The sequence below is a fragment of the Hesperophylax consimilis genome, chromosome 23 (assembly GCF_061612785.1).
Source record: "Hesperophylax consimilis isolate HC1 chromosome 23, BYU_Hcon_1.0, whole genome shotgun sequence".
In the NCBI taxonomy this organism is placed as follows: Eukaryota; Metazoa; Arthropoda; class Insecta; order Trichoptera; family Limnephilidae; genus Hesperophylax; species Hesperophylax consimilis.
In genome coordinates, this window is record NC_142858.1 from 22,263,417 (window position 1) to 22,381,191 (window position 117,775).

Here is a 117,775-nt window from a genome sequence, read left to right on the forward strand (position 1 = left end):
ACTGGATCACAACTAAAGTGTTAGCTCTTCAATTCATTAGTAGTAGTTTTTGGAAAAGTCAATGAGAGCTAATTTTCTTTGGAAATATTGTTAATTAACGTCCGAATGTAGCTATTTCCGCCTTTGGGATAGGTAAATCTTAGGGTGTGTGCATTGTGCTTAGAGGAATTGTAGGCCTTTGAGAAATGTTGGATCGAGATGAGTGGAGACTTGAAGTGTAACGGCGATGGGTGATGGATGATGGGTGATATGGAGACGGGTGTTTACCTCTCCTCGAGCTGGCGAGCTGCGGGCGCAGGATCCTCGGGTTCGGGGCGTCCCTTGCGATCCAGCTTGTCGATGGCGGCCTTGTAGTAGCTCTCGCCCATGTTGTAGTTGCAGTCATAGACGCGCGTGCGCCGGCCCCTCACTCCCGATCTGCTTGACATGATGCTGTGCACACAAAACCACTCATTAATCTCACATTTATATATGATGTGTACATATACAACAACAGATAACAGACGTAAAATAATATGGAATGGATGGGAAGAATGGAGTATTGCATAGAAACAGATCCGACATTGAAGTTACGCACTTTATTGCTCTATTTACAATGCGGCATTCCGATTTCGCGAAATTTCAGGCTGCTAAGAATAAGTTTATAAACCATCAAAATAAGGAATCGGGGATTTTCGTGAAAACAAGCATCGTCTCTCCCCATGGAGTATGTCGATTTTTCCCCATAAGATTTAAAACAAAACGCCAAAGGGAGTGAAATATGTAAAGTCTAATTAGAAATTATCCGACTAATGACTGCGACCAAGCACGTGTCACCGACGATACATTTTTATTACGGCAAGGTTTCTGATTCGGTAAGGTTTTATTGAAAATTATGTTTAAAACAAATCTTGCGAGGAAAACATCAATTTATCATTGGGTGTAAAGAAATGCAATTTAAAATCATTATGCATTTAGAATCAATGAAAATTTTCAGTAGTAAGACGTGCTTTTCGAGTTGGACTGGTATTTTCACAGTAAAAAATCGTGAAGTGATTATTTCTTGGCGGAGATAAAAATTGTTATGCTTTTAAATATTATTCAAGCGATTTAAATTAAACGGTTCTTTCTTAGATTCGTTTGATCTTACTCTGCGACCTTCGTCAATTCTTCGTGCCTTCCCGACAAAGTTTTATAAGGATATTAAAGTATTATACGTTTGTTTTTATTTAAAAAATATATATGATTGTCATTTTAAATAAGGGTGCCCAAGTCTTGGCATTATGCCGTTTTTTTAAGATTAATGGACCCTTTCATAATGAAGGTGTGAATATATCAAACCAAACAACAAGTCTATTTTTCTCATTTAAATTCACTACTTAACGGCAGTTCTTTACATCGATACAAAGGAAATTATCATAGAGTTTTAATGATTTTGCATGCTAATGTAACTCGTAATGTTTATCTTCCGTTGCATCTGAGTGCACTAAAAGCAGCCCCAATCTACGCACAAAATAGGACTATGCTTGGCTAAAGAATTAGATTGTAAATTAAGCATCTCCGGATGGCGCCCTTGGTTGGACGAAGATGGACGGAAACCGTCGAGAAATGGCGAAACTAAACATTTTTGAGGGAGGCCTGTGTTCAAAGGCTGGTGAAGAAGAAGAAAGATGAATCTTTAAAAAAATCTAAAAGGAACAAGAATAATGCAATACAGATGAGATAATTATGAACATTCGCATGATACAGCAAAATAAAATAAACAATAAATACCAAGAAAAGTTTCTGAAATAAAATAGAGCGAAATCAGTTGATCACAGTATTATAAATAGAAATAGCAAACACTAAGAAACCATCTTCAATAAGATGAAATAATTGCTAAAATTGAGCGCTGGAAGTGTGGAGCGTCAACAACGCAATCGTGTCAGTAAATTACCGCAAAACAATCGCCGAGGCGCGTGAAATAGGTCACAAAATGAAAGAATTATTCTGAGATGTGCGCTCCGCAGCAAGAAGCTGCTTCACTGGATATAGATCCCTGGGCGGCCGCTGAAAGGTCATAACAGGAGCTATTCTCGTAACGGTTAAATGTATCGCTTTCCTTAACATTCTCGGCAGCATCAGGTGGCTGACGGGCCTACCAAGCAACCTTCACAGGGAGCCGTCCGTCATGCGTCCGTCATGCATTCCTCGCCGCAGGGACCGACCACCGACCAGCATACATCCTGCGGCACCGAGACGCGTATGCACCACCAAGAACTACCCGGGAAATATGGCCGGGCTATTAGAAGCGTGTTAATTACCACTTTTCAAAAAAAAGGAAAGTAAACAATTTACACAAATATTTAGATTCTCGGTGTTGACGTGTGTGTTTAATATATTTTTATGGTGTGGTACAGACGAGAGATATTAACTTGTGAGCTTTGGACTTCCACAAATAGTTTGGCAACCGCCGCAGGGAAATTTATCGATGTTCCGATATTACATTACAACCGGAAGTGTTTTTTTATGGATCGTTCAGGTAGTTTCGGTGTCGTGTTTTCCTTGTTCTTTAAAGATCAGGCACTGATAGGAGAAGTATGGTGTGGTCACGCAAAAATTAATATTCTAGGGCTATCGAGGTATATTTTTAATCAGCTTCTAAATGCACGAACATTACTGTAAACAGCTTTAACACCTCGGAATGTGCAGTTTTTCGTGAATATTAAGGTTTTGGCTTTTTTGTTTAAGCTTTTAAAAAATATGTTTGCACAGCGAAATCACTCCGTATATGGTGATGGAACGGAGAGAACGTCACAAACAAAATTCCGAGTTACTGTATTTACTGTAGTTTACTGTATTTACACCGAACCACTTGCAAAAATCGCGCTGCAGCATGTGTCTAGTTAATTATCCATGTATGGCACACGAAAAGTAAAAGCAGCAGATAAGCTGGATGTCGATGCCGATCCGCGATTATGTTACTCCCTCTAACAATAGACACGGGAGGTGTAAATGGCGAGGACAGGGCAGGAGAAGGGTGGCCGGGCGGCGGGAAGGCCGGCGGCGGGTGGCAGGGACTCAGGGAGCAGGGAGCAGGAAGCAGGAGCAAGCAGGAGACAGGAGCAGAGCAGGAGCTCACCTGATGATAGAGTGATGCGGTCGTGGTGCGCGCGGGAGGAGTACTGAGCGCCCGCAGCGCGGCAGACCAGGAGGGTATAAATACTCCTGCCCACGCTCGGTTCTTGGCTGCCATCTACCTATGCATGTTCTCTCCTCGTACTATTGTTCTTTACTTTAGCGTCGCTCCACTTCATAAATCTGCAATAAACCTTTTTGTCTCAGACATCTGAGAGACTATAAACACACATGAAATACTACGGGTAAAGCCGTGGTAAACGATTGCAAACAATAATAAATAACCAACTGTCGTAAAACGATTAAAAATAATCAAATTGAAGTTACGTAAACTTCTTTCGGTCTTAAGTCTTGCAATTGTATTGAACAAAATACAAAAGTACCTAATTTGAATCATCGTTAGAATCGAAGAAAACATTAGAATATGCATATGCATATGCAATATTTATACATAAATGATTAAATATTATATTTTAGCCCTGACGAAGGAAGGGACCTTGCTTAACAGAATAATAATGGGAATAAATCTAATCCTAATCATTAATTATTCCCATCCAATTAATTATTAAATGCGGTAATTAGTAACTACAAGAAGGTCGCAGCAAAAAATTTTACGCGCTATGATTTCATAAATATTTATTTTGTAATATATTTGCGTAATTTGAATGATCTCTATCAATAACGATTTATTGAAAAGAACAGAACTGTATTTCATTAAATTTTTCATGTTTACCTGTCGAGGTACTTCCGTAAAGCTGAGATATGAACATTTGGGTCAGTTCAACACTGTTGGGCAGTAGATGAAGCATTACTTAAATAGATTCTTAAACGATAAGTAGGTCTGTGAGAAAAAATATTATTTTGACAGATTTTATCAATCCCTCATTAGTGGTGCTTAAAGACCACCCTGGAAAGTGAATGTCCACAGAATTATAAAAAATATATAAACTTATTATTATTATAGAAAATCTGTAAGTTATTTATAGAATATTATGATACACTAACTAGTGAAAATTTGTAATAAGTTATATGAAATAGTTATAGCTTCATTGAGTAGCCAGAACTGAAAAGTCTGGAATGGTTGAAATTTATAAAGAAAATAGCCGTCACGGGACGCCTGGCAGATGAGAAATATCAAGATTGATTTTTATCGGAGGAAGTGAAAATGAAAGTAAACAAGCCTTTATATATTTTTTGGTGAAACAATTATTATATTATAATCAAAATATACAATAAGAAAAATATCACATATTTAAAAAAAACCTCATCATCATTTATAATAGAAAGAGAATAGAAACAAACATACCGCACAGAGTTTTGGCAGCCGGGCTTAAGGGGATGATGCGTTTCGATCCGTTCAGGAGCATCGTGATATTTCACAGCAAAATAAACTACGAATTTGTTATGTAAATTACATTAAATGTGTAATTTATTGGACTCATTGTGGAGCGAAAAAGAATATAGTTTTGTAAAGCTTTCATTGCAAAAGGAATGAAAGCTGGAAGAATACAACACTATATTCTTCCAGCTTTCATTCCTTTTGCCAGATTGAATAAATGATAATGTCAGTAAGGCCCAAGAGACCCAATCGCTCCCATCTGGAACCAGCAAGACTATGGAATTCCCAATTGGGGTAAGTTGTGAAAAGGAAGAAGGAGATGGTTGAGGAAGGTGGTATTTTGATCTGGTCACAAACAAAGCATTTCATTTCATGATTCCTGATATTATTTGGAATAAAAATAATGTTATAAAATGTTGGTCTCCAACATTTTATTGAATAATCAAAAAAACAATTTTTTTCACTATTCAACCAACCCTAAATGCCCAAAACCCACTGATTTTTAATATTTTTAGTTGATAAAATAAAGTCATCGGAGACCAAAATATCTATTTTTTCACTTCATAACCTCAGGAATCACTGGTTAAAGTAAGTCAGGTACGTCTTTTAACACCCTGTATATTATTTTCAATGAATTAATTGTGAAACAGAACTAGCAAATAAAATACTTCTAAAAACAAAAAAAAGTGGGTGTGTCAAGCCTACGCAAGACAGAAGTGAAACTTCTTTTGTTAAACCGTATGAACCACAATCAATTACGTATTTCACTCGTATTACACTCACGACGCAGTATACTAACCAAGCAGCTGATGCTTGGCGTGGCGCAGTTCGCTGGTGTCTGAGAGAGAGGAAAGAAGAGAAGAGAGAGAACGTTCGTGAGCGGCTCCCCCACCTCAACAAGCGCATATGGTGAGAGAGGGACAGTGAACGGTGAGCGGTGGTGGGGGTACCCGCATTTTCGTGTCGATCCTGACTCGGTTTTACTCCGTCCCCGAATTACGCGCCTAAAGAAGTTTCACTTCAATATAATATATTTTTAAAAATAATGTACAATGTACAGAAATAGAATCCCACACAAGATCGCGTAGTGCGCTCTAGCGAACGGATATTTTATCAGAGGGAGATAGTTTTAATTTTTTTTTCTGTAAATTATTACATATTATCAAAATAAATAAATTAATTAAATAAATGTAATACAATTATCATAATATACGGATTAGATAATAATTTTAATCCAACACAATAACGCAAAGCGCGCTCTAGCGGAGTAATGTTTTATCACAGTGAGATAAGTGTTTTTATTATTTTGCAATATTATTTTCTTTTAAAAAATGTTCTGACCTACTAAAAAATAAGATATTGAATGAAAAAGGCGTTAAAAACAAAAAAATAATGTGCGATGGCCGAGAATCGAACTCGGATCAACTGCTTGGAAGGCAACTATGCTGACCATTACACCACCAACGCCAGTTGTCGGGATGAGCTAAGAAGCATTTATATGTTACTTCAAAACTTTGAAAATTATTACATATTATCAAAATAAATAAATTAATTAAATAAATGTAATACAATTATCATAATATACGGATTAGATAATAATTTTAATCCAACACAATAACGCAAAGCGCGCTCTAGCGGAGTAATGTTTTATCACAGTGAGATAAGTGTTTTTATTATTTTGCAATATAATTTTCTTTTAAAAAATGTTCTGACCTACTAAAAAATAAGATATTGAATGAAAAAGGCGTTAAAAACAAAAAAATAATGTGCGATGGCCGAGAATCGAACTCGGATCAACTGCTTGGAAGGCAACTATGCTGACCATTACACCACCAACGCCAGTTGTCGGGATGAGCTAAGAAGCATTTATATGTTACTTCAAAACTTTGACTAGATCAAATGAACTTTAATCGGTGGTGGGGGTACCCGCATTTTCGTTTCGATCGTGACTCGGTTTTACTCCGTCCCCGAAAATTCATTACGCGCCTAAAGAAGTTTCACTTCAATACAAGAAATTACAACTGACACGTGTATTATAAACATTAGATCTCAGGGTCAACGTATCCAACAAGCAACTACAAATAATATATCATTTGGGTAATAAAGATTGCTATATTGTGTGACGTTTCTACCGATTTACAACATGTTTAAGTTTTGAAGTTCCAAAAAATATAAGTGTTATTTTTGAAAATAATATTCACACATTTGTTAAGCCGAAAGGTTAATTATATGAAATTCACTCGATAGAAAAAAATCGCAAAGTAAGATCCGAAAATTATTAAAAACACGTTTTGTTCTGTTATCTAATATGTTATAGGAATGAAGAAAAGTACAGTGTATCTTTAAATGAAACTAAATCATTTTTCGAGAGATTTTTGATCTATTTCAAATGAGTCGTGTTTTATTACATATTTTCTCCATTTTTGCTTAATTATTATCGTTTTTTAATATTAGAGCGCTCCCTCTAACACTCGTATTTAAATATTTCCCTTTCTTTATATATCTTTGAATCTTAAGCCGGATTTGAAACTTTTTGTTACTAACAGGAATGGTAGTTTTGGAATCGGATCAGTGTTCCGGTTTAGCTCCGGTCGGCTTCGAGCACTGACAATAATACGTATAAATAGGGCACGTGAATGTGCTCTGACCTGTTTTATTTAACAGTGCGCAAGAGGAAGTAAAACGCATCGAGCGCGGTTCGAATTCCTCGGGTCCACTTACCTCTGGGACTGATGTTGTTCGTCATCGTTATTACTACTCCAATCGTATAATTTGCTGAACGTAGAGAAGTCCTGTTTTAACTCGACTATTTGGCATTTTATCCGTCTGTAAATTTGTTTGTACATTCCGTTTCCGGTTTCATTTCAGAAATTCTTACTTTGACTAGATGGAAAGAATTTTACTGTGTCTAACTTTGACTGAACTTTTCAATATTATGCCTACTTGCCGGAAAAAAGTTTGAAAAAAGATTTGTTATTGAGATATTAAAGTTTATTTATTTGAAATTTTAAAATGCATAAAATATAAAGTTTATAATTACGTTGGTAGATATTTAGTCCACACTTACAACGTTATGATTTATTTTATTATTATTTTGTTATAAAAAATGTTATCGGTGGCATACCTATATATTCTCCCACACATTTTTCTATTTTCCCATTTCCAATCTTTCCACTAGATATAATGTGAAGGTATATGAAATTAATAAAATACAACATAATATTATTGATGTTGAATTAGTTAACGTTATTTTACTTGTGATTACATACCGACAAACATTCCCGTGTTACTAATGACCTGATAATATTTGAAAACTCCACCATTACTACTACCATAATTACGGCGGTAAAATGTTTTTTCTGCAATAATGAACTAGTTAAAAATATTAAAGCTGATTATGAATATATATAGTTTTAATATATATTATTGTACGTGGAATTTATAAATCGTAATTTAAAAACGAATAAAACACCATCACATTAAAGCACAATGCATGGTTGTTACGACTGAATTGGCTGATTCTGACATCACAACCAGTCTACGTGAGTAATACATACATGGTCTACAATGACCATATTTAAAACGTTGAAAATTTTGTTTGTTTTTAAAAGACTTCATTGTTGTGATTCAGTGTTGATAGAATTGAAACATTATTTAGTTACCTATTAATATTAATTTATTTTGAAAATTAAAGATATTAATGTATAATTGATCGATGGTTATAGGTGTATTATTTATAAAGGATATTTTGAGGTTAGTGTTAAAATCAAAACACAATAATATTTATATGGTAATCTGCTTACGTAATATTATCTATATACGATATTATCATTGTTGACTATAATAATTCTAACATAATCAGAACCACAAAGTAGAAAAATTCTAGAAACCATCATGTAATTGAAAAGATAATATGCAGCGGATCACTAAAGTGGAAATAAACTAATGTAAAATATAGGTTACATTTATAGTAAAGATTTAATAGAACACCTAAATAAAACTATTGTATGGTATCAAAATGGTCCCAGGAACAAAATGCAATTGGACTAAGTAATGAGTCTAATGGTTAATTTGATGGCGTCATACCATTTCTTCGTGGGTTTTTTTCAATGCAGTTTTTTGAACACCCGTAAATTGTTCATTATGTATTTTTGTACTTTGGTTCAATAGATTAACATTAGTGACGAGTTGCTATTAATTTACCAACGACAGATTGTTTCATGGAATTTGAACAATTTATCAAATTGATATGATAAATTTTGAAGTTCTGTGAAGGTTTTATTCAACTTCAATTATTATATCATTATGGGCCAGTTGCTTCACAAAACTGAAATCATAACAGAACTTGAAAAGAACCTACACAGAACTTGACAATAAACTTTGAAATTTGACCAATCGTTAAAATTCTGTAAAACAACCCGTCCTGTGTTTTCAATGTTGAAAGCGGTTAATCTTAAGTATAAAAAACGTCTCGATTTCATAAAAATACAGCGCCTGTTAAAAAAACGTAAGCTTTTTAAGGCTGGTGACGTCACATCCATAGATTTGGCGCGATTTTGGGAGACCCAAATATAAAACTTTGAAAAATATTTTAACTATTATATCTAACTATAACAATGACAATATATACTGGTTTTTAAATTAAAACGTTATAATTGATAAAAAAATTAAAAAAAGGGACTGATTTCTTAATATGGAGGACTCGGCTAGTAGATGAATTGCACGACGCCCGGGTGACGCATTACACATACAGGGTGTTAAGATACTTGACTTTCAGTAACTATAGATTCCTGACATTATTTGGAGTATTTTTTTTTAAGCAAAAAACATAGAAAATCATTCAATTCCTATTGGACAGCAGCTAGAGTCGATGTGAGGAATTGGGCGGTGACTCGGCCAGTGAGTGACCAGTGACTACATGTGGAAGTTTTTTAAAAAACATCAAAAAAGTCACGGGAGAACAAAATTTAGTTTTTGTTTTTCACTCCAAATTATGTCAGGAATCACTGGTGAATTACTTACACAAGTAAGTCAAGTACGTTCTTTACCACCCTGTATCGATTACAGTTATATTATACTTTTCGAACAGTTTTCTTATTATGAAGTATTTAATTTAAGTACACGTGTTTGTTCGCCATATTATACACCAGTGCTCCGCAACCTTTTCTCACCTACGACACACCAAATTTCTTCCTAGAATTCCGCGGCACACCAAAAGCTAAAATATATAGATATTAAATTGATACACAAATTATGCAATAATTTCTTGTTTTTTATTTGAAAAGTATACGTACATACATATTTATTTTTACGCAATCTTAATAATTATTATAAAATAATAATAAATTAAAGAGCGATTAATTCTTAAACTAACCTGCGCTTGTTTCAATGAAGACAAAAGTTTTATATTCGGCTCGATTTTTGACAGCGCAACCCGAAGTTCTTGGTCAAGACCATAGACATATGAATATTAGTAGACCTGCCCTAAGTGATTAAAAGCGTATTATCCCCACTCCCCATACCGGTTCCATTGGAGCCGGCTGTGCTCGCGTATGGCCTCAAGTGAAATTTGAAAACGTGACGTCATCATTCTTGTGCGAACTATGGTCGAGGCATCATCGGTTCATTTTACGAAATAACACGGCAAAATGTTGACTTGTACTATGAAAACTTTTAAAAATAGATTTGAAAAAGAGAATAAACCCAATTTTCGTATTACATTCCATATATAAGCATTATTTTACTTTATTTTAAGCATATTCACATCGTATAATATGAATCAGTTGTTACTATCACATCGAGAAACGTCTGGACGCGAAACACAAAGCTGGTTGGTTGCTGGGAAGTAAATTATGAACATTTATAAAAGTGTCTTAACTAAATACTTAAACGAAATATTCGACTCTGAAAATAGAACCGAATTTTTTTGCCGAATTTGGACTTCGAAAAGTTGTTCATAACGTGGCGAGTAATTTGCGCTCCCATGTAAAAATTTCTATTCATTCAAAAGCAGATTTTACTTTTAAGAAGTAAATGGTGATATTATAATGCGAGATGCCTATTTACTGTCAGATTGATTTATTGACGAATCACAGTCAGCCTTACTCCCTTCGTTCTTCAACAGTTGATTTTACCCCTCGCCATTATCTTCTCGTCTATTAATTCCTATGTCTGTGGTCAAGACCTTTTAAGCATGACCGCTTATCATTTTTAATTAATACAAGCGTTGAAAAACTTTACTCACATAAATATGTCGTTGAAAATGGAAGTAGTGTTAAGAATGCTTTGACGGAAATGTGAGGATATTCTTTTTTAACGTAAATCCAGAAAACATCTAATTGATCTTCGGAGAAGTGAAGTTTTAATGTCATGTCATTATTTAAATCTGTAAATTCCGCTCGAATTGCAGAGGCAGTGCTTCCGTAGAATTTATTGCATTGGTTGCAAAAGGATTACGAATCCAATCGTATTGTTCCGTATTAATGGAATAAAAATACTGACCAAATTTTTGCTGAAGCATACTTAAATGTTGTTGGGCCAGATCCACAGTTAATTGTCTGTTTTCAATTGTACTATGGTTGATCCTTTGGTACATTTCCAAACATCCTTTTTGCAACTCTTTCTGCCAAAATTCGTTATTAAGTTCATTCAAATGCTCGAATATATCAGCCATGTATGCAAGTTTGGCTATCCAGTAATTATCATCGAGGTGCTGATATAGTTTGGGCATATTTTGATTTAAAAGAAACTCACACCCCTCGTGTCGAAGCTCAAGCAATCTAGCCAAAACTTTGCCTCGGGATAGCCATAACGATAACGAATTTCAGAATAAAACAATAAGGATTCATATTCGGCTCCCATTTCTACACAGATTATTCCAAAGATTCGCGAGTTTAGGGCTCTTGATTTAATTATGTTTACGATTTTAATGCATTCATTCATCGTGTTCAAAAGTTCCTCCGGTAAATTTTTGAACATCAATGCTTCTCGATGTATGCAGTAGTGTGTAAATTGTAACGTTGGATTTTGTTGGATAGTTTTACACAAGAGACAAAACCCTTTTTACTACCCGTCATTGCCGCAACGCCGTCTGTGCAAACAGCAATGCAATTGCTCCATTTAATATTATATATTTTGAAGAAATCATCGGTTACTTGAAAAAATTCTTCACCGGTAGTTCGCTCTGGAACCTCCTTACAAAATAAATAATGTTCTTTAATAAAGTCCTCGTCAACGAAAAGTAGGTACAATAGCTATCAACTGTGCTTTATTTTTAATATCGGTTGTTTCGTTGATAAGCGCAAAATTTACAGCCAATAACAGTTTTCTAATCAGTGTTTCTAATATATTGTGAATACGTCTTTTAACAGTATCTGCAGACAATGAAAAATAGACAATATTATGAAAAATATTTTGTGATTGTGTTTTAAATACATAATGAAATATTGTAAAATGTCAAATACATTGAATTTGACCACGGCACACCTGTGTCCGGCTCACGGCACACCAGTGTGCCACGGCACACCGGTTGCGGAGCACTGTTATACACTAACATTTTGGACGTTTTGTCATAGTGAAATTTTCTTATGATTACTAATCGTATTTTACTATCAAACATTGTCGACAACGACCTGTTTATTACCTCATAAAAATAATTTCGAACAATTTTCCGTAGGTGAAAGAACTGTCAATCCTAAAAGCCACAAATAGTTTTGAACGTAAATTTTATGTGCTATTTAATAGGGTTGTTTTGTCGACATTATATTCTGCACCACTTTAGGAACACTAACATTCGTACCCGTCTCTGCCCGTGTTATCTTTCCAGTTATTTCGTTTCTTTATAAACACGATAATTATTGTTCAAATGTTTTCCTCTGCCATAGGTGTTTGCAAAGACATTTTAGAAAAACTTATTTTTACAAAATGAAACAAACACTTAGTTTTAAACCACTTTATTTTGAGGTATATTCGTCGACCGGTTTCGATTGGACTCAATCTTCTTCAGGACAATAAAATATAATATTATATTTATAATACAATAAAATTCAGGACAGTAAAATATAAAATAATATTTATATTTATAATATTATATTTTATTGTCCTGAAGAAGATTGAGTCCAATCGAAACCGGTCGACGAATATACCTCAAAATAAAGTGGTTTAAAATTAAGTGTTTGTTTCATTTTGTATAATGTCAAGCCACAAAGTGTTTGCTTTCTTCGATAACTTATTTTTACTCTTCCTAATAGTTTCCATACAGTTTATAAACATAGTTCTCTATTCGGTTTCACATTACAAAATACATTTTGTTTCCTATTGCAAAAATGTAAATTTAAGTTGCAAAATTTAGTTATCAGGGGCGGATCTAAGACTCAAAGGGCATTCAGCAAACGTATCCAATGGGCCTTGTGAGGGGGAGGGGGGGTTAAAATTCTCACAAAGATACGGAAAAGCGCAGCAGTCGAATTTTTTTACATGATATATTATTTCCAAGTTCTGTGTCCTCAATGTGTATCACTTTGGCACTTTGTCGGGGCTCCCTTCGAGGTTAGGACCCTACGGAAAATTAGATTTTTTTTCTGGAAGATGTATTATGCTATATGGTACTTATTTTCTTCCTGGGCTTCCTATGTGAAGTTAACTTTAAAAAATAAATATGTGTATATAAAAAAGATAATTGTTAATAATTTTATTATATTGACGTGTTATCTTTCGAGTCACCTTTTAATTTATTGTATGTATCGTAATAATAATTCATTATAATTGGATGGTTTGTAGTTATACAACGCCGTTCTCTTGCCAAAACGATGGTTTGAATTTTAGTAAAATTCTGCGATTGAGCCCTGAGTCCTATGTTAATGACTTTTGGGGGGCCCTCAGGCCGAGGGTCCTAAGTTCGTGCCCTGCGTGCCCACATAGTAAAGACGGAACGACAAAGAGGCCCCAGACCGTTAGATCCGCCCCTGATGTTTACACTTTGTAATTGTTTTGTAATCCTTTTTGTAATGTTTTATTATGTAATTAAATATATTTGTACCTTAAATAACCCCTTTGAATGTAATATTAATAATTCAACAATAATAATTAAACAAGTAATAATTCAACACAGTGAGAGTGATAGTGACTGGGCAGCGGGCACCATGATTAATGTCTAATAACGAAGGATGAGTAATACCAGATGCTGTGTATTTTCAGTCATTCATTTTCCCGCGGACTTTGCCAATCGCCAGACGAAAACACTTGGGCATAGTTGGCATAGCGCGCATACAGCGGGATACCAGCGCAACCAACCAACCCCTTGCACACCGGGAACTATTAAGTAAGCATGGTTCATAGTGCCGCACGCCGTAGAATGCAGTAGACGACATTTTTGGATAAACTATGTGAAGGACTTTAATATTGATTTTGCGGCGATCCTAAACCTATTCAGCTATTTATTGAAACCGAATTATTGCATAGATTTAATGAACTAAATCATGTGAAATATACTGAAAATTATCGAAGGTTTTTTAAAATACATCTATTTAAGTTTCACTTTTGTTTTCGGCAATTAATGAATGCAAATCTTGGAACCGGAAATTAAATCAATTCAATCGAGCTGTAACTCGGCAGATAAATTCGTTGTTAATGACAATGCAATCATCATATTTTCGTGGCAATCACGTACACATAAGCGGAAGTACACGCATTTCTCTAAAATGGGATGACATTACGGAAGTTAATATATGAAGAAATAAATAACAGTTTTAAAAAGATAGTATAGAATAAAAACTCTTTTTTTCATTACCTGACATAGGAGGTCCTGATGAAAATAATTTCCCTCGTGGTTTATGTCATCTTTGACGATGCTATGACGAGCCACGAATGATGGGAAAGGAACCAAGCAACCACAAGCGACGTTTCGCGCTGTTCGGGGCTTTCTTTTTCGGGCTCGAGGAATTTTCTCTTAATTATAAGTAGCATAAGAAAAAATATTTGAAATAATTTAGTATAATGTAGTACATTTACAGCAAGTTCTAGAGAGGAAGATACTGTCAGTACCGACCTTGTAAAAGACCACCATTTAGAATTGAAACGTTGCTTGAAATGTTTGGTGATCAGATCTGAGTAGCCAGGTACTTCCCAACTTTCCTCTTCCCCATTTCATTTTCTTCACCACTACATTCAGTTTCACAGTATACCCATTGGGGATGCCATATTCTTACTGGCTCCAGCCGATTAGAAACAGTTGATTTTTATGCGGCATTCACACAAACAAACAAAAAAATAGTATTAGCTTGATTTGCTACTTATGTTCTTCAGTTCATGCCTGCAACCTACAACCTGATCGGTCTGCACGTTTTGGGACACATATGAAATAAAAATTGTTCCCAAAAACGTAATTCTTTTTTGTCACACTTCTGATTTGTATAGCTCAAACCAAAAACATGGCATCTTAAGGGTTAGAATATTGGTTTACAATAAATTAATTTAGATTGCATATTTGAAACGCACATCGATCAAGTCTTGTCAAGCAAAAATTCATACAATTAGCTTTTATAAATACCTAAAACAATACGTTTGCTAATAATGAACAAAGAATAATCCAAAGAAGTTTGATCTTTAGATGTGTACCCTTCGACTCGTAGATTGTAGGTCCCAGATAGGCCAATGACGTTGGTTATCACACCAGAAGTTGGGAAAATTAACCTGATTTAGGCAGACTGATACACCCACAATTCACTTATTTCAGAGTTACTTACATGGAACTTATCCAAAATTTTCATCAAATAATGTAAAAAAAATCAACATTTTTAACCTTGTAATATGTAAAAAAAATAATTTGTATTAGGGTTCATTGTCGGACAAATATCTTTTCATTGTACACTTTGAAGTACTTATCCACAAATTTTATTCAATATGTCCGAATTACTTTCTCGTAGCCTCATTGTTGTATTCCATTTGCTGATATTTTATATTTTATTATCGTATTATCATTATATAATCGACCGATTATATCCATCATAAATCAGTTTTGATGGCCGTCGAGAAATTGTGTCTCTCCCAATTACAAAGTCATATCAACAAGATGATTGATGTGTGTAAATCTTTGGAATGATTGCACAGATAGGCAGAAATGAATGAAATATTATGCCAATTTGTTCATTTTGAATTGGAACACTATTGTAAATGTTAAATGTAAACACGTAAATGCATTTGTGTTTATAAAACCAATTAATTTTGGACAGTAGCATGCTTCCTTCTGTGTTTAGGTAGATATATTTGTACAGAGAAGTTTGTGGCGAGTAGCAAGGATTTAATTTTTATGCAAATCTACAGTTTTATTCCGAGGTCGAACAAATTTTGCACATTTGACCTTCAAAACAAGAGGAAGGTCACTGCTATCATGAGATTTCGGAAAACCATCCCACCCCTTAAAGTACAATTTTTATAGTTCTTGGTGAAATTTTGCACACAACAAAATTACAGTTTACATCTGTTTTCGAAAAACTCTCCGTAAACGTCGGCCGAAGGTACGATTTGAGGTTTTCACAGCCAAAAGTATTATAGTGATTGTTTTTGGGGTATTATGCCGTGTTGCGCTATCTCCTTCTTTAGCCAAAGTTTCGAACAGCATTGCAGAGTCCATCATCAGGGCAGATGTGTAAAGGTGTCCATCATCAAGGCAGAAACGTTGGCTAAAGATGGATATAGCGCAATACGGCATAATACCCAAAAAACAAATCACTATAAAACCGGCCGAGGGCTTTAGGTAGTAGTATTTAAACTCCTTTTTTTAAACACACATTGAACGTTCCGATGAACAATTTATAATGCTTAAATTAGTAAATTTTCAACATATCTGGTAAAATATATTAACTAACCAATAAAATGGACATAGGGGTTTATCTGTGCAAAATAACCAATCATCGCTTTAATACTTCTTGCTCTAAAACACTCAAAAATTACTTCAAAATATTTAGAAAGAAAATTTTAAAGCACTCGACATTTTTCGTTAGAATAATATTAATGGCATTTGAAAAACGAGTGTAAGGCTTTTTTTAAATAAAAACCTGTTAAAACGTGATGGCAAATCATATCCCAATCAAATTTTAGTCCATTCGGAATATATCGGAACACGTGTTGATAAATATAATGACGACGAATATTAGACTTTTTATGAACATGTGTTCCGACATACTCATAACACATTAATGTTTTACTGATCTGTGAATTCATTAGGTAAAGGCCTGCAATCCCGTTTATAACGGGAGTACGAATAATTCGAACAGTTTTTTTAATAAATAAGCAATATTTTATATCACTAATTTTTCTTCGTGCACAATAATCGAAAATAAATAGTAAAGAAAAATAATACAAAATAAAAAAAAATTTGAGGTTAAGAATTTTATGGTTTATCAACATTTTGCATTCTTGCCTAATCAAGTCGTAGAACAATAGATTAGGTAGTTATATGAGGTAATTTAAGGTTTTTTTATGTGTCAGAATGCATGGTACCTACGCGATTCATGCACCATATGGATTTGCTTTCTGAAACGTGCTACGAAAGTGGCCAATTAGGAGGAATGAGGCCCCCTTACAGTAACAGCATTTAAAATAATAAAGTACAGAACTCGTATCTCTTGGAATGCTATATCCGACTTGCTCTATATTCCAAATAGCAGAACGGACGTTCTGGCCCAGTATAGTATGACAAGAGGTATGGTGCTGCTAAATTAAATCTCTTGAAGGTCTCTTGACATTTTTAACATTGGCCTGAAGGTTTCACACGGAGAAAAATGAGTATTGCTGATTTGTTAAAAACCTCATCAAATTATTGGTTAAAAACGGGACTGCAGGCTGCTTAGTAAATTCGTAATACTATCACAACACGTATTCCTAATCGTCTGCACCTGTACTTAATAATCTATAGTGACGTAATGCGAAAATGTTTGATTTTTATGAACACGTGTCCCGACGTCGTTGTTTTTGAGGAAACCTGTCAATTCATTCGTTAAGAGCCTGCAATCCCGTTTTAAACAATATATTTATAAATGCCCTTTGAAATGGATATTTACCTATTTTATATCTGTTTTAGTGATTTTGTTATTATATCTTTAATATTATGTGAATAAATTTGTATTTTAATTGATCGATTTAATCCGAATTTTTAATCTGCTTAATTTTATTTGTACTATTTATTTTTTGCTAACATGTTTATAATATAGGTATATAAAAACCACAAGCGTATTCGAATGCAACATTGTGTCAAAGTTTCAAAGAAATTTAAAAATTTCAAAGACAGTGTTTGAACAAACAAAATTAACATTTTATTTATTTATATAGATATATATATATAGGCAACACAAAACAAAGTAATCAAAAAGCTATTTCACTTCAAACCCAAAACATACACAAAAATATATATATATTATGGAAACAAAACTATTAATATTAAGAAAATTATATGAATATATTTAGATATCAACAAACTTAATTATTTCTGAAAGTGTAACTTCAGTAAAGTTTGTTGATATTTAAATATATTCATATAAGTTTGTTGATATCTAAATATATTCATATAAAATTATATAAATATATTTAGATATAAACAAACTTAATCATTTCTGAAAGTGTAACTTCAGTTTTAGTTTAACTATATAATTGCCTGTTTTTCCCTTTATTTATATTTATTATCAGTCTATACTCATCTCCACTGTATTTAGATGTACTTAATTACTCAATAATTGGTATGTAATAGAATCCTATATATGTACAACTACACATATAGATAATCCAGAAGTTTCAATTGTTCGTTTTATATAAATACTTACCTATTGCATAATGTTATTCTATTTTCCTAATAATTAGTGTAACTCGCTCACCAAGCACAAGAAACAGTTTCTTCATTGGTGAGGTTGCGAATATAAATATATTTTGTAACCATATGTAAGTACATATGGTTACAAAATAATATAACATCACTGTACCCGCATATATATATATATATTAAATAAAAAAATAAAAATACATGTCTCCTTATATACAAAATAAATAATAAACTCATACATACAAATACAGAACTGATTAAAACGTTCCATATACACGCACACTTCACACGGAAACACGATAAAATACATTTAAACACCATAAATACTCACTATGGCAAGCAATCCATTGGTTACGAGAAGGCAACATATATAAATTGCCTTACAAAATTAAAAAAAAGTTTAGGTACCTACCTACATTTAAAAACAAATTGTTCACGTTTATGCTCAAACAACAAAACAATGAATGTGAATAATATTGTTATGTAATGTATTAGTTATTTCTAGTTGAATAAATGAAACTGTAATTTTCTTTTATCTAGAATAACATTTTTAAAAAAGATGCACTCCGGTTCAGGAATGTGCAGCTGAGCAGTGACCTTTTTGTCAATGTTGTAAAGCCAAGCATGGTGTAGAAATGTGTAACGTGTAATAATCTATCGACAGTTTTTTTTTTTAATTATTATTATTGTATGATTAAATAATAATAATAATAAATAATAAATGCTTTTTTTAAATGATGAAACAAGTCATCTCGATGGTATGGTGTGGTGGTCGTGGACTTGAGGGACGTTCATTTTTTTTCTTCTGATGTTAGTATAGTTTGTCGCTGTCAAAATTTTAAAATGTAATCTGTCTGCTAAAAATTTAGTAAAAGCAATAAATACTTGGGCAATACCTCTATTAACGTACTCATTTGGCATAATTAAATGGTCTAATACAGATTTAGATAACTTAGAAAGATTAATTAGAACTACGCTAACAAAGTTTAATTGCCATCATCCAAATTCAGCTATAGAACGAGTTAATTTACCTAGAAATTTAGGAGGTAGAGGTATAGTCAAAATAAACAGCTTTGAAACATAATCAGGTAGAAATGCTAAGAACTTTTTTCCATAGGAAAGCTCATAGCCCAGAAATGCACAAAATAATTTGCAAGGCAGATAGAAATATTACACCTTTAAATTTATACGATGAGAATGCCAACATTTTTATAAATCCCAACCAGGAATTATTAGATTCCTGGTCAAATAAAATTTTACACGCAAAACACTTCAATTATCTCAACCAAACGTATGTTGACAAAATTTCGTCAAACAAATGGTTGAGTATTGGAGAGTTGAGCGCAGAAATATAAGGATTTATGCTTGCCATTCAGGATAGAGTCATTAATACTAAAAATTATAGAAAGCATATAATCAAAGATACAAATCAAATTGATGATTTGTGTAGAAAATGTTTGGCTTTTCCGGAAACTATAGAACATTTTATATCGGGATGTTCTATATTAGCACCGTCCGAGTATACATTTAGGCACAATCAAGTTTTAAAAATAATTCACCAAAATTTGGTAATTAAACATAACTTGATTGACTGCCGTAATGTAGTACCATATTATAAATACGAACCAAATTCATTTTTAGAAAACGAATTTTATAAAATATATTATGATAAAACTATACTAACAGACCGAGCGATTAGTCATAATAGACCCGATATAGTTTTACATGACAAAATTAAAAAAATAACTTATATCATTGATGTCGCTATTCCAAATTCCTGTAATATTCAAAAATCTGTTAGTGAAAAAATAAGAAAATACACAGATTTAGGAAATGAAATAAAAAGAATTTGGCATTCTCAGACTATAAAAATATTACCATTCGTTATTTCGGCTACTGGCATTATACCTAGCTCTCTAATTAAAAATTTAGGCGTATTAGATCTACCAAAAAAATTATATATAAAGATGCAAAAGTCGGTCATTTTGAATACATGTAGGATAACAAAAGATTTTTTAAATATTTATGTTGAGGGATCAGTAGGATTTATAGGCCCTGTTAGAAGTTCTACCGAGCCGAACCCTCTGATATGAAAATATCTGGAGTCGGTGAATTATTTTCCCATTTGATCTCTGGTGAGTTGACGTGTTGTTCTTGTATTGTTTTGTATTTATTTTGCTTATATAATGCACTTACATAATGTTGATTGACTAGATGATCATTTGTGGAAAAGTGGAAGAGAGTGGAAGGGTTAAGTTTTTCCTTTGGGGAAGATTTAACCCGGACAACTAAATCGGAAGTTAAAAAAAAAAAAAAAAAGCCTTTTATTCTGAACTTCTGTTAGGTATATTAATATTAGAAATGTTTTGTTTGTTATAATATATCCAGAAGCTCAGTTTTCCTCTTGGCATAGGCCTCCTCTAACTTTTTTTCTTTGCATCTCACTTATGCCCACGATATCCCATTTTATTTCTTCGAGAGCTATTTCTAGCACGTGTAGGCTTTCTTCGGTTCTAAGGGTTCTCGTATTTAAAGTTGCAATATTGAGTATTTTGTTTCTTCTTGTTGTTAGAGGGTTGTGGTTTATAACTCTCGCGGGGACCAGCCGAATTGGGAGACTTTTTGTTGGTTGGTTTTTGTTGTTAATTTTGGTTGGTGTTAATATTCCTTATTTCCGATCTTCCGATACAGTAATTAGTTTTTTGGAGCATTTATTATCAAAGCGTCCCTTTCTTGATCTTACTCATTATGCTTACATCAGCCTTGCACTCTTTGCGGATATCCACATTCCTCACACGATCATACATGGTTTTACCACACATACGCCTCAGGGATCTCATTTCAACAGCATTCAATCTACTTTCATCCTTTCTTTGCCAGTTCCATGCCTCACTTCCATACATCAGGGTAGGTACCAGCACTCCATTGTGGACTGCTAACTTCGCTTCTTTGGACAATTTTTTGTTAGCGCCAACTGCGTTCAGTCCTCCATTAATGGAGTTATCTGCATTTACTCTTCTTTCAATATCTCTGTCAGCCTTCCCATCTCTCGTAAACATGCTTCCTAAATACACAAATTCATCCACCTGCTCCAAGTATTCCTCATTCACAGCTATATTGCACACTGTTTTCGTACTTTCTCTTTCAAACACCATTACTTTAGACTTACTCACATTCATCATTAACTCATTCTTCACGCATACTTCGTTCATCCTAGATACGAGAGAATGCAGATCATCCATACTATTAGCAATCAGCACCGCATCATCAGCATACAACAGGCAACATACTTTATCCCACCTCTTTCAATTCTTGCATACAATTATCCATGTATAGATTGAATAACCACGGTGACATTACGCAGCCTTGTTTAACACCTTTCGTGATATCAAACCACCCCGTAAAACCACCGTTCACCCTAACACATGCAACGCTTCCCTCATACAGAGACGCAATTGCCTGAGTCAGATTCGCATTCACTCCATACTTGGACAACACCTTCCATAGCTTTTTCCTGTCGACTCAGTCGTATGCTTTTTGTAAATCTACAAAGGCACAGAAAAGTTTCTGGTTTTTTGCCAGAAACTTCTCGGTGAGCATACGCAATGAGAAGATCTGGTCCATGCACCCCCTTCCACTCATAAAAGCACCTTGCACATCCCATATTTTATCCTTTGTTTCCTTTCTTACCCTTTCAATCAAAATTCTACCATACAGCTTGCCAACTGAACTTAGCAGGCTAATAGCCCTATGATTTCCACATTCCATACGTGACCCTTTACCTTTGTATAATGGCATAATCACTGCCCTTCTCCAATCTAAAGGCGTGTAACCTTCCTTTAAACATTGGTTAAAAAGATTGCACAACCATATGAGAATTATACGGCTACCTCCTTTAAAATATTCAGCAGCAATATTGTCGAAACCGACAGCCTTACCATTCTTCATACACTTAATTGATCTTTCTATCTCATCCATGCTAATTTGGGTAACATTCAGTCCATCATCATTCATATCTGATTCGCCACTAGAATCACTGTCACTCACTTCGCTTTCAAAGACTTCCTCACAATACTTCATCCATCTCTCTTTTATTTTTTCCTCATTCGTCAACATTTTTCCATCTTTCGATTTTATCACTTTCATGCTTCCGGTTTCAGGGCCACACCGGGACCTTTTGACTTCCTTCCAAAACAACTTAATGTTTTCTTGGAAATGGTTTGTCATTTTCATTCCTTCTTCCTCTTCCAGGCGTTTCTTTCGTTCTTTCACTCCAACTCTTACTTTTTTCTTACATTCCTTATATACTTCTTTCGCTCGATCCTTCTCTTCGCTGGAAGCACTGCCAGCCGCAATCAGACATAACCATGCTTTCTTCTTCTCCGAGACCAGTGCTTTAATCTCATCATCCCACCATGCATCACCTTTCTTCCTACCTTGCGTACTTATTCCACAAACCTCTCTAGCAGATTCACAAAAACTCACTTTTATGTGGTTCATGGCTTAACCTAACTGCTTTAGCTTTTTTGTATTAAATATTTGATTATATTCGTGTAATCAGTAATCTTTAAAGACGTGTAATGATATATAATTATTACAGTCACGGTTAGGAAACCTACCTGCTTCCCTCATTATGCTATGAACCAGAATGAAGTACCTACCAGTATGTATAACGAATCACCAATTAAATATTGGTAATCAATCAGTTTTTGTTGATTTGATACTTGTATTATAATTATCGATTTCCGATAATGATAATACACGCTATACATTACACATGCAATGCAAATTCACAATACAACTAAACCTTCGATACTGTATTGCGCATATTAGTACGAGTATGATGTAGGTAGCTACCGGAATTTTTTTAATCGCTTATCACTGAGCTATATTTACCTCCCTACCTACATGTAAGGATTATTCGTAGTTAATTATTTTATTTGGTTTTACGCCCAGCCTTCAAAAACAAAATATATCTAGTGAGATATCAAAAATTATAAAAAATATTAGTAAAACATGTAACAGTAACATAAAATAATGTGGAAACTAGAACGATACTGCATGTACGACAAAATCGCTAAAACTACGTTACCAACGCTACTCTAATTTGTAGGATTCAAGGTAGGTAGGTAGGTGCTGGTATAGATTACGCTTAGTTCTATAAATGGAATCAATAGATATATCAATGATACCCTCAAGCTTATTTCCCAGATCATGCATCCTATTGGTTAGTGAATGTGTCAGATAGTTGGTTGTGTATGTATTGCAGAAGAATGTTATATTTTGGCTTATATTCCTAGTTGACACTTGGAATAAATAATGGCAACTATGGCAGGACTGACAATTAAGTTGTTAATGACTCTGTGTAATACAACCAGGTCTGACGTAATTCTCCTATCAGACGGTGTTAGTACATGCAATTGATTCATCAAACCGGAATAATTAATGTATTCAATTCGAATTCAAGCTCAAAATTTAAGTACCTAAGAAACTTGCGCTGAACTCTTCTATATTCTTAGAGTAAACTTTATACAAAGGGTACCAAATAGGTGAATTATTTTCCACCGACTGACTAATGAAATATAGAGGGTTCTCATACAATCTTTTTGGATATATGGATAGATAAAGATATCTATAATAGCCCGGATGAAAGCATCTACGCTCGGTGTGAAATTTTTTTAGCAATGTTACTGAATAAGAACTTGTAATGTCATAGTCATTGTCCCTCATTGGAAAATGTTAACTTCATGTCTAGGCGTAAAAAATGATCACAGTTTAAAATAGGCTGATTTAATTATTTATTCAAATAATAATATAAAACAAGAAACTTGCCTTTTTTAAATATCAGAAATTTCCCAACAAAAAAGACTAGATCAAGATTCTACATGACTTTGACAATCACAAATAGAATACAATGTTATGGGATGGGGCTGCGCAAATGATAATATTCTTAAATTACTCATTAGAACCCAAAAATTCATCACGTAAATTATAATCAAAGTCCTCTAGAAACTATCTCTGAAGAAATCATTATCAATCCCAATAAAACTGAAATACTCACGCAACTCTGGCTCTGGGTTAAAAACATATCCAACACGCAACTACAAGTACAGCACTTTAGACAAAAAAAATAACTATGAGAAAACTTTACAATAAACACATTCTTCTTTAAAAATAGGAAAATTTGAAATAAGAACACATACCGACAAATACAGATTTTAACAGAAACCAAACAACTATACTCAAAATAATAATATAAATAAATAATTCTTTGTCCAACTTGACACTTTTTTTACTTTTTTGAAATAATGGCATACAGAGCTCCGGGCCAAAAAGGCCCCTTTCTCTTACATCATGAGTTTAGAATTGGTTGTAGGAAGATATTTTTAGTTTTTTTTGTGAAAATTTTGTTGCAATAAAACATGGCTGTAATTAGGGTGGTAATTTACGTAGGATTTGTTTAGGTTTATTATACTGGGTTATGGCATTTGCGTCGTACTGGGCGAGACAATTAATGGAAGGATTTGTATGGGTTGGAATGCCCGAATAAAATGATTCCGCGAGACAACTTGACGATATTCAAGTAATATTACTTTAATGTATTTATGTAAATGAAATCGTCAGCACAAACAAGACAAAGAGAATAAAACATATATTATAAGCGCCCTTGAGGTGATTTTGCACAAAAACGGCGCTATACAAACCATCCAAACTTTTTTTTCCGATTTTATGTCCGGGTTAAATTTTCCCCACAGGAAAAACTGAACCCTTCCACACACTTTTCCACAAATGATCATCTAGTCAATCCACATTATGCAAGTGCATTATATAAGCATAATAAATACAAAATAATACAAGAAAAACACGTCAACTCACCAGAGATGGGAAAATAATTCACCGACTCCAGATATTTTCATATCAGAGGGATCGGCTCGGTAGAACTTCTAATTGGACCTATAAATCCTACTGGTCCTTCAATATAAATATTTTAAAAATCTTTCGTAATCCTACATGTATTTAAAATTATTATTATTATTGCATTATTGTGCAATGCAATCATTTTGTACTCACAGCTCTGTATATTTCTTTATTGGTTTTTTTTTAAAATATTTGTACTGTTTTCAGTACTTTTATATATTAACGAAGTACCTATTGACCAAGATACAACTTGGACTTTATGTCAGGTTTATGTAAGAACGTGGTTTAAAAAAAGGAAGTGTCCAAAATATGATTACATGAATATTTTTGTAAAAGTGAATATTAAATTCCTAGAAATGTGATTTGTAATACCGATTTAAAACTAACGCATATAAAATTGTTTGTCTGGCCAATGAAATTGATTGTCTGTTCAAGAAATAAATCCGATAATAAAATCGATTTCACACGGGGGAAGAATAAATTGACCTTACTTCGTGAGTTTGAGAACACCAGACAGTCCAGACACATTCCCAACGCAGTCAATCTCTTCACTCGAATATATGAATAATTTAGATACTTGGTTAGAACACCTGCATTCAGGTGGGTAATTTTCATATAAAAATGATAGTCATCAATATGACCATATAGTAGAAGTAAGTGCCTTGTACTAAGTAGAATGCAGGTAAGGTGGTAGCCTGTAACTTACAAGACGACATAATGACTTAAGCGATACGTAAATAAATAATGACAGTTCTCTCTGAGAATAATGCAGCTGTTAAAAAATCAACACCACAGTAGATATTTTAATTTTGAATACTCTATTTGTTCCAATTTTAATCCGATTATGACACTTATGTGTTATTTTGTTTATCTTCTAGTTTCCTACGACCGGACCGGTGAAACGCAAATTTATTGAAGACCTCCAATCTTAGCAATCAAACACCACAAAACTCAAACTGGCAAGGCCAGTAATACCAGATTTTTTTGTGCTGCGGTGTAAATCTAATGCACAAAATAACTTAGCTACGCAAGATTTTATAAAGGAGTACATCAGAGATAAACTATGCATTCTGTGCAATAAAAGTTTATTTTCTATTTCTTTCTCTCTTCTCTCCCATTTTATTTAGACTAAAATGTGTGTAAGAATGAAATCCAATAGAACCTATGTTTATGTATACATAATAGAGAAGTGTAATTATTACCATTTATTCATTACTCGATCATTGATTTCTTGAGGGCCATTTGTCTTAGTATCGATACAAAGTAAAAATCGCAGATTAATTGTTTATGCTAAATTAAGTTAAACAAGTCAAAAGCAGCAATTTTTCTGGAGAGCAATTTCACATTTATAAACTGTGATCACACAAAATAAATCACTTTTGAGTGATTAAATGAAATACAAAAAAAATGTTTTTTTGTACAAATTACTTCGTAGATACATAGTTATTAAGACAAAAACATTCAAAAGGTAAAAATAACTTGTTCTTCTAATACCACCGAAAAAATGATAATTTCAGTTGTATTATTACAATAATTTTTATTTTTATTTTGATACCACTTAAAGGTTTTGTCCCCGAGATTGAAATAAACTGAAATATCATTTATTTTTACTTGTACTCTTAATGATAGATAATTATGATTGATTTTTTTGCTGTGTTTCAATTCCTCAATATTTACAGAAGGTACAGCAATTGTAGGTGTATTATTATTATTCGTTTATTTGCTAATGGCATCCGTTAAATAATTGCCAAATTGGCACAATAAAAGTTAATTTTCCAATACACAAAAGTAATATAAATGTTTATTTATGTAATGGAGGGCATGGAGGCTAAACAAAATGTCATTATCGACATATTATAGGTAGTATATATTTCCAATATAATTTTAACGATTTTGGGTTTTCGAGTGTTCTCTAATCAAATAATATAATGTATAGGTCTTATCAGTATTTTTAGAGCTTACCTACTTTTGCTGATAACAAATCGTAACTTATTTGTGATGAATGCGTTAAATAACTGATACTAAGTTAGGTGCAGATGGAAATAGATTAGAAACAAACTTCATTAAAAAAATACCTATCTACAAAAAATACAAAAAAGTGCGATATTATGCCTGAAAGTGGTTGCCTAGCCAATTAGATTTAAAAAATATATGTTATCATTCTTAAAAGATTCATTCCTTAGCAGTAAACTGTACAAATAACATAGCTACGCAATGTTTACACAACAAACCACGATAAATTTTTTTTATTTATTGCATCCACTGAACTCAATTTTAATGATCAATTCAACGCGCATTTTAAATACTTAACCTCATATTGGTTTGTTTTAATAATTTGTATTTTCTTTACAATGTACGTTAAATCCAAACATATTGTTTAATTTACATTGATGTACCTAAATAGTATATTTCGTTGTGTGTGTGGGAAAAATGAAAGAATAATATTTTGGTAACATTATTTGTTACTTTATTAGTTATATTTTATTACAAAATTAATATAAAACTTACAAAGTTCATATTATTTATACATATTAAAGTAGTGTACTAAAATAGACTGGCGTAATTTAATAGAACCCTGAAACCAAAAACATTAAATGTCTAATGTTATAATAATGTAAAAAACATTTGATGTGTTCTGATTTTTTTTTAATATAACAAATGTTATTATAATAGATTGTGCAATGTGATGCAAAACTAAACATATTGCAATCAAAACGTAAAAAAAAGAATAAACAGTAAATTTGTGAGATTAAAGGTTGGCGTGGTGACGCTTGTATTGAGAGAGGCCGGCATTAATTCTGCTTCCCATGTCGGCGTTGACGTAGGTGAAGTTCTTGACGGCCCTCTCCTGAATAAAGGCAGCAGCTCCCCGGAGGTGGTCTACGATGTTGTCTACCAGCCGCTTCTTCTCCTGCTCGTTGAGCACGTCCCTCCAGAAGATGGCGGGCTGCTCGTAGTTGTCCTCCGTGGTGCCGCTGTCGTAGCGGTCGATGTCCCCGGAGATGGGCACGGGCGGGCTTAGCTGCACGGCGCGGGCGCTCTCCTTCGGCCCGCTGAACGAGTTGGGGAAGTAGTTAGGTGCGCCCTGCTGGTTGTCGGTGAGGTTCATCGGCCCGTCGCGCTGGTAATTCTTGGTGCTCACGCGGTATGGGCAGTTGACGGGCAGCTGCAGGTAGTTGGCTCCCAGGCGGTGGCGATGCGTGTCGGAGTACGAGAACAGGCGGCCCTGCAGCATCTTGTCGGGAGAGGCTTCCACACCAGGGATCAAGTGGGCGGGGCTGAACGCGATCTGCTCTACTTCCGCGAAGTAGTTCTTGGGGTTTCTATCCAGAACTAGGCGACCGACGGGGATCAGAGGGAACTCCTTGTGAGACCACACTTTGGTGACATCGAAGGGGTTAAACTTGAACGACTCCGCTTCGGCATAGGTCATCACTTGGATGTAGAAGGTCCAGCTGGGGAAGTCCTTGTTCTCGATGGCATTGTACAGATCCCGGATTCCGTAGTCCGGATCGGTGGAGGCCAGCTCTGCGGCGTAGTCCGTGGGGAGATTCTTGATTTTCTGGTCAGTCTTGTAGTGGAACTTGACGTAATGAGGAATTCCCTTCTCGTTGATCAGTTTGAAGGTGTGGGAGCCGTATCCATTCATGTGCCTGAAACCATCGGGGATACCGCGGTCAGAAAACAGGATCATGACCTGGTGTAGCGACTCGGGCCGCAGGGAGAGGAAGTCCCAGAACATATCGGGGTCCTTGAGGTGGGTCGCGGGGTTGCGTTTCTGGGTGTGTATGAAGCTGGGAAACAGGGTCGGGTCGCGGATGAAGAACACGGGAGTGTTGTTTCCGACCAGATCCCATACGCCGTCCTCGGTGTAGAACTTGACAGCGAACCCTCGGGGATCGCGTACTGTGTCAGCGGAGCCGCTCTCTCCTCCCACGGTGGAGAACCTCACGGCGATGGGGGTCCTCTTTCCGAGGGTGTCGAACACCTTGGCGGCGGTGTACTGGCTGATGTCGTGGGTGACCTCGAAGTACCCGAAGGCGCCGGCACCCTTTGCGTGCACCACCCTCTCGGGGATGCGCTCTCTGTCGAAGTGGGACATCTCGTCGAGGAAGTTCACATCCTGCAGCATAGCGGGGCCTCGCGGGCCCACTGTCTGGATGGCAGTCTGCACTCCCACGGGAGTTCCGCTGCCAGTAGTGAGTACTCCTCCATTTCCCTGTAAGGAAAATAGTTAAATTTTTATTAATATATTGTAAAAAACAGATTTTTCGATAAGTGGTTGAAAACTATTTTATAGGTGGTGTACATATAAAATAAAGGTAGGTACGTATTGTGATTAGAGAAAATAAAAATAAAATAAAACTGGCGACTGTAGTTATAACACAATTTATAAAAAAATTCCACAGCGTAATCGCGATAATGGCTAATAACGCGTTACTTCACAGTCATTATGATTGCCGCTAAACATTCTTAAAATTGCTGAGTTAATAGGTAACTACTCCAGTCATAAATAATGTAGGTATGCCAAGTAAAACATTTCTCAGATATTACAAGTAATTAGTCTAAAAAGGTTAATAAAATAACTTACAGGTACCTATATTAAATAACACTTTAAGGCATACAAATACTTATAGGAGATTCAATTTAAATACAAACAACAAACTAATATTATTATAATTGTCATCAACACTAATTATTACCACGCCACAAGGTAATTAGTTAAAAATTTTACGGTTAAATGGTTCCCCGTGAGATTGGTCAATTTAGTGTTTGGAAAGTCCAGGTTGATTGTGAGATTTGATGTACACAAGTAATATAACGAGGTTATAAACACTAAACACACATCTACAAATCTACAGTTGTTCAAACTGCTTTCACTCTGCATTGTGGGTCCTAAAAATGAATATCTACAGCGCTTGCTAACTTCACGAAATGTGTCGGGGTTTGAAACACCTCACCTTAGAGTTTGATTGAAACAATGAATAGATGGGCGTATTCTTGTGCCCTAAGTAAGTTCACTTTTCAACTAAGTATGTTACTTCTTACTTCTGGTGAAAATGATCATTCGTATTTAAATCGGCTCCATTGAAGCCAGAGTTAAGTTAGCCTCTCAGAAGCTGGGCGTACTGTACAGGGTCCGCAGATGCTGCAGATAGTACACACATGTTGACCCTATACAAATCGCAAGTGCGCACCACTCTTGAATTTGGCAACCACCTCTGGTCTAGAGCCCCAAAATACCTGAACAAAACACTTGACTCTGTGCAGAAACATGCGATAGATGTCTAGATAAATTTTATAAATTCCCCTATATTTAAAAACGAATTGCAATCTTTGGAGCACAGGCGTCCTCGTTATACAGGTATTACAATTGAAGATGCTCCGAGGAATTAGCGTCATTGATTCATTCGGCACCGGTGCTTAGTCCACGATAATATATATTATGTATACGGTTGACATTTTTCCGCATGAGAACGGATCGCTTCTACAATTCGTTCTTGAGTTCAACAGCTCGACTGTGGAACGATTTGCCGGCCTCTGTGTTTCCTCCCTACTACAACATGTGTCACTTCAAAACCCACTCCTTCTTCTCCTCAAAAAGATCCTCCACACAGTATCCCCAAAGATGACATAGGCTCTGAGGGAAACAATTTCATAATTTCCCTCAGAGCCTATGTCATTGGCATATTTTATTAAAAAAACAAACAACTTAGTGTACATCACTTATATATATACTCTCAACATGTTTCGCGAACATTGTTAGCGTCATCGGGAGTAAATGTACACTAAAGTTATAGTCACTTTCCAGGCCACGACTTTGGACGTGTGTGTGCTAAGCGTACCACGTTACGAACAGGACACGTAGTTTAGGTAGGAAAAATATGCAAACCGAACAGGAACACAGATCGGTCTTAGCCGATTAGTCAAAAATATGTAGGTACACAAACGGAGTTCCTACTCGGCCGGATACAGATAGAAGATGAGTAAAGTGCTGGAAAACATGAAGAAAAATGCATACCGAACAGGGTCCGGGCATGGTCTGAAAAGTGTTAAATATCGATTATCTTTCTTAACACTCTTAACAGAAAGAAATAAAATGTTAATTTCTAATTATAATTAATGCTAATTATGATCGTGTTTTTAATGACATTGTTCTGCAAAAACTTGAAAGTGTTCAATCTTCTACAATAATCGTAATATTACTGACAGAAAATCGGTATGATGAAGCAGTGGAAACTGTACAACGATGAACTTTGCACAACTTTTTCTGTCCAATTTCTAAATCTACGCAACTATTTTCACTTAGCAATGTTATTTTCATCATGAGCTATGAAGCTTTGATATTGCAAAGAAAAATATCAATAATATGTACAAAGAACAGTGAAGGTTTACGGTTGGTTACATGAACATTTAAAAATAAATTATTATATTCGTCATGCAAATTTAAAATACTAATGAATTAAAGTATTCCGTGATTATTCACAATCCATGTTCAATGCGTAATAAATGTAATTATTAGAAAATGACGTTGGATTATTACACGATTGTCATTAGGTCACATCAGGTGTGCCTCATTAACGCGAATAAATTAAATAGCTTCATTGAAAAAAATAAAAACTGTTTTTTTATTATTATTTAAAATACGCACCTAATATTTTCGTAACTCGATAGCAAATTAATACCGCACCAGAGTTCTAACTGTCCACAGTTTGTGAATACCGCACCAGAGTCCTAACTGTCCAGACTTGTGAATACCGCACCAGAGTCCTAACTGTCCAGAGTTTGTGAATACCGCACCAGAGTCCTAACTGTCCAGACTTATGAATACCGCACCAGAGTCCTAACTGTCCAGACTTGTGAATACCGCACCAGAGTCCTAACTGTCCAGAGTTTGTGAATACCGCACCAGAGTCCTAACTGTCCAGACTTGTGAATACCGCACCAGAGTCCTAACTATCCAGACTTGTGAATACCGCACCAGAGTCCTAACTATCCTGACTTGTGAATACCGCACCAGAGTCCTAACTGTCCAGAGTTTGTGGGACTATAGCGTCTCCAATTCGAGATATTTTGTGAAGGAGATGGGGTAAAGGATGGACTGACTACCTTTTTCGAAGATTTCTGTCGGGGTAACCTAGCGTTTATTTTTTGTGATTATCGCATAAGAGTCCAACTGCTCCCGTCTGAAGTCAGTGAGACCATGGCATCCACAGTTGGGGTATGTTGTGAGTCTGGAGGTCGTGAGGGGGTGGAGATGGTAAAGAAGAAGGTAAGGGAATACCAGGCTATCAGCAACAATGTTTCGATTCTGAATTGCGGTCTTTCAGCAGGGCAATACATAAAATGTCTAACACAAAATAATCGAATAAAAATTTGTAATTTTAATTTAATTCTGTTTAAGCGTCGTTTATTTAATTCGTGCACTCAAAATGCGTAAATATTAAATATTGAATTTATGCTGCTATTTTTGGCGCTGATGTGAAATGATGACGCGTACATACGTGATAAGGTTATTATATAATACATTATTACGTTTGTGCCTCTAACCCGAGAAACATAACAAAACAACTATGAACTTAGGAATTCTAAGACTTAAGAATAAAATTCATCACACAATCGCGACATAACTAGATCACTCAATCTATCTTCCCATCTACTCCCACCCTTCGTATCTTTATCCTAATCCTATATTCCTTCCCCCCTCAACATATCTTATAATTAAATAACAAACTTATATAATTTAATATCAGTAGAAGGTTAATCATTGGCATAGAATCTATTCTCATTATAATATATAAGTTAATTTTAAAGATTTGATGTCAACATATAGAAAAAAATAATCCATTATCTGCCGTACAATTCGCTGACGTGACAGAAACGGGCATCTTTTATCAAACGCAAAGCCTAAAATTAACATAAAACAAGTGTGGCCTTTGACACTGTTGACTGAAAATCACAATGACCGCTAGTACCAGAATAATTGCTACCAATACATACTGAGAAACACTTCGAATACATTATGTAGATTAAAATGTTCGCTGTAACCGATTCTATAAATGTTAACGCTTGATTTTTGTTATACGTTCATATCTCATTTGAGGTTTAAAAGCAAACCTTCAGGTATTTTTTAAAAGCCTCATAACTTTTGGTAGATTGTAATATTCGTTTGTTCGTTGAAGTTGATTTGAAAAATTTATTGTTACTTGTGATTTTAGTTAAATTATTTCAGCTCCTTAAATACTAACAGCCTAACTAATAAAAAATCTAATTACCAACCGTTAAACGGTGTTTTAGTTTCACATTGAATACAATAACAACATTTGCAAAATCTAAAAGGTAAATTATCTAGTTTCCAAAATGGTATTTGTTTTTACGACATTTTCAATAACCAGAAACATATAGGACATTTAAAATACATTCTGAAATTAAATGAGAATTATTATTATTAACAGATAAAGTTTCCAAAATGGTATTTGTTTTTACGACTTTTTCAATAACAAGAAACATATAGGACATTTAAAATACATCCTGAAATTAAATGAGAATTATTATTATTAACAGATAAACTATCTACTTTGGCTGAGTATAATCTGTGTGTAATCTGTTGAAAAAAACAGCGCCATCTGTTGGACGTAAAAGCAACACGCGCTATTGTTTTTTCTATCTGCACAGACAGACTGAGCCACAGCTATGCGTGGCGGGGTATAGCTAGTCACCAATAAGTACAGTACATTTTTTAATATAATATAATAATACAAACAATAGTATAGAGTAAAAGAAAAAAATAAAACGTTTCAGAAAATATAATGTTAGGATTTTTTTTATTTGAAGAAAGCAAGATAAAAAATATATATTACAGTAAATAATAAAATAAAATAGAGAAAAAACAGAAAAGTTCCAATAAACTACTTTTCAGTAGTTTGTCGATGGCAACTTTTCACATATAAAAATATTAAAAAAAGATAAAACTTATTTTACTTAATGACAAGAGTGATAACAATAAAAAATAACAATTTGTTTTAAAAAATATAAAAACATATTATACACAACAGTGATAGTATCTACCAATAGTTTGTATTAGACTCTAATACAAACTATTTCTTTCAGCGAGCCAATTTTTCAACATAATATTTGTTTTTACATTTGTACATTTTTTTATTTCAGCAGGTAACATATTTAAGCAACTAGGTATCATGTAGTCCAGTGTTCTTTGTCCATATTTGTTTAAATGATTAGGTACAATAATTAGTCCTTCATTTAACGTAAAACGAGTATTGTAAGTGTGGTTCAGTCCAGATACATTTGAGATTTATAACATCGATATTCGTTTGAATCTCAGAATTAAAACACTTTCGAGGGGTAAGGCTCTGCACTAGCAAGCCGAAGTTCGCAGGTTCAAATCCCAGCGTGGGCAGGTAAATTTTATTTGTTTAATTTGTATTATTTTACAATTTATTCTTTAAAAATAAGATATAGTATATTTGCGACACGTTCTAGAGCGGAAGGTACTCTCAGTATCGCCCTGGTGTGATCAGCACACAGAATTGAGACGTTGCTAGAAACGGCTTTAGCTGCGTTTTGTGACCAGATCTGAATAGCCATGTACTCCCCCACCTTCCTGTTCCCGGTCTCCTTCCCCTTCCCACTACCCTTCAGCCTCACAAGTATGTTTATGTTTATCTTTTCCAAAATGGACGGATGTTTACTAATTAAGATAACGAATAAACGAATTGTATGTTATTTCGTATCAAAGTTGCACCGTTCCTTAGCAATGTCACCGCGCCTTGGAGGTATTAGTGGGAACGATTTACAAGGTAGTTTCAAAGCGAGAAAGACTGGTTTACGTTGCATTCCACAAATGTTCTTATATTTCGTTCCTCCAGCCCAATTAATAATTCATTTTTTATATGGTTTTACGCCCATCCATCTTTTACATGGATTTTAGAAAAGAATATAGCTATCGAAAATTATACAAAACATTTTTAAAGCATGATCTAACAGTAAACTGATAAACTGAATATGAAACAATATTAGTAAAGCATGTAATAGTAACACAAAATATAACAACAAAATATAACAAGCCAGAGACATACCACATGCGTGTTCACAGTCCCTCACTGCAAAACTAGGCTGGGCAAAAGGCACATCAACTATATTGCCCCGAAATTGTTCAATTCTTTACCCAATTCCATCAACATGTGTCAAAACCTGAACTTATATAAGAAAAATGTTAAAAGTTGGATAAGAAATAATTTCGAAGCGAGTAACTTTTTTCTATAATTTAAGCCATCTGTTTCTAAATAACTAAACAACCACATGTCTTTCTGTAAATTAAAGATTAATTTCTTTAAATCAAAGAAATATATACATGCATCTATGTCTTATGTGTGTGTGTGGGTGTGTGTGTGTGTGTGTGTGCGTGAGTGTGTGAGGGTGAGTTTGTATGCACCTTTATTCGAGGACCTTCACAGGCCTTTAGACCCAGAATCCGAGGACGTCCTCGGATTCAAAATGCGAAAAACTGAATATGTACCTATAATCTATGCGTTCTGATTGGTCAACTGTCGAAATTTTGGGCCGATCGGAGAGAGTCCTCATTTTCGTGGCGAAAAATATCGTGTTTAATTTGGCTAGTGTTTCATTAGTACGGATGTGTGACCACCAGGGCGGCGCCGCTAATGCTGGAAATCACACACAGACCCTAAACCGAGGACTCTCTCAAAGTCCTCGGTTTCGTGTTAAAAGGTGCCGATTGCCGGAATGTGAACACCAGGAGGCGCTGCTAGCTCGAGTGTCAAGAAATCTCACCTACGCCCTAAACCGAGGACCCGTCGTTCGAAATTCCTACGTGCAAGTGTATATAATAAGTATTGCACTATTAAGATTGTGCCGACAAGGAATTCAGTTTTTGACTGTTGAAACAAAATTCAATATTGCGTTTAGTTCGTATTGTGAACTATGTTCTGTAATACTGTTTAATTCGATGTACGGTATTGTAATATTTAATAAGTAATTAGGACACCTGATTAAGTATTTGATTAATCCGCGTCATATATTCTTCTTTCACTCCATTCTTCGTTAATCCGCTCTATGACCCTATTACCTACACCTCACAAAAACGCCTCTGTCTGAATTAAGGACAAGGGAAGAATATCGCCACCTGGATGGGTGATGTTATCAAGCGGGTTAAGGAGGAGCTGTAGGAAGGGTTTTATTAATGCGGATCTTGAAGAGTCGGAAAAAATTACCAAACGCAGAGTAACATTATCATCAAATAAAACATACAAAATCGTTAAAAAAAATTTATGGTTTTTTAGGTAGTCTGACAAAAAAATTAAGACAGCAAAGTCGTTTATAATTAGAATTATTGAACCAATATAATAATGATTTAAAACAAATATATGCCAAGAATATTCTTATACATCATTTTAAACACAGAAAATCTCCCAATGAAACTCGGATACATGACACAAGAGCCTCAATTTTTTTTTATTTTTTTTTTATTAGTAAAAAAAGATACACGAATTACATAATATAACAATTACATAATATAATTACACAATATAGTACAGTTATTAATTACATTATATAAGTATTTGATGTACCCCCATAAATAAGCAGGGCTTGTGTGTATGGGGGTGTTGTTATATTGGTTTATATTTGGTACGATTCAGTTCAACTGTTCGGAATACTTTTTAAGGTGGCTTTTGAATTCGTTTATATTTGCATTCATGTTTCTCATTTTTTCTGGTAATGAGTTAAAAAATTTAACTCGGAGATATTCATGGTTGAACTGTCCTATTGTTTTTTTACATTTAGGAGTAGGAAGTATTGACGTTTGTCTAAGATTTCTGTTATTTTTAAAGGGTGCAATTTTATTTTGAATATAGTTTTTATAAATTTGTAATGTTGCATGGTAGAAGTATAATGCACTTAATTTTCTGACCTTAAATTGTTTGAATAAAAGTTCGGACGAATATGAATAGGGTTTTTTTAATATGGTTTTTATTACTAGTTTTTGTGATATGTAAATTGTTTGAGTTTGATTTTTATATGTACCGCCCCAGCCTATAATGCCGTATTGTATAATTGATTGACAGAAAGCAAAGTATGTGGTTCTAAGTAATTTTTCGTTTAAAATATCTCTTAAACATCTAAATATATATGTTAGTTTCCTTATTCTGTTGTTCAGAATATTTATATGTGGGGACCATTTTAAACGCTGGTCTATTGTTATGCCTAGGTACTTAATATCGGTCTTGCTTTCTATGTTTGTGCATAACATATTGCATTTGTGGTTTTCTGTATTTTTCACAGAGTGAATAATTATGTTTATTTCTTTACGTGTTTCTTGTTTTTTAATTAAAAATGGTAAATAATAAGTTTTTTTAGAATTTAAAGTCAACAGGTTTTCATCAAACCATAATTTTAGTTCATTGATATCTGTATTTGCCATGTTATTTAATTCTGACCAGGTGTTTGCTTTTAGTAAGAGGACTGTATCGTCAGCGTAAGAGACAATGTCTCTATATTTGGAAATATTGAATATATCATTGACATATATAATAAAAAACAATGGTCCCAAAACCGTGCCTTGGGGTATTGAAAAGTCGCTATATTTTGAATCGCTGACTTAATTGAGTAATTTTACTTGTTGAGGTCTTTTATGTAAATAACTAGTTATCCATGCTTAGACTTTTCCACTAATCCCTACTGATTTTAATTTACTTATTAATTTTTTATGTGATATGCTGTCGAAAGCTTTTTTGAGGTCTATAAATATGCCAAGACATTTTTTATCGGAATCTAGGGCCGTATATAAATAGTTGGTTATTTTTGCTATCGCGTCGTGAGTACTTGTATTTTTTTTGAATCCGAATTGGTTATAATTAATTATTTTATTTTCTTCTAAGAATGTCCTAATTTGTTTTTTACAATTTTTTCATATATTTTTGATATATTCGAGAGAAGTGAAATCGGGCTATATCGATATACGAGATGTTCCAAAATTCAAGACAAGTTTTGGGCAAAGAAACCACATATATCTGGCAACCAAACTATACAACATCCCTCATCCAAGTTTAAAAAAGATAAATAAGTTTAAGGAAAAAATCAAAACATGAGTAGAAATTAATACAGACATAATAGAATGTATTAAAAACATAAACCTACCAGTCCGCCTCAGCACAGGACCACCTAGTGAGGAGGACTAAGAACAAACAGATTAAACATTTATATTTATATACACTATCATATTTTGTAATTCTCATCAAACCTTTAATTAAATAGTCACTAGTAAAAAAAAAATTAAAATTAAAAAATTTATTAAATGAAGACAATGTAAGCGAAACTCACCTCTAGAACTCGAACCCAGGACCTCTCGCTCTTCCGGGCGAACGCGCTAACCACTGCGCCAAGGTGTCGATATCAAATTCGTCGTTGTTTGTCCTGGGCTCGAGTCCTAGAGGTGCCAATATCTTTTTCTGATTTTTCTGTTTCCAGATTTTCGATTGAGTTTCGCTTACATTGTCTTCATTTAATTAAATGTTACAATTTGAGGTTTTACTCATAAAGTTAAAATAAAAATTTAAAAAAATTATAATTCTTTCCTTCCAGGCATGATTCTTTATATTTTATTTCTTGGCGTTCTTTTGTATAATGTTGTGCACATAAAATTTAATGTTCTCTGTCTTAAATCCGGTTCATTGGTCAAACATTCTTCGCACTCTTTTTTGTTTGGAATTTTTTTTCTTATCCAGAAGACAGCCATTTGCCTTGATACGGCATCCTTCTCAGCAGAAGTCCACATTTTCCTTGCTGTTATTTTCTTTTTCCTTGTGACATGTGCATTTATTGTTGGAATCTCATCCGTACCTACTCCGTGGTCATCTGAATCCCAATCTTTATTTTCCACGTTTGTACCATTAGGAATCGGAGGAATGGATACCGAAGACGGTAATATTGTCGCGGACACGGATTTTTCTTGAAGGTCAATAGTATCTAGATTTCTGCCTTTATTTTCGGCCAACTTTCCGCCATCCATGGCCAGCAAGAGTTTACTCACCTTGCTCAATTGTATGGTACTTTCAGGAAGACGGTAAAACTCTCTATGAACCCGAATGTCATGGCCCATGTATGTTGCCAGTTGGTCCATTTCGTTATTTTTGAGGTTCAATAGCTGAGATGCAGTTGCCACTTGCTTCCGTAATTTTGTGGATGTCAGAGCTTTGGGATCTTTAGCACCACATTCCAAAGCGAATTGTCGTAATGATGTGTCTGATCTCAAGAACATAAGCGAATTTATTTTATCAAATAGGTATACGTTTCTGTCTAAAATTCCCACAGACGACCTCTTTTCAATAAAATATTTAGCAATACGATGAGGCGTATACTTTTGTTGCCTGTTCACCGAACGAGCGAACGTTAGGACGATCCGCAACGCTTCCAAGATACGTGTAAGAAATTCGTTCCACACTATTTCGAGGACCCAAGACCTCCAAAAACTATAGACCACTAAATCGAGGACCTTCCGAGATCTGTGTATTTTACGTATGTGTAATCCTGAATACGTGGACAGGCCTCGGATATGGGAAGTCCTCAGTTACCGGCTGTGTATTCCGGTTTTTTGAGGACCGTTTTCTAGGTGCTTACCGGGTGTATGATGAAACCGAATAGACAGCAACGATCACCATTAACTTGAGTATACGTATAAGTGTAGAATACATGTCTACTTTATATAATATAACAGGACCTCGAATTCGGGTAGCCAGTTGAAGTCCTCGAAATCGGGATTGGACAAACAAGGGTGTGTCTGTGTGTGCGTGTGTCTGTGTGTCTGTATGTGTGTGTGTGTATATGTTTGTAAATTTAAAAAAAAAAAAGAAGAAAGAAAAAAAAACTTCTCTAAAAAAAAAAAACCAATCACATTGATCTCTATAGATACATTTAACAAGTTTAAAAAAAATATGCTTCGCCTTTGTGGGATTTTTTGTTACTCTTTCATTCTATATTACTATGTATGTACCTGAATTGTATATGTATCAAAAATTTTGTTAATAAAAAAAAAATATATATATATATATATATATATATATAACACAGAGTATAACAATACTACATATAAGACAAATCATTAAAGTTAAATTACAAACGCTACTATAATTTGTAGGATTCAACAAAGTGCTGGTATAGATTACGCTTAATTCTGTAAATGGAGTCAACAAATATATCAATAGTACCACCGTACTGGTTGCCCAGATCATGCATCCCATTGGTTAGTGAGTCTGTCTGATAGTCTGGTTGTGTATGTATTGCAAAATAATGTTACAGGTTGTCTTGTGTTCCTAGTCGGCACATGGAATTTAATAGTGGCAACGATGGCAGGACTGTCAATTAAGTTGTTAATGACGTTGTTGTGTGTAACACAACTAGGTCTGACATAATTCTCCTGTCAGACAGTGTTATTAGATGCAATTGATTCATCAAACTGATTCATAATATATTTATTCAATTGGAATTCTGAGCTTAAAATTTATATACCCAAGACATTTGTGTTGAACTCTTTCTACGAGGCGTATCCAGAAAGTAAGTGTACTGAATTTTTGTAGGTTACAAATCTTTTTATTGAAACAAAAAAATTACATGATTACCGTAGTACATATGTAAGCTATATTTTAGACATAGTCGCCATTCCTCTCAATGCAGGTGGTGAAGTGGGGTATCAATTTTTGATGCCTTCCTCGAAGAAGTTTCCCGCCAACCCCTTCGTCCACTTCTCCACCTCCTCCTTTACCTCCTCGTCGGTTGAAAACCTTTTTCAACCCATGTACAGCTTCAGGGAGGTAAATAGATAATAATCTGAAGGTGCTAGGTTAAGGGAATGCGCGGGGTGGTTCAGGATATCTCATTTAAACGAAGCAAGCAGTTCCTTCGTGGCGTTGGCCGTGTGTGGTCTGGCATTGTCGTGCAGCAGGCTGACTCCCTTTGTCAGCATGCCTCTCCTCTTGTTATGAATCGCATTCCGCAATTTTTTTAGGGTCTCACAGTATCTTGCAGAGTTGATGGTCTCCACTTGAGGCAGATATTCAATCAAAATTATGCCTTGACAGTCCCAAAACACGGATGCCACGATTTTTTTGGCTGAAATTGTGGTTTTGAACTTTTTGGTGGAGGGTGAAGAGGTGAGAACCGTTTTTAAACTCGCGATACCACTTGTACACACTCGTACAATTCATAGCTTTATCACCATATGCAGTTTTAACCTCATTATAAACCTCAAACGGAGGTTTTTCCTTCCAAACGAGATAACGGATGACGCCGCGTATTTCGCATTTGGCGGGAGATTGGATTGACATTTTTCACGAAACGTGTTGTCGCGTTGACATTTCTCAACGTACTGACCTTGAACAGGTCTCGTTGCGGAGGGGAAGAGTCAGGCTACACGTAAATGTAGCCAACATATCGAAAATAAAATTCATTCGGTCGTGAGAGCCTCAGTACACTTACTTTCTGGATATGCCTCGTATATTGTTAGAGTGAACTTTATACGGACCAAATAAATGTTCACACCACGATTTGTGGATGAGAATATAGCCGTTTACACCGAACGGAAAAAAATACATCAATATGAATACGTAAATCATTTCTATCTAAACGAGTGGTTAACCTTTCCACACCAGAGTGGTTGATACACTTTTTAAACGAAAGTTTTGTGCGATATCCAAGCTATTTTTTTTACATCTTATACCCTATTATTTAGTTATCTCGATATGTACTATTTCTTTTACCGTTTTGATCACTTAGGACAGGTTATTCAACAGAAATTCAAATTCATTGTCATCAAATGGCCATTCCCCACGAAAGGTCCCCGTTAAATTCCGATACTAAGTCCGTTTCAGCTTTTGAACAAATTATGATCAGTAGAAGAGGACAATTATCTTGTTTTTATGCTTGTCAGCTTATTCCACTTAGACAGAAAACTAAAACGCACCCAGAATCAGCCTTTAACGGGATGCGAAACAAGTAGACCTTAATGTTTGAATGCTGGACAAAGGCAAAGGCCGAAAGGGCAAGAGGAATATTAAGAGACACGATTGCTCCGCGATATACGGGGAGCCATAGTAACCTCCTATGAGTGATACATGATTTTTACCTTCAGGTACGTAAATGTTAATTATGTGTATTCGGTCTACGCATTACGCAATGGCCAGCGAGAAGGTTGTTGACTTATTAAATTTATATATGGATACTAACGGTCTGGGCGTTGTGTTTTGAATACCAAGTTTGAGGAACGCCACAAAAATGGCTTTAGAGATGTCGTAAGGTGTTAACGATCTAGGTAGCAGAGCGCCAAGCTTTTTGGCTCTAAATCCAGTGGTCGGGGGTTCAAAACCTAACAAAGGAAAATATTATATAATTAAATTTTTATGGCCTTTATGATGCATGGAATATAAATATAATATAGATTTATTTGCACCTCATTTCAATCTGGAAAATACTCTCAGTATTAGTTGCTATTTGCCTGTGGATATTTAAATGTGGATGACGCAAGGAGTGTGTGCCCACGATTCTGGCTTTTAGACCGTTTCACCAACGGAGGAGAGTAAATTGAAATTAGAATTAATTAAGCAAATATGCCGCACATAGTTTTGGCGGCCGGGCGGAAAGAGCCAACGAGTTTCGTTGCTAGTGAAGAGTCGTTGTTCCGTGCAAGAGCGTCGTTCGGTCTTGCCACACTTGTTATCCAAGAGTCGGCTTTACTCTCTAAGCACACCAAAAGATGTTTCACTTCAAAATGCAGAAAAAGAACACGAAATATTAAAAAGATATCTCTTCGGACCAAATACATTATGTACTAAATTATATTATCTTGTTGCGATTACATTATTGTTTTAGAGACAACATGCAATTAGAGATATTTTAAAGCAACATTTGTGCACATATTATGTTTTTAACGGTGTGCATTTTATAACTTTGCACTGAATGCTTTTAAAAGTCGTTATTATTTTAAAAAATCGGAATGATGTTTATGTATTTTTTTAAAGTGACTTTCAGTTAAGTGACCAAAGATTATATTATTATTCATCTAATAGTCCGACTGGCTATGGACAGTTCAGAAATCTTGTGCGGTATTCACAGAAAAAATATACTGTCCCACTTACGTTTCAAAAAAAAATTTCACAATTTAATTTACAAAATTCTCTTGACTTTATGCTTGTAATGCATGTTTTTATCTTGTTGACACGCAAATTTTGCTGGAATTCTAACAGTGTTTTGATTTCTAAAAATAACCTCTTGATAAAACTGAATAAGTAAACAAGGCTGATATTATAATAATTTCATTTGTCATAGAATGTGTTCGTAAAATGAAGAGTACGTATTGTGGATACGATTCTTATAGTGTGTATTTGGAATGCGCAATATTATTGCACCGGCTCACTGGACGTGGAAGAAGCTACGAAATGTTCCTCGCCTAACTGCTCGGTGCGGCGGAGATTTACATATTCATGGGCGTGGATTGGATGCACTTCGTAAACACTGGTGACCTCAAACTTCGAGCGGCAAACGTGAATACAGGTTTTGTCAACTTTAAAAACACCTCCATAAAACCTTTCTATATAAATACCCACACTGATTGCCAAGATGGAAGCCGTTCTTGTTCAAAGGTAATCATCAAACATATTAGTTTCTGTTGGCTGTGCGCACGTTAGTTAGTCCTGCGTTAAATCTGGTTCATAAATTTAAGTCTCATTTTCTAAATTGGAATCAGTTGTGTGAAGAATTCAGACAAGCGATAACGTACCTTTGACAAGATCATTTTTTAAAAACGAAAATGAGGTGGTTAGAAATATTTTAGGTAGGGGCTCTCGCGGACTTTATCATTAACAATTTAATAAGCTACATGAATATTAAATATATATTTACATATACCATAGAGATAGCTTCAAATGTAGCGTATCGATAAAAGTAACAAATGCTAAAAAAAGTCTTTCTAGCAAAACAACTTCATCACGCAACAAAATACGACAACACTTTTGCCACAAAATGAACAATCTTCGCTGGTTTCGCGTACGTTTTTAGAAGCTTGTAAAACAAGTTAACATCAATTGGGTTATGAAATTCACCTTTATACCTTTTGACGATGCTTTTTGGGCTTGCTATTGGACGATAAACTAATAAAAATTACATAATGGGATTTCAGCGATAACTTTGTGCTCTGTTTTATATTGTAGGGAACTTAGATTTAAATCAAGCATTTCGAAGCAATGCGTCGTAATTCGATGGAGAGTTGTATTATTAAATTACTCTTAGGTTGTAATTAGGTATTAGAGGGCTCATCTATTGCTATCACACGTCGGCGCAAGTTTCTTATATTATTATTATTTCAAAATAAACTAGGATATGTATGATTCTGCCGGTGGAGGCGCTTGAGGTTGACCTACGAATGACCAAAAATAAGAAAGCCACTATACATCGACGAGAAACGACAAATAAAACAAGACTAACCAAATGAGTGACTGGTACTATGGCAGTTCCGTCGAGTAGCTTGCACGATAGAATATTGGAGGGAATAATAAGAAAGGTCAAAATGAATTTTAGAGTTCCGAAATCATATTGTTTATTCCCCATTCCCAACCCACTATAATAAAAACAAAACCCAATTAACAGCTATTTACGTAACAAACAAAACAATTGCATCTATTTTAGAGAGAATTCTGTAAAAACAAGATGACGACAAGAAAGCCATTGCCCGACAAGTCGGGCATAGAACTCTTTTGAGAAGAATGTATTTAAAAGCTAGACCTTCATACAAAAGGTGCTGAACTTCGGCTTAATTCAGTGCACACACTTCACAGAAGAAGTCAAAACAGTCGTTCGTGCCGACAGTGAATGCTTGCCTCGACTTAGAACTTAGAACTCAACAACAACAGTGTATTTGTATTGTATTGTTATTGTATTGGACATTAGTGCATCCGTTATGTACCGGATTTACGTGAAATGGCGGGGCCGTGGCTGCTGAGGCATGAAGAGCTATCAAACCTCAAATAGCGCTACCAGGGTCCTACCTAATCTAACTGTCATAATTAAACCTGCACTTATCCTGGTGGATTTATTAACATTGAATCAATGTTTCGCTAAAATAATATAAATATAATTCAGTGTAAATAAACGCCGGTCATAAAACGGCATTGACTTATAATTAACTAGCTGAAGTCTCCAGTTTAAGCAGAGTTTTTTTGAAACTAAGTGTTGCCATTAATTTTCGTCTTATTTTCATAAAAAAGGTATCAAAATGTTGCTTTAAGGGATGGGAAAAGGGTAAGGGGTGGTTTTCACAATATCATGTACTACAGTAACTTTCCTCTTGTTTTAAAGGTCAAGTGTGCAAAATTTCATCAGTATTTGAATAAAATTATGGAATAGTATACAAATAAAATCCACCACAAACACTCTTCTTTCTAAAAAGACAGATATATATTAATTATTATAATAAATAGCTGATGTCCCCGGCGTTGTCCGGTGTTTACGCAGAGTTTTTCCATGCCCCCCCCCCCCCCCGCTACCAACGGACACTCTCCTTCGTATTAGAAAAAACATCATGCTGTGTTATTTCTTTCTCATTTAGTTTGTAATTAAGTCTGTCCTCCTTCAACCAGCTCATGGGCGGAGTATCTATCGTAATATGACAATCTGATTAGTTAGTTTGCCTCTCAGTAATAATAATAATAGTTTGCCGGCAACCCGGTCGTTTATTGTATAGAAAAAAAGGTTTTATGACAATGTTGCAAGGTAAGATTCCCGTATCACTAGAGACAACGTCTGTTCCGAGACGGGTAATAATATAGAAGAGATAACCTGATTTGAAGAAGAAATATTACATATACTTTATACAGAACAAATTTGATACACACATGTACATACAGGTATCCCGTAAGCTATGGATCAAAGGAAGTGGGGTGATGAAGTACTTTTTTATAAATATTTTATGGCATGAGATATAAATAATATAAATAATAAAAGGTTTACGAATTGGACCACCACATATCTGGTCATTTTGATTTGCAAATCACCTTTCCTTTTTATTGTAAACATTTTGACCCTCTCCTAACTCCTAAGAAACTTTGATCATGTAAAGTTCCAGTAAAATAAATTAAACTTCAAATACTTTTATGTTCAAAAAATCATCAGAGAGTGAAAATTAGTTCTAGCTGGAATCAGCAGTTTTTTTTAATGTTTTTTGTGGTCCACCTTTCTATGGTACATATTTTTTGAGTCAGCTTGGTTCAAATGCTATGTTTTTTTAAAGAAATGAATATTATTACAAAAAAACTAGATTACTATTCTAAATGGGATACAGAGTTCATAAAAATAATTTCATTGGATAATACATCATTTAGCAAAACAATTAGAATGAAAGCACTGCAAAAAAACACACACACAAAAATTAATTTAATATGGAAGAGTTAAGAATTGGAACACTACATATGGGTTAATTTTGATTGCAAGTAACCTCCCCTCTCACCCAGTTTCGTTTGATCCGTAGATTACGAGATACCTGTAGATAAAGCTCTTAGGCTTATTACATTAGTACACCACGCTGACAAATTGAAAGGACGCGCGCCCTACTGTTGTGTTAGGCAGCCTCCTGTTTCATCTATATTACATATATAGTCTCTAGATTATACAGGTTTTCCAATAAGAGGTGTTATTTTGAATAGCCCGCTATTTCGGTAGATGTTACTTTTGAAGCTGTCATTGTTTGACATTTGACGAGTAGAAACTACGCCATTAATAAAAATAGAACGATACACGCTTCAACGCACTGAAATTATTAAAATTCACTTAAGTGAATCAAATGCAAATCATCTTGAACGCCTCTATGTATCTTTATGTATCTTTTTTATGTATCTTTTTATGTATCTTCGTTTTAACATACTTATTTTAGCTAGTCTTAAATCCTGTATTCGTATAGGATAACTTGAAACTTTAAATTTGACTGTCCTGAAACGGTAATCCTTCCTAGTTGGACAGTCAAAATCATAAAATGTAATCAATATTATATTATAAACAAAATAAAAAAATGAGGCCCATTTCCACCTCGGTGGCTTCGTCAACAAGCAAAATTGTCGCATCTGGGGCTCGGAAAACCCAAGAGTTATTGTTGAAAAGCCTCTCTATCCTCAACGTGTGACTGTTTGGTGCGGTTTATGGTCCAGCGGAGTCATTGGACCTTACTTTTTCGAAAATGAGGCTGAAGCAACAGTTACGGTGAATGGATTGCGCTATCGAGAGATGATTAATAATTTTTTTATGGCCGGAATTGGATGGTATTGATCTGGACAACGTTTAATTTCAATAAGATGGCGCTACGTGCCACACAAGCAACGAAACCATTGATCTTTTACGATTGAATATCAAAATAATACCTCTTATTGGAAAACCCTGTATAATATATTCTGTGTACAATAGTCGAGAAAATTCAAAATAAATTCTTACGATACCTCTACAAGAGAGAGTTCGGTGTTTACCCACGGCTGTTTCCAACGGCATTTATCTTAGGAATGCTGGGTATCTGCAGCATTAGTTCTAGGAGGGATGTAGCATTACTGCTGATGCTGAACGGTTTCTTATCAATACCAGACATTCTGGCTGAAATAGTCCCGGATGTTTCACGCGAGGCCGCTAACACAGGCTTATAATTGTTCCCAGGTGAAGAACTATGCCCTAGGAACCCTTACTAGGTTAATTAACCTGTTAACCGGGCGGGACGTATAAATACGTCAAACGTAAACAGTATCGGGTACGGGTAGGACGTATAAATACGTCCTTGAAATATATGTTGCGCCCTGGAACGAGCGGGACGTATATTTCCGAACATATCACACGGAAATTGAGTTTTTAATTTTTACACATTTTAATTTTTTAAACTCAATGTTTCTCTTTTATCTGTGTGCTTTTATTTATTGTTCTGTAATTATAACCTTTTTTATATTTTTTTGTAATCTTTATAATTGTTTGTAAATATTCTATTTTTTTAATTCGATGTTTGCACTTTTTTTGATGCATAAATAAAAAAAATATATAAATCAAATTAACGTCCACCGGGCGTGACGTATTTATACGTCCTAGTGAAGGAGTTCGCGCCCGTTGTATGTTGCGTAATTCAAAACTGAACTCCCCGGTTAACAGGTTAACTGGCTCGCAGGAAATGTGGATATTTTCCACGCGTCTTTCAAAAACTTTAAGCACGAAGTATCTTTTAACTTTTAATATTATGCACCTACATTTCCAACGTGTAACCTTTTTGTTCCTACATTATCTATGGTGACTATAGTTTTTGTAATATTTTAATCGCTTTGACTATGTATTAGTTTAAGTACTGTTTTTGCAATATAAATAAATAATATAATTGTAAAAAAACTGGACTGTGTAAAACGGGTAGTCCGTTTAGAGATTCCATATCTTATTGGACGGGTTCCAGTATTTATAACATAGACGTCCGGTGGGAATGTTGCGTTTACCGGTATTTCAAGGAAGGTGATCAGAAAAAGAAGAGTCAATGATCCCTTAGCCATCTATACACGGCCAGGATACATGAGAAATAGTTTCCAACATATGTTACGTGGGTACGGGGTTAATATTTGCATCGTAAAAATGACGTAAAAATGAAATCTCATGCACAACAAACAGAGAAAAACTCATGATTAAGATTATAATTTAGGGACTAATTTTGTTCAAATCCAAGTATTACGTAAGCAGATTTATTACAATTATTTACCCCCTCTTCCCCCTTGTCGCAAAAAGTAAGCAAAGCTCTTACCCCCCCCTCCCATGCTTACGTAAAAATTGGTACCTATATGCATTTTTCTGTTAATGTATTCTGTTTTTTAAGCGAGTACCTAAACGTATTAATTATTTGTGGGAATCCCTGAATATGTATTCGGTTTCAAACATCGACAATGTGTGGGTTGCCAATGTGTAAAAAAAAAATAACTACTGCTGAGCAGTGCTGACGTAAACACTATCTCGACCCCCCCATGTCATCAAAAATAAGCAAAGCAAAGACCTCCCTGCCCCCCTATAGTGCTTACATAATACTTGAACGGCCCCTAAGCAATAATTACTGCCTGAAATATCCATACAAATTGAAAATATTTCCCGAGTAAAATAAATGCAACCGACGGGAATTGAACCCCCGCACCTTCTGATTGCCGGTCAAGTGCTCTGAACCACTAATCTACGTCGGCTTATTCCCAACCCGCCAAATAATTCAAAATATACTAGTATTTCAATCAATAATTATTTCTTATGTTATCTTTTGTGCCATGCATAAACAACCTTATCTTATAAACATTAGTTTATAATTTATTTTTTCAATAATACTTTTTAATATATTTTACGTTTACACATCTGACGGGCCTGAATTCGTTTTTTAACCCCTAAATCTTGACATTTTGCAATATACGAGTACTTTCCTTATGAAAACTGTCGGAATACAGATTCCGCGGAAAATATAAATTCGCTATTTTTGAAAGAATTTATTCAGAATAAAATGCCATTCCTGAAATCAGATGAAAGACTCTTTCAGATTTAAGCATTACAAATCGACACGTGCAATTAAAATTTTAAAATATTTATCGTGATGGTTTTTATCGTGTAAACTGTAATTACTACTTTTTACAAATCTAAATAACATGTTTAATTATACAAAGGTATTATAAAGTTATTGTCACTTAATTTTGTTCGTTTATAATTAAACAAAAATTAATTATGCAAAACTTTAACTAATATTATTCAAAAGCTAAATGTTGTTTACTAAAATTATATCTAAATTTTCTGGGACGTTTAAGGCGATGCCATACGTAGTAATGCAAAATCATGTGTTTTTGGTTTGAAAATTTGGTCACCTAGAAATTTTTCAGATGCTTTAATTAAATACTGCGAGTAGAATACATCTTGGCCTTTGAAATAATCAAGTATTTTTTAGATAATTCTTTTTATAAGCCCAGAAAAAATAATGTAAAGGCCTATGAAAACTACTTTAAAGTTCCAAATCTCCTACTTACGAACCCATTTTCGGTTATGATTTTAATGTATAATGTGGCAAATTAAGTTATTTATAAAATGATCGAAAAAAAAAATATTTATGCCTCAACATCCACAAAATAAAATAAAAGGCACTTTTTGGCCAGGTTTTTTTCTTGCATAAATCAAAACAGGCGGATGGTGTTAAGCGGGAATTTAAACCTTATCGCCATCTACGTAAGGGTTGTTATTGATAGCGGCTCAATTTAAAATATTACACGACGTAGTGCATCGCCTTAAAGTATTTTTAAAATTTAAAATGAAAGCGCGATATTCTCTCTTTCTAACACTGTTTAAATCATAATTCTCACCGTAATACAAAATGAGATAGCATAACTTTTATGAGACTGTGTATGTGATTTATGTTTGTGGTCTAAGGTAAAAAGAATATCTCGTAAAATGGCCCAAGGGGTTAAGGCGGGCTTGTAGAACTATAAATAAATATAGCAATCGATTCATTTCAAAAGTACATATATAGGTACGAATGAACGTGTCGAAGTATAGCCACCGCTTTCTACGGCACCAGGCGTGGGTGATGTGTACCTACACGGAATACAAAATGTAATCAGTCTATTCACCGATAAACCGCGCCAGCCTTCATTCGAGAAATGTCAGAAGAAATTATTGTTATTGTCTCTGACAAATACTTGGAACGTACTTGTAAATAAAACGCTTGAGGTAAATGACCTTTGCGTCTAAAAATATATTACATATGCGAATCGACTGCATTATCAAAAATCGAAAATACTTTAACCACACTTTGAACTTGAAATAATCATATTATTGATTACACAATGTACGGCGTTTGCTATCTTATTTACCGATGGTTACGATATTATACGCGTCGCTTTTAAAATAATTGATAGACTATCGCAAAAAGATTCCAGAAACCGTAACTCGTGTTGTTATTATATATATCATGATTTTAGACTATTTTTAAAGCTGAAAACCAGTTTATTTTTTTAAGAAATAACTCAATACTGCATTTAATGTCCCGATTTTTAGGTTAGTACGAAACAATACCCTAAAAAGTGGAAATCTTAACGACGTAAGTGAAGAAGGCGTGTACACAAATATTCGCCGCGCGGCCCGGCGAATTGGACAGACCTACGGTCGAATTTGGCCCAGCAGACCTAGAAAATTGAGCTTTCCTCGGAGTTTATTTTAAATAATTCTGATAAACTTTTTACTAAAATCTCAGATGATTCTAACAGAATACCTCGGGAAGTTACTAATTCATCGGCAAGAAAAATAAAATCTGGTGCTTACCGCTAATTATAAACGGAGAAAAATGAATATTGCTGATTTATTAAATTCCGGTTAAAAACGAGATTACAGGCCGTTTACCAATAAAGTTTTAGTACATTCCCATTATTCGGAACACGACTTTATGCAGCTGAAATACGAAAATATTCGAATTTTTATGAACACATGTTCCGGCATCGTCATTATACATTCGTATCTTGCTAAAAGTGTACTAGGAAACCTATCAACGCATTCGCTAAGGGCCTGCAGTGCCGTTTTTAACCTATTCTTAATAAGATGGAAATATTTTATATCAGTAAGTTTTCTCCGTGAATAGATTAAAAACGTTTTATAAAATTTTCAAACAGTTTTACGTAAAATATTTTAAAAATAAGGAACTGTCCTAATTAATCTTAATTAAATATACATAAACAAAAGAGATACTGTAGTTACGAAATCGTCGGAATCAATTAATACACGTTATTAAGAGTCCTGTAACGCCTTAACGCCATTTTTCAGTTTACAACAAAATATCTCCCAATATGTGTAGACATAGAAAGTACTCAAACAAGCAGTTAGTCTCGCAGTACATAGATAAAGAAGATAAGATGATAATGTAGTATGAGAGGTCTTTGGAAGTCAAACAATTACAATACTAACACATTCGGGTGAAACCAATTTGCACATGAAACGGAAAATTTACGGTGTACTTGACTTTAAGAGTCTTTATTTGCATAACGCATGAATTCTTCAGAGGAATATTTGTGTCATCTACATTGTAAGATTTCTGTCTTATTTTTTTTGTAAACATTTTAAAAACTCGCGCCTAATCCTTTAAAATATTTGTAATGGCACACTTAACTTATCAGGGGTGAAAAGTGGAACCAACAAGCTAACTTAGTGTTTTTTAAATGTAAAATTTATTTTTCATCCTCGTAGATAGATATTAAAAGAACTTTTGAATTTAGTGCCTGCATACTAAGGACGGGTTGTTACATAGAATTTGAACAATTCATAAAATTTCAACGTTCATTTTCGGGTCACGTGTACGTCCTATTCAAGTACTGTTATTATATAGTTATAGGACAGTTACTTGAAAGAATCTGAAAAGAACTTTCACAAAATTTGAAAATTAACTTTGTAATTTGAAGAATCATTTAAATTCTCTGAAACAACCCGTCCTTAGTACAACTGCTTAGTAATGGTTTCGTAACATATTTTTCTTTTTTAATGTTTGGACATCCAGGACAGGTAAACTGATAAAGAAGTGCCAGTGGAAAATTAAAGTAAAAGCAGTCGGGGACATCCGAGGAAGAGATGGCACTACCTTATGAATCAAAGGTGATTTAGCAGGGGTGCCCGGGTTCGGGTTCCAGGTTGAGGTTTGGCTAGGTCTTGACGGATGCGTCTGCTCATCTACTGTTTGGTGAGCCGGATTGGGAGACCCTTTGACCTCTCCAGCAGAACTATCTCGCTCGCCTGCACCGCAGTGGAAGGGATGGATTCGTACGTCCGTCACTCCTGGACATAGTAACTCCCAGATTTCTACCCACTCCCAAAACCTTTTTCCTTCCCAGAACATCATCTCCTTCTTTTCCTTAAAAAGACCCTCCGCACAGAATCCCCAAAAATTACATAGGCCCTAAGCGAAATTATTTTCCTCGAGGCCTCCTGTCTGGAGGTAATGCAAAAAAAAACTGGAGAACAGAATAACAAGAGATAATGTATGAGACGATACGATAGAGTATGGATGAAGCAAGGAGCGTACGCGAAGACATAATTATATGGCGCTTTATCCTCTCTCTTTTCAGGGGAAATGGTGGGATGGATAGTCGGTTAGTTAAATTTCAAAATAGAAAAAAATAATAGACAAAATCATTTATTTTCAGACAAACACTCATGTCCCATATTTAACTACACACACTTACAAAAGAGAGCATTTTTAGCCCCAGCGCTTTTCGTACTAATTCTTTACCTTTTCATATTGAGCTTGTGAGTTAAGCAAATATGCAAGTACGTATTATTTAGTGTGACCGATATTGGTAGACAAAGTCAATAAAATATGAATACTATTTTTAATGGGGCGATTTTCTCAATACCCAATTTACAACCTCTGTCTTCGGGGGACAAGGTATTTAAATAAACCTGTTCTACCGCTGAGATAACGAAATAGAACATTCGGCCAGTCGTTCGATACAAACTTATACTATTGACGTTTTAAATATCGGTGCAGTGTAACTGATTGGATAGAAAATCATGATACACTTCTTGGTTATACTATTGGTGCTGGTTGGTTACTATTACTCAAGCCCAATTTAAATGTGCCTATATACTATAAATGCGTTGTACTCTATCTTGCAGAAAGGTATCAAATATTAAATAAAATATTTAATAAAGAAATGTGATCTAGGAACAATAAATTAACTTTACCACGATTGTACTATTTGGGCAAATTTGGTTTATTTGGGCTCCATTCGGCAAGAATAACTACTTGTTTATTGAAGATACTAGGCAGTCAAAATGAATACTTCCTCAATAGCTCATGATGAAAATGAGGTCTCGAGCTGAAAATATTTTCGTTGAACTATAAATTTTAGATATAAAAAGCTGTGTAAATTTAGGGAGTCATTGTATTGTGATATTACGCAGTTAAAAGCGTATTTAAAAACTCATGATGGAAATGAGGTTTTGAGTTGGAAATAGTTGGATTGGACTGTACATTATAGGAAGAAAAAAATATGTGTAAATTTCAGGACGTCTAGAATATGTGAAATTTTCAGTTGAACGATGATGACAAAATCAATTTCATATTTGATTGACAGAGCAATAACAACTAAAGACTGTCTGGATTGAAAGATCTCGTCTTGCCATTAAATATATCAACGTTGTAAACATTACATAATACGCTTTCTCGTTGACGCAGGAAAATAGTGTCATACAAAACTTTGATAATGGTATCATAAATACATAATATATTATAAATCATACATCTATACTTTCATTTAAACGCTCTGTGGTCCAATTATGCAATTCTGGTTCACATGAGATAGTAACTCATGAAATGACATGTGATAGAAATAAAATGATAGATGTGGTTCCAGACGAAGATAGATGTTTCGCCGGTCATTTTCACGCTTGAATCAATCACTGAGGCGAGTTTTTGAAAGGTTGTCATCATAAATAATGTTCAGCAAATAAAATAAATCAATTGTGTCAATTTCAAAAAGCGCGGCATTGCTGTAAACTTATAATATTAGTGTACGATAATCCTATGCAATCTACGCATATATACAAGTTTCACATTATACTATTACCATTGGCAACTCTTATGCTATGTGAGCTCCTGTTTTAATATGCCTTTCTATTAAAGTATAAAGATGTACTAATTAAACATTTTAGCAGTGCATATTTTAACACCTAGTCTTCATTTCTTTTACTAACTTTGTACTAATGTTTTTTTTCTTTTGTCTTCTTCACTGATATAATCTTATATTTTTTGCTTTCTTACTCTTTCTATACTGTACTACGGCTGTCAATCATTGTTTAATGTAAATGGCACTTGCGCCGTTATTTCTAAATAAATAAATCAATTTGTTGCAATATATCTTTTAGCTCCATTTAAATTCGTGTGTAAACTTACCAAATTCTAACATCGCTTTTAATGGTTGGAGGCAAACCAACAAAACCACAACGCGTGCGCAAAAAAACAAAATTAATTCAGAAACAAAACAATGTATAATATTTTCACAAATTAGAATTTTGGGTAGGTGACAGCCTTCAAAAGGTCAAAATAGCTATTATTAAATTTAATCGATTTAAATTTAATTTTAACTAGTATAACGTCAAAGTCGAACCAATCGGTGACAGAGAATGCTAAATTAAAAATGAAAAATTAGAACATTGTCAAGCACATTTTGATGAAAACCTAGTTAAAATGGGTGTTAAACAGGATGTTGCAAAGTTATTACGAAGATATTATGAATATATTTAAAAGACAGCAAATTATTAAAAAAATAGAATACAAAAATAACGTAATTTTTACTATTCGAATTTTGTAGACAGTTGTCATAACATATGAAGACACGACTGTGTTCGAAACTAGTCGGCTTTAAATTCAATTTAAAAATTGCATGTTTTAGAAATACCAAATACCTATGTATAAAAAAATTCAAAACTAACTTTAGTAAACATAGTTATTTTTCGCAAAAACGGCGCTACATAAACTGTTCAAATATTATTAATATAGTTATAAAAAATACAATCAAAATCGCACTCTGCAAACAGGAAAATACATTTCGCAAAACACATAAACAATCACAGTTTTATTTTTATGTGAAACCGCACAGGAGTCCCAACTGCTCTAAACCGTATGGAGCCAGTGGGGGGAGAGGAAGGTGGGAAAGTACCTGACTATCAGAATCTGATCACTAAACACGGCTGAAGCAATTTCAAGCAAAGTTTCAACTGATGCTGGCAGAATCTTCCACTTTGGAACGAGCCGCAAATAAACTTCGTTTTATTTTTAATGAGTAAATTGTGAAGTAACACAAATTAAACATATTAAATTTACTAGCGCACGCCGGGATTTGAACCCGCAACCTCCGGCTTGATATTCGAGAGCCTTACCCCTCAACCACAAAGGTTACATAGATTTTAGTAGCATGCAGTAATTTTTTTAAAAACCTCCATAAAATAAAATAATACACCGTCAACAACATTTAAGTGTGTTTTTTTTTAATTTTTGCAAATCTTTAGGTTTTATTTATTTAACTTGTGTAAATCCTACAATTTCATTATGTCTATTCTGAACAGGGTGACATAATCCTGCGCCCCAATTAGCACCAATTTGTGCATCCATAGCTTGCACTAATCGGCGCGTTAACTCTAATCACCCAGGGCAGGATCCATGATACAGAAATGAAGTAACCAAAGCTCGGTGGTATTTTCGTATTGAAGGATGAGTTACATATTTAAATAATAATTCACATATATATTGTGGCCTATATATATATATATATATGGGCCACAGTAATCGTTCATAATCAATAAGAGATATAGACTACCGAGGGTTGTGGTCAACAGGATGTTTCCTTAAAGCCAGATACCTAATCCTAATGATAATCAATTGTGACCATGAAATTTATTTGACCACAATAATAATACGCCGAAGTAATAGTTAGTTTTAATCTGGTGTTAAAATCTGACCGAAATGCCATTCATTGATCAGTTAACCAAATAAAAATAATAATAGGCAATAATTGAATAAAAATTATAGCTCAAAGCATTAATTTTCATAGTTACAATTGTACCTGGTACGCTAGTATACTAAAAAAATAACACAAAAAGATACCTACAAACGTAAATCACAACAATAGCAGAAAATCTGTGTACTGAAGCAGCAAAATTTTTAATTATTGTTATCCATAGCGTCACGAAATTTACACAACTGTCTGTCCTCGGTTTTTCCAGGTCAAAACAACTATTTTCAGCTCGAAAAGTTGCCTTTATCTTGCATTAAAGAACTTGTTTATTTATTTAAGTGTATTTTTCTAACATTAAAAAATAATAAGTTTAGTAAAACTCATTTTTGGAAAGACAACATTATACAATTAAGAGGAAATTGTTTTCACATAAGAATACAAATTTAAAAAGGTGTCCATTGTTGAAGAGTGTACATAGATTTTTAGTTCATAGACCGACTTTACACATTACGTAAGATATATAGAAGTTAGAGAGTTCCAAAGAAAGATTGTGTCACTGGTTAATAAAACTGCTGAGAAAATATCATTTATTATTTAGATTACTGGGTAATGCGTTGTATTGCTTATATGCCAGGGTTATAAGGATTTTTTTTAAATGATGAACTAATGTTTATAAGACAAGGTTTTTTATGCGTAGCACAAAGGATAACAAATTATATTCAAATTAAATTAATTAACACTATTATAATATATACGCGTATATATATGCCGCCGGCGGCATTTATTTTTACTCGGGAGATATTTTCAATTTGTATTGATATTTCAGGCGACTAATTATTGCTTATAATTATTTGTATTGTAAGGAGTTAATTCCAAATTTAGTCGTGTGGATAGATGATTATGAGTATATTTGATTTTGTGTTGGTGTATGTCGGAATTAAAGGCATTAATTATCATTATTTTATTAATTACGTATTGTTTCCCCTTATATATATTTCAATTACGGTGTTTACATTATTTATGCTATTTTGGAAAAAAAATCAATATAAAAACGATATCACATTAAGCATAAAACTATTCATAAAAGTTAATAATATGCCAGGCGATGAGTGGGGAGTTGAGATGATGGATCTGTTATGACAGTTCTTCGATAGGTTTGTTAGACTTGCTAACCAATGGCAGGTACGGGCTTTATTTTGTACTACCCCAACACAATATTACGCTATATACAATAGCACCTAATGTATACAGCGCCATATAAGAAGGATAGCACCAAAATAAGAAGGAAGAAGTAAAAGAAAAACCAGGTCTAATGATTATGTAAAATACTAATACTACAAAATTTCTACAAGACCTGAGAATGAGATGAAAGGCGATGTGTTGATCATTTTTTTTTTAAATTAAATAGTGTAGTTTACAAAGTTACTTACTTAATTTAAATAAAAATGGCGCCACAAAGTGATTTTGCAATTATTCAAGGACTTATGTATGTATATTGTTTACGTCCAGAATAGAATTATAATTACTTACTTACTAAAATCAAGATAAATAATATTCATTTATCTTCACATATCGTAGATAAAACAGTTCATGAAATGGTATTTCTTAGGTGAGAGCAATCTTGAGATAACAAAGAATTGTATCATCTACATAACATACAAAACATAATGTAAATATAAATTTACAGAAATTATGCTACATACGTGATAAGTGTTTAAGTAGTATTAATTACTTCTTACTAAAAGTCAGTAAAAATACTGGAAATACATAATTCTTTTGTGAGAGAAACATTATTACTTAGAAAAGTTCACTTCAAATTAGAGTTTATTGAAATTTTGTTATATTTTTAGAGTTGTTACAGTTATTTTAATTATCTTTTAAAATGCTGTATTCTTACGTAAAAAAACAGCATTAACCATTCTGGATAATTTGTTCGCTTTTGTGAACAACTCACATGGTCTCATAGCAATCATTGTATCTCCCTTACTGCCATTGTGAGAAATATAATCTAAACAATGTTAGAAAGAGAAAACATCATGCTTTATATTCAAATATATAAAAAAACACAGAAGAATTAAAATGTGCACCTTTTTTAAAATAAAGGTTCAAAAGCGCAATTTGAAAACAAATTATGAAATTTCGTGATTTTTTTAATTAATTATTTTTATATTAAATTACAAAAAGCGAGGTGATAGTAACGTTTGTATTACATTTGTCTAATAAAATGATTATGATTTTTTTAAATATATTTTTTCGTTATTATTAATTTTAGTTATAAATCGTAAGGTGAACCATTTTTTTTATTCACGTTCAAAATTTTAATATATTAAAAATAATATTTTTATTTAAAATAATAAATTTTGAAAGCGTATTTTATCACCTTTCAAACGCAATTTTTAGTTATATACTATTATGCAAGACCTAACACACGACACGTATCTTGTTATTATAAAATAAACAAATAAAATAGTATAAAAGCCGGTTTTGCACCCAATTATATCTAACAAACATGTGTTATTGTATCCAAAAACAAGCAAAGCAATATCATCACATTTACATAATGCTTTTTATCACTCTTGTTGTTGAAAAGATAAAGTCAAACGAAAATGGGCAAGTACAATCCATGTACAACGTGCCGAAATTCATACGCAGAGTTAGGCTGTTATTGGCTGACTTCGATGACGTTTACCGACCTTTATCGCGATCTTTGAACTCTAACTTATGCTTGAATAGATAATACATTTCAAAGGTGTTCACAATCAAGTGCAAAGTTTCACGAAATAAACTCATAAAAATTCAAATAAAATGTTTGGAAAACGCGACTACAACATAAATAAACAAACATAAATGGATTTTATGAAAGAATGTGAATGTTTTGTACCTTGACTGATTTCTTGAAAGTAACCAATTGGTCGGTGGCTGGGTCTCTGCCGGACATTGTTGATTTAGTTGAGAATAATTGGTGCACTGCGAACGCAACGATGTAGACGTCGAAGAATGCCGCGGAAACGTCAAAATCCTCCTTATATACATGTTGTTATTATCGAGCAAAGGTTATCTATGCCCACTTATATCTTGTTGTTACGGCTATGCTTGGGTGCGTATTATTTTTTGTGCATAGAAAAGGCGAAAACGGGGCAGGTTGTTTCAGTTGGAATAATTTATGAGGACTGGGTTCAATTCTCAAATAATTCTTCAAATTTTAAAGTTAATTTTCAAGTTCTGTGATAGATTTTTTCAAGTTCTGTTATTATTTCAGTTCTGTCAAGCAACTAACCTATAATGATATAATAACAGAACTTGAATAGGACTTTCACAGAACCCGAAAATGAACCATGAAATTTTTCAAATTCTGCGCAACAAATCCGTCCTTAATATGCAAGCAAAACTTCAAGTTTTGACCAACTAACAGATCACTTTGGATTAATTTTTTGAAGATATATATATATTGTCTAGTTGCAGCACCTACAATAAAAATTGCGTAATTCAAATCATTTAAGAAAAAGACAAACGATGACATTATAAAAACCAATGGTGGGTTAGGAAACGAAATTTTTGAACACCTTTTTTCATTAGTAGCACATTTTGATTCGAGATGAAGTAAAGGTGTACCTTTTCATTTTATACAAAAATACTAATTTCGATTGCGTATCTGTCTGTAACTCCGGTTTGGAGTGAATTGTCATTTTTTCTTCAATTGTCATTGAAGTGTCATTTTCAAAATTGAAATTGATTGTAATATAGAGATAATTCGACGAAGTACCTACCTATAATGTTTTTTTTTTTACCCAATTTGCATGAGTTTCTTTAGTACTTACAGTACCTGCCTACAATAATGTAACATTTTTTTACAATAAAATTATTTTAATAATAAGTTCTAAATGTGTATTTCTTTTGTTTATATATCTTAAGATTAATCTTGATAAAGTAAAGTCCGATTTCCTGATTTTTCAAGGGTATGTGTGCTTTTTCATTTACTAACTAGATTTACTAACATAACATCCCATGATTTTTAGGGGTCTGCCCTAGTTTTAGTCTAAGTAGGCAATTAAAAACTAAAGTTGTTATTTTATTTTTTGTTGTTGCCCAATTGTCAACTTTTCTTTTAGTTTATTGTAAATTAATTATTTCCAGCATATCATTCTACAACATAGCCTGTATTATGTACTATAATACAGGCTAATGTAGGTACTTATATATATTTGCCAACGCTATTAACTAGGAACCTTATTAATATTATAGAAATTTTATTTGATGTGGGTATTTTCTTTGGGACTAGAATCACTGAAATACAAAATTGCCTTTTCCTTGAAGGAAAATGTACAAAGTTTGGTAGATCATAGCTGCCCAAGAGGGAAAGGGGAACAAACGAACATGCGCCGAGCGGAAAGGTGGTTTTCTGTGATTTGTCAATAAATAAATCTGACAGTATACAGGCAACTCACATTGTAACATCACTATTTAGTCCACGAAAACAAAATCTGCTTACTAATTACTGGTCCTTTTTATAATGGTGTGCAAATTGCTGGCTGCGTAGAAAACTTTACCACAAATCCCAAATCAGGTAAACAAAATTTATTTATTAGATACAAATAATTACATACATATTAAGGAAGCTTTGGCTGTCCAACTAGGAAATTTTCCCGTTTTAGGACAGCCAAATTGCCTGGTTTAGTTAACATTTGTACACGCTGCTGTTATGAATTATGTTTCCATACTTTACATTAATAGTTACGCTTGTAATATAGTCTATATACATATATATTTATCAAAGTAATCAAAATAAAAACTTTTTTCCACACACTTTTTTCCAAAATTTAATATTTTGTTACACCATTTAGGACACTTTTGCAAATGTGTTCTAATTTACCCACCTCATTCATTTTTCCAAGCATTTTGGTTAAGAGGAAAAAGTCCCACAATGGACGGCGCTGCAAACCTTCTTTACCTTACTTTAAGGAACTCTACTTTTCCGTGCAGGGTCTGGTTAATCAAAGTGTGCTCTTCGGCGGTCAACTTACGATTGTAGTTTATTTAAAGCTTTCTCGAACCGTCCTAATGCCAAAAATATGATCACATGGTTTGCCTCCAGCTCATAGAAATGATACCCAGTTTGGAAGTCTATCAATTTGAATGTCTGTGGGTTAGATCATCTTTTGAACTGTACTTATGATTGTCAAGATTTTCATGTTCAATAGTCTTATTTTATTATCAACTATAACAGGTTGATACCTAACATTGCATACAACTATCAGCACACTAAACTTTGATCCTGATCAGGGCCGGCACTGAGCAGGCGCAATTGGAGTAGTTTGCTTCGGGCGCTGAATTGCCAAGGAGTCAAGGCGCTGATAATAAGATAATTAAGCGCTCGCCCTGGTCCTGATGATGAATACTGAGATACTGCTAAAAAGGTGGTTCAATTCTAAAGTAGTTAGTACCCTTGTTGAATGTGATGAACTGATAGTCGGTAGGGTGTAGGGATTAGACCAATGAAACCAAGTTCACAGTTAATTCAGGTTTATTTAATTTTGAGGTTATTGACATAAAGACCTACTTGTCATACAAACAGCAGTTTCTACATTCTACGTACAAAGTATTAGAACAAGCATTTTAATACTAAAATTTATAAAATTTTAAACATACATAATATTATGTATAAACCGATCCCTAGTTTGTATATTTAGCAATTTTGGTTAAAATATTATATATATATATATATATAAATTTTTAATCTAAGGTATTTGGATTGAGTTTCGACATTTAATGTTAATGGTAATTCAAAATTCATGAAAAATATTCATTTTACATCATTATTATACTATTACTTGCACTTTATAAATCACACTTAAATGTACAAAATATCATATCCATAAGCGACCTATTCTATGTGACTATTTTCGTAGAACACATAAAGATGTTCACCAATAAACATAATATAGGTACACACACAGGATATTGACATCAAACACAAAAGTCTTAAATAAGTCTAGCGTGCCAGTTACATGTTATATATACGGTTTGTGTGAATTTCTATGTGGATTAACACCCTAAACCAGGTATATACACCTTTTTGAGTAGGGATACTTTGATGTTCAAAGGAATTAATTTTGTTTGAGCATCATTCAGGACAGAAAATCGATGCTAGTGACCCACTTGACCCACACCAAGTGACTGCTAGTCCTGGGCCGATCGGTCAACTTACGTGACCAGGAATCATGACTGATAAATGGAACTTATTCTTTATACACTTACTTATGGAACCGGTCCCTGGTGGCAGGTAAGTTTATTGACAGTATGCTAATTGCTAATATGATCTGATTTGGATACTAGGTACACAAACTTACCGTCTCTCTTACTTTGTAGCGAAAACGAGATTCGGGATGCCCAGTCTAAAAATTTATACATCAATGGTCGTTCACCACACCTATCACGGGTGGTGACTGTGCCGATGCTCATGATAAAATAATAAAACCCGTTTTGAAAAAATCATTCAAATGATCCGGCGGTTCACAATTGACCCAAAACTAGTTTCAACAGTTCCATGTACAGAATTAAAAATGGTTGTAAATTTTTTTTCAAATCACCTATAAAATTGCCAACATTAATATTTTACCACTTTTCCTACACACATAGGATAACAGCTATGTGCGGCACTTTGTGTGATATCATTATTTTAATTTAGAACTGAAGTTGGATGGTACATAAGGAATATACCTTAATAAGCACATATCAGAAGAAGAAAAAAACACTGCTAAATGGGTATTTTAATATAAAATGTAATTTTGGTAAGAGAGATGTGGTCACTGTGATAAGTCAAACTCTTCTGACATTGAACAGAATATTCAATGAAAATATACATACTTAAGGTAACCATCCAGGTCAGAGCATTATTCCACAAGATATTAGCTCCATTTCTTAAAACATTGGTATAAATATTATTTTATTTGTAATGCACTTAGAACACTGTTGTTAATTTCAAATACATTTACAACAACCTCATTCCAGTGATAAAAAACACGAAGAAGCAAAGCTAAAGCTTCTGTTAGATAATACCAGTTAAAAGGGGAGTTCTTGAAAGAATGGTAAGACCACCAGAATGTTGAGAAGTGTAGAAATAAAATTCTTATATTTTCTCTGATAAAATTGAAATATGATAAAAAGAATAATAATATTAAGAATACTCAATTTTTAAAAACATAGTTTCCGAGGGGAAAAAGTTCCATTAGTTAAAGGCGGTGGTTAGGTATTGAAATCAAAACAAATTCTATTGAATTCATTGTCAATCGAAATAAATAAATAAAATACATTTCATACCAAACTATTTTACAGCAACAGTTTCCAAAAGATAAACACTAAGGACGGGTTGTTTTGGAGAATTTGAACAATTCATCAAATTTCAAAGTTCATTTTCAAGTTCTGTGAATAATTTTTTCAAGTTCTGTTTTTATTTCAGTTTTGTCAAGCAACTAGCCTACAATGATATAATAACAGAACTTGAATAGGACTTTCACAGAACCCGAAAGTGAATGTTGAAATTTGATGAATTGTTCAAATTCTCCGAAACAACCCGTCCTTAGACATGCTTTATATAAATCATTAAAAACCACTGAGAGAGAATGATGCAAGCCTAATTCATAGCGTGACTGACATTATTAATAGTGAATAAATTACATACAATTCGCAATTGTATTTATTTGTGATATAATAAAGTGGGCACCATTTATTTAAATAAATAACCCTAAAAATAAAATATAAACAATGTACATACTAAAGAAAATTTACAATTTTAAATATTTCTGAAATGCTTTTACACAATACAGTATAACTCGATTAAACGAAATTATGAAACGCAAGGAAATGAAAAATGCCTTTTCATTATACACCGTTAATACACAATAAATTCAAAAATATCAGTCGTGATATGCCTTCAATGTTAAATGTTCCAATGTTCTGGGGCTCGAGCGTGACTAAATTCATCTGCCCTGACCAGGAGAATTAGGGACATTTGCAGTGCCGAACTGGGCTAATTTGCTGGTTGCCACAACACTAAGCACTACCACACAACAGGCGACAATACTACCTATGCTCGTTAATGTAATAAAATATCAGTCAATGAATACATAATAATATTATGTATAAGTGCTGACTTTTATTTGCAAGTGTAAGCGCTTACTAGTTTAGTGTACAATGGCTTTATTTAAAAGTAAAAGATTTTAAAATGCAATTATTGTTAGTACATATATTATTATAATTTAAAAAGGTAAAATCCTCCGCAAATTTTATGTTAAAGCACTTTCATCAATTCACTTGACTTATTGTTAATTTAAGGCATTCAATCCATTTCTTTAATTACAGCGGTAATCGAGTCATACTGCACCAAAGCATAAGAAATTACACAATAATATGTTGACTACCTTAAGCAATGCGTAAACTGTATACATAATAATACATATTATAATTTCATTGACTAAAAAAATATTACATTATCACTAAAGCTTAAAAAGGTACACTTGCTGAGCTAGTTCATTAGATTGATTAAATGGCATATCCGGTATTTATAAATGGGTTTTGCGAAACATATGTAGTTAGTTTTTAACATAGGGTCGCTGCGAATCCATCACCGCATATACATTACATGTCATTTCATATCCCGAAATAACATCCGTAGAAATAAAATCACATTTTTCCAATTGGAATGGTCCTACAAAGATATTAGTATTGTTGCAAATCTTCAATGAACACCGAATGCTTGATATCACTGCAGGATTTTTGACTCTCCTAGAAAGTGTTTACATAAGACTTGCGCGGAGATGGACTTGCTTCGACTACATTTCAATCAATGACTGTTTTCAATAAGAAAGTATTCGGCAGTTAAATCAAGGTTAAAAGTAACATAAATGATATGCTACAAAAAGTTATATCAAATACAGAATATGAAAAATTTGTGTTCAAAGAACCCATGCCATTTTCATTTGCTACAGAATTGAGTTTCCCCATAAAACACTGAAAGTATCACAAGTATTCATTATTGGTGTTTTCATTTTGTAAAATTGTTTTAGAACAGTTTTTGTAAAGGAGACACTGGAAGCAATTACGCAGTAAAGTTATTGTATAAATACATAAACTGTTTAATGAGCCAATATGCTATTAAATAACTAGCTGAATTGACTATTCAACTAAAGATTAGCCCATTCTCGCTTTTGAGATCGTTTATGATTGAGACTCCATTGCCTGTTCAAAGTAAACTTGGAAATGTAATCAGGGATTTTTCCAAAGGAATACAATTGCGCCTGCAGCACAAACTCGTTAGTTATCTTTAATTGAAGTTATTTGAGACTATTACATTTGCTTCAGTTATTTTATCTTACAAGTGTTCTTATGAACATCAAATATAAAATAATAGAAAGAATAATCACTTCACATTTAAATTAATAAAATCTCTACATCATCAATTAAGTTTAATGTCTTCAGTCAAGAACTTGAGGTCTCTTTCGCTTTACTTAACAATCAATGGTATTATGTCTAGAGATAAATAATATTTATGACTACGATAAATAATTTGACGGTCTAAAAGATAAAGACAGAGAATAAATAAATGAAATAAAGGATTTCACTCAAGGGTTGGGTATTTAAGATGGAGCCACTTGCCAGACGATCAAGTGGCTCCGTTCTATCTTAGCCTCTTGAGGATTGACGGTTTCACTTCCTTCGATGGTTTCTCCTTCCGCTAACACCACACTGTCCTCCATTTCACCATCGCCTGCAATACACACATACCATAGTTATTGAACATGTACCAGAACTAAACTGAGTGTGCGGATTGATTGGTTGATGATTGACAGACATTCTGAATATGTACCTATATCACCAATCACTCCCTTTATGGTGGTTGCACTGCCACCCAATCGGCCCGAGTTGGTTTTTACAGTTTTTATGGTCACTACTTAGCCGATGCACGTAAAACAAGTATCACATACAAGCATGTACACACAAGTCAATGAATTAAACAGTTGGATCAATAATATTTATAAATTAATCAATTTTTCCAAAAGTCATAATATTTTGCCTGAATGACTTTGTTGCTGTAGTTATTTACAATTTTAAAAGCAATTTATAATGAATTAATGCAGTTTTTAATTTAGTTATATTGCCGTTTTAAAACTGATGGCATAGAAACTTTAAAAAAATATATTTAGTATACTGCTTTTTATACCCCGCATGTTTTATATATTTATATGGTAAAACTACCAGTCGAAATCCCATCCTTTTTTAAGAAGTGGCCATTTAATAAAAATGTTGCTGTATAAAAATACCCAGCATATTTATTATTATAATTACGTATAACTTTTCACCTCTAATATTGGAATTTTGACTCAAGTTTTCCTCAACGGCCATAGATTTGTATTGACATATTATACAGTAGAACCCCGTTAATTCTGAATCCATGGGTCTTAAAAAACAAATTTCCACGTAAATCTACATTTAAAAAAAAAATTCCCCAAAGTAGGGTTTCGTGACGGGCCCGCTTATATATATTAGATATATAGGTATTAGAAATTAAATCGTAAAAACAAGACTTATTTTGCAGCGGATTTCTATCCATCCAGCCCTTCAAATTCAGATATTCGAAGTACATTTACAAAAATACGACATAATATGTACAGAATAAATCGAAAATTCGCATTTGATTACCATTGCGGTCGGCCATCCAAATTAAGATTTAGAATGCCAGTAGGGAGAGAAAGTGTGGCAAGTGAAGAAAAGGGGCAAATATAGGGAATAAACACGCGCGAAACGTAAATGAAAAGGGCGAAAGAGCAAGCTCTCTCTCATAATGGATTCCAGGCATCGGTGGAAACAAAATATAAATTTTATTGGTAGGTAAAATTATTATTTTTTTTTTTTGCAAAAATCGATTTTTTCAAAATTACACAAACAAATTTATGTGTATGGACCAAAATTAATTTAATTACTTATTGGCAAATTTCGAACGGTAATTTTTTTTTTATTAGATTTTTTTTTGTAAAAATTTTGGCAATATATCGAATTATTGGGATTCTAATTAAACGGGTTCTACTGTATTCCTACAGAAATATAAATCTATGGCCTTTCACTAAGTTCGAAGTCCCTACTTTTCGAGTGAAAAGTTATACATAATCATATGTGAATGGAGAAAATGCATGTAAGACAGAATTTTCACTAGGTAAAATCACTTATTTAGCTTTCTTATTGCTTTGCTTAGAAATTCATTAATATCAAAAAATTGCAGTGATAATTCTCCTGTATTTCTGTACATAATTTTTATTGTTCTTTGGTAGTTACTTCGTGCTGTAAGTGCAAAATAAAAGCAATTAGCGCATAATATGAGGAGCGGTGATTTGTGCAACAGATTATTTATAAGAAACAATTTAAACTTCACAGCATAAATGATGTATTTAAATAAATCAATAAACACAAACAGATTAAATGATCATTGCAAATGTGATAATTAATAATTAACGTTTATTGTACTTATTTAATTTGCAAGTGAAATAAGAAAATTCCCAATAATGTACATACTGTCACATAGTTTTTAATGGGAAACGATTTCATTGAAAGAATTTGTGTTATTTATTTTAACACTAAGGACGGGTTGTTTCGGAGAATTTGAACAAATCATCAAATTTCAACATTAATTTTCGGGTTCTGTGAAAGTCATATTCAAGTTTTGTTATTATATCATTATAGTAGCTGCTTGACAGAACTGAAATAAGAACATAAATTCTAAAAATCTTTTACAGAACTTGAAAATTAACTATGAAATTTGAAGATTGTTCAAATTTTCTGAAACAGCCCGTTCTAAATCAATACAAATCGATATTAAAAAAAAATATTTCATCAATTCTATGCAAATGTGATATTAATATATTATGTGGTTATAATTTAAGTAGTGTAGTGAGAATTGAATAATCTGTTATAAGTCTAAGATACACATAAAAATACAACAGAATAAAGAATTGGAATTTTCTGATAAAATACGCAACATAACAGGGATCATGTAATTGACAACCCTGGTTTTGGAGTGTTATTGAAAATTTCAACAGAATTCGTTATACAATCAAGATCATTCACGAAGCAATACACATTCTAAATTACATTTGATAGTTTGAACCTTGAAAACCCAAGATATACATAAAGAGAGAAATTAATATAACAAAGATCAAATAAAATAAATTGAAAGTCACAGCCATGGCAGCAGCTGCTATCACACAAAATGAAAATAGTAACTCTTAATGACACAATGACACATGAAACACTGTAACATTGGGTACATAACTTTATTTACACAAACACACCAGCACAACCATACCTTTGTCAATTGTGTTTGCATAAATAAAGTAATATTCACAAAGTTATGAGGTTTCACTAAATGATGTCACATAGTTACCATTTTCCAAAGATACAACAATATATGTATATAAAATAAACTTATTTTATGATAGTAAAACAGTAGCGACCCTAAGCCAACTGGATACATTCATATCCGACCCAAACCTTCTAAAGGAACTGTTTACCAAATGATAACAATAACAGACTTTGGTGAATTGATCGCTTGCACATTTGGTTGATTCACCTCTACATTTAATATGAAGTATGGGAAGACTTTCCATAATACAAGTATGTACCAAGATAAGAAAAACAGAATTTGATATTAAGAGAGGACATTTGTGATACATACTTATTAGAATCACAAAACATTATTGATTTAACAAAAATATAAATAAATAGAATAAAGAAAGTATATATATATTTAAATATTTAATATAATAAAAGTATATACGTACTTATCATTATCAGTGGGTTTCCAAAAAGTTTTAATAGTCGAAAGTTAGTAAAGTTATTATTATTAATATGTACTCTGAAGAAGAAAAGGTTAGTTACTACCTATATAATATTATGTTGATGATATTATGGTTTAATCTATGATATACAACAAACCATTGAGCGATACAACTCAAACTTTGGCTTACAAATGGTTTGGTTATTGGGAGATCATATAATTAAAAACAATATTGAATTTTTTTTTTAACTAAATAACTAAAATTAAGTTCACTCAAAAGTTGTTCACAAACGGATGGTTCTTTTCTTTCATTTGGAAAAATTAGCTTCAGGAAAGAATCCAGGTTTTTCTTATATTTATTTTGCTATACATATTTTTGTATAGAGAAGTATGTATACGCATTTTCTCATAGATGCATGGAAGAAATATGCATCGTCATATCAGGGGCTTAGGATTGCAAGAGCAGAACTACGAAAACTGGTGTTTTGAGTTAGACTTCGTTTCAGTAATGCCATAATCATATTTATTAGTGACATAAAGCTCTATCTCATTCATACAGCCGTTTAAGAAATACAGTTGGGCATACAGATGGGTAAATGAGCATTCCAATCTTTATTTGCATTTATTATTTTTTTTTTAATTTAATTAAAATCAAATTTAATAATATAATTATTAAGTTATGCAACTATTTTTTGGTTTTTGTTATTGTTACAGCTGTTTCGGCTTTCAAGGCCATTTTCAAACTGTGGTTTTAACCAGTTTAGACGACTTATTTATATGATTCTATTTTACCCCCTCCCAATTTAAAATTATTTATTACCGGTTAAACCGATTTACTAATAGAATAATTGTGACAATAGATTTCATATTCTGTTGGGGTATTTTGAAGTCTGTTTTTCCCACATTAATGTTATCTCAATTGTTTAATAATGATGTGGCTGCTATTAATTTATTTAAATGTGTTATATTGTATAGGTTTTGTGAACATACTTAGAAGCGGGGAATAAATAATTTTCCTTACTTTATTAATTAATGTAATATTAGGGTAAATGATTCTTTTATTGGTGTCTAATTGTTCAAGTAAATTTAATCTAAAGCCCTTTCTTTTTAAATGTAAGGGTTTAGGTTCATTGTTGTCAAGCGGGACGTGATTATTCACTAAGCGATGCGAATTTTGAAAAAGTGCTTTTATTATTATAACATCTTATATGTTCTTTGAATCTAGTTGAGAAAACCCTTCCCGTGTGTCCGATATAAGTAGCGTTGCAGTCGGCGTGGTCACATTTTAATTCATATATGCCACTATTATTGTTTAGGATTTCTACTTTTAGAGTTTTTAAGGTTTGTTCCTATGTTATTATTGCTTTTGAAAGCTATATTTAGACCGCATTTTTTAATTTCTTTTGCTATTTTTATTTTTTATATTGCCAAAAAATACTTGCAGAACTTAATAATTATATTATTGAATTGATTTTAATAAATTTAAAAAAATTAAATGGAGTTATTTAAGTTAGCAATAAATAAATTTGCGTTTATCTCAAAAATTTGTTTTTGTAGTTAGGCCTCTGTGATCCTAAACCCCCAATATAAATGCATGGATGTGACATGCTGTTTTCCATGTTTTTTGTGAATAAGCATGCACTTTGAGAAAGTCAAGTGAATATAATCTTGAGAAAGAAATATCTCCCATGACATGTGTATCAAATGTAATGAAATGAATCCTTGAACTAATTAAATATTCAAAGTTTCACCTTGATCGGGTTTTATTAAGCAGAAAAAAAAGAAAATTTCATAATAAATAAAATACTTCAGGGTAGTATAAGAATTCAGGGAGAAATCAAACAAGTAGAACATAAACATAAAGAAAAAGAAAAATAATGAAATGAGCGGGTAGAGTATTGTATATAGGTACTGTTTTGAACATAAGTAACAAATATAAGTAAAAAGAAAAAAAACATAAAACCATATAAGAGCCTAACCAACAAATATAGAAAACACATGTACAATTTTCAAAACATGGTAAGGGTTCACATAAAACCTGACAACTATAGTTGAGAAAAAAAAACCTGAAATCTATTAGTTGCAAGCAGTGATGGCTGGTGACTTTTTGTGCAAGAGGGCAAAATGAAAAACAATAATATTATCTGGTAGTAACATGTACCCAACAAACTTCTCCATGTCTTCATCCAACTGGAAAAATTTTGATGTTCCAAAAATCATGAAAATCTCCTACATCATATAACTCCATTTTTATAACCATTATCGGTTTGTATCACCAAATGCCCTAGAGCATTATAATAATATGTCCAACTCTAGTAAAATGTTCACTAGAGGCGCTAGTGTAGCATGGCATAATCACGCATAAAATCCATTAAAATGTATGAAAGTAAACCAAGCCTCACAACACATGCAGCTAGGGGGCGCCATACTGGCATCAGAATGTATTTGAAATGTCAGGAGTTGGAGGTACTACTCTGTGGTAATATGGCAAAAGGTTATAGATACAGTTTTGATCATTTTTAAGCATCTGCTATAAACATGATCCAAATGTATGATCTTTAATGTGGCCAAAGTATTGAGCTGCAATTTTAATATTTATGAAGTTTTGAAAAGATGTCACTTAATGTCATCTGAAAAATGCTTTGAATGTGATGTGAACAAAGCAAAAGTGCAAATGTATCTTTTCACCATAATAGATATTCAACATTTTGAATGTAATGAAATTAAGCGAAAATTATGTTTGTTATAAAAGATTATTACTTGCTTTTAAAAAAAAACTAGCCAATAAAAAATAATAATAAAGCTTTGTTTAATAACGGTTTTTTAATCAGCCAACTTGTGTATTTTATTAGAGTGACCAATAATAAGTGGTGGCAAAAGGTAACTTTAGGTGAAAAATTAGATATGGCAAAAAGATGTATCTGCTTAAAATTTTAAATAATAATAAAACATAAATATCATTAAGAAACATAATAACGAGGTTACGTTGGGATGCTAAGTACGAAACTTTACATATATTAAGATTGAAACTGTATTTAATAATACTTTGTAAAGATTTCAAAACCTTGTTTTTGTTCTTCTCTAAAATTGTTTCAACAGCAGATATAACCCTGTTCCATATCACTACCGAACTATTCTGCAGTATTTGGCATCACTAAGCTACATGGCATATATCCCAGGTGTGCCATTTTTATTCTCTTTATTCCCATTTGGAGCATGCTCTCCTAATTAAATTTTCGCAATACCCGCTTGTTTGTGTCCTTAAGGTTAGCTTGCATCAGTATTAACCCGGAGGCTGCCGTGCGCATCTATGTTTGATTCAAGATTCCGGGGCCTCGCTGCCGCGCGCAATCATACGTGATTTTAATTTCATCTTGTGATATCTCGGAACTTTCTGTATAGATGGCGCAAAACTCGGGCTTAAAAAATAATTTGAACCTTTATCTAGCGACATCTCTACACAGATTTGACAAATGATTTTGTTTATATTATGAAAGACCTCGTCAAACTGGAGACTACAATATTTCCCCTCTCAGTGTTTGAATTCCCCGCGCGCGCGTAGTTGTGTTAGTGAATCACGTGGTTCCTTCTTATCTCGACGGTTCGCGAATACTTAGAATCTGCAACGAATCGTGGTTCTAACGTTATTATTTTAACAAATTGTTTTTATTAACTACTCATATTTTTAGTGCAAATAAGTTTTGTGTTAATCAACATGTTTTGTTATTTTAAATGAAATAAGTTGTTATATCCGCTTTTCGAGTGAAAAAATAATCATATACATTTTATTTTAATTATCTGTGTTTAGAAACTAATTATTGTGTTAATTTGTCGTTTTTCCTAATATTTTTTTTTGTGTAACCCTCTATCATGGCTCGACGCGACTTGTCTGATGACCAAATAAGGGAATATTGTCTCTATCTTATATCTGTTAAATTCTTTTATTGTACACAACAGCATAAAAAATTCAGGTATGATCTTCTCCGATTATCAGTTATGTGTGATAAGACAATTAATCGCAAAACACTTCAAAAATACTCAACTCGACTCAACTCCTCATTCGTCTCATCATGACACACCATTACGTCTGAGCCAATACCGGCAACATCAAAACAATCCAAGCCATACAGAGCCGGCCATGTTTGTGCGAATACAAAACTTTAACAAAGCCGTAGAAAAATGGCTCGATATGTGTTCCCAGTTTAATGTGGCATTGTGTATTCATTCTAGTTTTTAAGTCTACCATTCGAATAAAAACTATAAACATAAATAATACGATAAGAAACTGTAAATAAAAGTTGAATAAATAATGAAGTTTTAAACAATAATATTATCACAAGTGAATCGTGAAAAATGGTGAGCCGTCGCAGAGGTCCCACTTCAGAGACGTGACTACTGATATTACTATAGTATGTCTGTATGTGTTGGTGAGATTACTGATTTGATAATGGCGGCGGGTCGAAGTTTGTTGATGTTTCATAGATAGTTTTTATTCGTCAAATAATGCATCAATTTATAAAGATATCTTGCTTAGACTTTTTAAGAGTGTAACGTAAACAAGTTTTTTTTTGTTTTGGTTTAAATTTACAATCTCTAAGTGCTGAGGATAATAAATAATGACGCAATATAAAAAATTCTAAAAACCCTTGGCGTGAGAGTATTATCTTGTGTTTACATTCGGGCAGCAAAAGGGTTAAAGTTCTCATTAACCAAGCACCTAGGTAACAATAATTGACTTAGTGACCTTTTCAACCAAAGCCTGACCCGATGACAGGTTATTGTCACCCTTTGCTTATTTACTGATTGCGCCCATATTAAATTTAAAGCCACTTTTGTTTGTGCCATGCACCCATTGAGGAAAATAAATAAATATTCTTTAATATTTTCAAGAAGACATTAATGTATATACAAACTAAATAACATGCATACCATTAATCCTTAGCAAAAAGTTATTGTTTGCTTGGTAAATCAACAAGCCCAACATAAAGTACGTATTCTACATACAAAACTGGTAATTTACAAGATTTAAAAAAATATTCTCAGTTCACTCCTGTAAAGTAATCAATATGTACTTTGTGTGGGGCATTTTGAAATATAACTAGAAATGTGATGAAAATCTAAAAGCAGCTACACTACAAACTAAAATGAGGAAGGAATAAGATGAAGAAGAGAATTAAATAAATGTTCAGTTTAGGTTAGAATATAATTATGTACAAAACATCTATATATATATATATACCACGATTATAATGTTCATAAGATTTTCCCGGTGAAGATTTACATTGGGAGTGCTGTTAGACAAGCATTCTGTTAGTAGAGGACATGGGAGGACTTTGTATCGGCCCACTGATAAAAATAGTTCCAAAGAAGGAAGAATTGGAGGTAAATAAACCATATGTGAAACATACCGGTGATATGTTTTTCTTGGAGTAAATTGGTAACAAATAAAACAGTGCCCGAGTAAAGTCAGGTTTCGGGAAGGATCTGCCACACAATCAGGTGCGAGGCGACGTCTCGCGCGTCGTCCACATGGTCTTCTAATAAAAACAAACAAACAAAAAACAACTCCAATCTCCAGAGAAAAAACTGAGAATAAGTCTAATTGCAGTGGCGCTCAACAATAATGAATCTAATTACAAATAATAAAAAAAGAAAAAATATAATAAAAAGCGGCAAAAATGGCTCAAAGTCGGGTACATGCACCCCCGCCCCCTTTGCTTTTACTAAAATTATCAATCAATAATAACACTACTTTTTCTGCCATCGGCAACTATATAAAAACTTTAGAATGAAGTCACACTTCAAAATAAATAATAAGCTTAGGAGAGGAGGGTTGGTTTATTGGTAGGTGGGACTTACCTATTCTGAAGTCGATGTATCCCTCGCCGCCAGACATGACAAGCATGGGCGCGGGGGTGGTGGGCGTGCCGCCAGACCCAGGAACGGCCACGAAGAACTTCACGGCGTCGCGGTGGCCGTGGAAACTGAGCTGTGCCAACGCCATAGAGCAGTACGGCACCAGGCCTGCTGCCTTACCAGCTGGAAATACAAGAAACAGGACATGAAGATGGTTACAAAGATTATTATTAAATATCACCATTTTGCCATGCGATGCTAAATCAAAATGCATATTGCATGCTTATTATGTTCATACTTCCAAAAGATTATAGAGAAACTCAATAACAATGTTTTAAATAGGTCCTCACAAACAAGGTAAGGGTAAAACCGGTCAGTGGCTGAGTTGGCATTGCGTATGGGTCCCACCTAGGCGGTGTGAGGTCAATTCCTCGTCTGGCCAAGTCCTCTATCACGACTCAAGCAACATTTTTCGCTTACTGTGGTGGTAGTAGGAGATTTAAAAAAATATTGTCAGGTTATTCGCAACCATAATTGAGTGGCAAGACTCTCGACCACGAATTAGGAGATTGCAAGGAAAGTTTATTTTATTAATTTGTGTTGTTTCACAATTAGTTATTTCATTTAATATATACAGTATTGTGGTATGTTCCAGAGTGACAGATATCAGAAGAATTATCTAAGAGGAAATTCTTACGTGAAATAAAGAAATTGATTACTTGTAATAATGATTGTAGTTAAAGAAGGATACAAGATGTGATAATTAAACTATGCATATACAGAGCGGTAGATACTCTCAGTGCTGCCCTCGTAAAAGACCACCATTCAGAAATGAAACATAGCTTCGGCCAGAAGAACCACTATTTCCATGCTATAAAATTATATAATGCCCTTCCTATTGAAATTAAAAACACCATGGATATAGAAAAGTTTAAAAAAGACATCAAATTATGGCTAACTAAACATGAAGATGAGGAAATCATTAAATTTATGAAGTAACCCCAACGCAACCTACAGACAACAAACATAAATAATTTTTGCTTAATTTATTTTATATTTTGAGGGAACCAACAAATTAGAAGATGAGGAAATTATGATCAACACAAATACAACAAACTACAGTCCGCCTCGGAACAGGAATACCTAGTGAGGAGGTCTGAGAACAAACTACATCACTTTATATCTCTTTTTTTTACTTAATATTGTATCATTTTTACTTTACTTTATATTGCTGTTAAATAAAAAAAAATAAAAATAAAAAATGACTTTAGCAGTGTTTGGTAACCAGATCTGAATAGCCAGGCCATTCCCCACTTTCTTCTGTACCTATTCCACCTTTCCAACATCCTTTACCTCCCCACTACCTTCAGCCTCACAACATGCCCCAATTGGGAATGCCATAAGTGTCACTGGCTCCAGAGCAGTTGGGACTCTTACTATTAAAATGAACAAAAAAAAAATGCAAAGTCTGAGAGATGAAAGACTGGATCTAAATAAAAAAAAGTGGGTGTGTCAAGCCTACGCAAGACAGAAGTGAAACTTCTAGTATTCCTCTCTCTCTATTTTCATTTCATCATCTCTATTTTCTCTCTTAGGTTAGTTTGAAAATTAGAGGTTAAATAATTCAACGACGAAGCATGGATTTGCTTTTTCTAATATTTTCTTATAGATGAATGACGTTCGATTAATGTATAGTTCCAAAAATTTTCAATTTATTCACAAGTATACAATATTACATAAATAACAATATTACAATTAAAAATTACAAAGAAATTACAATGACAATTTACCAATCATGTGCCATTTTCATTGTCAATTTCATGAATATCATTTCCTAATGTCGTGATAATTGGGTTATGGTAACTAAAGTGCGAGATATATACATGAGCACTTAAATCCTTAATGAATCGTGCAAAAACTGCATCGATTGTTGTCCCGTGTCGGGAGAGAACGTTCGTGAGCGGCTCCCCCACCTCAACAAGCGCATATGGTGAGAGAGGGACAGTGAACGGTGAGCGGTGGTGGGGGTACCCGCATTTTCGTGTCGATCCTGACTCGGTTTTACTCCGTCCCAGAAAATTCATTACGCGCCTAAAGAAGTTTCACTTCAAAAATAAACAGAATAGGATCACTTTGAGCATCTTATACTGTAAAAAGTACTGTACTATACTATGTAAAAAAGATTACCTATTGTTTATTTTGATAAAAAAATAATTATGTACTTCTATTAGGTGTGGTTGGTGGAACAGCCCCAGCTTCCGACAGTGGTACTGAGATGATGACTCCGTTCCCTGTGCCGATCCATAGACGACCAGCACTGATCAGCAGAGCCGTTATCCTCACAAAGGAGAATCCCAACTTGCCCGTGCCCAACATCTTACTGACGTATGGCTCAATGTCCACATCTTGGAGGTGCTGGTATGTATGGGCATGGTAAAGCCTCAACGTTGAATCCAACCTGAAAAACAAATTATAATAAGTTATTATAAAGAAAAACGTGTTGTTGGAAGTTCATTTTCTCAACTGAATGAGCTTGTGCACTTACGGAAATCAAGAAAATTGACTATCTGTGGACAGTAAAATTTGGGTCAAGTGTAAACAAGAGATTTGTGAAATTTTGTAAAGTTCTGGAGGTGATCACTAAATATCACTATTATTTCGATACATTCGCACAAAAGGGAGAAGGTTAAGTTGGTTCTTTGGAAAGGAATGTGGAAAGTTTCGGTGTTTCTTAGTAGATATAAATTGAAATTGGTGTGATTGTGACCAAGGCAAGGGAAGATTTTACATCAGTCATGAGTAGAGACCGGATTATATGCATTTGCATATTTGCATATGCAAATGCATATTTAGACCCTTTTCAGCGGTAGTTGCATATTTTAGCAAATAATTTGAGATCTTGCATATTTACGCTTGCTGACGGCCTGTAGAGAACTTGAAAAGGCAAATCATTCTACGATCGCCAGATTTGTGAATGAGGGTATAAAAAAAATATTTCCTGAATCTTCTGCGGATGAAAATGTGTATGTGTTGCTCTCAGATGCTGCCCCCTATATGATCAAAGCAGACAAAGCCCTCCAAGTATTTTATCCCAATTTGATTCATGTGACGTGTTTTGCTCACGGAATTCACAGACTCACCGAAGAAGTGAGATCCACGTTTGCGAATGTAAATAAGCTGATTTCATCAGCAAAAAAATTGTTTCTTAAGGCGCCTGCTCGTATAAAGGCCTACAAAGAAAAAACTGCCAAATATCCCTTTACCTCCTGAGCCAGTAATAACACGTTGGGGTACATGGATCGAAGCTGCGATGTTTTACCATGAACATTTTGAAGCCATCAAGGGTGTTATCAATGACTTCGATAGTGCAGAGGCTTTGGCAGTTTTCCAGTGCAAAGAATCGTTTGACGACGCCAGTATTAAAAAAACCTAGCTATGATTACCACTCATTTCGCCTACATACCTGCAAGTATAAAAACGCTTGAAACTCATGGATTGGCATTGAATGCATCTATTCAGGTTATGAAGGAAATTCGCCTTATGAATTCCTCGTTGCCACAGCTATTCCCGAGTAAACTCAAAGAAAAAATTGAAAACATACTGAATAATAACCTAGGGTTTGAACCTTTGTGCCAAATTGATAACTTCATCAACGGGGCAGGTGAAATTTCGCCCGGAACAATAAGTTCAAAAATCGCACCCAAATTTAAATTCTGTCCAGCCACATCAGTAGACGTAGAACGTTCCTTTTCCGCTTACAAAAATATATTTAGCGATCGTAGACACAATTTGTCTACAGAACATTTAGAACGGTACTTAGTCATATACGTTTTTAAAGGTAAATTCTAAATTTTATTGTTAAATACATTTTATAATTGATATTTTCGAAAATATAATTGTTATCCTTGAGAACTAATAGCTTACTAAAATAAAAAAAATATGTAAAAATACGACTTCCTGTATTATTTCATGTTGCATATTTTGACCCTTTTTATGGATTTTCGTGCATATTTTAGCTATTTTTATTGCATATTTGCATGCATATTTTGGGCTATTTTTGTTGCATATAATCCGGTCTCTAGTCATGAGCAACCTTTTTAACGCAGATAAAATTTTTTGTCTCTACGAAGTGATGTTGTCCAGATTTGAACTGCCAGCAACCCAAAAATCCAGGGTTGACAATATGGCCAATATACAATGGTAAATGCTTCAATGGTAGAAGTGCAACACACCGAAACCTTAGATAAAAGTATTACCACGACTGGAATAGCTCCTCGGTTGTTCACATTTTTGCTCCATATTTAAACAATTCATGAATGTGGGTACCTTATGGATACCCAGACACCGTCACCCAGTGGCGCCAGCTGGCGGACCTGACTCTCCCTGCGAGGGTGTGCCTCCAGACTGTGGAGCAGCTGTAGTGAGCGTGGCGCCACAACGTGCACCCGGCTGCGGTGACCGCACCACACCGTGTCGCCAACGCTCGCCAGGCATCGCACTGTAACAACCACAAAACACCTCATAGCAACAATGTAAAAACGACATTACTCAAAAGCTTGATACATTGTGGCTGGCTATTATCAGGTCAATGAGAGACAACATTAATGTAGAATTAATGCAGAAGAATCAGCTAGTGTTGTTTTATTGAAGACCTGAAAGTTAAGAGAAAGCAAACATTCAAAAATATCCGGCAAACTCAATTAGTACTGGTGATGATAATAATATTAAGTAACAGCAAAATCCGCACCTAATTTCAAACTCACATTATAAGACTTTCCTAAATCCCTTAAAAAACCTTATAATAGAGTTTCACTGCAATTACATACTAAGCAAATCTGTTCAAAAATCAAATTTTTACATTCAACATATACAATCGCTTGTTAAAGAAATCGCCGACATTCAAAGCAATAAATAAAAAATTTCGCACATGTTTTCTAGTAAATTCAAAACAAATTTATGTACCTACGCTGCTACCTCTCTTTCTGTAAATTGTTGTTGTTTGTGATGAAAGGAATTTACAACGCTTTTATCAGTATTTTCGCATACATATATCGCACAGAAAATGTTTTTTTTGTAGGAGCTCCATACAGTATAATACATACCTAAAATAAAAATACAAGGATTATTAAAAACTAGCTATACCCCGCCACGCGTTGCTGGGGCTCAGTCTGTGCAGATAGAGAAACAATAGCTCGTGTTGCTTTTGCGTCTAACAGATGGCGCAGTTTAAAAAAAAAAATATTTTTACATGTCACAGGTGACATCTATAATATATATTTGACTTCAACGTAGTGTCAAAATTTCAAAGCAATCGGTGAAGAACTTTTGGAGATTTAAGATTTTGAACAAATGAACATTAACATTTTTATTTATTAAAATGCTTTACATTATTCAGGATATACATTTGCTTACCTTTTGTTTTATCCAATCCGTGTGCGTATATATGTATTATGCCCCAACAACTAGTATGCCTAAAAAACTTGTGGTTTATAACAGTTTTGAGGGGTTGAATAATATAATAATAACATTGTGTTTAAGGGTGGTGTGTGTAAAACAAAAAAAAAGAGAAAGATTCTTATTTGACATGAAAGAGTTTTTTTTTGCTTGAGACATCTTCAGGAAGAAGGATTGCAATTATTAATTTGTGTTACAAAGTGCCCTTGAGGTGATTTTTCACAAAAATGGCGTTATTCAAATTATCCAATTATTATTGTTAGTGAAAAAAAGAAAAAAACAAAGGAAAGTATCAAAAGAATGAAAATGACCTATATTTTAGAGAAAAGTTCTCACAAAAAGCTCACAACTAAGAAGTTATTTTGGTCCTTTAAAATTGAAAATGAAAAAAAAAGCTCACTTATAGAGCGAAATAAATTCTGGTTCATTGAAAAACTTTATAAGAGAGTTTCACTGTACATGTATACATATATAGAAAAGGCGTTTACATTAAAAATCTTAGAAATTACCTGTTGTTTAAGAGAGCGCAATGACATTAAGACATACCTGAGTGTTGGGGCCCTCCCAGGGTCAGCAGGTGATAGCGTGAGAGGTCCCAAGAGCCCGAAGGCGCCCGTGCGAACACGCCCACGGTCCCGTCAGCTAGCGCAACCACTACACGAGAGGCGCACTCTACTATGGCCAGCACCGCATCCTTAAGTTGCACTCTGTCGTGGCAAACAATAGCATGGTGTAACAAATGTCGGTAACCGGATAAAACAGAACAGTGACAAAATAGAACATAATAAATAGGTTTGTTGTTTTGTTTGTTATTTTTCTTCAATGTGTCACTATTCTGTTTTGTCATGGAACCCAAATATCATTTCAATGGAGTTGGAATCAATGGCAAGTGCTCCCCTGCTTGTGCGGAAAGTAATTAGACACAACTAAACAATTTATGTAGAAATTGAAAATTCAATTGGTGAAATGAATGGTGAAATCAATCGACGCTACAACTGCATAAAACATCTCATGCAAAAAGTTACAAATATTGATTTGTTTTTGAAAATGAAGCCTTCTCGGTGAGTAGAGTATAATTCAGGCATAAATAAGAAGTAATAGTTACCATTGATTTGTTGAATAAATATAACAGGTAAATTATGATAAGTGAAAAAATGGTAACTTTATGGTGAAATACAGTGAAATTTACAAGTGAGGTCGCCACATAACAAGTTTTCGTGCTTAAAAGGTTTGTTTCCGATCGATTGAAGTGTGAAATTAAGGATGGGTTGTTTCAGAGAATTTGAATATGTAATTCTTCAAATTTCAAAGTTAATTTTCAAGTTTTGTGAAAGTTCTTTTCATATATGATTTAAGATTTTCACGGCCAAAAGTATTTTTGTCATTTGTTTTTGAGGTGTTATGCCGTGTTGCGCTAACTCCTTCTTTAGCTGTGTTATTTGAATAACACATCTGCCCTGATGATGGACACTGCAATGCTGTCCGAAACGTTGGCTAAAGAAGGAGTTAGCGCAACACGGCATAACACCCCAAAAACAAATAACAAAAAAAGTTATTTTCATGTTTTGTTATTATTTCAGTTCTGTCCAGTAACTGGCCTTTAATGACATAATAACAGAACTTGCATAGAACTTTCACGGAACCCGAAAATGAATGTTGAAATATGATGAATTGTTCAAATTCTATGAAACAACCCATCCCAAATAAAATAGTCTGATTTTTACCAAACGTGAAGTTTTCCCAAAATTATTTTTCAGGTTCCTTCAAAAACAAGTTTCACTGTAATGTAAACTGTTCTCAAGAGCAATGTCAGAATATCTTATTTTGACCTATGACCTTATATGAATTCAAGACTATTTTTCAATAAGTAGATACTTAACCTTTCCCTTACTGTGCTAAAAAAATACACGCGTTACGGTGCTGTGTAGTCAATACACATCTCAAAATAAGCAATTTAATATCAGAAAAATATGAATATTCATAGCTAATCGATTATGTTTATTATATTTTATATCAAAAGTGATAATAATTGTAATTTAATTGCTGAAAACATGAAAAAAACATCGGCAGATGCTAAATAAACGTGCGAGGGGTCCACATCTAACAACGGTTCGCGGCCAACTGGCTAGCGGCGCGGCTGGCGGCTGGCACAAACACAGCTGTGCGGTCGTAGGTATCGATAGCCTAAATCAAATCCTACAACTGCGGACGTGTGGATGTCTCATGTTCCCGCATGGCGAATTAAAGCAGGACATCAATAGCGTGTCATTTCCTCGCACACTATACGCCTATTTAGTATCACACGGTTGATTGTATTGGTGTATTTGTTCCCGATTTTTAACAAAAAACTCTGATTTTTAATTGAATTTGAAAATTATGTAATATATTATTTTTTAATTCAGTGCATAAATGTATAACGGAGGAATACCTAAAATCTGAACCCAGAATTTATTATATTTATAGAGTTATTAAAGTTATTAGAAGCAATGTGTAGTAAATACACACCACAGATGAGGAAAGGTTAAAAAACACAAAAAATTGATGATTAAAATGAAAAAATATATGGAAAAAACATGACTGTACCTTCCTAAGCAAATATTCCAATCCCTAACAGCGGAGTGCAGATAGAGCATGCCGCTCTGGGCTCCAAGCCACATAGTGGGCAGCGCAGTGGAGGGTTTCTGCACCGGCACCTTGATCTCCTTTTCCACAAAGGCCTCCACGGGGTCGGTGAGCGGCGGGTCGTCGTCGGTGACCTGTTCTTCCGTCTTCTCATCACCTGTTTCAGCCGTGTCTGAGTCGTTGTCTGTATTTAATAGGGTCTTGTTGGAGGTTGGTGTTGCGATGGTATCCTCGCCAACTGTAATCTAAGAGGAAATTCTTGTGTGAAATGAAGAAAATAATAATTACTTGTGATAATGATCATATGTAGTTTACATATTATAAGGGTATAAGAGAATTGATGTGATAATGAGAACTATTTTGCCGTGGTAACTAAAAACACAGTATCTTCCTTGAGAGTCTCTGTATATAGTGGTAGATACTCCCAGTATCGCTCTGGTGAATCATTCAGAATCGAAACTTTGCTTTGAAATGGTTATAGCCATGTTTGGTGATGATCTTAATATCCTGGTAAATTCCATCCTTCCTCTTACTTATTTTTATGCCTTACTATTCTCTTTAGCCTCATAACATACCCATATTAGAGATGACATAGTCCCACTGACTCCGGAGAGTCAGGAGCAGTTGGAATTATTGGGCGGAATTTTAATTAAAAAAAAAAAATCATTTTGTTTTTCAGAGTCCCAGAGTCAGTGGGACCATGGTAACCCTAATTCGGGGAATGGTACTAGGCTGTAAACGAAGAGAGGGAAATGAATGAATCGTACAATAAAAGCCAAACTAAATGCATTAAACATAATATTGAATAATAATACCATTATAAAGTGAAACTCACTTAAAAAGTTCACACTTACAAAGTTTTCATGCTAAAGAACTTTAGATATTTCGGTCCCTTGAATTCAGAATTTGAAAAATGGCCCAATTTATTCCACATATAAGGTTTTCCCGTTTAACCGGTTCAATCACTCCCGTGGATGAAACAATCATAAGCGAATCTGTTAAGAAGTTTTTTCCAGTCACTTTTTTGTACATGTAAAATAAAACGTGTCTGTTGACTAATCATGTAGATTTGTCAATAGTTAGTTGACCTTTTGTTGAACCAATTAAAGTTCATGTGAATCATACAGGCACAACTGAAGAGGATGCTGTAATAATATTATTAAGAGTGACTCAAAAAGAGAACACTAAGATGTCTTCTGTGGTGTAGTGTTAAGAACATTTAACATAAAAAAAATAAACTGCAAATTTAATATTTTTACTATCCCTATTCCAATAATCAAAAAGCTGAAATTGTTGCTTGTGCCATGACGGAACACTTAATTACTCATATGACAAGATCAAGTGAATCAAATATTTGATTCGGGTTACCTCAAGACAAGAGTCAAATTAACAAAAGAATATAATATACGGCTGTCAATGAAGCTAGAAACGAGTGTGTGTCAAGACGCAATAGTTATTATTGTTAGGTTTGTTCTTTTTCTTCAACGTTATGTTCTTTCATATAACCGTACAAAACATGTACTAACCAGCGTAACGATTCCAGCCGGCGTATCCGACTGCGCGGGGTCGTTGTTGTTGTACGCGCACAGAGCGGCCGCGGCGCCCGCCTGCTGCTCGGCCGCTGTAGTCACGTCGCTGATTGTGTTGTCATTGGCGTCCTCCAAGTCCTCCGCGGTCACGCCCGCCACCGAGGCGATGCACAGCACGTGGTTGTCACATACGCTGAACGTGGACAGGATGTCCGCTGGGTTGTTGGCGTCAATCACCTGCAATTGGAAAGATATATCAAAATAATTTTATGGTATGTTGGTTGTGTGGAGGTCTATCCTCTCTGCCAACCTTTAAGGAGAAATGGCGCGAATATTATGTTTCAGTTATGTTATATATATATATATATATACATATATCAAGGGTTCCCAACCTTTTTCAGGTTAGAAGTTACTTTTACTCAGGTTTTCATGAGCAAAAAAGTAGTAAAAGTATAATACCTAAGTTATCTAATAATTATTATTTAAATAAAAAATATATTTCACATTAAAATGTATGAAAGAAAAGCTAGCAATTAATATAATATTTAGCATGTTGCCATCTCAATGAACGGAAAAAGTCAGAAGCTGGATGTATTATATACAGCGCCCTTGAGGTGATTTCTCACGAAAACGGCGCTATATAAATTAGCCAAATATTATCATTATTATTCTAAAGCGTATTTGGAAATGCGTATCTACATATAGGTCAAACATATATGTTTAGGAGTGGCAAAAGCCTGCATAGATTAACATAAAATCTCAAGTACCTTTCTAACAAGCCCAACAAAAAATTTAGATTTAACTAACCGTGACTGTACTATTGGAGTGTGTGCTAGAACAGATCCAAACAAACGACGACAGATTGGTCTGTTGAGGCTGGGCCCAGAAGGTGGAGTTGTCAGTATTCTCGGTGTGAGCGAGTGTAACAGCTCCTCGCATCTCATCGGCGAGGGATGATGGACCGTCTCCGGTGTCCGGTAATAAGTAACCCCCTGTCATGTTCACCCCGGCGCCACACCAGAACTTCACTCCGGGGTTAGTCTCTGTTAAAGGCCTGGATTAAAAACAAAATATTGTTATTAATCTATATTATATTTAATAAAAGGTAATGGCTCCTTTACTGAACACATTAACCTGATCTACGCAGCTGTTGCATAAGTGTTCCATCAGTGGTTAGTTACTCATGAAGTTTGACTAAAACACAAATTGTGCATTAAAGGTTAAGAAGAATTAGCTTTATTTTCATTTTTGTGACTAATTATATATGTAACACAGCTTGTGTATGTATGAGAACAACACACATATACTTATGAATGTTGGCTGTGACGCTTTTGTGTAAATGTACACTCTCTGAACACATGTAAATAATTATGTAGATGTAAAAAAATATCACGAAAAGTTCTGATAGGGAAGAGGTGCTTATGGTTTTAACGGTAAGATTATAGATGCTACCTCAAGTAGAAAACACAGATTTCGGGTCGGTACTTTCTACCTCGAAATTTTAATGGGTATTTATCAGGAATTAAGAATAGAAGACCGATTTGGATTGGATTGGAAACAATTCATTAAATTTCAAAGTCAATATTCAAGTTTTGTGAAAGTTCTATTAAAGTAATTTTATTATTCCATTATGGGTCAGTTGTTTCATAATTTGATGAATTGTTTAACTTCTGTGAAACAACTGGCCCTTTCAGAAGTGCATATTAGTTTACCTGCAAAAAACTGGAACAGGAACAGGTACCCCCGAAGAAGAGGCGGAGGGAGGGGTGGGTGCCTTGGCCGGGCGGCTAGGCAAGCTCCATCCGTAGGCGTGCATTCGTCCGTCCTCTTTACGCACATGGGCTCGCACCTATTACACAATAAACAATCATTCATCAGAAACTACCCATGAGAATTCACAGTGACATCCCTAGCATGGCGGGTGAAAAATACTCTCAGTATTATACTGGTAACCGGGTAAATCAGAACACTTTTGAAAGGTGACGAAAAAAAGTGGGTGAACAAAGTTAGGTTTTGAGGCTAGTTTTTTTCTCACTTTTCACTTATAATGGCTTTATATCACTTTTCAAAAATGTTTTGATTTGTCGTGGAACCATTATACTAACAAAAAAACAAAAAACTAAACTAAACATTTCTACTGCCCAACACCGTTATAATCATCAAGGAAAAGGTTTCTTTAATAAATTACCAGACGAAATCAGAAGCATTAATGATAAAATACAAATATTGAACTCTGTCAAGAAATATTTTGGAGAAATCATTAACAAAGAAACTGCTTCCCCTATTTCCACCTGAAATAATACTACATACAATATTCTATTTATCCTCCACGATAATTTGTTTCTTCTTTCTAAATACATAAAAATATCCTTAATTCAAATAGAAATATAACTATTTTTGTTGTTTGTTTTTGGGGTGTTATGCCGTGTTGCGCTAACTCCTTCTTTAGCCAACGTTTCGGACAGGGTTGCAGTGTCCATCATCAGGGCAGATCCGGTAGATCCGAAGATGTGAAAAACTTACCAGAAATATAACTATTTCATAAAATTATGCTTGTGCCATAATATATTGTTAAATTGTTGTTTAATTTCCAATACAATGTTTACACAGTCTTGGTAACAAATACTTAAACAATATAAATGTATTTGACAATAATTTGAACTTGGCAAACTTTAAACGGAGTATGTGCAAACTATTTTTACCTAATTTGTAAACTATTGTTATACTTTCTTATTATCATTATGGTTGATTTGGAGGATTTGGCAGATTTTCTATTTTTCGTATCACTTATTTGTATCCATACCTATATTTTTTAAACTCTTATATTTTATGTAACATATTTTGTCAACTCTGATATTTTTTATGTAAGGGGCCGTTCAAGTATTATGTAAGCACTATAGGGAGGCAGAGGGGTCTTTGCTTTGCTTATTTTTGATGACATGGGGGGTGGGGGGGGGTCGAGATAGTGATTACGTCAGCACTGCTCAGCAGTAGTTAATTTGTTTTACACATTGGCAACCCACACATTGTCTATGTTTGAAAACCAAATACATATTCGGGGATTCCCACAAATAATTGGGAGGGGGGGGGGGGTAAGAGCTTTGCTTACTTTTGGTGACAAGGGGGAAGAGGGGGTAAATAATTGTAATAAATCTGCTTACGTAATACTTGAACGGCCCCTAACCTGTATTTTTTGTTAACACTGATTTTTTTTTAAATGTAATCTGTATAACTAAAAAAATAAAGATGTACATTATTATAGGTAAAAGCCCTATGGGCGTTTAAATAAAATAAATAAAATAAAATTTTACACTTCTCTTCTTATGATTATGATATATGATTATTATCATACCTTCAACTTTTTAAATTCATTTTTGATTTTATAGAACGGAGTATCTGGTCAGTTTGATACTACATTATCGATGTTACGATAATTGTTATGAAGACTAAAAAAAGTACTAAATGGCTGAAAGTATCCCAAATATAAATAAAACTAAAATAAATAGGGTTATCTCTCTTTTTGATACCCTCTTCAACCTTTATAGATAACGAATAGCAATCAATCAAAATGAAAATCCACCTTAAAAAAGCATATTATTAATTAATACATAATTATATTTGTGGAAAAACAATGTGGGAGCGATTACAAAGGATGCACAGAATTGAATAGGGACATTAATTAATGAAACAATTATCGAAGAAAGCAAACACTTTGTGGCTTGACATTATACAAAATGAACCAAACACTTAGTTTTAAACCACTTTATTTTGAGGTATATTCGTCGACCGGTATTATATTTTATTGTCCTGAAGAAGATTGAGTCTAATCGAAACCGGTCGACGAATATACCTCAAAATAAAGTGGTTTAAAACTAAGTGTTTGTTTCATTTTGTATAATGAAACAATATTTAAAACGATATGAATTAAGAAAACGTACAAAGTTTTCAAATTCACATTGGTAGAAAATTATTGATTTAGTTCCAATAATTAATACATGTCCATATATCATTACTTTAATCCATAGTCGTAGAAATTTATACTGAAATATTCGAATTTAAAACATTGCTTCAAAGGGCTCTAGCCATGTTTGGTGGAGATCTGAATAGTCAGTTATGTACTTTCCAACCTTCTTCTATCTCTCCCCATTCGCTTCCATCTCACAACACATCTCAAATTGGGAATGCCATAGTCTCACTGGCTACAGACAGCAAAAGCATGAAGAGGTATTAAGAACATAATAACTTGGTTTTTGATGCTACCTGACGATACTGGTCCCGTCGCTCGTTCTTCTTCCTCTGCTGCGCACGGTCCGAGGAGGCAGAGTTGTGCGGCGACGTGTCGAGGAAGTCTGCGTGGGTGCGCGAATGCCGCATGCGCGCCGGGCTCCCGGACGGACGGCCATGGGATAGCGGACGGGGTGGTCGGTCACCCGAACTGTCAAGCATTACATTGCAACATGTTAGTAACACTTATTAACGGTTACATTTAGTCATTCTGTTATCTTCACTTCTTTCACTCTAAGTACCTGTATTTCAGTTACTTTTTAAGCTCGCCTTAAAGAGATATTAAATTTACGTTCTTTAAGTTGCCGTAAGGATGAAATCTATAATCGATTTCTTGAATGTATAGTACAAGTACAGTATAGTATGAAGAAGAATCTTAGTTTGGATTAGGAAAATTATTAATGTATTAGTGTGATCTATACCGATTATAAAGAAAACTGATGTCGTCTTTGGGTACTCGACAAACCCACAACATACTTCTATTGCTTTATCTCTTCAGTGCATACAAAAGTCTGCATCAGTTTTGAAAGAAATCTATTTATTTACATACAATTACCACAATGTCTAGTATGTAGTTGAAAAAAACGATAATTCATACACATTTTAAAGTAAGTCACTCAGATTGTATTTGGTAAATAATTTTTGTTGGAAATATAAATTTTATAATTTGGTATGTACTCTTTGCGGAAGTTTACATAAATGTTGAAGTCAAGCACCATTGGGTTTATTTTAATTATCAAACATCGGTATATAAAATAGTACATTCGACCGGTCAGTAGTTGAGTGGGCATAGCGCTTGGGGCTCACCCGAGCGTCGCGTGTTCGATTCCTCGGCTGGCTAAGTCCTCCATCACAACACAAGCAACATTTTCGGCTTTCTGTGGTGGTAGTAGGAGATTTTCAAACATTGTTGGGTTATTCGCGACCCGGGAATGTTTGTCTTTCTTTTTAAAAAAAAAAAAAGTACAATTCTAAAAACCAACATTTAAAAATAAATATATTTACCTAAAAAGCTTATTAAAAAAATTCCATATGCTCTGCTTTTTGTCTAAGGAAACATTTCTATTGGCCCTCATTATTTCTGTCAGGCGAACGGCTTCTTGCAGCTCCATGAAACGTTCCTGAAAATATAAATCACTAGATTAACAAAATCCAACAAATAGTAATCAGAAGTCAAATCAATGTATGTACATATTATATTGAGTTGGATAAATAAAGGTAAGAATAGAATTATTTTAATTAAATATGCATACAAACCTTGTACTGGTTGCGTTCCATGAGCACTCGAGCCATTTCGACCCTTGTGAACTTCTTCCTCTGAGCCATTGGCACGTCGGCTTCTTCATTGTCGCCGCTACCGTCGCCGGGGGATCGGTTGGTGCCGATGATTCCCTCCTCCTTGATCTTGCGCAGCTCGTCCTCCAGCTCAGCCACGTGCTCCCTCTGCCTCTGGCGGGCTATGCTGAGGGAAGCCACCTCCTCACGCAGGATCTCTTGCTCGCCCATCAATTCGTCTACTTTCACTATGAGGTCGTCCTTCACAACGTTCAGGGCGTTCCTGGAGTGGGAACAATGAATAGATATAATAATAGATTTGGTAAACTTTCAGGATTGCTGACCACGCTCAATACATATATTTTAGAAAAAAACCCTTTGATTCACCTTAATTACTAAGAAAGCAAAGACAATTATTTGCTTTCCGGGCGACGGATAATACTGCATTATAAAATAAATGATCAAAAATAATTTCGTTATTAACATTCCCTTGTTCTTTCCGACTCTCAGTTCCCTCAAAAAACTTAAATCCAGTTCTCTTAATCCTGATGATCACATTGTATGCTTTGTTAGAATCCTGATAGCCTCCAATCAAATCTCCGGAAATACTGTAAATCTAATTTGGATTCCTGGACATGTTGGCAGAGGACAACAATATTATGGGATTCTTTCATAAGACAAGGAGGGTCCAACAATATTATTAACCTTCATAAACAACATCTTCCTATCTCAAATTTTTTCCATCCCCAAGATAAATCCTGCAATGTTTGGGTTCAGAGTATTGTCACATTGCTAGTCAATCCAAGGGAGCCTACTATGCCTCGATACAAATGGCTATCCCATCAAAACCGTGGTTTCAACAATTCCCTCATTTTTCCAAAAAAGAAATTTCCTTGCTTATTCAAACGAGATTTGGACATTGCTCTATACCTTTTTAAAATGCTTGTGCTTGACTTCCCAGATTGTACTTTCTGCAGTCTAGAAGTGGGAGCTTTAGATGACATATTTTTTGGTTGTCCCTCTCACAAATATTGTTAATATCATATCTTAAATTGCCTCCCCTCCATTCAACATCCCATCAAACCTGATCAAAAGCTGACACTAACTAAATATATAAAATTACAACTTACTTAGTAGCCAGAAGTTCGTTATTTTCTAATATGAGATTCTCCACCTCCTTTCCCATTCCTAAAAAAAAGAGTATTCATGTTAATTCCGTTTATTATTCAGATTAATCCAACGATTTAATGTGACGCTTTAAATGAATTGTATATTTCTGTTCCGTATGAATGTTAATGACATATTTTTTACATCATACAAAGATATGATTAAGGACTGTATTTAAAGGTTTAATGGCATCAGCAAATGATGGGAGAATTATTAAATGGACATAAAAAAAAGTTAAAATATGTAGTAATGTATCTGATTAAATTTTCGTTTTTCAGCTGATGAGATTACAACACTTGTGACTGTTATACATTTCGCCAATTTAATTATTGGATAATTAACTGCTGTTAAATTAACAATTAATTATTCAATCATAATTAAATTAGCAGCCGTGAGTGTCATAGTCTCTATGGCTTGAATAAAAAAGTGGTATAATCCGATGCCTACTAATCAATAAAAGATAACTAATCTGTTTTCTGTCTGTCTGTTCAAATAGTAGACTATGGGAATGAAGTCCATTGCAATGTTCTAGGGCGGGATGCATTCACAATATAAGATAAAACTAGAAACTTACCAAAGTAATTGTCATTGACTGTTATTTGGTGTAATGAATCCGCATTGGTCCAAGGCAGGAAACAATAAGACCGGGAGAAGAAACAAATAATTACGTAAGTGCAAAAATGATTAGTAATGTAGTAACACTAAATAATAGTTTTTAAAGTTTTAGCCAAACTCTTATTATTAAATGTGTAAAAATATGATTCATTATTTTTAATAAGTCCTAAAATAATGTTTTGAGAGAAAAGTTTTTAAAAATTTCTTATCTTGATGAATTGGATTGATTATATTTAAATTCAGTAGAAATCGTTTAAATATATTTTTCACGGTATTGTAATAATAAAAAGAGTAAAGATATGAGTTTGAACAATTTAAAATAAAGCCCTACCCACAAAGCGTTTTACAAACTGAATTAATTATTATATGATAAAAAATAAAATAAAATTTACTAAGCATGATGACTTAGTGTGCACTCAAGATGAGATAATACCCTTAAATAAACCCAGAATCTTAACGACGTAAGTGAAGCAGCAGTGCACAAAAATATGTGATGCGCGGCCATGTGTATTGGACAGACCTGCGGTTGAATTTGCCCTATCAAATCTCTAAAATAATTTTTTTACTTGTAATTTCATGCAGAAACACCTCCCGAAGTTTGTGCACTTTGTGACCTGACACCCTGCATAACTGGTAACAATATTCGATTATGGCACGGCAACCGATTAAGAGGAAGCTACAAGCCAAAAATGTGTATATTCTTGGTATACCTTATATTGTAGGTAATAGGCATTAAAATCGCTTGCCAAGCGGAGTCCAGCGTTCAAAATCTAGCACAAAACTGGTTTTTATTTATTTTGTAAATAATTTATAAGAAAGCAAAAAAGTTAAACCAGTGAAACTGTCACAGATAATCTTAGCTATAATAATGTATTTTTTTAAAGTTGTTTCCTTTACGCGTTCATACATTTCTATTGAAAAAATATTTTGTTTAGTAGTTAATACATTTATATTTTTTATTGAGTAATTAATTTTTTATTTGCATTCTACTGAAGCGAAACGATAGGAAAACCTTCAATTTATCTAAAGCCTATTTTTTGGTATTTGTAATGTCCACCAATTCGTCATAAAGATTAATGAAAATAGTGATTTAGCACTAAGCTTCGAAGAGTCTATTATTTCTCATGAAAAGATTCATCAATTTAATTAACTACATACTATTTTGTAGGAAAAAGGATAATAATTATAATTTTATACACTAACCAATTTTTCATGTTCTATTTCCACTGCATTTAATAATAGAGTTTGACTAAAAATCATGCGATAGCATTAGTTTTAAAAAGGCACTGTCTCCATTCTTAACACTGTCCAAACGAGCCAGAGAAAATTAGTATAGATAGAATGATGAATGCCATACAAGTACGTACATTATTATGCCCATTGGTCTCTCCCACAAGTCAAATGAACACTTCACAATGTGTACTATGTAATGTTTAAAGTATTTGTAAATACTGGAACTCGACAACAAATACTCTACAAAAATAGTTTATTTATTTAACCCCCGAGGCTAAATTGTTCGGTTTTGCGAACAAACAGCTATTAACCATAGAGTCTATTTGTTCGCTTTTCAGAACAGCTCATATGGTCTCATAGAAATCTTTATGTCTCCCTTACTGTCATAGTAAAGAATATAATCTAAAAAGGTGTTAGAAAGAGAAAACACTACACTTCGTACTAAAATCTAGAAGTTAACTACAGAAGAATTAAAATGTGCACCTCTATGAAACTGAAGAAATTATGAAACTTTGTGAATTTTTTATTAATTATTTTTATATTTTGATCGGTCGGTGGCCGAGTTAACATCGCGCTTGGGTCCCACTCGGGCGTAGTGTGTTCAATTCCTCGGCTGGCTAAGTCCTCCATCACAACACAAGCAATATTTTCAGCTTACTGTGGTGGTAGTAGGAGATTTTCAAATATTGTCAGGTTATTCGTAACCCGGGAATGTTTGTCTTTCTTTTAAAAAAAAAAAATTTTAAAAAATGAAACGACAAAAAAGCGAGGTGATAGTAATGATTATAATTCATTTGTCTAATAAAATGTGTTTTTTTTTTCATTATCCATTGTCTTAGTTCAGTGTTTAGATGAAAGAACGTAAAGTGAGACATTTGTCAAACTTTTTATGTTTGCATTCAAAATTTTAATATTTCGAAAATTATATGTTTATTTCTGACAATAAAAATTAAAAACTTATTTCATCACCTTTCAAAAACAATTATTAGTTTTCTAATGTTAAGAAATATTCCATTTATTTGGATTTTATTGTAAGGTTGAAATATACCCGAATTCTCCGACCTTCTGACATGTCTTTAAGATTTATATGGTCAATATGCCAGAGGCCTGAGAGGTTAAAACCTTTGAGAAACTTGTTTTGACCTGATTAGTCTGACTGTGAGCATAAAAATATGAATACATAGCTACTAGCAAGCAGATGACTTGCAGGCGATATATGACACATATTATAAAGGGCATTTATTAAAATATTTCAGTTCATTAACACAGAAGCTTCAAGAAAGAACTGGCAGGAGTTAGTTAAGTCAGGCTATACATATATATATAGAAGGTTATACTTTTATCATTAGCTTTGAATTTCTCCTAAACCTTAACAAGGGTTTGGAAGTAGGGGCTGCAGAAACCTCAACATACATACAAGCCATACTAAATACAATTGAAGGGGTCGCATATTTTTATAACAAAGAAAGTATTTTGGTTAAATTACTAAACATTATGAATTTTTTGATATTTTATTTTCTACATGCAACCATATTATAAAGTATGAAATAGAAAACACAATCTAAACCTTTCACAGAATCAAATTTTTTATCATGTTTACATTCTTTTTATCAATCACCGATCAGTCTGTCCAAACCTCGGTGCATATGTACAGTGCAATTACGTTGGACAAAACGTACACAAACTGAGAGGGTTGAAAGTGCCTCAGAGCTGTAAAGAAATTATGACAATGCAACCAGCGGTTGAATTGACATATTTACTCATGTCCCCTTATGATTTTTATATCTCGGACTTATAAAACTATTTCCGTTATGTTTTCTCCGACATGTTGATATTCAGTTTTACGTGAAAGAAGATGTAAGTTTCAAGGGGCTGTCGCATCAAAATCAACTGCGAAATAACTTCAACCGAAGCTTTCCTTTGTATATTTCAACATTATTTAAGTGACTCCAAAGAAGATTTCATGCATTCTTCATCAATGGGAATATGTCAAAAAGCAGTATTTTACACTTTTGAGAGTTGTTGGAATAATTAGACAAACCTGACGAGGCATATTCTCCTGGGTGGACCCAGCTCCCTGGAGGAAAAATGTTATAATTAGTCAAATTTCAAGGCAATGGTGAGAGAGAGAGGATTATGTTGTTAGGTGATATGTAAATAAACAATCAAACAAAATAAAACATATTTTAGATCTAACATTTAATGTTCATTTAAAGTCTCGGTTTGGCTGGATCTCTTTAGCAGGGAATGCCAGCCAATTGTTCAATGTTAGTAAGTGCATAGAGTTAGTAAGTGTAGGTAGTGCAAATGGTGTTAAATAACCTGTGATGTCGGCAGAGTCGTCACCTTCGTTAAGATTTGAGTCGGCATCGTGGAAGGACAGTTCCTGGTACAAGGTGTTGCCACTGCGCTGCTCCCGCTTGGTCTGGGACCTCCCTCCGGACACCACGTTGTTCTGCGGGGTGACGGGAGATGTCGCCTGAAACAAAACTTACACAATGTATTCCTGAAAACATATCTTGGAGAAATAACAAATTGTTACAATACAGAAATATATCGCAGTGGAAAATTCGTTGGAACAATTTCTAAGTCACTGTTGTTTTTCTACTCTTTGGAGGCTTGTCAAGCAAATACACACTGGTACCAATGGTTTTGGTACCAATATGTACCAAAATAATTTTCGCAACAGTACAGATCCCTGTGAGAAAAACCATTCACATTTGTTGATATACTTTATAAAAAATCAACTGAAAGTCACAAGGATACTGCAAGAACGAACAATTACAGTTTCACATTAAAACATCCCAGGCACTTTGCCACCTTTGCAAGAAGATTTCCACAGAAGCAGTTACATTATAATAATTATTATTTTCGAGAATCAATGATTTTGTCATCAATCACGCACTCCATCACCTCGAACAGAACTGATGTGATTGTTATGGGACGGTAGTTGACCGGGTTAAAGCAATATACTTTTTTCGAAGCCGAATCAATGGCCTCTTTTTGCCTATATGGTTAACTAAATGTTCATAATGTCAATGGAAATAGTAACACCACAAATATTAAGAAAGAAATTCTTACCAACACTTTTGCATGAAATCAAATCGGGTTGATAAATATAATGTGGGAATCTTCAAATCTTTAGCTAAATGAATAGTTCTCTTTAATACAGTAAAATAAGACCTCACCTATTCGAATATCCAGTTAATACTAATAATCTTGCCAACATCAGTGTTTGCATGGTACATGTTTGAATTGTTGCTTGTATGTACATTGAAAAACGCCTTTAATAGAGAAAAAGCCAATAACTTAAGTAAAATGCAAACACTGTTGTTTGGTTTTTAAGTAGTATGAGTGCACATATAATGAGTAAACACACACAAACAATGGTTAATTAATATGAAGGTGAGTTGTTTGCTTGTTTCAGATTAATAAACTTAACGGATGACGTATGCAAATAAAGATTCAGAAAAGGTCAGGTTTAAAAGACTTTTTTTGATTCTTACGTTTTTTTTTTAATAACTGTACCATTGAGACTTTAAAGAACAAAGATTTTCAAGCACACATGCACCAAAAGGCAGGCCGAGGAAGAATTGGAGCACGACAGCGCAAGGACAGTAGGCGAATATTGAGAATCAGAGAGGGCTTGCGGAGGAAACATCTCCCTGAGATATAATGCCAATATAGCGCCATGATGGGGGTGATTTACAACTGTATTATGAATGTGCAAATCGGTAATAAAATCATAACTAATTAAATTAATAAAGAGGCATTCATACAGGACATGTCAAGAGTTGGTGTTGTATCCAAACTACGAATTAAGTAGCTTCAGATGAACTTCAATAATAGTCGGTTAAACAAACAAAAAAGGTTATTGTTTGATGGAATTGGGTGAAAGTAGATGTAGTATATAAACAAGGAATGGAGGAACGAAAGTGATAACCAAGTCAGTCACCAAGGTAGAATCTGCTAAGCAATTCAGACACACAAACACAATAACTTTCTTTATTAGTTTCATATGCAGAACGGCGAGTGATTTCAAGTCACTTGAATGTTTGAAAACATTGTACACTTCTTTAGTAAGAAGCCAGGTAGAGTATAATTCGCCTATTTGGTCCCCATTGTATAAAACGCATTCTGAGAATATTGAAAGGGTACAGCACAAATTTCTAAGATTTATTAACTTTAAACTGAATATTCCAATTCAAAATATTAACTTTGTTCTTTTGATGTAACAACTTAACCTAATAACGCTATCAGATAGGCGGATCATCTCTGACCTTGTACTTTTAAATAAAATTATTAATAATTCCATTGACAACCATGAAATTCTAGCCAAAATAAAATTTTACGTACCAACTAGAAATACGAGGCAAAGTGCTACATTTTTCTGTGACAATTTTAAAACCAACCTAAAAATGTATAACCTCTATCTGGGACTACTATAGTAGTTCCCTGCTTGCTCAAGTAAACAATAGCACTTGAACTTGCACAATCTTCTTGCAATATGTTCCATATTCCAAAACAGATTGTAATGGTTATGGAAAGGTGGAAACCAACCATATTCACAGTAAGACCAATAGTTGGTATAACTATGTAAGTACGAAAGAAATGACGTATGGTTAGTTAGTTACAAAGCTAAACTACCTGATTGTGTTGTGCGACTGGGTCGGTCTGATGCGAGCGCTCCACGGTCTGTACCGCGGCCATCTCTTCACCCAGCGGAGGGGTGGGGGGTGAGGGGGATGCACTCACCGGACTGCCGCCCATACTCTCTGTGTGCTCCATTCCACCACCCTCCAGACAGGCGTAGCCAAATGATATTGGACCTGCAATAAAATACTTCCATTTAGAAATGTCTTGTTGATGATGGTAATCGAATTTCAGCTAAACCAACTGTTCCAAATACAAAAACTGAATAAAAAACCATTGTATAACACAACCATAAGAGAAACTAACTACATATTTTTTAAAACCATGGATTTTTGTCTAGACAATTCAAACAGCAGCAATGTCACTGACTGGATAAATATTTATTTATTATAGAGCGGAGACTGTTTACATACAGTTCCCGTGAGCACTTAGGTCATAGGCCCATTGTACTATCTCATATTTTACTTCATTCCTTTAACAGTATTCCTGTCCCTTTTATAAAGTTCACCAGGGTTATCATTGGATGTGAGGCTATGTCTTGTTTTCTATGGCTAGGCTAAGTTCCACAATGTGTTTTCCCAGGTCTCATCTCTCCTCTCCAATCCCCCTTGGTTCGTTGAAGGCCCCACGAGGGAAAAGAGCCTAATCTCTCCTCCCCACTTCTCCTTGGATCCCTGACAGCCCCAAGACAAGAATCCACTCCCCCTTGTTTCCCTGAAGGCCCCACAATGGAAGAGTTCACGGAGGTGGCCTCAGCTCTCCTCTCCACTTCTCCTTGGATCCCTGACAGCCCCAAGACAAGAATCCACTCTCCTTTGGTTCCCTGAAGGCCCCACAAGTGAAGAGTTCACGGAGGTGATCTCAGCTCCCCTCTCCATTCTTCCTTGGTTCCCTGAAGGCACTACGAGGGAGGAGAGCCTTATCTTTCCTCTCCACACCTCTTGGTTTCCTGAAGGCCCCATGTGGGAAGACTGCGTAGACAAGTATGTCGATTAATGTTAACCTTTTCAACGCAAGAGTTTTTGATGCCAGTAATACTGGATGAAGCACTTTTTCATTGATTATAATTTATTATATTGCTGTAAAAATACTAAAATTGTGTGTGGTTGAATATGATAATATTATACACATAAAATGGCTGTCCTTCAAAAAGCATGACATATTCAAAACATAAACCTAGAAATGGTCGCTAGCACGAAGAAGATTTTAAGTAGATCAAATTCAAGTTGACCAAAGAATTTTGAAATTACTCTGAAACTTCATGGATAATATTAGCGACAGCCGCGTTTGGGTTAGCCATTAAATACTCATATGTTATACAGCCACATAGGATATTGGGTAAGATAATAAGAATAGAACGCATCAGCAGTTGAGATGGTCCAGCAAGCAATCAGGCAGAAAAAAATCACTCACATTACTCCCTTTTCAGAACAAGTACCTAATATTTAGTGAAGAGGTCGAGAAATCTTATGGTTAGATTCATCTTAAGTTTTGTCACAATGATTATAATACTGACCGCTAGATCTGGTCATGGGCAGCCCCATTCGGCTCCTGTTCTCAACTCTATCCCCAGCTGCACCGAGAAGGAGTTTGGTGCGCTCCATATAGTCCACGTGAGTCTTGAACAGTTCCGTGTATCTGTCGTGCAACTTGGCGTATTCCTACAACCACTGATCATTAGAATCACATACAGAATTTAATTCTAATTTAGAAAATAAATCGCAATAACAAACTTGGCAATGAATAATGACTATTCACAACAAATGTTGAATGTTGTCAAACATAAAAATAGCATAATGATTGGACTTTCTGGGGACTGATAATCAATGGGGTAAACATCTTGGTTGTGATAAGAAACTAATTTCATAAGTAAATATATGGTTTCTTTTGTTATTATTGATAGCATATAATCATAATAATAGTTTTGTACGTGTTTGATAACAGAGATTAAAGTAACTCAAATCCATGTTGTTTATATAAATGCGATTGTAAATTCACCTTTTTGAGTTCATTTTCTCTTTCTTCCAGACGACTTGCATGTTCTAGAGAATTTTTATGTTTCAGTTCCAGCATTCGCACAATGCTTTCTAAGGCCTCCAGCCTCCCCGACAGCTCCTTGCGTTCGCCTTCAGCTATGTCCTCAAATTCCAAAAGCTGTAAAGTAAATCAAGGTACGTAAGGATTTGTTTGTTTGACAGTCTAATTCTCCGTCTTTCGTATGGTACAAATTTAATTAACAATCTGCAAAGTGCATGGTGCGAATCACATCAATAACAGCACTTTCTCACTGAGTGGACAAACAAATGCCAGCTCAACATTTCTCAGTGAAAGGAAAAGCATAAGGACATGTTTCTGTATTCAGATATGTATTTGTACAATATATTATTGATATGTATTCACTATCTTGACAGAATTCATAGAATTAGTACTTATGTCAAAATTTCTAAAAATATTGCCCAAAATAATAAATCTGACATAAATTAACAAAATTTTATTGAATACTTCGATTGTGAAGTATTTTTGTTGACATGCCGATTCGAAATGACAAAACAATTCGTTCGTGACATTTAAAAACACACGAGCGAAGGAATGTGCAGGAGTGGGTTACATACCTTCTGCTCTGCCTGCTTCCGCGCGCCCTTCTCGCGCTCGTACTGCGTGACGAGCTGTTCGTTGTCTTCGCGCAATAGCTCGAGTTCCACGTCGTGCTCCTGGTTGCTCTGGTAGGCCGCGTCCAAGCACTCGAGCACGTTCACCAGCAGCGGCATCAGCGTCTTCACGACATCCTCGTCGTAGCGCGCGATCATGCGCTCGAACTCGCGGTAGATGCTGCCCGCCAGGTTTTTCACCTTCTCCGACATGACCACACGAGGGTCTTCGTGGGTCCCATATATGATCTCCGCCCCCAGGCTGACACCAGGACCGTCATTTAAATTCATGATGACTAATCAAATCACTTACGGAGTCCGCGCGCACCGTGCGAACCACTAAACTATCTCAAATAGTCGGCTTAGATTTAGAATACAAAGATTAACTTAAGAACTTCGCGATTGGGCTCTCCCATGCTATTTTTTATTCGGCCATCCGTATGACAATATGTACTGACAATCGCCGTCACCGAGAACTTCACTTCGCTCACTTCACCAGAGAACATTTTTGTTCTGCTGAAAACTGCGCCATAGATAAAGTTTTTCGAATAAGCACGGTAAAGAACTCCACTCACTGTTGCGTATTGCCGAGACAGACTGAGAGGCGTATCGCTTTCACCTTCGATAGAAATTCGATCGTTCCACGTTGATTCCAATAAGAATCTACTACAGTACATACCTACCACTTATAGTTACGAGCTATTAACAAGTCATGTTCATTTCACTGCTTTCTGTCTGTCCTCCAAATATTTATTTATTTATGTTATCCAAATTGTACATTTTGTTTTGACATTACAGATTGGTTCAATATGAAAACAATAAAAATGAATGTGTTTGTTTGTTTGCATTTATTTATCACCATCAATCTAAAGCTTTGACTTTTAGGTGGTTCCATTTGATTGTAGAACCTAGATTTCAATTTCTGATCCAATTAGAAGTATTTAAAAACGAAAGTGACTATTTGTGACATTTTCCTAAAATTATTATAGTCATCAAAAAGCGGTTTTATTTCATGACTTGTGATTATATTTTTTTCATTTTAATATGTTTTACTATTCTGTGTTCATGTTTCTTTCATTTATACAAGTTTTATTATTCCAGAATACAAAAACAGTACCTACTTATGAAACCTAATAAAGTATTCCGATTTGTGGTGCCTACTTTACATCTCAGTAGAAGTGAAGGACCACAGCAACAAAGGAAAACATCTGACCTTATACATTTCCGATACGTTTGCCTGTAGCCTACTTACATTTTAATGCAACGTAGGTATGTTATAAGTTATAACATAATTTGTTTGACTGTAAATTTTGTTGTTGTTGTTAACCCTCCGATGGGCTATGTGGCGTGGCCAGGCCATTTTGACTTTTAAGTGATTTTTTTCGTTGACTGTTTAGAAAGCGGTATCAATATACTTTACAACTCAGCTGCGTTGAAAATTGATATTACCGATGAGTTTGCGTTTAGTTGCTAAAATAAAATAAAAAAAACAAGACAAAAAACTTTTTTTTTTTTTTTTTTTTTTTTTTTTTTTTTTTTTAATATAAATCATAGTTACATTAATACATACATTTTTTTGCAAAATATAATATTTAGGTACATAATTGGTCATGTATACCTTATCAGAAAAGAGGAGCTCTTGTGCCTGATAAGGGAGCCACGATTCTTACTTCAAGGACTGTTCCACATGGCCTGGACAGGCCATCGCATGTGGTTTCAAGGTCTGGTGGGTCAAGGTCAACTACCCGCTCAGAGGTCAAATATACACCGGAAAACTTCCAGATGCTAATCGTGAAGTGAATCATGGTGCATGAGTGGTGTTGGATTTAGTTGACAAGTATCACTATACCGGTCGAACAGTATACTGCGATAGCTTTTTTACATCACTTGACTTGGACAGAATTCTGAAGGAAAAGGGACTTGCCATCGTAGGTACTATAGGCGCAATATATATGTATACATATATATATATATTTATATAGAACATATTGACACGTTCATAATACTATTTGCACACCTGCCTTTATCTGAAACTAGTTTGATAGCCCACACCTCTTATATGGCCTGGCCAGGCCACGTTGCCCATACAAAGGGGTAAAAGTACACTGCCCGTCGGAGGGTTAATTATGGATTTGAACTTATAAGACTAGGTAAAGAGTCAGAAATTGCACAAAATAAACGATTATGAGTATTAATAAATAAAAATAATAAACACTTCGTTTAACCATATTTGTACCTGATGAGGTGAGCAGAGCAGAGCACGAATTGTATCTAAGCAATAAAAAGCGGTTAACACGAAGTGTTTATTACGGCTTCACAAAATAAGTTTTATGTGTTTGAAGAAATAATATACGAATTTTAATTTGTTCTGGTTATAATCCAAGCAGGATCGAAATGTTGTGTGAAATGGCTCTTTGATTTGAACATACATATTGTTACCAACATCCTTTACAGCGATGTTTTTATTTCGATGTGTCGCGTAATTCGTATTCCTACTGTCTTCGAACAGTAAGCTTTTGACAACTTTTGATCAGGTGCAATTTTGCAACGCACTACCAAATATTTAAATACTGTTCTCTGTCTATTGCCTGTTACGAAATTTTCACTATCACTGTGATTTTCACACACCAAAGATCGTGGATGGATTTCATCTATAAAAAGTTGTACCTACCATAGACATATGAATATTAGTAGACCTCCCCTAAGTGATTAAAAGCGTATTATTCCCCACTCCCCTTACCGGTTCCATTGGAGCCGGCTGGGCTCGCGTGTGGCTTCCCGTGAATCTTGAGAATGTGACGTCACCATTCTTGTTCGAACTAGCGTCGAGCTGTGGTCGAGGCATTTTATGAAATAACACGGCAAAATAGTGGCTTGTGATATGAAAACTTGTAAAAATAGATCTGAAAAAGAGAATAAACCCAATTGTCGTATTACATTCCATATGTAAGCATCATTTTAAGCTTATTCGCGTCGTATAATATATGAACCAGTTGTAGAAACATATACTATCACATCGAGCCAACATTGGTCGAATGTAGCGATTCTCAAGTGTGCGCATCGTTGTTACTGGGAAGTAAATTATGAACACTTATAAAAGTGTCTTAACTAAATACGTAAAAAAAATATTCGACTCTGAAAATGGAAGAAATTTTTTTTGCCGAATTTGGACTTCGCAAATTTGTTCATAACGTGGCGAGTAATTTGCGCTCCCATGTAAAAATGTCTATTCATTCAAAAGCAGATTTTACTTTTAAGAAATAAATGGTGATATTATAATGCGAGATGCCTATATACTGTCAGATTGATTTACTGACGAATCACAGTCAGCTTTACCCCCTTCGTTCTTCAACAGTTGATTTTACCCCTCACCTTTAATTTCTAGTCTATATATTCATAGTCTGTGGTACCTACCTACTATGTTTTTATTGCACCCCTGAATAGGTCACCGTGACTGTCTAAACTTCGAAAAACCGAAAAGGAGTTGATCGTCGATTTGGTGGACATTAAATGTGAAGGAGTTTGAAACAACCCAACCTTATTCTCCATCCTGTAGGTAGGCGACACATTACGCTATAGGCATCATGGATTAGTCGATATCAGCATATCGCTCGCATTATATCACAGGCTGTAGGTACATATCTAAATAATTTTGGGCTTGAGTTTAACATTGTGTAAGTTAACATTATGTAATACTTATAAGTACTGAAGAATCATTTTAAAGAGATTCTAACTTGCTTATGTTATTTTTAAATAATATTTTTGTGTTTTTTAGGAAGCTGAAGGATGACACAAACAAAAAAAAATCGTAAAAAGGACATTGTTTTTGATCTTTGATAAATTATGGGGTGAGAGGGAATTGCGGGTGGATGTTCCAAAATATTTCCATAAACTTTTTTGAAACTTTTGTTATTGTCAATATGCACACATATATTCAAAGTGTCATCTTTAAAATGATTATTCTGTACTTACTCGCATTATTACAAAATAATTGTGGTGAAAACAAAGAGATACTTATTTTTAAAATATAGCTGTCACGGGACGCTTGGCAGATTTGAAACATGGAAATATTATTTTTATCGAAAGAAATGAAAATGAAAGTAAAAAAGTCTTGATACACAAATAAACATATTACAAATAAAAAATTCATCATCATTTAGATTAGATCAATTGCCAATTTTAGTGAGCATAGAAGAAAATATGCCGCACAGAGTTTTGGCGGCCCGGCTGAAATGGCCGATGATTCAAGAGTGGCTGAATGCAGCGTGGTTCCGTGCAAGAGCGTCGTCCCGCCTTGCCACGCTTGATATGCAAGAGTGCTATATAGCACTTCTATGCTCACTAAAATTGGCCTTTTATCCAATATAAATAATGATGAATTTTTAATTTGTAATATATTTATATTATATATATTCTACACGGATATATTTTATATCATATAGTTCTAATTGATAAAAATATTGCTAATTTATTAAAAAATGTCTTCAAATTATTCGAGATCCGGTTAAAAATTTTGACAGCAGGCCCTTCACGAATGAATTGATATGTTTCCTATTAACCTTTTAGTAAAATACCAATGTATTTTCACGATGTCCGAAAACTTGTTCATAAAAATCCTAATATTTCGCATTTCGTCATTACATTAAGACAAACGCAGGTCCATGAACACGTTTTCCGATATTATTACCTTAATTTTTGGCTTCGTCCTACGCACTGCGAGGAATTTTAGAGACACACGGGTTCTCCAAATGCTATACATAGCGTTGGTTAGGAGAAGGCTTGAGAGTGGGTCGGTGGTTTGGAGCCCACATCAGGTGAAGTATTCCCTCATGTTGGAGAGAGTTCAGAAGAAATTTCTGAGATTCCTCTACCTCAGGGAGTATGGCTACTACCCGTGGCTCTATCCTACTGACTTTCTCTTGGGCATGCTCGGTATGAACCATTTACGGGTCAGAAGAGATGTGCATATTGTATCACACTTCTTCAAACTGATTCGTGGATGGTTTGAAAATCCGACTATCATGGAGAGTATTAGTCTCTATGTTCCTGATGGTTATCTCCGTCACCGACAGCATAGACTGTGCCATCTCCCGGCCTGCAGGACCAACTTGCCTGCAGGTCACGCCGGGTGGGGAGAGCAGTCTTGCTGTTGAACAGAATCAATTCGGATATCAACATATTTAGCTGAAGGTGAAGCTGCCTTTAAAAGGCAAGCTCTATTGATGCTGGTTTAGTTGATACACCACTTACTTATTATGTAATACCATTTTACAAATGTACTTAAAAACGAAATAAAATGTAATTTTGTAATGTTTTTAAAGGAATAAACTAATTGAATTGAATTACAAATTTACTAAAAAAATATCAGGAAACGGCCTACAGTCCCGTTTTTAATAGGATCACTAATAATTTAGGCGCTCCAAAAGATGTTTCACACTAAATAAATATTTATAATAATAGAATCAATATAACTTAGATTGATCATTGATTGATTATTCGTACATACTAAATACGAGAGACTAGATCTTCAATATCGTTAGAAATCAGTACCGCATCATCAACATAGAGCAGGCAGCTTACTTTCAGATTACTCAATTTCGCGCCCAATCCCACCTCCTTCAATTATTGCATACGAGTAAAATAGGTTGAATAACCTAGGCGACATTACACAGCCTTGCTTAACGCCTTTTGCGATCTTGAGCCACCCCGTAATATATTGGGTATTTCTCCAAGCATACAAATAAAAATAAAAACAAAATTACTGAGTAATTTAATATTTATAAAGTAGATTGAGTAGTGCACAAGTTATACATATTTTATGATTCCGTCGGCCCGAGGTCGATAATATTATTTATTATGATGTAGTACTTTAAACATACATAGGTACTAGTAGATACCTACTTATTTCGAACAATCACTGTAATCAAAGATTGATCGTGAAATTAATGATTATTTTCTGTACTAACACCTAATTATTATGATAATCCATGTCCGGTTAACTGCCTTCCTTCCTTAGCAAACGGATTGCATTATTAATACAAAATTATTTTCCTTGTTTACAAAATAATCAAACATCATGAGTGTTGTCTTTTGGATAAGTTACTTTTTTAAAGATACGCTCTACGGTCTAGGAGTAATTCCCAAGAAAAAACAAAGTAGGCCTAAAAACGACTCCGTTTCTAGCAAATGGTAATTCTAACATAATCTTTTTATTTAAGGATGGGCAAGGATGAAAAGATTATGACAATATTCTATCAACACAATCAACTTTTCACAAAATACGTTTTTAAATTTAACCAAGGATTTGGAGGACTAAACAAAATCTGGAAGAATATTCAAAATAAGTGGTGCCTGATCCAAATACGTAGTTTCATTGACCAGAATATGTTTTACCGCCAAAAATTTAAAAAAAAATGTCAATCCTAGTGGCACAGATTTTTTGTGTTCTTTAAGCAAACTTAATGTTGATAAAAATAATCTTTAAAGAATTTGTGTGATAAACAGCTGTTTTATACACATAACATTACATTCCATATATTAACTAACTAACCATCACGCTGTTTTTCTCAGGGGTAGGCAGAGAGGACGGACTGCCAAACAATTCGGTCTTTGCGCACACTCCTTGCTTCATCCACATTTATACATCGTCACTTACGTGCTCTTATTTTTAAGTATTTGGTTCTCGGGTTCTCACATTCATATAATATATATTTTCCTTACACTCCTTTCGCCATGATGACCAGACGAAGAAACTTACACTAAAACAAATATCTTATTACTGTATATTTGTTTAAAATCACTCCATATCGGAAAGTTGACGTACCACATTGACTTTCGTACTACGTACTGTCTGTATTTGTTCCTAATACGCTAAAAACTTGACGATATTTTTTTGTAGAATTGATTTTATCTGCCGTGCCGGCATAATACGTGCCCACAGGTCGTAGAATCTATATGCTCCTCTTGTGAGATTGTAACAATGCACACGTAACCTGGCGCGAGTAAAATTTTGACGGCCCTTATCACGCCTAGGTAGGTGATGGTGATCACTGTAATTAATAATATTCGGATGTTTTGTAAATTTGTGTAGCGCCGTTTCGGTGAAAAATAAAGTTAAGGACATAAATATTAATAATATTAATGCGCCTTAGTGCCTTACGCCAATGCTCCAATTGCGCCCGCAAAGGGCGAGCCCTGACTATGCGTTCACCAGGATAAATGCAATACAATTCCTGGGACATTTATCATTATCCTTCTGGCTTGTTGCGTGATGATAAATAAAAGTTGAGATTGCCTTTCCAGGTGATTTTTTTAATCAATGTTTAAAATTAATTAATTGATAATACAAAGATGGAAATTTGATAGGATTTTCAAACAGTTTCAAATTTAAGAGTTCGGTTTTCATCGCAAGTTTGTATCGTTCTAAAAACAGATACCCAGTAATATTTTGAAAATTGTACTATTAAAGGTTATTATTATTAGTATGTAGTATTGTTTTTGGTTGTAGGTTAGGAGGGTTGTAATACTTATAGTAGCAATGGGCATAATGGCGGTATTATGATAATTGAGACGGTTCGGATACGGTTGAAACACCCGATTACAAAAGATACAGAAATAATCGATTAAAGTTTCGAAAAAACAACGAAAATTTCGGTGTCGTCGACCTTCGACCCGTAACTGACTAGATGTTAATCGTGTAATCGCTGTATGGCGTTCACATTATGAGTTCCTACCAATTGTATCCAGTTCCTACCAATTGTATCCAGTTCCTACCAATTGTATCCAGTTTTGTTTAGAATCGAAATTTTTCACACAAAACTCTCATGAGAAGTGCTATTATAAAAATATAATGTCATGAAAAGTGATGAAAAAAACCCAGTTAGGTTAGGTTAGATTAGTTTTTTTTTATTCTTTTTTTAATCCTTTTTATTTTACTAACATATTTTTATTTCACTTTTCAAATGTGTTTCTGTTTTGGTCCAAAAAATAGCACTGTTGGTCACTGGGTGGTTGAAACGCAAAACAGAACACAACTCCAAAAATTATCAATCAATCTCCATAATATATAAACATTTGTTTTTGTGAGATTCGGCCTGCATGAATAATTAATTTGGTTTGACCACTTTTAGAAAACCGCTACCGTAGAATCTGCGTAGAAAGGTGGAAAATTCTCAGTAAATTAAATCACAAATTCACAGAAATATTTTTTGTTCTTTCTAGAAACACTCCCTCCATTTATTAATTACCATAAGTTTACAACATTCGCTGAATCTGTAGACACTGTTAGAGTGTAGACGCTTCACTATACATACACTAAAGAAATAAACTGATAGAAGTGTGTCCGCGTGTCAGCGTGTCCGTGTGTCCATCTGTCCGTGTGTCCGCGTGTCCGTGTGTCCATCTATCCGTGTGTCCGTGTGTCCGCGTGTCCGTGTGTCCGCGTGTCCGTGTGTCCGAGTAAGCTCAACTTTTGATGAAATTGAACAAATATTTTCTATATTTTGCTAAAAAGCAGTCACTTTGTGGTTCGACATATTATTAAATAAAAATAAAATACTTGGTTTAAAAACTACGAATTATTGTATATTTTATTAAGACCGACTGGTTTCGCCTGGTAGAAGTATCTTCAGGGTTCAAAATTAAACTAATTAGTTCGTGGTTTTTAAACAAAGTGTTTTCATTTTTATTTAATTAAAATATTTTCTAATATCTAATTGCTTTCTTGAGCATATTATAATAAACTTTATTGGTCTGTCTGAATGTTCTGATGTAGTATTGTATGATGCTCTTAACCGATCAGGCCTCTGGCATATTCTCTCAAAAGGCCAGAGTATTTCCGCTTTGCAATAAAATTCAAATAAATGCAATATTTCTAAACGTATCCGAAAACTAAAAACTGTTTTTTAAACGGAATGAAATACGTTTTTAAATTTTAAGTTTTGAAATAATCATTTACATTTAAAAAAAAATTGAATTTTAAAAATGTCATATTTACTTTACTATACAGTAACTATTGTTAAAAAAAGACGTTTTATTAGACAAATGTATTATAAACATTACTATCGCCTTACTTTTTTGTCGTTTCACATAAAAATAATGATTAAAGAGAATAGAGGAGTAAATTTGAGTACATCTGTGGTTAACTTCTAGATTTTAATATGAAGCGTGGCGTTTTCTCTTTCTAACCCTGTTTAGGTCATATTTCTAACTATAACAGTGAGGGAGACACACTGACTTCTATCAGACCATACCGGCTATACCATACTAAACGCGAACAAATCAGCCTGATGGGCCAAGTAAATACTCGACATCAGTTTTATTTTTTCATATCGGACGGTATAAAACGCACTTCTAGGTATTATCTCTTCAGTGTTCACAAACAATATCCACAATAATAGATACCTACTATACTAAATATAATAATTAGACCGTTTTTCCTTTTTCAGTAAAATTACGCAAAAATACAAATACAAAATATACACGTAGTTTGGTTTTAAACGCTTTTTTTAAATTATGTTAAGCGAGCTTAATACGATATCTGACAAGGATTTATTTAATTTTTTACGCCCGTTAAAATAGCCTTTACTTATACATTTACATAGTTTATACAATATATTCATAAACAGTGCAGTAAATTAGTGGGTATGCCTGTTATAAACATATTAAAATATACAAGAAAAACAATTATAGGTACAAAGTAGGAATTAATATAGAAGTATCAATACAATTTAACGACCATCAAAACCAACGCTCTTTTGCACATCCAGAGTTAAACAATTTCACCAAATAAATCAGCCCTACTTGATGAAAAATTTATTAAAACCAACTTAATTGTTATATTAAATTAGTGATATTGTACATCCAGATACCTACAGATTTGCTTGCCGAAAAGCGCTACCAAAGTCTCCACTCGAGGAGGAGTGGGGCCCTTGCAGTAACGGCGTACAATATTCTTAATAATTTAATAGATAGCCCATACCTTCTGGAATGCTATAAGTTGTTCGTACCGAACAACTACAGCCAGGGACGGCACCATGATCTGCTATGTATCCCACGTGGCAGAACGGATGTACTGGCTCGGCATAGCATGACACGGGGTATGGAGCTGTTAAACAACGCCTCCAAGACTATCGATATTTTTAATAGTAGCCTTGAAGAATTCAAGAGGCATGTCAATGCCAAAAATCACTATTTATAACTTGTTATTTCTATTATTTTTTCTTTCATTGTTTCGTATCATCTATATGTAGTTAATGTTACATGTGTATTGTAAATGGACACACAGTCTGTAATACACAAAAAAAAATATATCGTAGGTATATCGATAGAAAATTTGTTAATACGCCTAATGTCAACAAAAATGTTGGTAAACCATTATTTTCTAGGTATCTGTATATCAATTCGATAAAATTATTTATAATTAATGAACAATATAAACCATCGAGGTTCATTCTAAACCTTTATGTACCTTAAGGTAAAAATCACGTAGGGTCCCCCATATAATCGAGAAGTAACCGTGTACCTTAATATTATTTTTGCCCTTTCCAGTGACACTCTTAAATAAGTACAACAACTTAGATATCGCACAAAACTCTAGTTTGGGGGAAGTGTATTACCCCACTTTGGAACGGAAGTGTTAAAGTGAATTACCGTAAAACATGATATACATATTATGTAAAAACTGCACGGTTGAAAATATAACATTTTTATTTTTGGAATAACTTTTGAAATGAATTACTACAATTTATTTTAATTCTTAAATATTGTATTTGTTACAGCAATATATAGGTACTTAATATAAAATTATTTTGGTTTAAACCCGTTTTTTTAAAATTATTTATTTATTAGGTACATCTAAATAAGGTTTACACATTTTCATATGCCTCTTACTCACTATGGATATACTGAAAAAAAATAATTTGAACTCTTTAAAAAATGTAAACACACTTTGGCCCCAGAGCTGTATTGATGCGTAGGCACACTTAGTGGTGTACAGGGCACCAGTGCATTGCTTGGTCCAAACCTTTCATTCCAAGTTATGCAATGTTGTTTAGATGGCCCTGCTTACCTATGTATCGATTATTCAGATTTTTAATATATACAAAAAGACGACGGCATATCAGAGGTGTCAACAGGTGTGCCGCCCTGTTCGCGTGTCGCCAGTACGTTTATTGTTACCGCGTGTGTAGGCAGTGAGGGATGCGGCACACGTAATAAGTGGGCCTCCGAATACAGATTAAGTCGCTATATAACTCAGACTGATTAAAGTGAGATAGATAAATAGGATTACATTAGATCAGATTATATTAAAATTTCGTAAAATAAAATAAAAAATACTGAAAATGTAAAATGTCGGTAGGAAAAAACAATGCAGTAGGGAAAATATTATAAAATACAATTATGTTGAAAAATAAATAAATAAATACAAATGAGGGGCCAAAGACCAACAGGTCCCCCGCCCAAGGAAAATCATTATATATGGGGACAATTAAAATTATTGTCGCACAATATTGAGGGAACATCTCCCTCAAAAATTGGACGTCTTATTAAAAATACTCACCGATATGTGCTCAACAAATGCCCGCTGCATTTACTCCCCGTCTTGATTTAGAATCACTGACCTATGAACCCTTCTAAACCCCACTGTTCCCCTCTGAATCCCCCACTACACGAAGGAAGAAGAAATGTAATAGTATATAGGTAATCAGTATATTTAGCACATTACAAACACACAGTCTTTTAAAATTCAAATCCTTCTTTTAAAATCCAGTTTTAAATGGATTCTTCAGATTCAAATTTCGGGTGGCAGAATTTTTCTTGTATATTTTGTACATGTGATAATTCTATTACATGTTTACAATAACATTACAAAATATGGATTACTTTTCTTATGTTTTATTTTTATGTACAGGAAAGCTGACTTAATTTAATTACAATGTACCCTGGTTCACGAATACGTCAAATACCATGCATTTTGTAGATCAGTTCGTTAATTTTAACCCGTTGAAGTAGCTATAAATTACTGTTTTGTCCGAAAATTGTTATGCAATAATCCTCTGTCTGATCAATTAAAAATTTTTGCATAATAACTAACCTATTATGTACTTGGACTTATGTTCTTTATATATCCGTGTACTCAAAAGCCCAGTAATGGGCGACTACGTTTGTATTTTGACCTCAAGTACACATAAATTAATATTTAAAAAATGTTTGTTACACAGGGTGTTAAGGACGTACCTGACAAACTTTATCCAGCGATTCCTGACCACACTAGATAGAAGTGCCTTCCATACAAATTTAGCCCACTAGCCCAGCCCTCCGTCTCACTTACCCTCGCCTGATATTGTAGATCTGGATCTCATTTGAATTTCGTAAACACTATTTTGTATTGGAAATTTAACCTTTGATTAGGCAAATATTTGATCACGATATACGCTCACAAGGCACTTCTTGTGTTATTATTTATTCTTTGTAACTCTCACTTTTTCGTTTTCGGTAATGAATGAATGTAAATATTGGAAGCGGAAATTCCGGACATCCGATTGAGCTGAAACTCGGCAGATAGGCTCGTTGTTTATGACAAAGCATTCTACCATTCATATCGGTGGCAATCACAATATTGTACGCATTTCTCTAAAATCGGGTGACACCACAGGAGTTAATACACGAAATAAATGTCGGTCCTAACAGATCGGCATTTGAAGAGGTTGACAGGAAGGTTCAAACTCATCAAACCATTTTTTTGTTGTTTTTAGATATCAAAAAAAAAATTTTTTTTTAGGTTTTTAGGTGTAAACAAAACAAAAAGTCACCGGAGACCAAAATGCCATTTAGATTTCATATTTATAATGTATATTACATCTAACGCCCTATATAATATAGTTTCATTGAATTGAAAAAAGAGTTTTTGAAGGGCTTGCATAATTATATTGTTTAAATTAAGGCGATGCCATACGTAGTAATGCAAAATCATGTGTTTTTGGTTTGAAAATTTGGTCGCCTAGAAATGTTTCAGATGCTTTAATTATTTTTTTTAGTCTTTTAAAGTCTTTTTATTAGCCCAAAAAAAAGAATGTAAAGGCCTATGAAAATTGCTTTAAAGTTCGAAATCTCCTACTTACGAATCCATTTTGGGTTATGATTTTATTGTATAATGTGGCAAATTAAGTTATTTATAAAATGATCGAAAATTTTTTAAATATTTATGCCTAAACATCCACAAAATAAAATAAAAGGCACTTTTTGGCCATGTTTTTTTCTTGCATAAATGAAAACAGGCGGATTGTGTTAAGCGGGAATTTAAACCTTATCGCCATCTACGTAAGGGTTGTTATTGATAGCGGATCAATTTAAAATATTACACGACGTAGTGCATCGCCTTAAATGGATAATTTGAAATTTATACGAATGCAATATATTTAATACGAGTAGACATAATGGTATCTACCTACATCACGAAATTCAAATCTATTAATTGTTACAGTATTTATATATTACTAATTAATTGCCAGTTGATTATTTTTTTTATTATAAGACGGGACAAATATGAGCAATAAATTCTAATCAAATTGAGTTTTTTTAATACATTTATCAAGCTCACTGTTACGTTTTCTGAAGTAATTTTTAGTAATATGTTTACCCTGATTTTTTTCACGTACCGATAAAAATATAGCTTCGTAAGCACAATTAAATATCATTAATCTATCAGAGATAGATTAATCAAGAAATTAAGAAATATTGGAATTAATGGTAAAGAAAATAAGTGGTTAGTTGATTACCTATCAGAAAGAACGCAAGTAACAAAATATGGTCGTATATCATCTGAACCACATCACACTAATAAAGGCGTTCCGCAGGGTTCTGTCTTAGGTCCATTGTTGTTCATTATATATATGAATGATATTATCAAAGTGTTAAAGCATTGTGCAATTAAACTCTTTGCTGATGATACATTGTTATACATAGCCAGTAAAAATTTAAAGGACGCCATTGAAAAAATACAAATTGACTTAAATTGTGTAACACTTTGGTTAAACCAAAACAAACTAAAATTGAATGTTATGAAAACAAAGTTTTTAATTGTGGATAGTGTAGGGGGAAACGATCAGGTAATACTAAAAATTGATAACGTAAACATAGAAAGGGTGAGTAGTATTAAATATCTAAGTGTAATATTAGATGAAAAATTAAAATTTGATGAACACTTAGAATACATAACATGTAAAATTGCTAAAAAGTTGGATTCCTAAAAAGGATCAGAAATAACTTGGATCTAAAGACAACGCGCCTTGTTTACAATTCTATTGTTACTCCGCATTTAGATTATTGTTCTAGTGTTTTATTATTATGTAACGAAGCCCAAAATAATAAACTACACGTTATACAAAATAGGGGGATGAGGATAATTTTAAAATGCAACATTTTTACTAGAGTTAAAATTATGTTACAAAATTTAAATATGATGACAACCAAACAACATATAATATATAATACGTTAACAATGATGTATAAGCTTCAAAATAATATCCTCCCAAATTATCTGCAAAGAAATATTATGTACCAAGAAAATGTTTACAATTATCCTACGAGAAGACGCGGAGATTTTAGGCTTCCCAAAACTAAACTTTCATGCACACAAAATAGCGCGTTTTATAAAGGGCAAAAACTTTATAATAACCTACCAAATGTCATAAAGGAAGCCCCAAGCCTTAGCACTTTTTGTAGGACATGTGCTTTATATGTAAAAAATAATTTTTGATTGCTGAACATACTCACCAATATTATTTTAGTCACCTAGATATCTTATATAATGTAATTTTGTGTATTTATCTTTTTCTCTTAAAATGTAATTTTTATTTTTTTGTATTTTTTATATTTTTCTACTAGATGTATGAAAACATCTAGTAGAAAAATAGAGATTCAAAAACAAAAAAATAATAATCACAAAATAGTGAAAATTGGCACAGGTTCGGACAGCCAAGGGATTCCATCTCCAATCAAACGACATGGCATTTCTTCAGTTTTCCAAAGTATCTGTATTAAATACCAGTCACATGTAATATTATAAAAATACCAGAATTTTAATAAGGTTCTCTTTTAGAGATCAGTAGGCTCTTATTCAGTTTTGTGACAGTTTAAAAGCTAACATATTTTATGCTTTGGATAACGATTTTATTTTGTCAAATCATTAAAAATGACAATATTTTGTGTTTTTGTATTAATGGCCGAAATTTGCGAAAACTGTCATAATAAGTCATATTAGCACTGTAGATTGCGGTACGCCAAAACGTAAGCAGAATTTCCTTGCAAGACACCATTTCAACATAATTTCCTACGCATGACACAATTTCCCTGCACTTCACATTTCAGAGCATCGTAAGGTATACATAACTTCTTTAAAATACATATTGAAATTCGATTTAAGTTAGGCATAATTTACCTGCATTGTACGTTGTAATGCACCGTAAGGTAAACACAATTCGCTATTCACCGCAGTGCACTACATGTTGCAGTGAATAATAATATTAGCATAATTTCATTATTTCACACACTGCAGTGAAACATAAGGTAGGCACAATTTTCCTGCTCTTCACATTGCTGTGCACCGTAAGAAAGCACCCTTTTCCCGCACTACCATTGCCGTTCATCATAAAATCATAAGCTAAGCATCACAATTTCCTTGAACTACACATTGCAGTGCATTGTAAGGTAAGCACAATTTTCCATGCACTACCCGTACGGTAAGCACAATCCCCTTTAACTATATATTGCAGTGCACACTAAGGTTAACACATGTTCCCCGCCCTACACATTGCAGCGCACTAAATAGAAGGCAAGGTCCACAAAAAGGTGAGCAACCGTAAAACGTATTGCACCACATCATAAGATAAGCACAATTTCCTTGAACTACACATTAAAGTGCACCGTAAGATAAGCACAATATCCTAAAAAATGCATATTGCCTTATTTCACTCAGGCCTACAAGAGGCGCTTCACGGCGCCTTACCAATAAAATTATAAATTACTGTTCCATGTCTATAATAATTTATATTTCTCTGTCGAGATTCTGGCTTTGTGTGGGCGAGGAAAACAGCAGTTGCACCTGCTGCTGCGCCATCTGCATGGGGGTGTAATCTTCGGGATCGATGATCTGCTGCATGGACTGCTCGATGATGGAGCGCTCCTTGCCGGTGAACATGAGCCCCGCGGAGAAAATTTCTGTGTTTATAATAATTCTTATTTCCCTGTCGAGATTCTGGTTTTGTGTGGGCGAGGAAAACAGCAGTTGCACCTGCTGCTGCGCCATCTGCATGGGGGTGTAATCTTCGGGATCGATGATCTGCTGCATGGACTGCTCGATGATGGAGCGCTCCTTGCCGGTGAACATGAGCCCCGCGGAGAAAATGTCTGTGTTTATAATAATTCTTATTTCCCTGTCGAGATTCTGGTTTTGTGTGGGCGAGGAAAACAGCAGTTGCACCTGCTGCTGCGCCATCTGCATGGGGGTGTAATCTTCGGGATCGATGATCTGCTGCATGGACTGCTCGATGATGGAGCGCTCCTTGCCGGTGAACATGAGCCCCGCGGAGAAAATGTCTGTGTTTATAATAATTCATATTTCCCTGTCGAGATTCTGGTTTTGTGTGGGCGAGGAAAACAGCAGTTGCACCTGCTGCTGCGCCATCTGCATGGGGGTGTAATCTTCGGGATCGATGATCTGCTGCATGGACTGCTCGATGATGGAGCGCTCCTTGCCGGTGAACATGAGCCCCGCGGAGAAAATGTCTGTGTTTATAATAATTCATATTTCCCTGTCGAGATTCTGGTTTTGTGTGGGCGAGGAAAACAGCAGTTGCACCTGCTGCTGCGCCATCTGCATGGGGGTGTAATCTTCGGGATCGATGATCTGCTGCATGGA

The 117,775-nt window shown here is 34.2% G+C and overlaps 3 protein-coding genes across 6 annotated transcripts in view; all 3 read right to left on the reverse strand.

Annotated features, from left to right (window-relative positions):
- Positions 1 to 3,256, reverse strand: part of LOC149412463 (uncharacterized) — a 10,797-nt gene extending 7,541 nt beyond the window's left edge. The window contains exons 1-2 of one of the 2 annotated variants that reach the window (XM_089645866.1): positions 3,101 to 3,256; positions 268 to 432 (exon numbers count right to left, since the gene is read on the reverse strand). In XM_089645866.1, the coding sequence (XP_089501992.1) occupies positions 268 to 428 (161 nt within the window). In that variant the 5' untranslated portion in view covers positions 429 to 432; positions 3,101 to 3,256. Of the gene's footprint in view, positions 1 to 267; positions 433 to 1,915; positions 2,061 to 3,100 lie in introns of those variants that run through there. The other variant, XM_089645867.1, reaches the window with a different exon arrangement.
- Positions 3,257 to 27,621: 24,365 nt separating this feature from the next.
- Cat (Catalase) lies at positions 27,622 to 59,738 on the reverse strand. The gene is made up of 2 exons (XM_089646022.1): positions 59,580 to 59,738; positions 27,622 to 29,382 (listed from the first exon to the last, which is right to left on the reverse strand). The coding sequence occupies exons 1-2, from the start codon at positions 59,634 to 59,636 to the stop codon at positions 27,913 to 27,915; spliced, it is 1,527 nt and encodes a 508-aa protein (XP_089502148.1). The 5' UTR covers positions 59,637 to 59,738; the 3' UTR covers positions 27,622 to 27,912.
- A 3,454-nt stretch (positions 59,739 to 63,192) lies between these two features.
- Positions 63,193 to 101,348, reverse strand: syd (JNK-interacting protein syd). Of its 3 annotated transcripts, XR_016304593.1 has the most exons (21): positions 100,822 to 101,348; positions 100,208 to 100,363; positions 99,726 to 99,870; positions 98,204 to 98,385; positions 95,879 to 96,035; positions 95,598 to 95,633; positions 92,283 to 92,300; positions 91,672 to 91,729; positions 90,524 to 90,824; positions 90,272 to 90,387; positions 89,243 to 89,417; positions 86,695 to 86,831; positions 85,790 to 86,036; positions 84,980 to 85,219; positions 83,415 to 83,698; positions 81,378 to 81,538; positions 79,704 to 79,875; positions 77,600 to 77,835; positions 75,381 to 75,560; positions 74,930 to 75,058; positions 66,354 to 66,461 (listed from the first exon to the last, which is right to left on the reverse strand). XR_016304593.1 is itself a non-coding variant. In XM_089646183.1 (20 exons), exons 1-20 carry the CDS (start codon positions 101,146 to 101,148, stop codon positions 66,331 to 66,333), a joined length of 3,459 nt encoding a protein of 1,152 aa, XP_089502309.1. In that variant the 5' UTR covers positions 101,149 to 101,348; the 3' UTR covers positions 63,193 to 66,330. The 3 variants fall into 3 exon arrangements, 2 of the variants coding, with proteins under 2 accessions (XP_089502309.1, XP_089502310.1); XM_089646183.1 differs by lacking the exon at positions 74,930 to 75,058 and having other exon boundaries at positions 63,193 to 66,461; XM_089646184.1 differs by lacking the exons at positions 74,930 to 75,058; positions 92,283 to 92,300 and having other exon boundaries at positions 63,193 to 66,461.
- Between the last annotated feature and the right edge of the window lie 16,427 nt (positions 101,349 to 117,775).

Coding starts and splice junctions, on each gene's coding strand:
- syd (XM_089646183.1), bottom strand. CDS start 101,148: ATGAATTTAAATGACGGTCCTGGTGTCAGCCTGGGGGCGGAGATCATA. Junction 85,220..85,789: donor ACTCCAATAGTACAGTCACG/GTTAGTTAAATC, acceptor TTCCAATTGCAG/GTGATTGACGCCAACAACCC. Junction 83,699..84,979: donor CGGCTGGAATCGTTACGCTG/GTTAGTACATGT, acceptor ATTTCCTCTTAG/ATTACAGTTGGCGAGGATAC.
- Cat (XM_089646022.1), bottom strand. CDS start 59,636: ATGTCCGGCAGAGACCCAGCCACCGACCAATTGGTTACTTTCAAGAAA. Junction 29,383..59,579: donor CTTTCAAGAAATCAGTCAAG/GTACAAAACATT, acceptor TTTTCCTTACAG/GGAAATGGAGGAGTACTCAC.